This window comes from Argentina silus (genome assembly GCF_951799395.1).
Source record: "Argentina silus genome assembly, chromosome: 7".
NCBI classification, from domain to species: domain Eukaryota; kingdom Metazoa; phylum Chordata; class Actinopteri; order Argentiniformes; family Argentinidae; genus Argentina; species Argentina silus.
Window position 1 is genome coordinate 14,405,479 of NC_139661.1, and position 142,366 is coordinate 14,547,844.

Here is a 142,366-nt window from a genome sequence, read left to right on the forward strand (position 1 = left end):
CGCCGGCCTCCCCTGGGCCTGATCGGCCACTGGGGGTGCAGGGGCCAACATCAGAGGCAGTTACCCACAGACACACTCTCATGACCCAGGCCCTCTACACTCCTCTGTACACGCTGTCTGTGTGGCTGTCTAGACTTCACCCTTAGAACATCTGGATCCACAACCCACTGTTTGTCTCCACCAGAGTCTTGATCATTTATTGATGTTTATTTAGGAGATGAGTTTTATGCCTCAGGGGTTTCATGGAAGTTTAAATGGGGACTCTCTCTCTGGGGCCCATGTAAATATTCAGTCACATCTCAAGTAGTGTAAAGCAGGGGAGGCTGGTGGAGTTAGAAATCAGAGGACGGGCCTCATTGTAATGCATGGAAGGGAATGAGAATTCCTCATTTCGTGCCATGCATGACAATGAGGCCCGTCCTCTGATTTCTACCCCCACCAGCCTCCCCTGGTGTAAAGACAGCCTGTGGTATCGCTACAGCATGCTCTTACGAAGACAGAAACAGAAACACTGACTCTCAGACACACACACACACACACACACACACACACACATCCCTGGGTGCTTCAGCACAGAGAGAGGCTCACTAGCCAGAAATATAACACACACAGACACTACAGCAGGGGAGGCTGCTATAACATAGCTATAAATTGCACATTCATAACCATACATAGCATATCCATAGCACAATCATAGCCATACATAGCACAATCATAGCCATACATAGCACAATCATAGCCATACATAGCACAAACATAGCCATACATAGCACAATCATAGCCATACATAGCACAATCATAGCCATACATAGCACAATCATAGTCATACATAGCACAATCATAGCCATACATAGCTATACTTCACTGCTCTCACCATATCTCTCTTGTATCTCTCTCTCTCTCTCTTTCTACCTCTCTCTTCGTCCTAGTACGTCCTGTAGGTCGGTCTGTACACCAGGGGAGGCCGGCCGGGGGTAGAAATCCAGCGCAGGCTGTCCTCCATCCTCCGATTTCTACCTCGGCCAGCCTCCCCTGGTCTGCAGCATGCTAGTTGTCCTCCATCCTCCGATTTCTACCTCGGCCAGCCTCCCCTGGTCTGCAGCATGCTAGTTTGATCAGTTGAAGTGGTGGTGGAAATGGAGTGTGAGATCATGCCAAGCGGCGCTGCTGTAAACTGCCACACTAGAGCTAACAGGCTCTGAGAGTAATGCAATTATGGAAAATAAATATTTTCATATTCACTTTAGTGTTCATTAGTCATGTATTAGTCACAGTCTCGAATTTAATCAAGCGACACTGTGGCAGAAAATTAAGTGTTAAAGATAATTCTTTATTGAAATTGGTGTTTGTTTTTTATTAATATAAGGTCAACATTACAGTGAGGGTCAGTTTCTGTTAAGTTCTTGATGATTTTTTTTTTTTTTTTTTTAAGAGAATGAAAATGTTTTCGAAACTTCTGATTTGATTTCCCTGTTTGAAGCGTGATTCATTGAATCCACTTAGTGGTAGCAGTGGGACCGATTAGCCTTGGCAGTGGAATGAACCTTAATGAGTTTAAGAAGATTACCTGCATCTGATTTGAAGCATCGCGACAAGTATTAAATATAACAGTATGATTCTCATACCATCGTCTCAAACACAATTGTACTGTGCTATATCAGATAGCACCTTCCTACACGGCTTGATGTAGCGGAGGTGGTTTGGAGTCACACCCTTGTGATGAGGTAGCCCTGCCTGAGACATCTAAACTCAAGCATCGTCTTCGGAGTTTGAGGATGTCCTCTAGGCCTAACGGTAGGTGATTGTGTCTTCCAAGTAGAGGAGACCTAGGTTCGAACCCCACCCCTCACATTGGCTCTCAATAAGTAAGCTACGCTACAGTAGCCCTGGCCTGGTAACATACCTGGGGCCGGCTGTGGTAAGCTCTCTGTGTAAAGAAAGCAGGCTGCCCCAACACTATGCTATACTCACTGTAAAGAGCCTGGTCAGGTTAGCCACCATAGTGTGAATAAGGTGTTAGCAAACAAGCTTAGGTATTAAGTGACCTTTGAACCCTTCAATGACCAAACCTAAAACCGATCACGTATCAATAACCCCTCAACCATGCTCTGTCTATGTATCCATAGCATTCTGACCCACACAACCCTACATCACCACATCTCCCCTCTCCTCCTCCTCCCCCCTCCTCCTCCCCCACCAGCCTGTCTCTCCTCTACTCTCTCTCCCCTCCTCTGGGGTGTCTCAGTGTGTGTTCGTCCTGACGGGGGGGGGGGGGTCCCTTGCATCATAAAACCACCAAAGGGATGCGGGCGTCCAACAGAACGCCTGTTTCATCTACCACTACCCCCCACCACGCCTTTTGATCAGGCAGGCAGCGAGGACCTTGTTGGTGAGCTCAGCTCCGTTCCCCTCTGTAGAACCCCACCTCTACGCCCAAACATACCCCCCCCCCCCAATCCCCCCTATCCCCCACCGGGCAGCAGCTTTCATGTGTCAGCCTGACCAGTGAGCATGTCTGTGTCTGTCAGTGGACCACAACAAAGACACCCAGCCGGTGGCCACACCCCCCACCATCTTGATAACATACAAACACAAGAAGCCCCGCCATCTTGATTACCTTCAACACACACACAAACACACACACACACACACACACACACAGACCCTGACTGGCTGACTGACCACTGTGTCTGGGTGGGTCAAGGTCTTTGGAAGAGAGCATGGCGATTTGTGTTATTAGCAAATCACTTCGTTCAGCTCTCAATTAAGTGGATATGAATTGATCTTTCATGATGTTTAGGTACTGCATGGCTGTTTGTTACACTGTTTTACATCATTGTGCATGGTGTTTTATGAGATTATTAGTTAAGTGTGAAGCTGGAGGAAAATATTAGCTAACTGAGATCATAGCACAGTCATTTAGTAGTGGCTGCCAGTTTGCAGGACCTACCTTTCAAAATGATTAATTTCATGAATTTGATCCATCACGTAAAAATGTAGGATGATTATACATTATTTCATTATACGCTCTAGAGCACGGGAGGCTGGTCGAGGTAGAAATTGGAGGACAGGCTCATTGTAATGCATGGAAAGGAATGAGGAATGATATCAAACACCTGTTCCATGCATTACAATGAGCCCATCCTCCAATTTCTACCTCCACCAGCCTCCCCTGCTCTAGAAACATCAAACCAGAGGCTAACTAGCATGTAGCATTTAGCCAAATGCTGCCATAGTGAACAGCTCAGACATGCTGTTATTGATAGTTGACCCCTGAGACCCCTACCCTTCACCTTTGACCCCTACCCTTCACCCTGCCCATGGCCCATGGTGACGGAGGTGACCGTGGCTACCACTGGGTGATGTCACACCGGGTCCAGTCTAGTGTGTCACCACTTAATTTCTTACTCTGTGGTGGCATTAACATCACACAGTCAGATGTGTTCTTCCTCTGTAGTGGTGTTGTCCCAGCTGTGGGGGGAGGCAGGCCAGGAGCACCCTGGGATATGTTGCACTAATGCACTGGTGCACTTTTTAATAAGTTATGGTGACCTCCTGTCTTCAATCGATACATGCCCTCTCATCTCTCTCTCTCTCTCTCACACACACATACACACACACACACACACACACACACACACACACACACACACACACACACACACACACACACACGCTCACAACTGCTGTTTGTAATGGTATATAGCACTTCCTGTCCTCAATCAATACATGGCCTCTCATCTCATCTCTCTCTCTCTCTCTCTCTCTCTCTCTCTCTCACACACACACACACACACACACACAGACACACGCAAGCAAGCATAGACACACACACACAATGGGACCAACTGTGAGACATGCCATGTTGCTAAACCAGTGGAAGTGAGTCAAATGTACAGTGCCTTCAGAAAATATTCAGACCCCTTCACTTTTTCCACATTTGGTTGTGTAAAAAAATAAATTATATTTTAAATAAAAATAATTTTCTATCAATCCACACGCAATACCCCATAATGACAAAGTGAAAAAGGGTTTTTAGAAATTTCTGAGAAACTTTTCTGTATTTCAATTTTAATACATTTACTGAAATTTCTAAAAACCTGTTTTTGCTTTGTCATTCTGGGGTATTGTGTGTGGATTGATGGGAAATTATTTTAATTTAATCCATTTTAAATTGAGTCTATAACACAATCAGTGGAAAAGGTGAAGGGGTCAGAATATTTTCCGAAGGCACTGTACATACATACACGCTTTTGTTTTCCATTCTGCATGCATATACATACCTTGATGGTTTTAAGTTATTGTTCTCTTCCTTCATCAGCAGGGCTCAGAAGGTTCACACACACACACACACACACACACACACACACACACACACACACACACACACACACACACACACACACATACACAGACACGTGGGAGCGAGCTGTGTTTGTGTTTCTGTCTCTCTGGAACATGCTGCTTACATACATATGTACATGCTGTGTGTCCCAATGTTAGAGTGTTTCTGTTCGAGCTGCTTCTAGTCTGTCAGTGTTTCTGTCAGGGGAGGCTGCTTGTGGTAGAAATTGGAGGCCGGGAATGGATTGAGGAATGGTATCAAACACACACCCACACATACACATACACACACACACGTGTTTGATACCATTCCTCATTCCATTACATGCATTACAATGAGCCCGTCCTCTGATTTCTACCTCCACCAGCCTCCCCTGCGTCAGTGTTTCCTGTGTTTTGTGTTGTGTTGTGTTGTGTTGTGTTGTGTTGTGTTGTGTTGTGTTGTGTTGTGTTGTGTTGTGTTGTGAAATGATTAATTAACGATTGTGTCCCTGTGGTGAACTTGAAGCAGATACTTGTCGATTTGAATACTATTAGTTTAACATGTGTCCAAAACAAACATCACAACACTAAAAAGCAACAGTTTGGCCCACTTGGGCTTCGGTACCAGTCACCAGCACAGTCACCTGACACATAAACTGTTGTTCTGTTGCTGGATATCAGTTACATTGCTGTTTATATCGATATTATATTCATATTATATTCATATTATATTCATGGACCTTTGGGTAAACAGAATATGTGATGGTTAACTTGACTGAGACGAAGGGAGGAATGGGACACTAACCCTAACCCTACACACTACACACTATGGACTACATAGTGAACACTACACTATGGACGACACAGTGAACACTACACACTACATAGTGAATACTACACACTATGGACTATATAGTGAACACTACACACTACATAGTGAATACTACACACTATATACTACATACTACATAATGAACACTACACACTACATAGTGAACACTACACACTACACACTACACCCTACAGACTACACACTATGTACTACACACTACATCATGAACACTTCACATTACATAGTGAATACTACACACTACAGACTACATAGTGAATACTTTACACTACATACTATATAATAAACACTACATAGTGAACACTGTACACTACATAGTGCATACTCCACACTACATAACAAACACTACACAATGGGTATCCATGTTTCAGATTTCTGAGCTCAGGATGTGTGACCTGTGTCTGATTGCCTGACCTGTGTCTGGCTCTCAAAGCTCTCACCCACTTTTTGTTTTGTTTTGTAGATAAGTACTCTGTGTTGAGGGTAAAGCGGGCGAGGGAGAGAGAAATACAAAATGCCATTTTTACATCTCACCTTTCCAGGTATACCTCGGCTCCGCCCCTCGGACACAACGCCACAGAGCCTGTCTGTGTGTGTGCTGACTGTGCTGTCTTCTCTCGCTCACTCCCGCCTCTCCTCCGACCAATCTCTCCTCCACCCTCCCATCTGCCTGCCGCCATCCCCCCCTCTCTCTGTCCGTCTGTCCGTCTGTCCGTCTGTCTGTCTCTCTGTCCGCTTGTCTGTCTGTCTGTCTCTCTGTCCGTCTGTCCCTTTCTCTCTCTCTCTGACCCACCCACCTACGCACTCACACACACACACGCGCACACACACGCGCGCACGCACACACACACACACACAAACCCCTCCCCCCCAACACACACACATACACACATTACCCCCCTCCCACACACACACAGGCAGGTGGTACTGCTGCCAGGCAGGCTGAGACCTGTCACCATGACACCCCCAACGACATCCCTGCCCCCCGCGGGACCCCCTCCACCCATTACCCCAACCCAGCATGCTGTGATATCCCCTGTGCCTTGATCGTCCAGCACACTTACGAACCCAACAGCCCCCCCAACCTCAACCTCAACCCCAAAATCAGAATGACAACGTTCGCCACCTCTCCTCCCACCCCAAGGTTATACCTATGACGTTCACAGGACCAGCTGAATTACGCCAGCATAGTCTAGAGGCTATTGATACTGTGTGTATAGCAATATTGTATATTTACCATTCAGTAGCAGCATATATATATATATATATATATATATATACTCAGAATTTTAACTCAATTGCTTAATTCTGATTAATACATCTAATGCATTCACAGTAGAAGTTATCCTTTGGAATTGGCTCTCCCTTGCAGTTTACGTGCAATGAGGCCATTTCACCACTAGAGTGCAGTATGTGTATCTCTAACCAAGCCAACAATCAGTCTAGTCACCTGTGCTGTGTTCATGGATGTATGCTATACACCCATGCCTGGGTACAGGTCTACAGAATGGAGCTATTTAAAGCTTTCACGTTCTAGCATTTCACCTCTGTAGATCAGTCAGTATTCTGGAAACACTTTCACTTTCACTAGGCTAACTTGGGCTAACACTGATTCCCTTAACAATGCCTACACACCCAAACACATTTGCTCTCAATGTAATCTCAGTCGTTTTGAGCTTCAGAAAGCTCAGCAGCTTTCTGAATTCACAATGCGACCTGGCTAAGGCCGTATAAAGTGCTTTGGGGGGGTCGATGATTTCTTAGAGCATATGACGCTTTCTTTGTTAAAGGTAGACTCTGGGATATGACACCATACCAGGAAGTCACAGCAACGTTTACATCAAAGATATTTGGAGGAAGTTGTGAACAACTGGTAGGCACTCGCGATACGCGTGCCAGATTTGGCCGGTTGATCGTCTCCTCTCCTTTCTTAATCGTCTTTGTTTTGACACAATCTCTGGTAGCATCACCCTGCTCTTTCTCCCATTGACATCATATCCCAGAGTCTCCCTTTAACGACCAAACTGATGCTTTTTCCTCTCGCTCTACATAGAAGGTCAATTTAGGAACAGGCCGGCCCTCTCCTCCTATAATTACCCAGTAGGAAGCCCTCTGAGACTGGCCTTCTGTCGCTCACTCTTCTCTCTCACCTCCCTCGTTTCTCTACCTCCGCCCCCCCCCCACCTCCTCCTCCTCCACCTCCTCCTCCAATCCCTCTCTTGGTTGTGTGGTGCCACATCCAGGTCCCTACCAACACCACCCCCTCCTGCCCCCTCCCTCTCTGACCCTAAGAGGGTAACAGTGGCAGCCTCTGCCCCCCAGCTACAGCCAGAGCAAGACCCCCCTCCTCCCCCCCACCACACGGTCAGTAGCCCTATCTCCCCCCCCCCCTGCCACCGGCGGCCGCTGTCCCAGATATGCCCCCCCACCCCCACCTCCACCACCACCACTACCTCCACCACAACCTCCACCACCACCCCAACCCCTGTATCCTACCCTGTACACCCCCATAACGGACACAACCATGTCACAAGCTGACACCCCCCCCCTCTCTCTCTCTCTCCTCTCAGAGCAAGCATGAGACATGAGACACCCCCTCCCTCTCTCTCTCACTCTCACACAGTGTTGCCATCCTAAAGAAAATGTGGACAAAATCATTTTAAGTGGATGTAGTGCTATTTATATGTTTGTAATGTTTTACAGAATATCTAGTTATTGCTAATATTAGCATTAGCATTTGATTATATTATATGGGAAAGATGGATAAAGCCCTTTTCCTTTTTAAAAATCAGAAAATAAATGCAGCTCTCTGTGTACTTGTGCGAGATGCAAACATCGACACACACCTGTATTGAATGATAATTACAAATTATATTCCTCAATAGTTTAATCCTAATCTGATTATTGAACCTCTATTACAGCCTATATTCTGACTTGATTTGCTCTAGTATGAGCAGTCCGTATTCCACCTTAGACAGTGGTAAAGCGAATTATAAAAGCAAATTTGAATTCAGTTCTATTGAATTCTATTGAATCCATGGAATAGATTTCTGTGGGTAGAGCTAGCTTTCACTCTAGGCTGTATGATGGCACACTGAAATCCAAGAACACGTGGCTTTAGGCTGTGTGTGTGTTTGGATTATGGAGAAGCTGCAGAACCCTAGAGATGTGTGTGTGTGTGTGTGTGTGTGTGTGTGTGTGTGTGTGTGTGTGTGTGTGTGTGTGTGTGTGTGTGTGTGTATTCTCCTGACTGCAGCTTAGACTGTGCTTCTCTGCCCCCCCTCCCTCTCCTTCCTCACCCCACCTATCCCTCCAACACCATCCTACTATCACTCCATCTCACTATCACTCCATCCTACTATCACTCCATCTCACTATCACTCCATCTCACTATCACTCCATCCTACTATCACTCCATCTTTGTGTCTTTACCACTTCCATCTGTTGTCTCCTGTGTTCTCTAACTCCGGTTCATGGATCCTCGATCCCTTGTTCCTTTCCTCTCTTCTTCTCTCTGGCTTCCTCCTTTTTCTACCTCCGCGGGGATGTCATCTCTTCTTCTGAACACACAACCACACCTCTTCTACCTCTGCTCCTCCGTTCCCCTCTTCTTTCACCTCTCCATTCTCTTCACAACCTCCTCCCTCATCCCTCCCTTTATCCTTTACTCCTTTAACAACCCTCACTCCTTTTCCTCCTCCTTTTCCTCTTCTTCTCCTCCTCCTCCTTTATCCTCACTCTCCTCTGACCCTGTCCTCCACCGCCTCTCTCTCCCCCCCCCTCCTCCTCCTCCCTCCTCCTCCTCCCCCCCCCGCACCCCTCCCCCCTGCAGGACGATAAGGAGATCGACCTGGAGCACCTTCACCACAGGGTTAACAGCCTGTGTACTGAGGACGACAGTCCCCACAAGCAGTTCTCCACCTCCTCCATCGACCTGACCCCCCTGGACATGGACTCCCTCCCCGCAGCCCGGCAGGCCCTGGAACAGATCAGCGACTTCCGCAACACCCACATCACCACTACCACCTTCATCCCCGAGCAGATCCAGACCCTCAGCCGCAGCATCTCAGCCAAGGCCGCCGCTGGCTTCACCTTCGGGGCCGTTCAGGACCACCGGACTGGGGGGCCCTTCAGGCAGAGGGCCCCCAACGGAGGATTCTTCCGCAGCCCCATCAAGACTATGTCCACCATCCCCTACCAGCCCACCCCGGCACCCAACTTCGGCTACGGGAACGACCCCGACCGGGGCACCTCCATATGAGCTGGGGGGGGGGGACAGGGGTGGAAAAAAGGGGGGAGGCGATGAATGGATGGATGCAGAGGAAGAAAGAGAGAGTTATGTGGAAACAAACACACACAAAAAAAGATCTGTGTAAATATGAATCTTTTCAGTTTCGGGTTTTATGGGGATTTTGGGGTTTTGGTGGTGGAGTGATGGAAGAGGGTCAGGGGGAGAGGGGGAGAGGGGGGTGCTTGTTCTGCTGAAACCCTGTGGTGAGATGAGGTGAGGGTCGGGGGGTGGGGGGATGGGGTTTGGGGGAGGGGTGGTGGGTGGTGGGTGGGGTGGGGAGGGGGTGGTCATGAGTCTATCCTTTACTTGTCTTGTTGTTGTGGTTGTTTGGGAGATTGTTTAGTTTTGGTGTGTGAAGAGGGATCGATCTGTTCTATCTTTTCCGTTCCATGGCATTTGAAAACTGCTTTTCTGAACAAGCTTCTCTAACTACGACTCCTGCGGACACAACAAAGGAGCGTTTCGGTTTTTACAACAACAGAAAACTCTCGTCTGTTCTTGAGATCGATCAATCGATCCACAAACCTGGGCGACAAACCCAGCGTTCATCACAAGGATCTTACTGTCTCTGCCTTGAGCCATCCCGCACAGTTCTACTGCTCCGGTGTTGCTCAATACCTATGCTCCAAATGTGAAATCTGCCCTAAGATGGCGTCCATGGGCCCAGCTAACCCTGCAGACATCGGTCTGAACATGCTCCGCCATTTTGGTGCACATAAAGACTCTATCTATCAGTTCCACTGCACTGTAACAGTGCCCACAGACCTGTATTTGATTGTATGTAGTTCTGATACTTTTCTCACCCGTACTGTGCTGTCTACTTCGAGGTGAGAACCTCTGAAATCAAACACTTTGAGAGAGAGACGCTTTTAGAAGGGGGTCAAAACAAAAACGGACTGACTGAAAACAAACAGATATAAAAGACAAAGAACAAAGGACTTTATAAAAAGCAGCTACGGCTTATTATATATGTCTTTTCTTGAATTTGTTTTTTGAAAATAGATTTTAAATGCGTGGAATGTGTCTGGTCAGAAAGTTTAAAAAAAAAAAATTAAGAGAAAAAAAAAGAAAATACATTGTTCTAAGCTGTCTACTTGTTTTACGCGGCCAATTTTGGAAAAATAAATGCTAAGTGAGTGCTATAGTCTTACTTTGGTTTGCTTCATCAAGTTCATCCGAGTTTAGTTTCTCACCTTATCTGTAGTGATCCCATGGCTCAGTAAACAAACTATCACATTCTGTAACGGTCGAATCATTCTCTCACGTCCACCGAACTAACTGACTAGTGTGTTACCTGTTAAGGTTAAAGCGTTGGGTTCAGGTTGACGAGAAACCCTTCTGACAACATCCTCAGAACAGGCCTTATTAGTATTGTAACGAGGCTGGCTGCGTGCCCTCCCAGTCCTCTCCTTCCACACCAGGACGTCTCGTCATTGGAGCTGCACTGGAGCCGAAGGCGGCTAGGCTAACCCGTGTGAGCACAGCTGGGGATATCTTTCTATTTCATTTCTTAAATGTTATAAGGGTAATGTTTATCTAACGTTTTATAAAAAGTGCCAATTGTTTAAACAAGGCTGTTAAGGTGCAAAGTTGGGAGGTGGGGCGAGGGGGGGGAAAAAGAGGCGAATATTTTGTGGAGGGAGAAGAGGAACCAAACCTTTTCACTAACACTGTATTAATATTTAATAATGTTAGTTGTTTAGAATGAGCTTTCAGTTTGTTATCTTAAAACTAAACCGCAGATGTTGTGCGTAGACGAACAAGCAGCAGTGTTTGATGCAAGCATCCTAGATGTTCCTTTCTTAAGCTACAGTTATGGCTATCGAATGACAAATAGGACAGACAAACATTTTAAAGAAGTTTTATTAAGTATAAATGACAGAGACATTATCAAATATGTATATTTTACATGTTGACGCTATTTTGTTTAATTAAAAAAAGAGGATATTACATACGAGCCGAGCCATTGAGTTAGCAGTCACCCCTTGAACCTGCCCAAGCATACATCCAGGCTTTCTCATATCTTGAGTTCATTTTGATTTTGCTGACTAATAAACGAAGGTGACAAGTTCTTTAAAAAGACGCATGCGCAACTTGCTCTGCCCGTAACATTTTTTATGTCATCCATAGAACGTACAGGATTACTTGATAATTTTCAACTGATTATAATGTACAGTATTTAATATAGGCCTATTTTGTTGTATGTGTTGCATATTATTCAAAAACGGAACAAACTGAGGCCTCTGTTAAAAGTGGCAAAGCTTTCTGTGTATAATTTGTCTAATAAACTTGTTTTCTACAGTGGGATTGTTTTGTAGTCTTTATGGTTTTTGTAGTCTTTGCTGTGACTGTGGAGAAGGTGTGTTGTTGTTGGCTGGTCATTCTACAGGTATTGTGCTTTAGCCAACTCCTGCACTCACAAAAAGGGTTCTAAAAGGGTTCTTCATTTGTCCCTTTTGGGTTCCATGTACTGTAGAACCATTTTGGGTTCCATTCAGAACACTTTTGAATTGTGTTACCTCACATTAAGAAATGATGATATGCTGGAAAGCATGTCTTTGTACAGTAGGCTATATGATTGGTATCCCCAATGGGATGGTATCCCCCAACACTATAAAGACACAAATAAATAAAAAGTTCACACACAAAATGTGATGATAACACACTGAAATGTAGTTCACAAACTGGGGACACTTCAAGGCCCCTGGGTCCAGACTATAGGTGTTGTCATGGTGTTATGTCATGTAGTATACACACACAGTGTTAGAGTGATCTAGTTATACACACACACACACACACACATGCACACACACACACACACACCCATCACAGTGTGACCTTCACTTCCAATAACACATCAAAAGAAGAGCCTGCCCTCCTTGTAACAGCTGAATGGCAGTCAGATATCCAGCAAGTCCAGATCCTCTGAGGTTCATTAGTAAGACACCGACTGGATGACATCACAGCTGGTTATGTGTAAATGAGGATGTTCTGATATACATGTATTTTAAATTCAAGTTCATACATTTGAATTACCGCATGTTTTGTTCATTTGCTCAGATAGAATTATTTGGAACCTTTTATGATGTCTTTGAATTAGTTTGAACTAGACTCTAAATGTTGGCGTAGACCTTTGTAAGTGTTGCAGTTATACTCTAAGATTGTCTTTTACCTGTAAATGTTGTAAGAGAATGTATTTGATGGAAATCTGCATTTCAAGAGTTAAATCTGCACTTTATTGGTCGGTTTTCCGCCACAGATTAAGCCTAATCCTAGACTAAAACGCATCTACAATTGGGATGTTTACTGAAAGTGTGATTTAGTACAGGACCAGTCTTTATCTGTGTCCGAGAAACTATCCCTATAAGAAACATTCCACAGCCATCAATGGGCAAAGTACATTGTCTTGTTTCGTTTTCACCATGGGGTGGCGCTGTTTCACTATGATTGTAAGCTTTGGTTGTGGAGAGATGGATGTAGACTTACAAGTGTGGGAATTTGATACCCTAGCATTTGTTTAACAGTGGGCTCTATGCATGTGTACCAAACATCATGACTAATATCAAATTCTAACTCACAAATTGCCAGTTTACTAATACGGGAATTATTACTTATCTTTAAAGACCTATCAAAACGAAAGAAATGTCTTTTAAAAATTAAGTTATTATTATTATTATTGTTGTTGTTGTTGTTATTGTTATTATTAGTAGTATTAATACGATTATTATTATTATTATTATTATTATTATTATTAGGCCCTAGTATTATGGTCGCATCCCTCCAGCGCGCCCCGTTTCCCCGGAGACAGGAATGAGGTGAGCAGCACGCAGACTCGCTCGCGCTGGAAGCCCCACGGGGACACATTTTGTCCCGTGCTCCAAAGGGTCCCCGAAGCGTGTCGAATGGAACATAGAGTCGCCATTGTGCCTGCGACACTTTAATAATCGACAGCTACAATATCCAACCTGTTGTTTGCTTTAGGAACCATTCCAGCCCCGCTGGACGGCCGCTTGTAGGTGGGGAGACGGCCCTAGGCGCCAGTCCCCGAGCCTCGACGTGCCTTATGAATACATGAATAAAAAGTGAAAAGATTAATGTCATTTTATCTCAGAAATTGTGGAATTCCACGGCAATTGTGTACGGGTTGATCTCACATGGTTTTTAGATAGCCTAACTAAAGGTTTCAGTATGGGCTATAACTAGACGTAGATTACGTTTTACAATATGAACCCGAAATAGTCATGGAATGACAGTGTTAGCATAGGCTAGTTCAAATATGACATGAATTAGTGAAGATAAAGTCTCTCAAGACATTGCAAGTATTTCTACGATGTTATTACCAATCGTTACTGTTATTGATTTACTGGATATATGTATAATAATAATAATTGTATTATTATTAGTAGTAGTAGTAGTAGTAGTAGTAGTAGTAGTAGTAGTAATAGTATGATTATTATTAGTAGTATTAGTAGCCTAGTATTATCAGTATTATTAATGTTATTATAAACATATTATTATTATTATTATTATTATTATTATTATTATTATTGTTATTATTATTGTTATTATTATTATTATTATTATGGGCTTAATGTAGGCCTATTAATTTTTCTTTTAGGTATATCTGAGGCGTATCTCAGATTTCTTTCTCAGAAAACTTTAGTAGGCCATGGAGAGGACTGTTATTGGTTTGTTTGATAGTGTGATATATCATTTACAATCACCAATTTGATTTGGAAATCATACTCGCGTAGTAGTTAATTCTTATCAATTCGTTTAGCTTTGTTTTTTTTAGTTTTTGGTCTTTCGTAGGCCATTTTATTTGAGTAGAAGTGAAGGAAGAGAGTATAAAATACAGTGCGCACACATATACTCTTCCCTTCTCCCTCCCTCTCTCTCTCTCCCTCTCCCTCTCTCTCATACTTTCTCTCTCCACTTGCCGCCGCTGCCCACTGCTCGTGTCAGTAGCACCACGGTGGAGCCCCCTGCTCATGTTTCCGGTCCCTGTGAAGCTCCTTCAGCAGCAGGGCGTTCCGTGAGCGGATCAAAAGGTTTTCAACCTGTACAAAAGCAGATGAAACCCTAGCCGGCCTTAACATTCATAGAATGGAGGAGCGCTGAATTGACAATGAGCGCGAGCCCCATGGAGCCCGAACTTTCTTTGGTCAAACTTTTCAGTTCTTAGACATGGACATGGAATATTAGTTTGCTTCGTTGGCGCTCTTTTTCGTGGATGAACAGAATTTGTGAATTTCAGTGTTGAATGGGGGTGCATTTTGACCTTTTATAGCTTGCTTGTGAGCTATAGAAATACACGTGCCAATTAATAAAATTGCCAATTAATATCTAAAAGTTTTGACACTGTAAATGCAAATATTTGGATTATGTAAATGGTCCTTGATATGATTCAATTAATTATGATGATGATGATGATGAATGATAACGATATATCTTCCCATGGATGACCAACTGAAGTGACGACGAAGTGACGCCTACACAGACACTTCAAGCCTTCAGATCATGCATTTTCATCGTGCAAATTCAATGTTTTGGTAAATAGATCTACACGTGTAATGATTCAATATAACCCCCCTCCTGGATATCAGTTCTATTATGTTTCTCACTCTCTCATTAACAGTTTCCAGTGACTGTCTCTTCTCCTCTGTGCACAGCCTAGTACCCTGGCCTGTGGTAAGGGGGAGAGAGTGTGTGTGTGTGTGTGTGTGTGTCTGTGTGTGTGTGTGTGTGTGTGTGTGTGTGTGTGTGTGTGTGTGTGTGTGTGTGTGTGTGTGTGTGTGTGACTTATGGTCTTGGACAGGTGCGTGGACGTCCTCCATCAGCCGTCGAGCTGAAGCTCGCGCTGTCCACGCTCCTAAAGCATCCACTATCCCTGCGTGTATGCCTCCTATGGGACGTCCCTTTGTGCTCGCCATCCCCGTTAAACAGTCCCTTAAAACCGTGGCATTATCATAAACAGTCTACATTGCCATAATCACCTCTCTCGGGCTCATGGAGACTTCTCATTGGTCGCTTACACGCGCCTGCCCAGAGTGCTCTTATTGGTCAAAGCGCCACGCGACCAGCCCGTGAAGGGGGGCTCCCAGGCGCGTGCCGCTTCTTAAACCAACGCCGCGCCTCGAGACACTAGAGAAGGAGTCTTGCACGCGACACAGTGCGACACAGGGTGCAAAAAGACACGTTTTTTTGATAAGAGTTTTATATTTTGTTTAGTTTGATCAACCCTCCCTATAAGCCCGCACGATTTATCGTTTTTTGGAGATGGATGTTATGAGCGTTCAGGAATGGACCGAGAACACACAGGAGGAGACTGGCGAGCTCGAGGCGCAGCGCTCGAGCCTGGAGAGGCGGGAGCAGCGCGAGTACCCGTCGAGTCTGGCACTCGTGGACAGCAGTGACCCACGCGCCTGGCTGGCTCCCGTGCCGCCCGGCACCTGCACGGCACACGCCGCCGACTACCGGCTGCACTCACCCGGCTCCAGCTGCAGCTCCAGCGGGGAAGGCGGGTCCCCCGCGTCCGGCCACAGCTCCAGCAGCTCCAGAGGTAGCTCCAAGTATCCTCTCAAAGTGCGGGAGTTGTGTCGGCTCAAGGCGTCGGCGGTGAGCGCAGAGGAAGGCCGGCTGAGAGCCCCGTCCAGCAAACCGGGCACCGTGGTGGTGAAACAGAGGCGGCAGGCCGCCAACGCGCGCGAGAGGAGGCGGATGCACGGACTGAACCACGCGTTCGACGAGCTGCGCAGCGTCATCCCTGCGTTTGACAACGACAAGAAGCTCTCCAAGTACGAGACCCTGCAGATGGCGCAGATCTACATCAACGCGCTGGCCGACCTGCTCATCGTGCCCGGTGTCGACAAGCCAAAGTGTGACCTGTTGTCTGCCGCCGGGTACGACGGGGACACGAGTCCCCGGGGATCCACAGCATCCGCCTGCCGGAGGGGCGCCAGCACAGGGTTACCGGTCCAGATAAACGGGATCCCGTTCCCCGGTTTCGAGGACGGCTCGTTCTCCGCCGTGATGGAGCAGGAGATGCGGTCTCCTTCGGGCACCGCCAGTTCCGCCTCGTCCACCTCCGAGGGGCGGAAAGACTCCCCGCGGTCCAACCGGAGCGACGGAGAGTTCTCCCCGCATTCGCATTTCAGTGACTCGGACGAGATGCCGATGGAGCTGCAGAGCGAAGACGAACTCTCTGAACTCAAACTCCCACAAGTTTTAAAACATCACAAGTTTTAAAAACGTCCAAACTTCACCACAGACTTTCACAAGTTTTAAAAAACGTCCAAACTTCACCACAGACTTTCAACCCGTGTCAATCATATCTGATGCTGGCATATACTTTTTTTTTTTTATAAAGATATAGGTTGCTTTCCGAAATCATTTTTGTTTGGTTTGAGAACTCTATTTCATCAACTGTTAGATAAAGATGATTTTTTAAGATAATTCGGTTCTGCCAATAGATTTATACTGTTTCCATGGGAACACGGCGAAAGACCCCTCTGCCATGTCGCGCGCAGCACTGCCACGGGCTTTCCCTTGTCACGGTCAAAAGAAGCTGTCTTCCACGATATTTTTAAATGTATAGACCTTTGTAATTATATTTTTCATTGTTCATTTGTTTGTAAATGTCCCTGTATGAATTTGTTTTGCAACTTCTAAAGTTATTGACGCGCACTTTAAATACGAGCCAGAGGCTTGAGCAACATGAGTTTGATATTGAAACAGAATTATTATTGTTTTCGTAGCATAGTACTGCCAATTTGATATTTAATTTAGCCATTTTTGTTGATTTTGTATTTGTTTGGTTCCTTTTTGGTTATTCACTTAAAATGAAAATGTGTGTCTTTCTTTCACTGGATGAGATGAATTGAAGTATTTATTCCTTATTCGTTTACTTCTGATTTGCCTTTTTTATTGATGAAATGTTACATTTGCTAAAAGCTAGCATGTTGCCATTCATTGGTTCATGGTCTTTTGATTTAGAGAATAAATGAGTAAACTGAAAACCAACCTTTCTGTCATGTCTGTTTCAAGGTGGTGATCCTCCTCCTAAAGCACCTGTGCACATTTCAGGCTTACAACCATCACAACTCACATCAATTATTACTGGATTATCACCACGACGTCAAAAATAACATAATCATTAATAATAACATAATTATGAAGTTTTTTTTTTAATTATTATTATTATTGTTCTCTTTATTCTTTTTATTCTCATTATTATTTATGTATTATTATTATTATTATTATTATTATTAGTAGTAGTAGTAGTAGTAGTAGTAGTAGTCGTAGTAGTATCAATAATAATAATAATAATAATAATAATAATAATAATAATAATAATATCATCATTGGCAATTGTAGGTCTAAAGCGCATTTGAAACGAATGCAGTTTGGGACAGCTAGTAACTGTGTCTGAAATCAGCTAGTAACTGTCTCTGAAATCATTATGCCTGCAATAGCCGAAACACTTTTGATGACATTCTTTTTGATTCATTATTAATTAATATTATTTAATTATTATTAAATAGTATTTGCTATATCCTATATAACAAACAAAGTAACTAAGTGGATAGCTTTGATCTAACAAACAATAATAGGCCGGATTTGTATTTTTTAGGAAGTTGTTATTTTTCTTATTTTTTATGTACAAAATAATTCTGTAAAAAATAATAATAATAACAATTGAAACTACAATAAAGTCTATATATATATATATATATATGAAGGGCTCCAATTAAGGAACCATCAACCTAATTGAAAAAGATACAGTATATTATTCCCCCATCACTGAGAGCCAACACGTATAAGACATTAAATCTTGATGGTGATGCAGAGACAGGGCCTATATAAATGTGTCTCTATTTCAAAATGCTTTAGAAAAGGCTATTCTACATCAACCAGAGACACCGCCAGACATTTACGGGTCATTTCTTAACGAAAGGTGGTGAAACGTGTCCACCACGCGCCCGCCTCCCATATGGTGGGTGGTGCACGCGCAGTCCTCTGACTGGCCATTCTAACACGAGCGCAGAGCAACAGCGGCTTGGCTACAAAAAAGTAACTTATGTCTATTTTTGAGACATAAATGTTTGTTCAAATGTTTCTCAGTTTCCTTATAGCACAACGGTGTATATGCATGCTATATATTGGGTTGTAATAATGTCAATTTATTGAGTTAACTGTAATCGGAGTGTGCATTAATTTCAGGCCATTGTTGGCAGGCCCGTGGTCTAAGGTGTTGGATAGCCTCATTGAAGCACGCGCTGTCAGCTGGTGAGCGCTCGGGCCCCCTCCACACACGGTGATCTACGTCCCCACGGGCCTGTCCCGGGATAGAACACACACTTTCTAAGTAAGGCCCGCCACGCACACGCACACGTCCGCTTCGTGCGCTTTTCTTCCCTGTAAAGTAGCCATGGGTTAGGGTTGCGCGCGCGCCCAATAAAAGGGCATACTTGAAACACACACACACACACACACACACGCACGCACAGGCACGCACACACACACACACACACACACACAGGCACGCACACACACACACGCACGCACACGCACGACCGCGCGCGCGCGCGCACACACACACACACACACACACACACATACACACACACACACACACACACACACACTGCTCAACTAGGCTGTTTTGCATAATTGCGCACCGCTCCCTAATTTGGTGCACCTGTGGAAGACAGGCTGTCAAATAAATCTTTCAATGATACACAAATATGAATGACTTTCTGATAATCATAATAACACCACCTATTTATTCTTCCGTTACGCCAGAAGGGAGGGCACGGAGAGGGTTGAAGGTGAAAAAGGTGTGGTGAAAGTGTTGAGGAATTATTTATGAAAGTGACTGTTTGTACCTGCAGCTTGCGTTCCCACCCCCCGGGTTTAACCAATCATACGCCGTGTCCCCGTGGTCGCCTCTCTCTCGAAAAACTTGGAGAATGATAGGCAATATAATGCGCTGTTTAATTATTTACAGACTTTATCCATACGCCTTCATCAGGTTATGAACGAAGCTGCCATCTGTACTAGTTTGACTCATGTGACGGCCGGGGTAAGTTATCCGGTTTCGCCCGGTGCCGCCCTGAACCTCGGTATTAGCATATAAGCTATCTCCGATATTAGACAACAAACTATCCAACTTTCGTTGTCAACCGTACAACAGTGTTGTTATATTAAAAGCCTGTACATTTCGTTTAACACAAATCGGTAAAAGTAGTTGACTGTGATTCAAAGTTGGAAACGATGATTCAGTGAGTTTATAGACCTTTATAAACTAAAAAGAAAACGTGGAAAGCACTGGCAGCAGTTTTTCGAAAAAACTTTACTTTGGCCAATTATGTCCCTGTCAATCATGTTCTGTCGTTATATTTGCCGTGTGTGGGCTTTAATAGGCTATATTTTATGTTTCAAATATTCAGTTATCGAGCAAATAATTATTAAGTTAGGTGCAGTAAGCCTACTGCAATAAAGAACAATGTCATTAAAAATAAAGGCTTGTCATAGGCTAAATCAACGGAGATAGGATTGTTAGTTTATCACATGTCTTCACATGATATTCCAATGAGGAAAATATGATGATATCACTTCATCATTAATAACTCATCCTTAATGCGGTGCATAATATACCTGCATCCTCCTCGTCTGAACTGCAACTGGTGGTTACCACAATATCGTGTCGATTCTGAACAAACAACGTCTCAACAACAGGTGGGAGACAAGGTTTCACCGTCATTAAACATTTAGAGTGGGCGTTATGAAAAATAAAAACAACCCTCTCCGTGCCCACCCTTCTGGCGTAACGGTAGCGGAGAGAGCCCGAGACGGTGCGCGTGTAATAAACCGACAACAGCATCCTACACGGCTGAGGTTCATCATGTTTCAACGCGAATTCACTTTTCCACGCTGCTGTCACACTTAGTTAGTGTCCTTTTTTGTTTAGCCATGATATAATGGGAGGTCGATGCATGGAAAATGTTGGATCATTCAACCGATATATCAAAAAAGGCCCCAGGATAGTCAGAATATAGCCTCCCAACCTGCCCCATGTCTCCAAACACAGGTTAGTCTATTTGGTGACTCATATTAGCAGTGAGCCTCAAAACAAAATTGGATTGGTATTATTTCTAGCCACTGTAAAGGATACACTTTACCTCTGTTACCTCCTAGCATGCTAGCAACAAAGCCAATCTTACTTCTGAAATTTCCAAAATACTGTCTGCATCTTTAAACTATTTCTAAACTTTTAAAAACTATTTAATCTGACTTTCTACTGTATCTATTCCGGTGACACCATTAACAATCATGCAAACAAATTATTCAAACAGACACTAGAGAGAGAGAGAGAGAAAGAAAGAGAAAGAGAGTGAGAGGGATTCTAATAAGACAACTGGTTGGTGCCAATTCTTAAGTGATTCAGAAGCGAGGGCATTCCAAGGCGTTCCGATATGAAAAGAGAGGTCCTTGAATTGTGTATGAGATATGGGGAGTTCAGCAGTCCAAAGAGCCAGGACTCTCTGGGGACTCCGACACAAAGGCTAGAACTGGGCCGCACCTCCCATCTGCTGCTCTCGCTGAGGGAGAGACGGAGAGAGGGGCGAAAGGAAAGAGGGAGAGAATACAGGATGAGGAGTGAGAGAGAGAGAGAGAGAGATAATGAGGGGAGAGGAAAGGGACAGAGCAACCATATTCTGAGTGATTAGATTATCAGAGGGAATATTGTGATAATTAGAAATGAATGATGTACTGTACGTTGTCTTATTGCAGAGCTCAGGAAAACCCCTGCATGAAGGGCACTGTTGTAGCATCAGATGGCTGTGCTGCCTTGTATTAGCATGCAGCCTAGCCTAAAGCTTCCCTCAAGTCAACACACACACACACACACTCAGGGAAACACACACATGCAGGGGACACACGGACACACACACACAGGGAAACAAACACACAGACACACACACACACGCACACACACACACAGGGAAACACACACATGAAAACACATACACACATATGCAGGGGACACGCACACACAGGGAAGCAAACACACACGCACGCACACACACACGCACACACACACACACACACACACACACACATAGCGCACCTGTCAGACCTGCTGCCCAGCGGTCGCCCTCATCTGTAAGTGCTGCCATGAAATGTTAATGTCAGAGATGGTAAGTGTGTTAAGGCGTAAGTGTGAAGTGGTTGTATGGAGACATGCACACACCTGCAAGCATACCCAGATATGGGGGGGGGGTGTGTGTGTGTGTGGTGGGGGGGTGCATTGTCTCCTTGTTAACAGATTGTTATCTAAGCAGGGAGGGGAATAATAGAAACTGGGCATGTGATCCCAGGCCTGAATAATGCATAGGTTTCTGTGGAACAACGGATCTGTTGTGTGTGTTATTATCAAACCTGCCAGGAATATTAAAATATATTGGCAGCAGATGTGAAAGTTTGGCTATTATCTGTCATGTACGTTGCTGTATTGTTGTTACCAGTCGAGGCTGGTGGAGGTAGAAATTGGAGGATGGGCTCATTGTTAATGCATGGAATGGAATCAGGAACGCTATCAACCACATCACACGTGTGTTTGATACCATTCCTCATTCCATACATTACAATGAGCCCATCCTCCGATTTCTATCTCCACCAGCCTCAACTGATGGTACATTCAGCTGGGCTTGGAGCTAGGCCCAAGATTCATGTATGTACTGTATGTTCCAGAATAGATGGACTGTTTTGAAAGATATGGATGAATTGCATCCTGTGGTTGCCGGTGATTGTCGGTGTGCCTCCGCCCAGCCAGAAGCACTTTGTGGTGGAGGGAGGGATGTGGCCGTCCATCTATCTCTGTGGGCTCCACCATGAAAGACATCTCTGGGTGAACCAGGGTCTCTGTGGCTTTGTTCTAACCAGGGTTGTCCCTTTGTACCCGCCACCTTCAAAGCAAATGTACAGGGACTAAACATGAGGCTTCTTGGGTAACCGTCCCTTTCAAACACACACAATGGTTCCACCAATTATCCCCATGCTCAATGCTCGCTGAGCATCGGTTACATGCTTTGTGTGTGTCCTGTCTGTGTGTGTGTGTGCGTGTGTGTGCGTGCGTGCGTGCGTGCGTGCGCATATGCATGTGCATGTGTGTCCATGTGTGTGTGCACGTGTGTGTGTGTGGGGGGGGGGGGGATGTTCTCTGTGTGTGTGTGGGGAGGGGGCAGTATCCATATAGGAAACACCTCAGCTGTATGGGTATTTACTCTCTTTTGACACTGTATGACTTCCACAGGGGTCAGGTTGCGCTGAGCGTGCAGCCCGCCTTCAGAGATGTGAAGGACTGCTGTTGGACTGAGAACATGAAAGGATGGAGGACCATCAATATGGAAGTGATTGTGCTAGAGGCGCTTTTCCTGTCTCACACCTAGAAACATGAGGACAGGGAGACGTCCTTTTGAACACACCTCACACACAAACGCACGTGTATGTGCACAAGCACGCACACACACAACACATGCACACACATTTTTTTTTTAAACATGTTTTTAGGGCATTTCTGCTTTATTGGGATAGAGACAGTAGAGATTGACAGGAAGGATGGGTGAGAGAGAGGAGGGTTGACATGCAAGATATGTCGAACCAGGAACCTTGCGATTATGTGGTATGCGCATTAGTGTGCTACACCACTAAGCGCCACACACACACACACACACACACACACACACACACACACACACACACACACACACACACACACAGGAGGACGAGGGGACCTCCTTTTGAACAAGAAGTGAGAGGTCTGACCTGTGTGAGGACTGTAGGGTTGTGTTGTATAATGGGACAGCACACACACACTCATGCACACATATGCACACGTATACACATACCTCTCACACACACACATTCACGCACACACATATACACATACCTTTCACACACACACACACACTCTCACTTGACACGAAAGCCATGCAACATTCACCACACCTTTCCTGGAAATGTGCCAAATAGATCCATGTACAATAGCCTGCTGTACATACATGTGCATGGCGTGTTGGGGGGCCATCCACTCTACATACGTGTGTGACATGATCTAGACCACACTGATACACATTGTAGATGCAGCTCCTCAGGTAACTTCATTTGGGATATCAGAAGAAATTAATGAAAAATAAAAATGATGAGATGACTTTCCTGTCTTTAAAACATGATGTCAATGATGCAATGCACTGTAGACATTTAAAGGTGCAGTCTGTAATTGGTAATATGTAATATGTAGCCATTGATTATTGAAGAATATGACTTAGAAATGCCTCATGTCTTACCTCATGTCAACTGTCTTACCCCATCATAACCCAGAATATAAGCTTGTTTTACTTAATTTTAACAAACTGTGTATGGTTAAAACTATAATGCTCATGGATGGTCAGTCCTTGCATCCATAGATCTGTATATGAAATTCAGAGTGGTGACATTTCTCCAGCCTCATCCCTCAGCTGTTTACCAATAAAAGTGGGTGGGAATTACAGATTGCACTTGATTGTTCCTGTAACACTCACACCCATGCTGTGCATAATTACTGTAATTTCTACTCTGCAAAACCTGCAGCAAATGACATAACTTAATCTATTGCTAATGTCATTGTCTCTCTAAGGGTTAGGGTTAGGGTTAGAGGATGATTTTTGATTGTATCGCCAGAGTGTCCACCCCTCCTGATTCGCTGAGAGCAGACACTATAACCTTGAACTCATTATAAACAGTGATGAGGTTTGGAGCAGGACCTGTCCCTCCTTTCTCCTCTCCACTCCTCCCCTCCCCTCCCCTCCTCCCTCTCCTCCTCTCCCTCCCCTTCCCTCCCAGAAGCCTTGCCTCTATCAAGGCCTCCCTCTCCTGGTCCTCCTGCTCCATTGTACAGTGGCACTGGAGATAATGTTTCAGCTGGTCGGCCCGGTCCGTTCCACTCAGGGGAGGGATACTGTAGATTCGAGGAGGTTTTCTTCTATTTGATTCCACTCCTTTCATGGTCGTTGAAAGCCTCCCCCCCCCACCCCCGCCCCCACTCCCATCCCCCTGCCACCCCCACCCCTTGGTCCATCTCCCACGGGACCCCCCCTCTCAGGTATCTTACCCTGGGTGGAGCAGGCCGGACTGGGGCATGGCTGGAACAGACAAGGGTATCACTTACAGCCCCGCGCAGTGCTGCACCACAGACACACAACCGTTGCCCCCCCCACCACCACCCCCACCCCCAGCTTGCCCCCGGCCCTCCTCTTTCCCTCCCATTCCCAATTAGAGATACATGTCCTATCCCTTTCAGACCCCCCCACCCCCCCACACACACCCCTACCTCCATCCCTCTCCTCCAAGATACTCATTTACCCCCCAGAAGAAAGACCTCTACAATGGGGGGTAGTTGAGGAAAGCAATCTCTGTAGATTGAAGAGTGCTGGCAAGTCTAGCTGATGGGATGTGTTGTATATCCTGCGTCACATGTCCTATAGAAAGGCAGGCAATAGGCTAGTTTCATAAACCCTTCTGTTAGGTGCTAGATAACTTCAGTGTTCTTATCTAATTTCTCTGAGTGTTAACACACTGAGGTTGGTGCTCTGACTGGTTAAGGCTGTGTTGTTTAACTGCTCTGACTGGTTTAAGCTGTGTTGTGTAACTGGTTTGAGTCTTAACACACTGAAATTGATGCTCTGACTGGTTAAGGCTGTGTTGTGTTACTGCTCTGACTGGTTAAGGCTGTGTTGTGTAACTGCTTTGACTGGTTAAAGGTGTGTTATGTTAGATCTCTGAGCTCAGGAGAGGAGACACCTGTATTCACAGGCTGTGTCAGAGGGCCGTCTGGGGGGTTGGAGGGAAGGGAAGGTCACCTCAACTAACCACAGCCAAGAGTTACATTGGTGTCAAGTGCAATACTGGAGTTCAGGGGATGCTGGTGGAGGTAGACATTGGAGGCTGAGCTCATTGTAATCTATGGAATGGAATGAGGAAGGAAGGAATGGTATCAAGTTTGAGACCATCCTCCATTTTCTACCTCCACTAGCCTCCACTGCTGGAATTCTCGTAGAGTTGGACTGGGTTGGAACCATGAATGCAAAGGGCCAATATATAAACATCTGACTACAGTCCAGAGAGCAGACCAGAGATATTTGTGTTTGAATTCTGATTCACTCAGTAAATCAATAGAAATCAATAGAAATTGTAACACATGAGTTGACAAATTCCTAGAGAAAACAATGGGCGATTTCAATTTGAATTGACCCCAACCCTGGTCTGTGCTATTTGTGTTCCTTGCTGGGATGGTCTTCTATGTGTTGGGAATGCCTGCAGGGCATCCTTAGAGTACAAGCCCCCTTAGTCAGACACTAGATATGAAGAAGCAAAATTGAAATTCAATGACTACATGGACAAAACCCCATCGAAAATAACCATGTTCAACAGGCCATTTTCAAATGGAATCATACACATTGTTATCCAATGCATTGCGTTGAATGATGTAATCCAGAGGTGCTCCAACCCTGGTTTGTATGTGTTGACAATGCCTCTAGGACATTCTTGGGGCCTCCTAGTCAGACACTAGATATCTGCTGACAGTTAACAGTAGCTCAAGTTAACAGTAGCTACTAAGCTACACCGAGCCACTTCCTCATAGGATTAACAGCCCACAGGGAAACAAAGACAGAGGAACTCTTCTACTTAGCTCTGCTTAGTGGGATCATTCTCACATTCCCTCAGCCTACTGCAGTTGTTGTTGTTTTTGTTTACACTTCTTTTATCCAGCAATTACTCACAGCCTGCAGGCTTTCAAAGGTCATCAGTATTTACAGTATGAAATTATGTGAAAATGTAATTGTAATTGTCCAATGGATCTTTGATTATTAAAGGGGCAGTCTGGGATTGGTACATCTGTTTTTGGACTTTTAAATTACTGATATGAAGTCATTGATTTACTGAAGAATATAACTTATAACTCTTACCCCATCAGAATCCAAAATATAATATGTTTTTTCTCCATTGTTTGTAGACAATGTATTTGTAAACAAACACTGGATATCTTAATAACATGGTTAAAACTATAATGTTAATTGAATGGATCAAATTATCCCTTGCATCCATAGCGACGTCTATGAATTTGAGAGTGGTTACATTTCTCCAGCTGTTCACCCAAAAAGTGGCGGGACAGGGAGACCATTTTGTTATTGTTTGAATCCCAGATTGCCCCTTTAAGATTATGGAATGTATATCCCTTGAGTGTTGATTAGATCACTTCTTAAATCAAAATTCAAGACAGATCTCACTTCCTTGAGAGAACAGTGAAAGCAGCATTCTCTAAGCAGTTGTAGTTTTGATGCAGATCTCTAGATAACTAGAAACTACCCGCATTTACTCTGTACCTCGAAGCTCATTACCCCTCCTTATCTCCCCCCCTCCTCCCAGATTAGTGCTATAGTCCCTGTGTTTTCACACCGGGCCAGTCCACATCCTCCTTCTCCAGGGGGGGGAGCTCCCGTAGAGATCAGTGCCGCCTCACTGCTCATGCCAATCAATCATTCCTCCGCTGACTCCCTCTCCTTTGTCTCTCTATCTCTCCCTCTTTCATATTTGCCTCATCCCACGTTCCCACACATCCATGTTCACATGCCCCCCCCCCCCCACACACACACACACACACACACTTTGTTTTAACCGCCTCTTATATGCATTCCGACGCAGAGAAAGTTTGTTGACATTGGTCGAAATGCTGCAAGGCACTGAGGTACATGCCAACACACAGAGGTTTATATGTTTTATTCCAGTATTAAAAAAAAATAAACAATAAAAATCCATATGAGACTTTGATGTGACAGGGGGACCGGTTTAGCTTCTCCAGATGGTGCAGCGTTACCTGTTTGTCAGGGGAGGCTGGTGGAGGTAGAAATCAGAGGACGGGCTCATTGTAATCCATGGAATGGAATGAGGAATGGTATCAAATGTCTCTCTCCGTCCCCTTGCCTCCCCCTCCCTCCCTTACTGTCTCTCTCCCTCCCCCCCCCTCCCCTGCTGTCTCTCTCCCTTCTCTAACGTCTTTCTCCCTCCCCTGCCTCCCTCTTCCTCCTCTACCGACTCTCTCCCTCCCCTACGGTCCCTTGCCTGCCCCTCCAGCCACTCTTAGAGAATAACTTTATATAATATTTTATATTATCTATATTCTATTCTATAATATAAATATCTATATTATATTCTATATATATAATAATACTTCTGAAAGGGCCAGTCTGCTCCTTCATTCATGCACCTTGGTTGGACTGTGAACTACCGACAGCAAATCTTTTCCTGCCCAGCCATCCAGCCATCCAGCCATCCAGCCATCCAGCCATCCAGCCATCCATCCAGCCATCCAGCCATCCATCCAGCCAGCCAGCCAGCCAGCCAGCCAGCCAGCCAGCCAGCCAGCCAGCCAGCCAGCCAGCCATCCATCCATCCATCCATCCAGCCAGCCAGCCATCCAGCCATCCATCCATCCATCCATCCATCCATCCATCCATCCAGCCAACTGTGCTGTACTGTGCTGTGCTGTACATTGCACTGCGTTGCTGCAGTATGACGGGTGTTGTACTGTGTTATACTGTACTGCGATGTGATGTGATGTGATGTGATGTGATGTGATGTGATGTGTGATGTGATGTGATGTGTGATGTGATGTGATGTGATGTGATGTGATGTGTGATGTGATGTGATGTGATGTGATGTGATGTGATGTGATGTGATGTGAGGGCCTTTGGCTGCCAGAGAAGACGGCCTCAACAAATGGGCCCCCGGTAACAAAGCCCCAGGTATCCAGGCCCCCGGTAACAAAGCCCCAGGTATCCAGGCCGAGGCCGGCCATTGTCCCGCCGGGCCGAGGGAGGGCCCGCCGCTGAACGTGAGACGAGCATGTCCCCCCTTCACACCAGGAACCTAATAGCAAATCAAAGTTGTCTGGGAGAATGGGCCGGGCTCACTGTTACCATCCCCTGGGTCTGGGCTGAAAGAGGAGTGCAGAAAGGCTCTGGCAGTGGTGGGGAAGGTTAATGTAGCGGATAGTCTTTCCCTCTTTCCCTGTTTTCCTCAGCCCCTCAGCCCCTCAGCCCCAGTCCTCTACCCCAGCCCCAGCCCTCAGCCCCAGCCCCTAGCCCTATATCCAGCCTCAGCCCCCAGCCCTGTCTCCACCCCCAATCCCAGCCCCAGCCCCAGCTTCAGCCCCCAGCCCCATCTCTAGCCCAATCCCAGCCCCAGTCCCAGCCCTCTACCCTAGCCCCAGCCCTCTACCCCAGCCCCCACCCCCCACCCCAGCCCTACAGCCCCAGCCCTCTACCCCAGCCCCAGCCTTCTACCCCAGCCCCCACCCCAGCCCTGACTACAGCCCCAGCCCTCTACCCCAGCCCCAGTCCTCTACTCCAGCCCCAGTCCTCTACTCCAGCCCCAGCCCCAGCTCTGACTCCAGCCCCTGCCCCAGCCCACCTGTTCCCCAGTGCACTGCCTGTGTTTCTCAGGTTGACATTCTGGCCCCATAGCACTCAGGTGTTAGGGAGTGTGTGTGTGTGTGTGTGTGTGTGTGTGTGTGTGTGTCTGTGTGTGTCTGTGTGTGTCTGTGTGTGTCTGTGTGTGTGTGTGTGTGTGTGTGTGTGTGTGTGTGTGTTTGTGTCTGTGTGTCTGTGTGTCCGTGCGTGCAAGTGTATTTCCGAGTGTGTGTAATAGAGTATACAGTATGTGTGTGTGAGTGTGTAGATATGTCCATCCGTCGGTGTAGCTGTCTCTATGTCAGAGGTCAAGGAGCCTGCAGAGTGTTACATGTGAAAGCCCAGGGTAAGCCCAGCTAATGTGCTGCTGAGGCGCTTGATCCTGCTGTGTTAAGCTGCTTAAGTCCCACGAGCCCTGGGGGGAGGGGGCTGGAAGAGGGGGGGGGGGTGCTGGGGGTAGCTGGGTGACCGAGGGGAAGTCACCTTCCCTGGGCTTGGTGCAGCTGAGGCTGGGCCCTGGGGCTCCAGAGTTCCACAGCTCCAGGAGTGTTTCTGGGTTAGCCCCTGGTGCCTGCGAGAGAACAAGAGGTCTTTTCCCCAGTTCAGATTCTTGGAAAGGTGTTGGATGTCTACAGTGTCACAACTAACAAAACCATTTGAAAACAAAGTGGACCGGTGAATGCACCGGGGCAACCCGATCCACCGTTCTTTGTGCCGGCGGAGAAAACGGCCCTCGGAATCAAGGAGAGACACCCCCATTTAAACCCGCCGGTTTCCACTCTCCCGCTTTTAAGTGCATTCTTCAAAGGTGAACATGCTATCTGGAAGCGAGCTGTGTTACCGCCGCGACCGTGATCAGATCCTCTCTCGTCTCGTCTCCATCCTCAATTCACGGAGAAATCGGTGTTGAATTCATGAGGTTGTCCCGAGTGGGAAATCAGCAGAGGAAATAACCAGAAGATCAGTGTAACTTATAGAAATTATGGCAGGTAGGTTTGTAAGTGGTACTTCACAGAAAAGTAGCATTTAAGATGCCATTTTATTCAATTCATGATGTTATTAAAAGTGATGTGTAGATATTTTGTAATCAGGGAAACCTTGACAAAAAGACCTTGGTCTCAAAGGGATTCCCCTAAATAAATAAAGGATGAAATAAAATGTGGGCTTTATTGCCAATCAACAATGGGTGATACTGTAGGAAAGTTTTTCATAATTTGTGACTCAAGCAGAATCATGGATGATCTACGGGGAAATGACAGGACATAGTGTTGAACAAAGACATGGAGTGGGAGGAGGAGGAGGAGGAGGAGGAGGAAGAACAGTTTTAGTGACTGTAACCATGAGTAGGTGACAACACCTGACATGTGCGTCATGGTTTCACCTGTCTCATGATGAGTCATTCTGTTGTATTCTGTATGAAAGAGTGTCGTCCTTTCAGACACTTTATCTTTTGTATGTTGTAAACATTATCTTTGTTTATTACCTTTATTATCAGATAAGGTACAGTGAGGCTCGCTAGCTAACTGGCGTAGGGTAGGTACATCTGACTTATTTTTATTTTTAAAAAGTATATAAAGGCAACTTTAAATAAAGCATGACTTGATTGACTTGATTTACTGACTTGAGATTTACTCTAGATACATGAACAGATGAAGGTCCAGTGAAGCCATGGCACTATTATGGTCCGGAGACTGTTATCTGTGTGAAACTTAGAGGTGAAAACCTCTTATCTTCATACATTAGGACCAAAACAATATGATACATGAGCAGTGGGCCATGCAGAGAGCCATGCAGTGGGCCATGCAGTGGGCCATGCAGAGAGCCATGCAGTGGGCCATGCAGTGGGCCATGCAGAGAGCCATGCAGTGGGCCATGCAGAGAGCCATGCAGAGGGCCATGCAGAGGGCCATAAGCTGTGTTGACAAGATTGTTCCTGGAAGATTTGGCACTTTTTATCAGACCGCAGTGATGAATGTATATATTTATGTCCCCAACAAAACAATATCTACTGTGAGAAAATGAAAGAATGTAGGTTTTTCCTGTAAAGTGCATTCTATTGCATCTGTGTTTGAAATGTGCTTTATAAATCAAGTTTGATTTGATTTGATTACTGTACAGTGTTTCAGATGAAACACGCTATTTTGCTGCACGAGACGAATGATACTCTCAAGTTAAGCTGTAAATCTGTTTTCTACTGCTAACTACTGTATATCCCATGTTGTGCATTATGTGTCTCATACACACAAAAACACACATGCTAACACACACACACACACACCCACACCCACAAACACATATGTACACACACACACACACACACACACACACACACACACACACACACATACACACATATAGCTCATCACTTTTGTCATAAGCAACTGTCACATATGATTGGGGTCCTGGTCAGTCTTGAGGCGACCCAGTGGGACCAGCGTTGATGGGAACGGGGTGCCCTCTCTCTCCGTGTCCCTGTGTGTCTGACTGGGGGACAGACAGCTCCGTCCCCTGCCCCTCTGTGTGATGTACTGGCTGTCAATCAGAAGCAAAGTTAATTACCTCCGCAGCCCACTGAGTGTGAGAGTGTGTCAGGAACTCTGACCTGGGGGAGCGCAGGGGGGCAAAGGGGGGGCGCGCCCCTCATTCCTCTCCCAGGGGCACACTGGGGTCTGCACTGCCACCGAGGAGGCACTGTGTGTGTGTGTGTGTGTGTGTGTGTGTGTGTGTGTTACTCTGTGTGTGTGTGTGTGTGTGTGTGTGTGTGTGTGTGACTCTGTATGTGTGTGTGTGTGTGTGTGTGTGTGTGTGGGTGTGTGTGTGTGTGTGACTCTGTGTGTGTGTGTGTGTGTGTGTGTGTGTGTGTGTGTGTGTGTGTGTGTGTGTCCAGGAAGCCCCATCGGCCACCTGACAGGCCAGGCTGACCACCCCTGCCCCTCTACAGGACGTGGGTTGGTGTGGGCAGAGTTAGGAGTTGTGCGTGCGTGTTTGTGTGTGTGTGTGTGTATGTGTATGTGTGTTAGCCTGTGTGTTAGCCTGTGTGTGTGTGTGTGTGTGTGTGTGTGTGTGCGTCTGAGGAGTGTGAGCGGCCCTGTCTGTGGGGACAGTGACGGATGGAGACAGCGAGGAGCAGGCCCCCTGGGAGTTAAACTAATCCAGCAGGCCAACAATGGCCACCCGCGGCAGGGGGCCTTTCACCGGGCCAGGCTGAGACAGGGGGCGGAAAATAACACAGTGACATGTTTCATGAGCTTGTTAAGGCTGTGTCTGCCCCTGAGTCTACCTCTGTCCCTGTCCCTGTATCTGGCTCTGTCCCCCTCTCTCTCAGTGCTGTCCCACCACCTCTACCAACTATCCTGGTCCTACTGCTTGGAATAGGAATGGATCCTCTAATATATCTGTCTATTCTATTCTATTCTATTCTATTCTATTTATTCCATGTATTCAATTATATTATTGTCTGTCTCTAGTACAATCCAGACCAGTCCAGACCAGTCCAGACCAGTCCAGACCAGTCCAATCCAGACCAGACCAGACCAGACCAGACCAGTCCAGACCAGTCCAGACCAGACCAGTCCAGACCTGAACACCAGACCAGACCAGTCCAGTCCTCCTTGCCTAACTCACTAACTTCACTCACCAGACTGCTAAGACCAGCAGAATACTCTACTACTCTATAATCTCTTTTTATTTGCTTTAGATGATATCACCATATTCTGTTTGAAGTGTCGTGCTACAGTGACTCCATAATTGCATCGGGTATGCATTTGCTAGACTTTGTAATGTCATATATTTTTTATTAATTACAGTACACTTTGAGAAAAAAAGGGTTCTAAAAGTGTTCTTCGGCTGTCTGTGTGGGAGAACCCTTTAAAGAAAGCAAAGGGTGGAAAGGGTTCTACGCGGAACCCCAAAAGGTTCTATGTGCAACCAAAAGGGTTCTACATGGAACCCATAGGCGTTCTTCAAAGGGTTCTCCCATAGAGACACACCCCTTTGTGGTTCTAGGCAGCAGTGTTTCTTCTAAGAGTGTATCAGAACATAATATGGATCTAATTTGTTATACCATATTAATTCACCCAAGGATATTTCTCACTATCACTGAATCTCCCAACTAAAGTACTATACGTTTGATGTTGTGCTCCATGAGCCAGATAATCTAACAACGTCAACCACCTAACAACATAACCTAACAATACAACATCACTGACCATGGATATGACAGACATGACCAGTGACATCAATAATCCTGGTTGCTCCAAACACTTCCTTCTGGGAGAGAATCTCACGACCAAATATACACCAAGTCCTCTCCCTCCAACCCTGCAACCATAAATAAACCATAGAGAACGGTCCCCTCTGATCAAATCAGAACCCCAACCACTGCCTTCAGAACCCCCACGAGAGACATAAACCTGTGTTCAATGACCAGTACCTGCATGTGTCTCGGTTCATAAAAACAAAATGAATGGTTGGTTAAATGTATAAAGATGTATAAAGTGATACCAGAATGAAAATTAAAATGCCATCACCTTATTGTGAGATGGAAGATAGTAGTGTCAAAGCAAGAAGTTTGGGAGGCCTATTGGGTTAGGAGCGGTGAAATCACATCAGTAAAGATTTGCCTCCCCTCTGCTAATGTGATCCTGGGCAATAAGGAGCCGAGGCGTGGGTTGGCTGGAACAACAGCGCTGGCGAAGTGGAGGTGGTGGGATTGGATTAGGGCTAGGTGTGTGTGTGTGTGTGTGTGTGTGTGTGTGTGTGTGTGTGTGTGTGTGCGTGTGCGTGTGCGTGTGTGTGTGTGTGTGTGTGAGAGAGAGGTGGGAGTGAATACTGATCAGGGTTGGTGTCGGTCGAGACGTGAGAAACCCCAAGAAAAGTCAACCGGAGAGAACAACTATACCTCAAAGACTCACTCTATGAAACCCCCACAACCGCCCCTCTAATCTGATTATAAACCTCCAAAGTAACTCAGCTCCAGCGGCCAGACATGACTTCACCCTGTCGGCTATACCCCACACACATCACCTCAGGTTACCTGCATCCAACCCAGTGAACTATGATGGCCAGCAGCCATCTCTGATTTCCCTCTGACAAATTGTCTTATCAGACAGCAGCCGATTGGGCGAATAACAACATGACCTCTGCCTGGGTCTCCTGACATCCACTCAGTCGGCCATCTTGGCTACACTGATGGGGGAGAGAGATAGAGGCAGGATCAGTGAAGTGGCTAACAAGGACCATTAGAGTCTCCTTCATGCATGCTGGTGGTCGTGGACTGACTGGGGTGTGTGTGTGTCTGTGTGTGTGTGTGTGTGTGTGTGTGTGTGTGTGTGTGTGTGTGTGTGTGTGTGTGTATGTGCTTGCGCGTGTGTGTTTTTGTTTGTGTGTGTGTGTGGTGAAGGGGAGTGGGGGAGTAACTAAGAGGTAAGGGGGTAAGAGCACAAGACTGGGCTAACCTTTCAAATCAGTGTCATTGTCCTGCATTAAAAGCAGCGCCCATTGTGCTGGGAAAGGTTCCCTAAGAGGTAGGGAGGGAGAGGTAGGAGGGGAGGGGAGGAGGGGGGAGGAAAGAAGGAGGAGAGGAGGGAGGGAGGGGGGGGTTAGAGATAAGTGTCTCCTCCTCTCTGCCTCACGCTCGGCTGCTCAGAGAGGAGTTGGGGACAGGGGACAGGCCAGACACACACTGGGAGCTTTGTGGTGACTTATCGGGAGTGACGGCCCGGTCCAGAGAGGAGTGAGAACCAGTGAATAGAGAGGAAAGGAGGGAGGCGGGGGAATGGACAGAATAAGAAAGGAAAAAGGGGAGCGTAGGGGAAAGGGCGGAGGGAGGGAGGGGAGACTGGTGAGTTTGTTGGAAGAGGAGGAGAAGGAGGAGGAGGAGGAGGAGGAGGAGGAGGAGGAGGAGTGAAATGCTCCCTCAGATCACATTCCTAACCTGAGTGCACAGTCATGTGACAGAGAGGAGGAAATGGGGAAAAGGAGGGAGGGAGAGAGACAGAGAGGGAGTGAGAAAGAGGGAGAGAGAGAGAGAGAGAGAAGAAGAAGGTAAAGCAGGAGACATTGGAGAAAGAGAAAGAGGGAGAAGGTCAAGAGGAGATATATAATATGGAGTGAGGGAGGAGGGATGGAAGGGTGGAGAGCGGAGGGATGGAGGGGGGGATGACTGTGACTGTGAGAGCTTTGGTTACACAAGAGCTCTCCTGTCATGTCCATCAGGCTGTGTGTGAATGTGAGAGGGACAGACAGAGACGGTGATGATAGGGTTGATGTCTCTGTGGTTCGTCCTCTGTGTGTGTGTGTGTGTGTGTGTGTGTGTGTGTGTGTGTGTGTGTGTGTGTGTGTATGTGTGAGCCACAGTCGACAACTCCTCTTCAATAAGAGAAACATGAACACCAAGTCATGTATAATGCGCCTGCACAGGGGAGAGAGTGATCATGTGACTGAGAGTGTTTCAAGTTGATTGGTGACTTTGTGTTCAGTTTCTCAGACAGACACAGAGAACATCAAGGAGCTGTGTGAGGTCAAGGAGATTTGATGGCTACAACCCACTCATAGCTACAAATGAGAATCGATTCTGAACTGAATATCGAACTATTGGAATTGCTGTTGTGTACGAGGAAATGGAATGAGACTCCACACAAAAGTACATTTGTACTCAACTTTTATTAAATAAGTCCTCCAGAGAGAGAGACAGACAGGCAGACAGACAGACAGACAGGCAGACAGACACATAGACAGATAGACAGACTGAGGGACAGACAGACAGACAGACGAACGGACGGACAGACGGATAGACAGACAGACAGACAGACAGACAGACAGACAGACAGACAGACAGACAGACAGATAGACAGACTAGGGGGCTAACTGAGAATACTCCATGGCAACTGCCCAGGGTTGGTCCTAACCCCCATCTTAGTCTCATGCTGGGGTCCTGCAGAGAGAGGTCATGTCAGACATCAGCCCCCACCGCGTCATCCCCCACTCCTCCCCCACCCCCTCCCACATCTCCTCTGTCAGGTCTGTCACCCCCCCACCAACCCCCCCGCTGGGCGTTATCCCAACACACACACCAGCCCACCAGCCCTCACAGGCAGGGGGCCGCTCACATACTCATATTCCCATCAGCCACTTCACTGTCTCTGCAAGCCACACAGCACAGAGGGCAAGAGACACCACTAACGAGTTTTTCATTCTCTGTCTGTCTGTCTGTCTGTCTGTCTGTCTGTCTGTCTGTCTGTCTGTCTGTCTAGCTGTCTGTCTAGCTGTCTGTCTGTCTGTCTGTCTGTCTGCATGCCTGCCTGTCTGTCTGTCTGTCTGTCTGTCTGTCTGTCTGTCTGTCTGTCTGTCTAGCTGTCTGTCTGCCTGTCTGTCTGTCTGTCTGTCTGTCGGTCTACAGTATCTTTGTCTGTCTGTCTATCTGTCTGCCTGTCTGCCTGTCTGTCTGTCTGTCTGTCTCCCCCCCTACCCTCCCCTCCTTCTTTCACTTTTTCATTCCAAAACTTGATAAAGTCTTCACTTCCTGTCTATAGGCTATGAGCCTCTAGGTTTTAATGATGATGTATGTGCTCTATGAAAAAAAAGATGGATAAAGTTACAGTTGTCTCCCAAAAGAGAGGACCCACCCCACATATACACACACACACACACCATTCTACAAAACCAATTATGTGTGCTTCAATCAGTACAGTTACCGCCTTTGTAAATCATCTTAATATCATCTACTGTACGTATCCTCTGAAATAAAAACTAGAACAATTTGGCAAACATTTGAGATTAGAGATAGATAGATCAACCCCATGTCCATGCTGAGGTGAGACCAAGCTGTGAGTGATGCTGTGTAAGTTTGTTTTGATTGTGTGTGTGTGTGTGTGTGTGTGTGTGTGTGTGTGTGTGTGTGTGTGTGTGTCTGAGTGCCGTGTAAGTCAAGCGAGGGGATCCGTCATTGGAGTGTCTCCGTGGCTCGACAGCTGATTGTCCCAGGCGCTCAGCACTACACTGACTCTCCTGGGAATTTGCTCCTGCTGTTCTCCTCTCCACTGGGAAACACAACATGAATGATGAATGAAGTAAACGATGAAGAGGAGGACATGTTAATATAATTAATACAGGCTGTTAATGATGATGAGGAGGATGTGGGAAAAGTCTTCAATACAGGGTCGAGAATTACATTACTCTCTCTGTTGAAATGTCCAAGGATGAGACAGTGGTTGATACCATTCCACATTCCATTCCATGCATTACAATCTCAATGTGGTTGAGATAAGTTGATACGTGAGAAACCTGGTCTGCTAGGTTCAACAATGTAGGCAGAGTTGTATACTTTAACTAGACATGAACTTATATTTCTTTAGAGCCACATGTTGTGTCATGGTTTGGTTGCACAATGCTGTTAGAATCAATGCATGTAGTAGGCTATGTATAGATCTTGAGATAGTTGTTACACTGTAGGAAGAGAGAATCTCATTGCTGGTATCTCCTTGCTGGTATCTCCTTGCTGGTATCTCTTTGCTGTTATCTCATTGCTGTTATCTGCTTGCTGGTATCTCATTGCTGGTATCTCCTTGCTATCCATTAGAGGCCACATTGTCCTATTATGATGACAACAGTTTAGAACAATCGTAAGGTGTCTCCCCTTCACCCCCCTTCCCCCCCTCTCTCTCTCTCTCGTTCTCTTCTTCTCTCTCTATCTCTCTCCTTCACCCCCCCCCCTCTCTCATTCTCTCCTTCTCTCTCCTTCTCTCTCTCTCCCTGAGAATTCCCACATACCATATGAGCTAGCAGGCAGCGCGACAACAAAGAGGGAGAGACAGCGTCGGGATCGTCACATTCTCTTCCCACACTGCCTCTGCCCTGGAGATGGTTGGTGGGGCTGGTGTGACTGGTCCATCTCCTCCTCTCGCTGGCCCCCAGTACTCCCAGTGCCCCCAGTGCCCCCTCCATTGCTAGCCCCACCACCAGTTTAATTAAAGTCTCCAGCAGCGCCACTCATGTCCCAGCCTCTCTGGGGTTAGACAGTGGTCTTCGATGGAGGGTGACAGAGAAGGAGACGGGAGACTGTTTTTGTGTCACCCCCCACGCCCACGAGCACTCCTTCACATTTCCCGGCATGGGTTAAGGGGTTTGGAGCAGTAGAGGCTGGTGGAGGTAGAAATCGGAGGACGGGCTCTTTGTAATGCATGGAATGGAATGAGGAATGGTATCAAACGTGTGTGCCTGTCCTCTGATTTCTACCTCCACCAGCCTCCCCTGATATGGAGTGAAATTGTCATGTCACGATCCCTGTTGATATCTCTCTGACCCCCTCTTCTACTTGGCCAGGTCTCCCTAAAACATGTGATCATTCATCTCAACGACTTCCTGGTTTTATAAAGGTTAAATAAATGTCTCACGAACCACTTTCAAATCAATATATTTTTGTGAAGCATATTCCCATTTTGATATATGAGAGCTATAATGCACAACAAATGCATCACGGTTAATATACCATCATCATTATCTAATTAATCATTCCTGAGGCAGCTAGAACAACAAGCGTTTCGGTGGTAAGGCCGCCGTCAGTGTTGCGATGGTGTGTCTTACCCATCAAATGCTCAACAGACAGAAAACGGTTGATGCAAATCATATACTGACATTACCTCATTACCATAATCAGCATTATGATGATTCTCATCATGAATATCATCATCTCTCTGTCTGGTCCTGGGTGCTGGCTGTACCAGTCAGAGTCAATGGTAATTAATTTTCTGATGATTTTTTCCCCCCTTCACAGTCAAGGGGGGGGTGGGTGGGTGAGTGGGGAGGGCGGGAAGGTTGAAGGGTGTGATATGCATTCTCAGAAGGGGAGGGGGGGTGTTGGGGGGTGCGGGGGAGGGGGGGAGGGTCACATCCCAGACGTGTTACCACGGAGATAAGGTGCTCCCTGCCGCCGTCGGGTCTCGGCCAAGTTGGGCGCCATGGCGACCGGATAGTGACAGCCACAGACACGGTGGTGACAAGACCACTGGGATGTCGGGTCAACCTTGAGGAGTTCTCTCCCGACGGGGTCCCCCCGCCCCCCCCCCCCCCCCACCCCCTCCCCCACCCTCCCGCCCATCCCCATGTGTACACCGTCTTCAGATGGAGTCTTACCATGTATCCATGTAAACCATCACAGACTCCCAGACTCTCCCCAAACTTCCATATTTAGAAAGGTAACCAACCGCTGACTAGTTTAATCTATGGGTCCAAACCAGGGGGAGGCTGGTGGAGGTAGAAATCAGAGGACGGGCTCATTGTAATGCATGAAACGGAATGAGGAATGGTATCAAACACACTGGTCTAGACCACCTACAGTAGTATTTGAGGCTTGATTTAGCTTTGAGCTCTTTTGGGGTTATTCCATTGGTCCCATAGCACCAGACACACTAAAGCAAGCACAGCCCAAGTATGTGGAAGTATATCACATACTATGTATTTCACAGTTTTCTCCCAGACCAGTGTTTATAGCCTGCCTAGCTTAAACCTCAACTTGTCTACTGTATCTCCATTGAAATGCATGGGAGAGCAGGGAGGTGAAGGGTCAAATCCAGGACAGCCATAAAGGATTCATACCTGCTAACACGTCCAGGGGGAGGCAGACTGCCAGCTCACATAAACGACTTGTTGTGCTTTCCAAGCTATTGTTTAAGCTGACAGTGGAAGGCAATGGGGCATTCATCTCCTCTAAAGAGCCAGACTAGAGTCCTGTTACTTACTTAAAGTACAAGCTGTAAACACACACGCACGCACACACACGCACACATGGGCACACACACACACACACATGCACGCACACACATGCACACACACACACGCACACACACATACACACACTCACATACACTCTCACTCACACACACACACACACACACACACACACACACACAAACTCTCAAACACACACACACACAGCGCCGAAAGCAATAGACGGGTTCATGTGTGAGTTCGAGACTGGAGGAAAACTTGACCAGGAGCCACGGTTTGGAGTCCTGCCGTGCGGGGTCGCGACCCCGATCAGACTCCATGTCAGTGTGCCTATTGTCCCCGTGGCACTAGTGTAAGTTATAGGGTCTCCATAGCGATGGAGAGGGGAGACAGGGTGGCGACAGAGAGGCGCTGCTGTGGCTGGTTGCCGCTGACACCAACACCAACACCAACACAGGCTGGGACTGTACACTGTAGTGTAACACCGGGGGAGGCTGGTGGAGGTAGAAATCGGAGGACGGGCACATTGCAATGTAATGGTACCTCATTCCATTCCATGCATTACATTACAATGTGCCCGTCCTCCGATTTCTACCTCCACCAGCCTCCCCTAGTGTAACACACACAAGCTGAACTTGAGATGAATGTGTGTTGTGCTGTCAGGGATGATGTGTTTTTCAGCAAACCATGTATCTAGTAAAACAGTGTCATAGCTATCAGAAGAGCAGGTTACGATTGCTTTGCATCTGTGTAACTTACCCCCTGTGATCACAACTCAATAGCGAAGACCAACCAAGATTCCTTAGGAAAGATATTGTACATAGCATAGTCAATTACTGGTGACATGAAGAGCTATGATTTATCACTTCAATTGTCTAAATACAAAATACAAAATACCTGTAGCCTATAGTATAATGTGTGAATGCAACACAGTAAGCAGGTGCACACAATCAAGGTATGATAAAAGTGGTGGTCCTCTGTGGCTCAGTTGGTAGCACATGGCGCTAACAACGCTTAGGTTGGTGGTTCAATTCCCGCTGGGACCATATATACTGAAAAATGTATGCACTCACTGCAATGTAAGTTGCTTTGGATAAAAGCATCAGCTAAATGGCATATATTATAAATGGCATACACTCACCGGCCACTTTATTAGGTACACCTTGCTAGTACTGGGTTAGACCCCCTTTTGTAGCCCATCTGCTTCAAGGTTCGACGTGTTGTGCGTTCAGAGATGGTCTTCTGCATACCTTGGTTGTAGCGAGTGGTTATTTGTGTTACTGTTGCCTTTCTATCATCTCGAACCAGTCTGGCCATTCTCCTCTGACCTCTGGCATCAACAAGGCATTTTCGCCCAGAGAACTGCCGCTTCTTCTTTTTCGGACCATTCTCTGTAAACCCTAGAGATGGTTGTGCATGAAAATTCCAGTAGATCAGCAGTTTCTGAAATACTCAGACCAGCCCGTCTGGCACCAACAACCATGCCACGTTCAAAGTCACTTAAATCACCTTTCTTCCCCATTCTGATGCTCGGTTTGAACTTCAGCAGGTCGTCTTGACCATGCCTAAATGCATTGAGTTGCTGCCATGTGATTGGCTGATTAGATATTTGCGTTACCGAGCAGTTGAACAGGTGTACCTAATAAAGTGGCCGGTGAGTGTGTAAAAGTGACTAAATAAGTAAGTTTAGGCTCATATCGTGACCTGAACAGCCTAAACATGAGAGCATCAGCAATTCCTACAAAGCAAGTTTGATTGTATATCCTATATTTCTGCTTATGAGAGTTTTTATTTTCATAAATATTCAGGCTTTGGCTCTTCCAGCTAAAACCGTCCCAATTTAACTGATGATTCGATCAATGTTCCCTACAAGCAAGCAAGCAGAATGGATTTGTTTGCATCATTGCAACATGTCTACATATTATTATTATTATTATTATTATTATTACTACCATCTTATATAACTTCATATAAGCCATAGAAAATGTGTATTTATTCAGATATGACCCCCATGACCCCCCTACTTTCTGCACTGTAATAGCCTCCATCTTGCTTCCCCACCATATAAACAGTATGCTGATGCTAAGGCAAGAGTGAATCTCTCATCTACCAGACTTCCATACATCTTCAATGCTGAACCATATGTTACATAATCTCACTCACAAGACACTTCTCGCTCAATATTCTGGGGACAAGGTTATATGTGACACAGGGGAGGCTGCTGGAGGTAGGAATCGGAGGATGGGCTCATTATAATGCATGGAACGGAATGAGGAACTCTCCTCCCCTGTGTCCACCTCCACCAGCCTCCCTTGATGTGACCCAAGTTGAGTTCTCCTACCCTAGCCCCAGGTGAGAGCATGTGTATGTGTTTCCTCCTCCCTGTGGACACAAAAGGCATGGCCCATCCTCCCTGTGGAAACAAAAGGCATGGCCCAGGAGGACAGAGTGGGCACAAAAAGCATGGCCCAAGAGGACAGAGACGCTTTGTTATTATAGTGTGTCACCTAGTGGACATTCTTATCACACAGATCTCATACACCACACTGGCTGGCCAGCGCATAAAACCATCACATCCTCACCGTCAAACAGTTTATTCATCATCAGTATTGTTATCCATGTTACAGTGCAATACAATACAACGTGTCTCACTTGTTTAATGACATATATGGCAAGCACATATACAACAAATGATGCAATCAACTGTTCATCATTCACACGAGATCACCTCATTTTTTGTGTCAATATTTTATCAATGAAGTAGCCAGTCATCACAGGTTACATAATAGTAACATGCTACATCAATTCCTATGGTTACATCATTTTGGTGCCGGAAGCTTGAAGCCGGTCTCTATTTTTAGTGTCTTGTTTTACTATTGGTCCCTCTTCCATACCGCTAACATGCTTTGTCCAATAGGGAGAGTTATTATACAATCCTTCGGGGCAGTGGGAGTTCGCGGGAAAATAATTGGTCCTTATTGACTGGTTTTAACGCTACAGTAAATAGCGAAATGAATGTGATATTTTGTATAATTCATTAGCTCGTTAGGTAGATAGTAGACAAGTGCGAATGACAGTTTGAAAGCATTGTCTTTTGAACAGTATGACCCTTGCAGTAGCGCGATCTTCTTGTTAGCCGGTTAGCATTGAATTCCTTACGGCAGGGGAAAGAATCGAAGAAGGACTCTTTTGTACCAGCCGAGACAAAGAGCTTACCGCTAGCTGTCACATACAGTACTAGTCGCTTGAAAATGAGTTTATTTAATCTTGACCGGTTCCGTTTTGATAAGAATAAACCGGCGTTAAACCAGGACAAACTCAGCGGATCCAGTCCAGAGTCCGAAAAAGAGAATAAACCAGGTATGACTGGCTAACGTTACCAGAGAGATTATAGCCTTTGAAGCTGGTTGCTAATAATGTGTCACGTCGCATTTACTGTAGCCAACACATTTGACATTCAGCCCGCTAGGTTCACAGATAACAGCCGCCTGTCATATCGATAACGAGGCGGGCTGACATGTAGCCACTAGCTAGTCAGCGAACTCGTTTACATGGCTGTCGGCTGTTGGTAGCTAGCTGGCTGGCTGGCTACTTTGTGAATCAATCTATGTTTTGTAGGTGAATCTCTAATACAATCTTTCCCCAATGCTACAGCCCGATCAACGTCAACAACTGCATCCAAATCTAATCCTGCGAAAACCAACGGACGAGGAGTGGTTTTTGACGATGCCATCAGTGACTCTGATGATGATTCATCAAGTGAATCTAAGTTAGCAAGAAGGGTGAAGTAAGTACAGTTTGGTGGAGGTTACTCTTATTACTTGTGAGAAGTATTCTGATATTTCAGGTCTCATTTTGCTGCCACCTTACCTAACTCAAGATGTAGCTAAGCTGGCTATCACCACAGCTTCCTTTGACCCAAAGACATACATATCAATGTCAGGTCATGACACACACACACAGTCATATGGGAGCATTCCATTTATAGCCCACGTCTCATTCAGCAAATCTCTCTCTGTCAGGGACCCTGTAAAGCGATCAGCTAAGAGAGTGGAGAAGGAGGAGGAGGTAACAGACACATCCGATGTGGAGGAGGACCAGGTGGGCACAGAGCTGGAGGAGAGACTGACCCAACTGCAGGAGATATTCCCTCAGCAAAATAGAAAGCAACTGCTGGAGGTAACAACATTGCAAATCAGTTTTGGCTCGTTGTCATCAAACCATAGTCCTCCTTGTCCAGAATATAGAGTGTCTTCTAAATTACTTAAATGTAAAATATATGGACCATGGTCTCTAAAAGAGGCTCCAGTGCCATTGCCTAGTGTTGTGGATTCAGAAGCACTGTGCCTGTGTTGTAAAATGATTGCTTTGTTTTCAGGTGATAGAAAGAACAAGCACTCTGGATGGTGCTGTGGCCGCGTGCCTGGTGATGTTTGGTGACAAAGGTATCATTCTCTTTAACCTCAATCATAAGCTGCATGACAACATAATATAACCCTCATACTAGAGGGTTAGATTATCCCCATACTACCTCATATAGGCCTAATGTACAGCCTAGGACATGTCTCATTATATAAAACACATGCATTTACTACATAATATAAACCCAACCACATACATATAGCTCATAAACCCACATACATATAGCCTTACTATGTATACAACCGAGGACAAATCTCATGATATATCCTATGTATTTACAACATGATGTAGATCTTCTAATTGTTATTATTTTGGCAGGTAGTCCCATTGAGACCAAGGTCTCTTATACAAGGGAGCGCTGCATGCACACAATATACAACCATGCATCATACAACAATCATTACATCATTATAAAACACGATCAAGAAAAACAACCACATTTTTCAACAAACAGGGTCCTCAACAATATACAACATGAATATATAAAACCTATATCATATCCTGATGATATAAAACCTGTGTCTGATATTGGCTTTACAAAGGCATCTCCTCAATGTATTGTGTGGGTTTGAAAGAAAGCTAACATGCTGAATGCATCCACCCACATTAACCTGATGGTTTACCAGGTTCTGAAGGCGGTACGTCACGTAAGAGAAAGCAGGATGGATCCAGCAGTTCCCAGGACAATGACATGGCTCAGCCTAGTAAGAAGAGGAGGCCATCAGTGGTAAGGGAGGGAGGAAAGGAGGAAGGAAGCAAGGATGGAAGGAAAGAAGGATGGAAGGGAGGGAGGGAGGATGGAAGGGAGGGAGGGAGGGAGGGAGGGAGGGAGACCTTTTACACTACATTTCTACACTTTGGGGCTTTACACACTACAGGGGCCGACCTGAACCATACTGTGCTGGCTCAGATATTTTCCTTTGACATTGTCCCTTTTAGCATCGTTTCAGGAACGTTGGTGGACGTGTAACCAGGCAACTCCAGTACAGCTCAACTCGGCTCTGCTTGTTAGGCTCTGAAGTGTGAATAAGGGTTTTGTGTTGTTGACATTTCTCTGGCATTTGAGAAGTGGGTGATGGTAAAAAATGAGTCCTGACATTAGGCCTGTCCAGAATCAACCCCTAGCTACCTCCTACTTCCTAGACATTTGAATAGATCTGAAAGGATTGGATAGGTATAAGATGGCGATCATGTCCACCATGGCCTATCAGAGGGCAAGGTGGTACTACTACCTTCAATCTTATACCTAAGGGGTTGTTTCTGGACGGGGTCAAAGTTCACAACAACTCCTCATTGTCTGTCTCTTGTTACCCAGGCGGAGGACTCTGATGAGGAGGAGGAGGAAGGGGTGGAGCCGAGCTGGGAGAGACAGGAAGCCATGGTCAGGAAACTGCAGAGGAAGTTCCCCGACCAGGATAAAGAGGTGAGGGAGGTGTCTGACATTGCCACGGCAACCACACATTACCTGTCCAGTGAATGAATGGATGAAAGAATGAATGAAAGGGTGAATAAAAAAATGTGCTACATATTAATTTGATAATCCACATGCTGCCACAACATCAATGAAATAGCGATATACACAGTTATGGCAGATGGGAGGTGTGTGTGATCTATGCTCAGTAGTGGGAGATGGGAGGTAGGTCTAGTTAGTTGTGTTGTAGTGAAGTGTGTCGTAACCCAATGTCTCTCCACAGGAGCTGAGGGCTGTTCTCCAGGAACATGAGTGGAACTTTGATGATGCCCTGGAGGTCCTACGTATGTTCTCTGACCCAGGTGAGATGACCAGAGATGACTGGAGTACACACACACACAAATAATTGATTCCACATGCAGTGCAAACATCACCATCATTGTGCTTCATGCAGTGCCTATAGTATGAATCTACTAGCTAATTTACCCTTTTCCTCTCTCTTCTCTTTCCCTGACACTGGCGATGCTACAGACGAGGACTCCAGCTCACCTGAGATGAAGCAGAAGAAGCCCAAAGCCAAGAGTGAAGCCAAACCGAGCAGAGAGCACAAGGACAGCAGAGACGCCAGAAACTCAAAGGAGCACGGAGACTCAAAGGACCGGAGGGATAGAAGGGACCGGAGGGACTGGAAACAAGACAGCAGCAGAGACTCAAAGAGCAACCGAGAGGAAGAGAAACCGAGCAGTTCGCCTGGCCTTTCAAAATGGCTGACCAGGACGTCCTCTAGTTCTGTTTCTACTTCCTCCACTTCCACTGCCTCCTCTTCTCTCTTTTCCCTGAAAAACTTTACGCTCCAGAAAGAGCCGACGGTCCAGAAACTGACCAACGGGACGAGCGTAGCGAAGGAGGAGGCTGCGGAGCGCAAGAAGAAGGCCCGCGCCTCAGATGACCGGGCCAGCAGCTCCGACGACGAGGACGAGGAGGCGGTCAGCAGCGAGTTCGAGGGTTCGTCCGACGGCGAGGGGCTGGAGTCGGGGGCAGAGGACGGGGGAAACGTCACACTGAAGGGTCAGATCCTCCTGTTCTTCGAGGAGGCTTCGGTGGACGAGATGTCCCTCATCGCCGGGTGCTCCGTCAAGAAGGTCCAGAAGATCATGGAACTCAGGCCCTTCAGTACCTGGCAGGCCCTGGTAAGATGGTTACTTCTAGAAAGGAAGTATGGATGGATGGATAGATGCATGCATGCATTTTTCATTATTTGAACAGGGCCCAAATCAATCATATGCTCTTGTCATTCAGACCCTATTCTCCCCATCAAATCTGGGTTAGGTTTGCAGACTCTCTCTGGTTTTCTTCTATATAATTTTATATTTCATTTATGCCTCTCCTCCTGTTCTCTTGCCTGTAAAACTCTCACTGATATTAGGTTCCTACTCTCTGTCCTCTGAGCCAATGGCCTCGCACCATGACAGACATGTGACTAGTTCTGGACCGATGGCTCCTGCTCATGTCAGTAGCAGGGATATTTGGTGCTCTTTGGAGAGAGAGAGAGGAGAAAGTGAAGAGAATCACCAAGACGTTCTAGAACATGGAACTCGCCACAAAGGTTCTAGAACAAGAACCATATCGACAGGAACCGCTAGGTTTTTCTACAGCAGTTAGGTTCTGGATTAAGAATGACTTTACAAAGCTTCCTGGAGAAATTCTGTTAAGCTCTTCATTCAGCTAATAATGTACCTTACTAGTCATGTCAGGCGTGTGCTTCGAGGCGTGAATGTCAAGAGAGAACTCAAAGCTAGGATGGACTAGTTAGCCTAACCTACAGATGGACTATCTATCTCTGACTGATGGTAAGTCTGGCGTTTGAGAATCACTGACAGGGTTGTCTGGAGTGCATGTGTCTGAGTGAGCTAGCTAGTCGTTGACTGCTCTGCTCCGTGTCGTCACGGTAGCATTAGTCTGGAGAGCCCACCGTATATGATTTATGATGAAAACACCCAGCACTCAAGGTAGTTGTTATTTCCGCATTTTTGAGCAGCAGTCACTAACGGACGTGTTTCTGTGTCGAGTCTCTCTTCTGCCCTAGGATCGCCCAGTAGGTACACAGGTGATTCACTTGTACAACAGGTAAACAAGACGTTTGGCTAAGCGGGAAGAGGAATCTAAGAGGTTGTCAAAGTTCATGTGTCCTATTGAAGTTTCCAAAAGTCACGTTTTTGAAAAAATGTTTTGTGTTCCTGCGCATACAGCTGTCACAAGTGAACAGCTGACACACGTCATGTATGTCACATACATAAGCATGTGACCTCAGTTGTACAACATGCTTCCAGCCGTGTAGTGTACAGTTTAGTGAGTGTGTTCTCTCTGCAAGGTAGACCCAGCAGGTTGGAACAAGATAAGCTACAGCTCTTCCACCCATAGCTGCACTGTTTAACTCATTCAGTGCCGAGGGTGAATAAAGTTGCCCAAATTCTCAACATTCTAGAATGCCAAGGGTGACCAGAAATGCATGAATGATGACACTTTGTTTTGTAGTGAATCAAAGTATTGTTGCTAGGTAAACACCACATACAGTAAAACGCTTGGCACTCTTGGTTCAGAGGTTGACGGTATGTCTCCTTCAGCATAGCTGATATTGAACTGAGTGGCTTTCCTCAGTACAGCAGGGGAGGCTGCTGGGGGTAGAAATCGGATGATGGGCTCTTTGTAATGAATGGAACAGAATGAGAAACGGTATCAAACACGTGTGTTCCTCAATCCATTCCATGCATTACAATGAGCCCGTTTTCCATTTTCTACCTCCCCTGTTCCCTACATGTACGGCTTTATACTCTGTATAAACCTTACAACGTTGAAACAAGCTTTGGCTTCTCATCAAGAGAGGGGGCAGACTGCAGATTGCCATCTTCATGGCCATGCTCCCATGTTAAAGAAAAGTGGAAAATATGACAGAACTAGTTTGTGGTCAAAAACACCGCACCACCAACCACCTGGAGTAGTGTTGTGTGTGTATAGGCTGTTGAGTTTTGGTTGGTATATATGTCCAGTCAGTCAGTCAGTGTGTTTGTCCTATAGAGATGTCATGGCATTCCATGTCTTGTGGGCAAGGAGCACTTTCTGCCACTGGCAGGGTTTGCTGCTGCCACCTTTTCATTGTCAGTTCTCACCTGCTTTTATCAGTTACAGGCGTGGGTGTCATTACAGGGTAAACACACACGCACGCACACACACACACACGCACAGTGTCCAGTTGGATGCATGAATGAATAGATCAATTACTGTTTTAAGTGTTACCTGAAAACCATATAAACCTTTGGCTTCGGTGTGAGATTAATATCACTTAATGAAAGTCACTATTCATATAGTAAAAATGTGTGATCCTATCTATCGTGTGTGTGTATTAACATGACCCGCCCCACCACTGGCTATGCTGGAGTCCTCTTTGTATAACTTCCCCATACGTAAAAATGTGTGATCCTATCTATCAGGTGTGTGTTTATCACCATGACCCACCCCTACCGCTGGCTATGCTGCCGTGTGTTCGTTCGTTCGTTCGTTCGTTCGTTCGTTCCTTGGAAGTGTGTGCATGCACCCACACCTGGCCACCTGTCTCCAGGTGTGGCCCACCGCCCTCAGCATCTCTCATCACCTACGAAGTGAAAACCACAAACCGATACAAACCTGGCCCGTCTCCACCAACCCCAGGTCCAGATGGTATCTGCCTGTGGCATGACTTCAGTTGGGCGCCTAACTGTACCGCGGTGCCTGACCATGACAGACCTAGCAACTGGTCCATGACTCAGTGTTTGTGTTCGCCATGCACTGATGGAAATAAGTGCCTGGATGTTTTGTTATCGTGTTAACACAGATGCGAGACATTGAGTGGTTTGTGAAACGTTACATGGTTCTAATTGTTATGTTCTCTGTCTCTGTCTGTCTCTGTGTGTGTGTGTGTGTGTCTCTCTCTCTCTCTCTCTCGCTTTCCCCTCTCCATCTCTGTGTCTCTCTCCCTCACTCCCTATCTGTCTCTTGTCTCTCTCTCTTGCTCTCTGTCCGTCTGTCTCTCTCCCTTCTCTCTTCCACCCTCCCTCCCCCTCCCCTCTACAGAAGGAGGTGTTTGACAGAGAGAAGGGCCTGAGCCTGGACCTGCTGCAGGGCTGTAGGGTGGTCCTCAGGGAGAGGACGGTGGTCCAGGGCCTCATGTCCAAGTGTGAGAACATCGCCCGGCGGATGGTGAAGGGCGTCACCCAGGTCATGGACCGGGCTGGCGCCACCTCTGGAAGACAGCCCTCCATCCTCAACAGCCAGTGAGAGCAGCTTCTACCTTGTACTGTGTACTAGGGGGAGGCTGACGGGAGGTAGAAATAATCGGAGGACAGGTTTATTGTAATGCATGGAACAGAATGAGGAATCGTGTTTTGATGCCATTCCTATTCCGTTCCATGCATTACAGTGAGCCTGTCCTCCCGTTTCTACCCGTGTCACGGGCATTTGCCAAAGAACAGCGGATTGTACAGTAGCTAGCAATAACATGAAGCAAAATGGCTGTGGTTATCTAGCTATACGTTTGTACCAGTTGGATTTATTCATAAAATGTTAGCAGTTATCACCACATATTATATCAGTCTTAGAACCCCATAGTTATGATTTCTAAATACACCATTATTTGGTGTATTACACCACATAAATACTTTATTCTCTGTCATCAATGGAATGTCTTGTTTATAACAATCTTTTTCTATTGTGATTGGTTGTCAGGCTCCAGATGAAACCCTACCAGCTGATTGGTCTGAAGTGGCTCATGCTGCTGCACCAGCACAAGCTGAGTGGCATCCTGGCTGACGAGATGGTGAGATGGAACATGTCAATCATCTCTCTCTGTGTTCTAGAATATTCTAGAACCTCTCTGTTCCATTTAGACGGTTCTAGAACTGCTTCTCCCTGGAACTGTTGGCATCAGGCAGGCAGGCAGGCAGACAGACAGACAATAGCTGGACTGTCTCTCTGTCAACCAACTTTTGATGTAGGCCAGCTCTGTTTAAAAACAGACAAAGCTGCGCTTTATGGACAACTGGGTGTGTGTGGGTGGGTGTAGACACTGCAGGTGAATACACAAGCGAGAGAGAGAGTAAAGAAATCGTAGAGAGACAGATTTGTTGTTTTAACGTTGCATAGAAGGTGTATCGTTTATTTCATCATGTTTGATTCCCGAGGTGTGATTGAACTCCCGATAAGAGACTCAGGGCCCAGATGGTGTTAAACTTATACTAGATCTGAAGAACCTCCCTCCCCGCAGGTTGTTGTAAATCTCTGTAATTGTGTGTGTGTGTGTGTGTGTGTGTGTGTGTGTGTGTGTGTGTGTCAGGGTTTGGGTAAGACTGTTGTTGGTGTAGATGTTGATGAGTGTGTATGTTTAATAGTGTGTGTGTGTGTGTGTGTCCCTCCCCAGGGTTTGGGAAAGACCATCCAGGCCATCTCCTTCCTGGCCCAGCTTTACCAGGACGGCATTGACGGCCCCCATCTCATCACCGTGCCCTCCTCCACCCTGGGTAAACACCTCTACTGCACTCTGGCATGGCCTGGGAGCTTATAACTGTTCTATGTCACCACTATGTCAGTTTATAACTGCTCTGGCATGAGTCAGTGTCCATTTTTAACAGTGCTGACGTATATACTGACATAGTAGACTAGTGCATTGCTATGTTAGCATGACTGTGCGGTATTTGTTCATTCATCTTTCTGGCAGTGAAAATAAACATTTGGTCGATGTATGGTTCCTCTCTGTCTGCAGATAACTGGGTCCGTGAGTTGAAGCTGTGGTGCCCCAGTATCAAGGTGTTAGTCTACTATGGTGAGTACTGTAGCAGATGAGGCTGGTGGAGGTAGAAGTTGGAGGACAGGCTCCTATTTCTACTTCCAGCAGCCTCCACTGGTTGGTAGAGTATGACACTAGCACTGCCAGGGCTGTGGGATTGATTCCTGCTAACATTGTATCAACCCTCTCTCTCTCTCTCTCTCTCTCTCTCTGTGTGTGTGTGTGTGTTTGTTTGTTCAGGGTCAATGGAGGACAGACGATATCTGAGGCATGAAATTCTCAACGACCAGGTGGAGTTTAACGTCATTGTGTCAACGTGAGTCCCTGTGCTGTATTACACTGCCAGACTAATTGTCAGCCTATCTGACTTATCAGTGGTACCACAGTGCCCTCTTGCGGAAGGAAAGAGCATTACACTGTGTGTTTGTGTGTGTGTGTGTGTGTGTGTGTGTGTGTGTGTGTGTGTGTGTGTGTGTGTGTGTGTGTGTGTGTGTGTGTGTTCGTCAGCCGTGCAGGTGCGATGTAATGGGCTGGACTAAGTGTGTGAACTAGGACTGCTCTCTGTAATGCATTAATTAATGATATTAACGAGCGTGACACAGCCTGTGAGAGGCGGTCCTTCATCAGTCCTGTTTGTTGACATGAAGCCACCAATGAACAACCAGGATGAGTTAATTAGCTGTGTACTGGGAATTCACCAGTAGGAAAGGAGGCTGACATCTTAACTGTGTTCAAGCCCTACCAATTAGGTGTGTGTGTGTGTGTTGTACAGAAGTGTTTTAATTATACTGTAGTAAAGTCAGTGCTTTAAAGGCGCCTACCCTTTGCTTGGTTGTTGTTGTCACCAAAAACAATCGCCAACTAAATCCTTCCTCCTCACCTGTTAAAGTACTGTTTGGTCTGTCAACACACATCCTTTTGAGCTAATGAACAACAGTATACTAACAACCCTGTGTCATCACTGTGTCAGTTTATAACAACCCTGTCACCACTGTGTCAGTTTATAACAACCCTATGTCACCACTGTGTCAGTTTATAACAACCCTGTCACCACTGTGTCAGTTAATAACAACCTGATTACACGTGTGCTCCTTGATTTAGCCGCGACTACCCCAGTGTTCCGTCCTGGTATGTATTGACGTCGGCGCCTTTGTTGTTTACATCTCCGTCTCCATAGCTACAACCTCGCCATCGGCAACGACAATGACCGCAGTCTGTTCCGGAAGCTGAAGCTGAAGTATGCCATCTTCGACGAGGGCCACATGCTCAAGAACATGAACTCCCTTCGCTACCGCCACCTCATGGCCATCAACGTTAGTGCACCCCCATTAGTATTATTTTATTTTATTATTATTGTTATTATTATTATTATTATTTATATGTATAATAATTATAATTGATAACACTGTTATTGGTTTATTGTTGTATCTGACTACTCATTGAGAATAGAAAGACCAGGACTACTGTAACTAACCTGACTCCATATCTGTGTGTTTTAGCCAACGGTTCTGTGTTGTCTTCACAAACATGTTTGCGTGACAGCAGTAGATGTGGTTGAAGCACAGGCCAGTCTGGAGCCACGCTGCCTCCAGCAGCAGGATATTAAAGATTAAACATGCCGTTGGATATTGAAGCATGGCAGCAGTTTAATACCGTGGTTTTAATGTCTCCATCTCCTCTCTGCCCCCTCCCTCTGCCCCTCTCCCTCTCCTCCCTCCCTCTCTCTGGCCCTCTCCCCCACTCCCTTTCCCTCTGCCCTTTTCCCTCCCTCCCTCCCTCCCTCCCCCCCCCCCCCTCCCCAGGCTGAGCACCGGTTGCTCCTGACAGGCACCCCCCTCCAGAACAACCTGTTGGAGCTCATGTCTCTGCTCAACTTCATCATGCCCTCCATGTTCTCCAGCAGCACCACACAGATCGCCAAGATGTTCTCTATGGTAAGACCTGGCAACCCTGCCCTAACCCTAATCTGGCAACCCTGAACCCTGCATTAACCCAAACCCAGATAGCCACAATGTTCTCCATGGTAAAATCTGGAGCCCTAGACGCAGATACCTAAGAACTGGATGTATCATCCTGTGTAGCGTTGGTCCTAAACTTTTCATTTAGTCTGGTGTGTGTGGCTCCTATTTCTACCTCCAGCAGCCTCCACTGGTTGGCAGAGCATGACACTAGCACTGCCAGGGCTGTGGGTTTGAATCCTGCTAACATTGTATCAACCGTGTGTGTGTGTGTGTGTGTGTGTGTGTGTGTGTGTGTGTGTCAGAAACCCCATGAGGAACAGAGTCGTTTCGAGAGGGACAGGATCGCTCAGGCCAAACTCATCATGACGCCTTTCATCCTCAGACGAGTCAAGAGTGAGGTAGGGACTCTAACAAGGGTTTACTAGGTGCTGTTTAGATGTGTGTGTCACAGGTTTATAAGATGATATGTAAAGGTGTGTGTGTGTGTGTGTGTACCTACATTCTAATGTGTGTGTGTCCCAGGTCCTGCAGCAGCTGCCAGCCAAGGAGGAGAAGCTAGAGTTCTGCCCAATGAGTGACAAGCAGCAGCAGCTCTACCAAAACCTCGTCTGCAAACTGAAGAAGTCGGCCTTCGGAGAGAGTGAGTACTCCAGCCTCCTCTACAGGGAGGCAGTTTTGAGAAGGAGGCAAGGATGGATGATGTCATGGAACATTGCCTGTAGAGGGCATTAGAGGAGGCTGGAGTACTAGGGATGGGTTAGATTATTGGATTGATTAATTGAAAAATACTCTCTCTCTCTCTCTCTCTCTCTCTCTCTCTCTCACTCCGTCCTCCCATGTTCCCTCCATCTTCCCCCTCCCTATAGAACGAGAGCTGTGTAACGTGATGATGCAGCTGAGGAAGATGGCCAACCATCCTCTTCTTCACAGACAGTACTACACCACCGACAGGCTCAAGGCCATGAGTCGTCTCATGCTCAAGGTTCGACCTTCTGTTTGGATGTCTCCCTCCTATACAATTCAATTAGATTATTTAACCCACTCAGGGCAGATAGTTAAGGGCAGTGATCCTCATTCCTGGTGCTGAAGAGCCGCAGTGCTGCAGGCTTTTGTCCCAGCTCAGCACTGACACACCTCCCCCTCCCCCTCCTAGGAGCCCACCCACTTTGACGCGGATGCAGCCCTGATCCAGGAGGACATGGAAGTGATGTCAGACTTTGAGCTGCATCGCCTGTGTCAGCAGTACCTGTCTCTGAGCAGCTACCAGTTGGACAAGGAACACCTGTTGGACTCTGGGAAGTTCTCCCTGCTCACACAGCTGCTGGCCACGCTCCAGGACAAGGTGAGGGGGACAGAGGTTAATAATGTTGTTGTTGTTGTGATCCAGGCTCAACATCACTGGCTGTGGCGATTGAATCCATAATCTGTACAATATGTAGATCACGGAAACCCATGGTAACTCAAGACATGTTTGTAATTGACATGTTTCCATAAATAGTTTTAGTCTCAGAAAACATTGTACGGTTTAAGACATGAATCCATATGTATATTACATGTATATTATTGCCATGCAAAAATAATTATCTTTATGTATTATCCTTGACACTTAAATTCTTTGAGCTTCCTCTTGAGTTCTTTTCACTACAGTGTGACGTCAGTCTGGTCTTGTCCTTTGCTCCTTTTTGAGCTCCCTCTTTGGCTGTTTGGTGTTGTGACTGTGTTTCTCTACACAGGGGGACAGGGTGGTTCTGTTCAGCCAGTTCACCATGATGCTGGACATCGTGGAGATCCTGATGAAACACCTGGGACATCGCTACGTACGGCTGGACGGATCCACACCCATCGCTGACAGGTCAGATACCACTTCCAACCAGTGGGCTCTGTACAGACATGCTGTATACTAGCCTTTGTCATGGTAACATACTGTAGGCCTCAGCCCCAATGGAATGGGAAAGGTGAGCACAGAGTAAAACGGGAAAAATAGATGGTGCCGGTGTGTTGAGACCTTGGTGTGAAAATGCACTTTTAAACTAAATAAACTTGAAACTATGTCCAAAATAGCAATCCAGTGTTAATACGTAGAGAAAGTCTATCAGTGTATTTCATAATGGAGTACGTTGAAAATGCGTCCAGCCATCTCTAACGCCCTGGCCCATGTCTGTGTGTTGTAACAGGATAGTCCTGATCGATGAGTACAACACCGACACAGACATCTTTGTGTTCCTGCTGTCGACGCGGGCGGGCGGCCTGGGCATCAACCTGACCTCCGCCAACGTGGTCATCCTCCACGACATCGACTGCAACCCCTATAACGACAAACAGGCCGAGGACCGCTGTCACAGGGTGGGCCAGACCAGGTAAGACGACACACACACACACACACACACACTCTCTCTCACACTCACACTCTCTCACACACACACACACACACACACAGACTTCCTCTGTCTCTCTTTCTCTACACCGTTCTTGCATTCTACATGCATATATATATATATATACACACACACATACATATATACATACATACACGCACGCACACACACACACTATTGTTGCTGAGGAGCTAAAACTATCCATCTCCGTCTGCAGGACGGTGAAGGTGGTCAAGCTGATCAGTAAGGGTACCATAGAGGACTGCATGCTGAGTCTGGGACAGAAAAAACTCAAACTAGAGCAGGACATGACTGCTTCCGAGGAAGGTAAGGAGCTACACACACACACACACATACTTTCTCCCACACATGCACACACAGGCTTCCTCTTTCTTTCTCTCTCTCTCGCTCTCTCTCTCTCTCTCTCTCTCTACCCGTTCTCGCAATTCTTTAAATGAATGTAGCTGGTCCGCACTCTAAAAAGTGTTAATGATTTATTAATGAAGTTATTTATTAATTCAGGAAAAGGCCTTCAGCTTATTATGTTGTCTCTCTCCACCTCCAGGTGATGAGGGTGCCATGCCTGAGGACATGGCCTCGCTCCTGAAGGCTTCTCTGAGCTTGTGAGAGCCCTGGAGCACCCCTGAGAACCATAGCCTTGATCATCCTCTAACCCTAACCCCAGGCCAACTGAAACCTGCCACGGATACTTGAATCCTCTGCTGGACACCGTGTGTGTATGCGTGTATGTGTGTGTGTGTGTGTGTGTGTGTGTGTGTGTGCGCGCGCGCGCGCGTGTGTGTGTGCGTGCGCATGCGCGTGCGTGCGTGTGCCACTGGGCTTCTCTCTGCCTGCTCACGTCAAATCAGAACGTCTCGGTCCACGCCATGTAATCTAAGCTGGACTGACCTGGGTCCCAGATGATAAAACTGTACAATGATCTTCTATAGCGCTTTTCTAGCACTCAAAAGAGGCTAAATAGTATTTTGAATACCGGTCATGTCGGATGTTTTAAAATACTTGCGCTTTATTTAGCTTGCCCAGGTTTGATGGAACCAATGGAGTTGTCCCAAAAACAAATCAGGACAAGCTGAATCAAGAGCATGTTACTGGTAAAAAGGATCATAGTGCTATGTTGGGAGAAACAAACCCAAACCCCCTGGTTGTTGGCATTGGCTGTTAGGCAATGATAATGTTGTTGAGATGAATGTCCCTAAGATAGACACTGTGTCACAATAGTCTCTCCTCTGTTCCTCGTCTCCTGTCCTCGTCTCTTCCTGAAAACGCGTCAGAGGAATAAAGATATAGGGTTTCCTTGAGGAAAAGAAGGGGGGAGGATGTGAGGAGAGAACAGAGGAGAGACCATTGGGACCTAGTGGATGAAATGTGCCGCTTTATGTCCTGCAGAGGACAGACACATGGGGCCGAAACTTGGTCTTTCCTCGATTCCTTGCATCCTCTCTCCTTGCGTCCTTCTCAAGGAAAGGAGGATAAGAGCTCCAAGGGTAGAAAAGTTGGGTCTTCCACTCCAATGCATTTTGAGAAGGAGGCAAGGAGAGAGGGGAGGCAAGGTAGCAAGGAATCAAGGAAGGACTTGAGATTCAGCCGTGTGAACAGAGCTACTCTGTTGATGTACTGTATCGTGACGAGTCTTGTACCTTCTTGTTTGAAGCTGTTACTTTGTTGTTTGTATTTTTTGTATGTTCTTGTTATGGACAGGTTTGTCTAGAAATTGAATAAAGATTTCAATATTTGTTGTCCTCGTGTTGGTGTTTTTGTTTAGAAGTAAACAAGTGATTTGTTTGTAAATGTGTCACATTACAAAACATTGAGACAGCAAGTAGGCCTACTTCAGATCATGAACACATTTTTATTTAATGGTTATAACTCTTTTATTTAGTCATGTGCGAATGTAAAAAGTACTGATCTCCACAGAAATTAGCATACTATAAGACCAATTGATACATTGGTCATTATATTGACCAACACATTAAGATTTTTCTAAAGAAATATTTTACACTTTGACCAGGCCTACAGTACATTCTTTTATATTTTCATACTCACATTTGAAGAAAAAAATCACAGTCAACTCACACAGACCCACAGTAGAAAAAGGAGAAGTGGAGGTTGAATGTTGGACTGACTGACGCAGGGAAGTGAGGTATGTATAGCATGTGGCTGGTTATGAAATGTGTGTGGGCGATCAGCTAGTTTGGGTGCAAGTGTACGTGTGAGGCAGGGTTGTAGATTGAATAGGTCATTTTGACTGCTAAAAGCTCTCCTCCCGAACCTTTTTTTACAATAATTGATCATATTTTACACTTTGATAAATAACAACACCTAGCAGCCATTTTATGCCACCTGGTCGTAAAAAAAAAAAAAAAATCCATTTACTGTAAAATTGGAGATGATGCAGGTGTATTTGTCAGCCTAACCTATCAAGCAGTTGGAGAGTACCGTCCGCACCTGTAACCCGTCAGGTGAGCATCACACTGGGAGCTGTAGGTGAAGTACATGATCCCTTTGCTCAGCTGACAGCCGTGGGAGTGAGTTCCTCTCTCGGGGTACACCACACACCTCCCAGCCATATCATTATACAGCACGTCCCTGTCCCACACCTCGAACGTCAACTGGTGTCCAAACTCCACCGAGCCAAAGTTATACGTCGCATTCCACCAGGGGTTGTTGTCATCCATGACGGTGTCTGTCTCCTCGTACAAGCCATTGTACCAGATCTTCACATAGGCGTCTGTCTTCGTGAACATGTCTGCCTTCAGGCCGGCAGCCCTGTGGACCTCCACCCTCAGAGTACCGCGGCCGGCCCGTAGGGGGCAGCAGTTGTGATCCAGGTTGGCGGTTGGGGAGCAGGTCTTCGCCCCGTTTTCGTCTAGAGGGAGCTTGTTCTCCTCAATGTACTCTGTGACGGTCCTCCTCAGGTTGCCGCTGACCTCAGGGTCGTCCACGAGGTTGTGGAGAGGGAAGATGGCGTAGGAGACGACGTCTGGGTTGTCGTGCAGACTGTTCATCCATCTGTGGTAGGCCTCCGAGGGGTCCTGGTTGTACAGGATGTCTGGGAAGTACTTCTCCCCTCCCAGGACCTCTATATTGTGGGTCATGAAGCCTTGGTAGAAGCCCATGCTCATGTTTCCCTTCAGAAGGTCGTCACACTTGTTGGAGAAGGAGCCGTTGGCAGGGAGGAAGCCCAAGGTCATCTTCAGCTCGATGTTTAAGCAGTTCTTTATCTCCGACTCAGAGAAGCCCTTCAGGGTTGCCAGGCACGTGCGGAAGGCGGTGACCCGTCGGACCCGCCCCCCGAGCTGGACCTGGCGGATGTAGTGGGTGCCGTAGGTGTCAATCATCCGACGGTAGAGGGGTCGGCTCTTGTTGTCATAGCTACGAGGGAGTCTCTTCAGGTGTTTGGCAAACTCAGTGCTGATCTCAGGGTGGTCAGCCAGCCGGTAACTGAGTAAAAACAACAAGAAAAAGGCAAGTTTCAATCAAAGTATTTGATACAGGATCACTACAAAAAATCTATGGGTGTGAATGGATCAAGAGACAAAGTTCAAAATTGCATGGCCAAATCAACTCAAATAAACTTTTCTGAGTTGGTTGGTAGTTACTTTGTGGTGATTTGGCCACAAATGTTGAACGCTGTCTCTTGATCCTATACACATGTATTGATTTTTTTGTTAGCGGTGGCTAAAGTTAGCTGAAGTTAGTAGTGGCTATTTAAGGCATGACAGCAGATACCCCATATAAGACAGATATGATTTGGCCTAATGAGTAACATCAAGGTATTAGATCCAGCTGTAAAATTCAGTCACAGTTAAATACTGTAGCTCTAGTAAACACATTTATCATCTTTAAAAAGAGACCTTGGTCTCATAGGTGCTCCCCTGAATAAATAAAGAACAAATCCACAAATTGGAAATGAAAGCAGCAGAGCTTCCCTGTAGACCCACCCACCTGCCACTCTACCTGTAGTAGATACAGCTGATCTCATGGGTGGCGAAGGTGGCCTTGTCCACGCTGTGTTGTGCCTTGGCGAACTTGGCCATCTCCGAGCGGCTGCCCCCCAGCAGGGCCTTGCCCACGGTGTCCAGCCTCAGGTCTATCCCCCAGTTGTTGTTGATGAGGGACGAGGAGCTCCGCAGGAGGGAGTCCACAGAGTGGTGGAGGGCGCTGGACAGCTGCTTACTGCAGCGGCTGAACGGACGCCAGTCCAGCACGGCGGGGGGAAGCTTCTGGACCTAGGGAGAGGAGAGTAGGGCCATTACACACACACACACACACACACACACACACACACACACACACACACACACACACACACACACACACACACACACACACACACACACACAGACACACACACACATGCACGCACAGACACCCGCACAGACACACACACACGTAACAGATTAATATATGAACCGTATGAATTTCGCAAAATCACTCTTTCACTTTTGATGTCTTTTCTTAATACATCTCCTCCACCTGGTATTTGTTTTGGGCTTTATGTGTGTGTGCGTGCGTGCGTGAGTCTAACAGCTGTAATCGCATCAGTGCGTGCGCGCACAGTTCTCGTCAGAGTCTCAAGACATCTGACCCAGAGGTAAGCTGCGTCAAGTCCCGCTCCGCCTAATATAAATTGATAAAAAGTTATGAAATGTAATCCGTGATCCATCAAACTGTGTAATCCGTGATCCATCAATCAAAATTCTAATGAATTTCTGACACCTGCCCTGTAATTCCTGTAATGATCCGATGTCTAATATCCATGTCAATAGTAAATCAAATCCTGAGCGAAAACTAACGTTAGGCGGATAACGTTGCCATTTTCCTCTTTGCTAGCTATATTGGCAGCTATATTTTCATTCCTTGTGTCATTTATTGTATCAGGGGAGCCAGCTGTGATACCGCACCATACCATTGACTATTTTTTTGTTGTTGCATTTGTTGTTGTGTTATTGTATTATCTATTGAATTGAGGGTCTCTTTGATTCATATGCCATACGATATGGGTCAATATTGAATCATTCTATTCTTCTAAATGTTTCTGAAACATTCTATTGATTATACTGTATATTGTGAATCTATTTGAAGTGTCTGTTGTCGGTATTATTATTATTCAATATATAATATGTACACTCACTGTACACTTTATTAGGTACACCTGTTCAACTGCTCGGTAACGCAAATATCAGCCAATCACATGGCAGCAACTCAATGCATTTTGGCATGTAGACATGGTCAAGACGACCTGCTGAAGTTCAAACCGAGCATCAGAATGTGGAAGAAAGGTGATTTAAGTGACTTTGAACGTGGCATGGTTATTGGTGCCAGACGGGCTGGTCTGAGTATTTCAGAAACTGCTGATCTACTGGGATTTTCACACACAACCATCTCTAGGGTTTACAGAGAGAGAAAATCCAGTGAGCGGCAGTTCTCTGGGCAAAAATGCCTTGTTGATCCCAGAGGTCAGAGGAGAATGGCCAGACTGGTTTGAGATGATAGAAAGGCAACAGTAACTCAAATAACCACTCGTTACAACCAAGGTATGCAGAAGACCATCGCTGAACATACAACACGTCGAACCTTGAAGCAGATGGGCTACAAAAGGAGGTCCAACCCAGTACTAGCAAGGTGTACCTAATAAAGTGGCCGGTGAGTGTATATAGAGAGTATAGTAACATCTGACCGAGAGGGGAGCTAGCTGTGTACTATTGCCATGCCATGCCACACCATACCATTGAGTGTAATCTGTTTTATGCTTTTTTGATAATCCAGGTAAGACCCCGAACCCTCCAGTTCTCCTCCTTTTATACACCAGCATCAGAACACAACGCATCCCTCCATCACTAGTATAGTCGCAGCCCACCGGCTACACGCACACACACACACACACACACACACACTCACGCGCGCGCGCGCACACACACACACACACAAACACACACGCTCACACACTCACACAATTGATTGAAGTGGGTCCTTCGTTTTTCTTTCTTTATTTTTTTATTTTTTTTTATCACTAAGCGTTATAAAATACATCGTTTTCTAGCAGCGAATATAGCCTCAGTACCTACCTGTCTCCCCTGGAAGCGGTTCTCACAGAGCGTACAGGTGTGGTTGTCATTAAGGTGGGCTTTCACGTTGATGACGTAGGCCCCTTTACGCCGCATGCGGACCACGTCGAAGCCCTCCCCAGCCAGGTTGTAGCCCGGTACGAAGGGGGCTTTCTCGCACTCAGACCCCGAGCCGGTCCTGCAGGCACTGGTGGTCCCAAGCCACTGCACCACGACCGGCAGGGCGAGGGTTAACAGGAAGAGCCTTCGCCGGAACCCCTCGGTCGCCATGGTTACTGGAATGTACAGCGTTATGGGGAACAGGGAGAGAGATATGATGACATGTCATGCCATGACTTCTAGTACTGCCAATAGATTAGATTAGATTAGATTCAACTTTATTGTCATTGTGCAGAGTACAAGTACAGAGACAACGAAATGCAGTTTAACCAGAAGTGCAAAATAGCAGAAAGTGCAATGAACAGTATTTACAGGTAGTGCAATATATGATCAGTAGTAGTGCAGTATAATATAGTATAGTATAAGCAGTATAATATAGCAGTGCAGTATAGCAGTATGTGAGTAGCAGTAGCATTATAGCAGAATAAATAGTTACAGTATGAGCAGTGTAGCAGCATATGAGCTGTATGGGTAATGCAGTCTAGCAGTATATATGTATTAACAGTAACATGAGGTAGATGCAGAATAAATATAAATATGGAATGCCGTATAAACAAGTATGTACAGTATGTGCAGTAGTATTAAAGAAAATATAGGATATGTGCATTATGTGCATTATGAACAGTATGAACAGTATGGACAGGTATGTACAGAAGAGCAGTGGTATTGAGTAAGAGCAGGGGAGGGGAGTAATAGTGCAATAGTGCAATTGTCCGGGTGGGGGGGGGGGGGGGGGGGGTGGTGGGGGTTGCGGGGGTAGTAGGTTGTCAGGTAGGTGTAGTGTTCGTGTTCAGCAGGGTGACAGCCGCAGGGAAGAAGCTGCCTCTGAACCTACTGGTTCGGGTGCGGAGAGACCTGTAGCGCCTCCCGGAGGGGAGTGGGGTGAAAAGTCTATGGTTGGGGTGAGAGATGTCCTTGACGATGCTGCGTGCCTTACGCAAGCATCGTTTGCCCTGGACAGCCTCGATGGAGGGGAGTGAGGAACCGGTGATGCGTTGGGCAGTTTTCACCACCCTCTGCAGTGCTTTCCGGTCCGATGCCGAGCAGTTGCCATACCATACTGTGACACAGTTGGTAAGGATACTCTTGATGGTGCAGCGGTAGAAGTTCACCAGGATCTGAGGAGATAGATGGACCTTCTTTAGTCTCCTCAGGAAGAAGAGACGCTGGTGAGCCTTCTTTATCAGGGTGGAGGTGTTGAGGGTCCAGGAGAGGTCCTCAGAGATGTGGACACCCAGAAACTTGAAGCTGGTGACTCGCTCCACCTCAGTCCCGTTGATGAGGATGGGGGTGTGTGCGCCAGCTTTAGACTTCCTGAAGTCCACAATGAGTTCTTTGGTCTTCTTGGTGTTGAGAGCCAGGTTATTGTCGTTGCACCACACTGTTAGGTGCTGGACCTCCTCCCTGTAGGCCGACTCATCGTTGTTGCTGATGAGACCGATCACCGTTGTGTCGTCTGCAAACTTAACAATGGTGTTTGAGCCATGTACAGGTGTGCAGTCGTAGGTGAAGAGGGAGTAATGCCCAATAGTGTCTGGTAATGTATTATGTTAGTGTTGAATAATGTTGAGGATTGAATGCTCATTGCATGAAAAATGCATAGGTCTATATTTTTTGTGTTACTCCAAAAGCAGTCCCTTTAATGATGGTATCTTTAGCTTTGGAATAAATCAAATCTATTCTGAGAATCTCACAGATCAAACACAGAGGATAAATCGGTGCTGTGTAGAGTATTGTGTCTGTAATACTGTAAATGAGGGCACATAACTAATCCCTCCACAATGTGTGTGTGTGTGTGTGTGTGTGTGTGTGTGTGTGTGTGTGTGTGTGTGTGTGTGTGTGCGTGCGCGTGTGTGTGTGTGACCATGCATGCACAGCCCTGCAACTGTAGTATCAATAAAAACATGCATATTGCACAGTGGCCGACAAGCACTCCTACCTTCAAAATCAGACCAGTTTGTTTCTCTCTCACACACCCTGTCTTCTAAATCAGCAAGGGAGCTCCAACAGACTTGCCTTGTCTTGTAGAAACGCCTGTGTTGACTGGAGCAACCGAAGCACAAATGGTTGTTAAGCTTCTCCCTCTCAGCGTCTACAGAAGACTAAGAACTGACGGGCACTTAGTCACAGTATAGAAATACTGCTGCTGCTGCTGGGACTGTTCCGCTGGCTGGAGTGAATGTGGAGCAGCGGTCCATGGTGTGTGTGTGTGTGTGTGAGGGGTGTGTGTGTGATGTGTGTGCGCGAGGGAGTTTCCCTCCTCCAGGCCTCTCTTACTGAGGTCAGACAGATTTCCTCAGTTGACTGCGTTTGTTTTGATGTGCACAAGTCAGCAGTATGAAGCCCAGCTGTGGGTGGGGGAGGGTTGTCTCCTCACGAGATGCTAAGACAAAGTGGCATGGGTACTATGCTGCCTCTTTGCAGGAAATACTGTGTCCGTGTGTGCGTGCATGGGTGTTTGCTTGTCTGGTTGTCTGCCTGTCTGTGTACTGATAACCAAACCAAATCCTATCCGTCAGCTTCTTCTGTGTCTATTTATGGTCATGGGAGATGTATCGTGTTGGAGGGGGTTATTGAGCAATGTTCAGGAAGATAAGTGGCGTTTCTGCAAATTGAACAAAAGGGTATGTCGACCCAGATTCCACCAGAAGTCAACTCTGAATTCTCATAGTACATATTGGGCCAGTCTCACAGACAGCTTAAGCCTAGTCCTAGACTAAAAATCATCCTCAGAGGCAATTTGACATTTAAAGTGTGAATTAGTCCGGGACTAAGCTTAAGCCTTGTCTGTGAAACCGGCCCATGGTGTATCAAGGGAATAGTGGACAGCTTTGGTTATACTTACACCCTCCATTGCTTCTCCTACCCCACCATATAATTTTAATATTGTATATCTGTCTTCTAGGGGAGGCTGGTGGAGGTAGACATCGGAGGACAGGCTCATTATAGTGCATGGAATGGAATGAGGAATGGTAGGAAACGTGTGTTTGATACCATTCCTTATTCCATTCCATGCATTACAACGAGCCAGCCTCCCCTGCTATTCTGATGGGACCCCTGCCTGTAGTGTTTGTCAGATCATGCCAGAATTCACCAGAACAGATATGTCCTATAGTGAACTCGTGTTGGGTTTACTTTCGGGCACTTATATTTAACAACCGCATAGCTACTCACATTACAGACATTTTAGCCTTCAATGTATATTATTAGAATGAGGAGAGCAACACTATTGTGTTCGTTTGTTTATTTAGAATGTGTACTTATTTAACATTAGGTCTTTTCAAGCCCAAAACATGCAGAGCAGGCTATAGTATTAAAACAGAAAATTGTCAAAAAAGGAAAAAAGATTAACATGTAATTTCCCTCCTGCTTGTTTTATACATTTCCCTGTATTCCTTACCTGAAAACATATCAACACAATGCTAAAGTATTATGCAGAAATACAAAATGATTCACATATATTTTGCCTCCAATTCTGATGATACATTTTCCTACATTCCATTGCATTGTAATGTACTGTATTGTGTAACTCTGTAAACCCTACCTAAAGTTCCTCTTGGGGAAAAACAAACAATAATAATTATACTACTGCTGATCATACTTCCTCTCTACCATTGTGAAATGAAAGCATGAAGCGAGAATGAGAAGTTGATCATCACAAAGCTATTTGGTTGTTTGTTTATTTGTCTGTTTGCAGGTTTGTCAACTCACTGGAACATGGATCTCATGCCAACAATGCTTGGGTGGGGCTTTGGTTCTGTGTCTCTGTGGCTTCTCCTCCCTGACTCTCCACCTCCCTTCTCTCACTCCCCCCCTCATGGTCTAACTCCTCATATCCCCCACCCGAGGCCCGTCCGAACCAGCCCAGCCCCCCCCTCACCCTCCTCCTCCTCCTCACCCCCACCACCACCGCTCCCACCACCAAGGCAACCAGACAGATGACCCCAAAGACCACCCCAAACTTCTCCCCCCCTGTCATGGGGGCTGGGTCTTGGCCAAACATCTCGATCATGCTCTGGACCTCAGAGGGCTTGGCCAGCTTCCACATCTTGGTCTGTCCGACCCGGACCCAGGCCCGGTCCCCCTCGGTCATCACTGCCACGGTGTTGGTGGCCATCATGCTCACCAGTGGGGGAAGGGTGAAGGGGGGCAGATGGATGGGCAACAGCTGCCCGCCGATGAACAACCCAGACTGGACACAATAGAGTACCTGACAGCCATCGCTAACCGTGGCTAGGTGTTGACTGAACTGAGGTGGGCATCTAGCGTGGCCTCCCGCTAGGGGGTTGGTAGACTGGCAGCTGAACAGCCCCCCGAAGGGCACGGAGAATCTAGTGCCAACCTCATAGTCGTTACTAAGACAGATCATCAGGCCGTTGGACAGGAACTTTAGAGGGAGGAAGCTAGGGGGGCAGGTCTTGGTTTTGGTCAGGGGGTTCAGCAGGGAGGGGCTGTAAAGACCCCCGAACAGGTACCCCGAGTTCTGTGGAGTCGTTTCATTGGTGGAGCACCAGTAGGTGTCGATGCGGGCAGAGCGGATGTGATAGGCGTCCCCACACACATTGTCACAGCATTTGAATAATAGCCAGCAGCCATGACAGTGTTTATGACACTCGAACTGGCTGTAGCCCTCGTCCCTGACCTCCGAGCGCAGCAGGGTGGGTTTGTAGGGTGCTTGACAGGAGAAGGAGCCTGTCTCTGGGTTCTTCTGGGCCAGGGCCTGGCAGAGCGGGTCTGCGTCCGCTGTGAGCCCGGCGCACGTCTGATACACCCCACCGAAGCTGAGGTTGGTGGCCGGACCATCGCAGGAGCCGTCGTCTACGTTAGCTTGGAAGTTGAAGTTGCTGGAGTCGACTTTGATGCAGCCGGGGTGGGTGTTGATGGCGTAGTAGCGCTGGATGGCCTGGCTGACTGACAGTGCCAGTTTGCCCACGGTGGGTTCTGGGAGATCAGGGAAGGTGTTACGGTTGAGGAAGTAGTGCAGCGGCAGCCCCGACCGGTCGATGCCCACTAGGTTGTTCCTGGTACTCGCCTGCCACTTCTGTAGCGTAATACCCGGGTAGAACGGTTCCCCGCCATGGCTTTGGATTATAGAGTAGGTGATGTTGCCCTGGTAACTACGCATCTCGGAGGTCTCTTGTGTGTCCTTGCTGCTGATGTCAAACTTCACTTTGTCAAAGAAGTTGAGGCCTGCGGACGCCGAGACAGAGAACTTATTTGTCTTGCTGTCGGAGACGAAGGAGGCGTGGAGGTAATCCTCCTGCACCAATGAGGCCCCTGCGTCCACGCTGGTGATCACATGGGTCCCGTAGTCCAGCACCATCTTCTCAGACAGATAGGAGGCCTGGCGCGTCTGGTTGTTCTCTATGGCGTCAGCGATCTCCTCCGCCTGACGGGCGAAGCGGGAGTCCAGCGTGAAGTCAGGTTGAGCTTTTACCGTGTAGAGGTGGTTACGCACCTGAGAGGGAGAGGATTGGGGGGGGGGGAGAGTGGGAGGAAGGGGGGAATGGAGGGAGGGAGGGAGAGGGTTAAGGTCTGTGGCTCGGTGGTGTTAGCATGGCTACAGTGGAGCAGTGTTAAGGTCATATACAGTGCCCTGCGTAAGTAATGGGATAGTGAAGCATCTTCTTTTGGTTCTACACTCCAAATGTTTGGATTTGAAATCAAACTATTACTATGAGGTTACAGTAGAGATTCTCAGCTTTTATTTGATGGTGTTTGTGTTCGTATTGGTTTCACCATTCAGAAATAACAACACTTCAAATGCAAACTTTTGAAGTGTAGAGCCAAAAGAAGAAACAATTATTCACTGTCCCATTACTTACGCAGGGCACTGTCCCATTACTTATGCAGGGCACTGTCCTATTACTTACGCAGGGCACTGTGAGTATATATTATTGATACAGTATATTATTATGCTAGACTTTGGACTGTTAATACAATTTGACAGAAATATGAGTCTGTGGCTGAAAGCTCTTATCAGACTTGATTAATAATTGGCCATGAATAACGTTTTAGGGGATTTTTCCAATGTGTGTCAAACCAGTACTACTTTCAGATGCTTATCTATCACAGCAACAACAAGACCACATAAACAACAGGGGAGGCTAGTGGAGGTAGAAATCAGAGGACAGACTCATTGTCACAATGACAATGAGCCTGTCCTTCGATTTCTACCTCCACCGGCCTCTAATGATGTACAATCACAGCATGTCCAATAAGAAACTTTCACCATTAGCCAGTTACATTAGAACTACCATGATAGTTGTAGGATTGATTGATTTTATAAACCCATTTACCTTAAAAAAAACAAAAAACATTGGATGATTTCAGTTAACTTTTAATCACCTCAGTCCATTTCTTCCTGATAAATGTTCTCTATTTGCAGACCTATTCTGTACATGCTTGACTGTGCTGTCAACCTGCAGCCTGTCTCTCAGTCTCAAACAGAGCATCAACTCACCTGGACTCGAGCAGTGACAGAGTAGTCTTTGACCTGGTGGATTTTCACCCTCTGGTTCTCCGTGGAGAATTTGGCATTGAGCACGGAGAAGAAGGACACATCTCCGTTGATGGAGAAAGACGTGGAGCTGCGCTGATCCAACCAGGAGCTGATGATCTCAGAGTTGGTCTCAATACCCGTCACCTTCTGGGGGATGACAAACACCTCGTCTGGGACCAGGTAGGCTCCGTCCTCGGTGGTCAGACACTGGGAGTAGCTGAAGTTCATGACCCGACCCATGTCCAGGTTCCTCAGGTTGTCCCAGCCCCCGCCGGGGAGCACCTCCAGGGCCGGGGTGGGGCTGGAAAGGTTGGTGGTGGAGCGGCAGCGACGTAGCTCGTTGGTGGGGGGGTTGAGAGGGTGGGGCAGGCAGATATGGAGGAGAGAGAGCAGAGGGAGCAGGGTGCCTGCTCTCAGTGCCATGGCTGCATCAGATGTGAAGGCAAGGAGGAAACAGTGACAAAATTAGGGAGGAGGCGGTGACATTGCTAGGTTTCAGTTCAGTCACAAGATCATAGCCAACTTAACTTTTAGTTTCTAAATGAGTAAAAGCAGAAAAATCTATTTCAACTTTCAGTACAGTAGATGCTCTAAGTGAAATAGAAACGTTCTAAAAAGCTGTGTGACATTGTTGATGTGACATTGTTATCTGACATTGTTATCTTGTTTTGATGTGACATTGTTATCTGCCATAAAGTGCCTTAAACTCTCTCTCTCTCACACACACACTCACATGCACGCACATGCTCACAGCGTGTGCGTGCATGTGAGTGTGTGTGTGAGAGAGAGAGAGTTTAAGGCACTTTATGGCAGATAACAATGTCACATCAAAACAAACACAAGAAGATAATCATACTAATTTCTCTAGTTCATGTGTTTGCATGTATGAATGTAACTGATTCCAGTATTATGGCTGAGATAAGACCCAGGTCTAACTTTTACTCCATGTTTATGTGAATGGGTTTGAGCTTGTGTTGTGTTTGCGCCTTTATGTGTGTACATGTGTAAAAACAAAGGAAATGTGAATTCCACAAAGAGGAGGCTAATGGAGGTAGAATTGTGTTCTCATTGTAATGCATGGAATGGAATGTGAATAGGTATAAACACATTCCTCATTCCATTACATCCATTACATTGAGCCCGTCCTCCAATTTCTACCTCCACCAGCCTCCCCTGATTCAACAGTACAGTGAACATGCCTGGTTTGTTACGAAGAGGGAACACACTTCTAAAGGTAAAGTTCACAGCACAGAAGTATTTGTATTTTATCAAACTTCTCAGTTATTGTCGTTGATGCAGAATGTGATAGAGGAACTGAGCGACCGACCTAGTTGATGGTGTTGAGTGTGTGTCTATCCAGAGGCCCTCCGGTTATCATAAGTGGTGAGTCATCATCATGGGGATTTCACAGAGCTGGCAATCAATGTAACCATGAAAGCCCTCTGATACAATCTGAGAAAACAAAAGTGAATCAAGTTAATAATCTGTGTGTATTCACTTTTAAGAGAATGGAGTTTCCCAGAAAATCAGGAAATCAGATAAACTACTCTAGTAGAAATATTGTATAAATGTAGTGCGTTTACTAGTTTTATGTTTGTATGTGAGTTAACATCTAATATTGACTTGAAGACTCTTTACCTCTACTTTGATATACATTTTTTATATACATGTTTTTTTAGGGCATTTCTGCTTTTATTGGGATAGAGACAGTAGAGATTGACAGGAAGGATGGGTGAGAGCGAGAGAGAGGAGGGAAGTTATGCAAGTATGTCAAAACAGGAACCTTGCAGCCATGTCTCTGCACCAGCCCAGCCAGCCCTGGCCATAGATGTGTTTCGCTTTGGATTAATTAGGTGTTGTTCCCAACCGTGACCAGTAGATGGCAGCATTACCTTTTGCAGTTCCTTTTATCACAAGTGGAGTGTTCTGATAACATTTGAAGAGCTTTTCTTTGCCTTGGGAGTTTTTCGGGTGAGAGATGTTTAAATAGCCACTATTAACTTCAGCTCACTTTAGCTATCACTAACGGAATAACAACAGGAGAGATGGGGGCTAAAAAAATAGTCTTCATATATTTATGGTCAAATCACCTCAATGTAATTTCCAGCCATGTCAGATGGTTTATTTGGGGTGATTGTGGCCACAAATGTGGATTTAGTAGTGGCTATTGAAACAACTCTGAACAATGGATTAAAGTTTCTCTGGGCCCATAGACTACTTTCAAGGTAAGGAACTATAAAATTAAAAATCCTGAACCAACCCATTAAGGATGTGCATATCTATTTCCTGATTACTCAGAATATCAATTTGTGACACATTCTTAGAATCAGAATCATCAAATGTGCCCTTAACAGCTGAGAAAGCAGCCAGTTTCAAACAAAGAAATTGTGTATGTCCTAATGTCTTGAGGCAGGCCTGCTTGTCCTCAGTGGTGACACATTATAACAGTAGGCTAATGACTAGGAGCCTGTGACATGTTAATTAGAGCATGTGAGCTTTGTAAGGATAGGTCTACAAATACATTTAATTCTTTCTTCAGTGTAAAGACTCTGATAGCCAGAACAGACACCCGGAGGATGTTCATTTGGGTTGAGGTATACAGTATATTTGACAGAACTTCCCTGAGGTCAAAGTAAATGTATGCCACATCCTCAGGGGACTACTTATAGGCAGACAGCAGTGCTGGAGGTAGAAATGGGAGGACATAGGTGTTTGATACCATTCCTTATTCCAGCATGCATTACAATAAGCATGTCCTCTGATTTTTACCTCCACCAGCCTCCCCTGGCATACAGCTAGACTACTGGGGTACATGAAATACTGTATATCTGCTCTGGTGATTCTCACAAACCAAACTTTATGGGCTATAACATTTTATTCCGGAAGTGAATCTAAAATTAATGTTTCCATTTTTATTTACAGTAAATCAATAAAAACCCACTTATTCTCTCACCGTCTAGTTGACCAATTGGTGCTATTTTTGTCCAATCATTTAGTTTGGATATTTTTAAAGGGGTCGGATCTTGCGGTAATGAGAAAAAAAAGCGCGTCCCATTTTTGTTATGAAAACATACACTCGCTGAACACTTTATTAGGTGGTGTCATGGTGTGGGGAATGTTTTCTTGGCACACTATGGGAACGTTAATACCAATCAATCATCGCCTGGATGCCACAGCCTATTTGAGTATTGTTGCTGACCATGTGCATCCCTTCATGGCCACAATTTATCCATCTTCTAATGGCTACTTCCAGCATGATAATGCACCATGTCACAAAGCAAAAGTCGTCTCAAACTGGTTTCATGAACATGACAATGAGTTCAGTGTTCTTCAGTGGCCTTCCCAGTCACCGGATCTGAATCCAATATAACACCTTTGGGATGTGGTAGAACAAGAGATTCACAGCTTGAAAGTGCACCTGAAAAATCTGCAGGAATTGCGTGATGCAATCATGCCATCATGGACCAGAATCATTGTAGAGTATGCTACTGGCTGGACTGTATACTGTAGTTATCTGACATTGAGTCAGGAGAGAGTGTACCCTCTCTGTCCCATGAAGAAGGCTGTTGGAGTGCTTTTAACATGCTTTTAACCATTCATCATTAGGAAGCTCCTTTAAATGACTGTATGCCCTTTGCACTGTTTTTACCAAGCAGGTGATCTATGTTGTATGCTCAGTCATGTATTAGTGTCTGTATAACTTTGTGTATGCTGCCTTCTTGGCCAGAGCTCATTTATAAAAGATGAAAATCTCAATGTAACTTCTCTGGTAAATAAAGGATACATTTAACATTTTAAATAAATAAATGAAAGAGGACTGAAGGTGTGACATTAACACATTTTTATAGATAATGTAAGAATATACTTTACTTCAAGAAGGACTTATCATTGGATTTTATTTGGATTTTAAGCAGTTATTATAAAACTCCCATTTTACCTCATTTTTCAAAAAATAATTTAAGGAACTTCAAACACATTACAAATATATCGTACATTTTCACACCCCAGTCAGTGGCCACACGCAGAGTGCAGACTGGTGCATACGTGATGATCAGTGGTTTTCCTGTTGGTTTGACAGCCTCCATTTCACTAGGGTGGACAATACAGTGTCACTTACACAAAGACTAGAGCAGAGCACATAGACAGGTGCAGGTTTACAGCAGAGCTGAAGTAACAGTATTAGTTACTGCATTTGAGCACAAGTGTGTAAAGATGTCAGAGGAAATCTATACAAACACAGACATTCGACATGATGAATCAAACACAAAGAAGATCATGGATATTGAAGATCATATATATTGCAATGAAGGAACTTTCAAGCCACGTCCGAGGTATGGAGTTGGTGCTCAACATTCAGGATATTTCCAGTGGTGGAGGAGACCCTCCAGAGCTGCTGCAGTGTGTCTGGGGCTGCTGTGTGTTCTCCTACTGGCTGGAATCATAGGTCTGAGAGTCCATTCTGACTCTACCAGAGACCAGTTACAGACCAGTAACCACAACCTGACTGAAGAGAGAGACCAGTTACAGACCAGTAACCGCTACCTGACTGAAGAGAGAGACCAGTTACAGGCAGAGTTAGAAAAGATGAAGAACAGAGGTTTGTCCTGTGGGGGATGGAGTAAGTTTAAATCACTGCTGGGAGGAAAACCTGGAAGGACAGCAGACAGGACTGTCAGAGGAGAGGAGCAGACCTGGTGATCATCAACAGCAGAGAGGAACAGGTGTTTGTCAATGGGTTATACAGTCCAGATGTGAACACCTGGATTGGTCTGACTGACTATGTTACTGAGGGGACCTGGACATGGGTGGATGGCACGCGTCTCACCACAGCGTATTGGATGAGTGAACAGCCAAATAACTACAGTGGAGACCAGGACTGTGGGGAATTCACACACAGGGAACCAGGGATAGGGGAATGGAATGATGAGAGATGTGTGTTAAAACAAAACTGGATCTGTGAGAAATAGGATTCCCATACTCTCTCTGCACTGCTGTTTAGTAGAGCCAAACTATGATGATGAGTATCTTCAAAAGGTGTTATTCCTCTGAATAATGTGTTGTAGGTGGCTCATCTGATATTATGAAGTGAAATAGGGTGTGTATATCCAACAGTTATGTTTTTGTTTGAAATGAAAAATCACTTGCTTCCCTTTCCCACATGTAAAACATGCTTGTTCTGTTGATGAACACCAACAATGAAATGTCATTGTAGAGTATGCTACTGGCTGGACTGTATACTGTAGTTATCTGACATTGAGTCAGGAGAGAGTGTACCCTCTCTGTCCCATTAAGAAGGCTGTTGGAGTGCTTTTAACATGCTTTTAACCATTCATCATTAGGAAGCTCCTTTAAATGACTGTATGCCCTTTGCACTGTTTTTACCAAGCAGGTGATCTATGTTGTATGCTCAGTCATGTATTAGTGTCTGTATAACTAGCTGAAATTACATTCTCTTGTGTCACTTGGTCAGTTTAAGATCTTGATAAAGGACCTGTCATCCGAGGAATGTACATGTTTTCATTTATTATATTGCGTAAATTGACTTTGTAATTGATATGTAATAAATTAACTGTATTATGTTTGTAATTCTGAATGTACATTTATGATGTGTTTCATGTTTGTAAAACAGGGTTATATATATACATTGACACGCTTTCTTGATAACTTCCTGGTTACATATTTGACCATGCTCATAAGGTAGTCATAACCACTCAGTCCAAACTTATTATACTTCATATTTACTGTATTCTGCTTCTTTAATAAATCATTGAAATAATGACGGGTTTATGTGGTAATGATTATACATTCATCTGAATCATCTGTTCAGAAAATATATATATTACAATGCCATCAATTCCACCCCAAAAGCAAATTAAAGTCGTAATTGTCTTCTCCCACAAGTGCACAGCAATCCAGTTCAAACAGTGGCCTAATTTGGTCCCACCTAGGTGCAGCTGTTGTTGACATATACTGTATAAATGTATCATAAAGAAATTAAAATGATCAACTCTGTGGGAAATGTGTCACTAACAATAAATACATTTTCAACAAAATAATTTAAGGAACTTCAAACACATTACAAATATATCGTACATTTTCACACCCCAGTCAGTGGCCACACGCAGAGTGCAGACTGGTGCATACGTGATGATCAGTGGTTTTCCTGTTGGTTTGACAGCCTCCATTTCACTAGGGTGGACAATACAGTGTCACTTACACAAAGACTAGAGCAGAGCACATAGACAGGTGCAGGTTTACAGCAGAGCTGAAGTAACAGTATTAGTTACTGCATTTGAGCACAAGTGTGTAAAGATGTCAGAGGAAATCTATGCAAACACAGACATTCGACATGATGAATCAAACACAATGAAGATCATGGATATTGAAGATGATATATGGTTGTGGTTACTGCATTTGAGCACAAGTGTGTAAAGATGTCAGAGGAAATCTCAAAAATTCAAACAGTGGCCTAAATATTGAAAATGTATTAACATGTATTCAGAATACATTTTGCATGATGGAAAATATATTTAAATGTTTTCTCTTTCCGTATGAGAGCTTGCCAATGCGGGACTTAATTAGATAATTCAACCAACAAATTTACAATTAATGTGAAAAATTAATAGCACTCATTTTTGGTTTCTCTCTAATGTAGGCCTACTATGACGACATCAGTAAATTAATTTAGTCATCGATTTATTGAAATATGGATTTGCACAGAAAAAAATATTAGGTTTAAGCTATTGATCATTCAGCGAATCGACACCAATGTTGGTTCACACACTGAACCTACAGTATAAATGTGTTTACTCTAGATAAGAGCAGAACACTGACGAATACATCTCGTCACACCCACTCTCTACGCAATGTTGTCAGTTATGATTAGCTAAGGTCTGCAGCCAGCTGCCCAATATCAGTGCTGCGATATGATTGGCTGCTGACAGGTTCCACATGTCCACTTCATACAAGGACTTTACTGCACGGGCTGATGAGGAGCTACAGTTCCAGCTGGACTTGGTAAAACAGGTTGGCATGTTGTTATTTTGCAACAATAAGATTAATATTTTTGACAGCATATTGAGAGTGTACTCGGTCAAAATGATCGCATTCATGCGCACAAACCCGAAACAAGCTGTTGGCCTATACTTGCAATGATTCCAATACGCAAACCCCCGACAAATCTTTATTTAGACCTACATCATTTTATCAAAACTCACTTTCACATATATTGTTATGAGAGCTGCACACCCAAATGATATGTGTAATTCGATATGAGGTTGTTTGTTTGAATGTTTTCTCTTGGATGTGTGCGTAATGATATCGTATACAAGCAACTCCTCTCCAAGGCATTTATAATGACTCTTGCCCATTTAACGAATACGTGATTAGCTATAATCTACACAGCGCGCGTAAATATGATTTCATTTCATCAATTCAGCATGTCAGTTATTCAGCAAAAATGCCTCTAGTGGAATGTGGTCTCTTTAGACAACAATTAGCCTGTTGCTCTTCCCTTTGTTCATCCATCCCTAATTGTAACATTTGGATTTCATACGTTTCGTATCCACAGCCAACGTTATTACAGTGTTGTTGAGCCTAGAGCTATACGGCATACAACTATGTATCCCACAGCCAGCCTGATTAATGGTACCCCTTTATCACCTCTAAATGTTGTCACAGTATATAGGATTCATAGTGTGTGTGTGTGTGTGTGTGTGTGTGTGTGTGTGTGTGTGTGTGTGTGTGTCTACTAAACACACTTGTTTGGCTTTTGATTCTAATAACATGGATGAACCAATGAGTTAGAAACGTTTCTTATGGCATTAATGTGTTAGCACTCCATTGCTGTGATGTGCATGCGTACAGCGATGGGAGTCATTCCCGCGAAACGTAGCCCCACTTCATGCCAAATCATTCCACAAACAAAACACTTGACAAGTGAAAGAAAATGCATACATTTATTGTTTTTAAAATCATGTTAATATACAAGTGCCCTCCACAGAGTCTCCTTTGCGCATTCAAAGTTGGCACAATATGGACATCAATGTCAGGACTGTAAAAAAGCAACGTCAAATTACTTTGCCAGGACAGAGAAAAACATTGCAAAAGCAAACTTTCTGGAGTTCATAAGATGGACGCTTCAGTGTAGAATCTACAAAAATATCCCTTGAATATAGCAGTGCACGTTGGGGTATATTCGCAGGCATATTCGTCGTCCAAGTGGCAGCCCTCACTTCATTGGAGCAGCTTTAGCCGGACATCTGGCAACTCTGCGTTTGTCTTCCTCGGGCTCTTCGTCTTCGTCGTCTGCAGCAGGCCTTCTTGGGACTCGGTCTCTTCTTCTGTGGTGACTTCTTGGCGGCCGTTGGCTTCTTGGGTGTCGCTCTCTTCACCTTCTTGGCTCGTGCAGGCTTCTTGACTTTCTTCTTCTTCACAACCCTCGGCTTTTTATCGACCAGTTGCTTTTTGTTGATTTTGAACGAGCCGGACGCGCCGGTGCCCTTGAGCTGCAGGAGACCTCCGTTGGCCACCAAACGTCGGACCGCGAGTAGGACTCGAGCGTTGTTGTTCGCGACATCGTAGCCGCCTGCCGCCAGGGACTTCTTCAGAGCCAGGAGAGAGACGCCACCGCAGCCCTTCGATGCTGCCACAACCTTCAGTATCCGGTCAGATACGGTGGGGCCGGTCTTCTTGGGCTTGACCATCCTCTTGGGACTCTTGGCCGGCGTCGCTGGAACTACCCCTGACATGATTGGCTGGGTCTATTCGGTGCTCGAGGGATGAGTGTTGAAGTGAGTGGTAGGGAGGCTGACACATGACCGTTTATGAAGACATGATGAGAACCGTGTAGACCCTGTCACTTGGACGCCTTTTTTGTGCCCCTCAAATTTGGACTTGTGTTTTCTCCTACACATTTATATGTTTCATTTTATTCGTTTATTGCATTTTATTGATATACAAATCATAACATTAGAATCACCACAAACTGTACTTTTAATTTCTACTTTTGCATTCATCCTCTTTCAAAAACATTGTGAAGTAAATTCTCAAATTGTTTCGGAACAGTGATATGATGCTGTTTAAAATCTGACCTTTTCGACAATTTGACCAAATTATATCATGAACACTTGTGTATTGGCCTCAATAATTCCATACACAGTAAGAGAAATATGACGGATATATTTTCACCAAAAGTGAACTTTTTTGATGCTGCACTGAATGATTAAATATAATTTCAGATTACCAAAAAAGCACATCTTATTTCCAACCTTAGATCTGACGCGTCATCAATGTAATGGAATTACATTAATGTTTCAAGTTCAATCACCTCCTGACGTGAAGGCTTTTCGTTTGAAAGTGTTTGTTGTGTTACTTAATTTAAATTACAATGATGGCTTAGGATGTTCCTGATTGAAAGTTTAGTACATCCCACTGTTATTATGAGCCCACAATTATGATTTGCTTATCAAACTCGATACTGAACATGAAAATCAATATGTCACGGTTTTATGCGCCGAAATTAAATTAAGATAGAAACAGAGAGCAATCTAATACCGGAGCCTATTAAGGTTAGGATCTTGTCTCTGACCTCAAATGACTCTGATCTGAATACAGTACGACGTGTACTGTGCAGTGACTGACTTGCATTCGTGTCGCCTTATGTGACACTGACTTTTACGCAATGCAATTGGTTGGTGTGAGGGGATAAGGGAGATAGGTTTGCGGAGAGGCTTTATGAAGAGTCCTGGATAGATGACGCCTACCTACTGATGCTTGGTGTTGAGAGAGACCGTGGATAACAAGTTTAGAACATTTCAGAAATTATAACCTATACAAGCCTACATTGAAATGGAAGCTTTACAAATAATAATAATAACCTCAATTAGCTTTATGCTGTATACATTTGTAATATGTACACTAATTATGTATGTATCAGTGGGCATAAAAGACCATAAAGGAATATTTGAAATGCATTATAATCTTGAAATAATGGGCTGTTTTGACTGTAGCCCAGGGACTTAGAAAGTATATTTCACGAGGGGGTGTTGCCTAAAATGTTGTGAGGGGCTTTTACCCAGAGACAAGCAATTATGGTGGCTTTTGATGGGAGAGTAACTTAGTGGTTAGTGTGAGTGAAAAGCATTAAATGTGCGGGTCACTGGTAAATTACACTAGTCCAAATAAACAGAGCGCGTTGCATATACACTCACCGAGCACTTTATGAGGAACACTATACTAATACTGGGTAGGGCCTCCCTTTGCTCTCAAAACAACCTCAATTCTTCGTGGCATTGATTCCACAAGATGTTGGAAACATTCCTTTGAGATTCTGGTCCTTGATGACATAATTGCATCACGCAATTCCTACAGATTTTTCAGGTGCACTTAAGCTGTGAATCTCCCGTTCTACCACATCCCATAGGTGTTCTATTGGATTCAGATCAGTTGACTGGGAAGGCCACTGAAGAACACTGAACTCATTGTCATGCTCATGAAACCAGTTTGAGATGACTTTTGCTTTATGACATGGTGCATTATCATGCTGGAAGTAGCCATTAGAAGATGGGTAAATTGAAAAGAAAGGATGCACATGGATGCACATGAAAGGATGCACATGGTCAGCAACAATACTCAAATAGGCTGTGGCATTCAAGCGATGATTGATTGGTATTAACGTTCCCAAAGTGTGCCAAGAAAACATTCCCCCCACCATTACACCACCTCCACCATGAGAAGGTGTACAGGTGTTCCTAATAAAGTGTTCAGTGAGTGTATTTGTTAGTGTATCAGTATACCAACTCATCCATACCTGCCCTACAATCTAGCAGGCGCCTCTGTCAACAAGCACCACTACACACAGTGATCGCATATAGTGAGAGAGAGCAACGTAAGAGGTGGAGTTGGAGTAAGGTGAACACTTCGCATTTTGGCTATTTGTCCTGATTCCAACAATGACAGAAGATGACCACCCCCCTTTATGTACCCAGCGAAAATGTTGCCTATCACCTGTTAAACAAGGAATTCTGGTGACCTTTGACGGGAGAATAACATAGTGGTTGAGTGAAAAGTGTAGAATCCAACAGCAGTCACATAATTTAACCAGTAGCCTCGATGATGCACAATATACTTCCACATACTGTCACACACACCATCAAAAGAACACGAGATCTGTATGAATAACCCCTTCCCGCGTGCCTGTTGTAGCCTACACAAGTGGAGGATACGCTTTTTACTTTCTAATTTAACATAATTTAAAGCCAACATCTTTTTGAAAAGCGAAAGTGTTCCTCTTTTCCCAGTAGGCCTATTTAGAGGCCAACACAATGATGTGTCAGCACAACATAAAAGCAGGGAGGCTGGTGGAGGTAGAAATCAGAGGACGGGCTCATTGTAATGCATGGAATGGAATGAGGAATTGTATCAACTGTGTTTGATACTATTGCTCATTTCATATATTACAATAAGCCCGTCCTCCGATTACTACCTCCACCAGCCTAATGTTTCAAACTCAGTTGACAGCACATGTGAGGTCCCTACGCTGCCACCCTGTTTGACACACATTTTAGCGTGAGAATACATGAGAATGAAGTTAGCGCACCGCTCTCTCTCTCTCTCTCTCTCTCACTCTCTCTCTCTCTCTCTCTCTCTCTCACCCTCTCTCTCTCTCTCATATGGCCTTCTTGTTTATAGTCTTCTCTATATGTTTTCATAGAGTGACAGATAGCAGACATGGGCCTCTCATTAGTTCTGACAGGAGGGTCCAAGGGTAGCCGATAAGGGAACAAAGATTAGAGTAATTTCTGTCATGTTTGGTCCATAAAGAGTCCGCCGTTATATAAACTTTGTTGTTGATACAAAGTCCGACTTTATAGAGCCTGCCTTTTGTAGAGTGTTTGGCGTCCCCCTGTCCCTTATCGCCTAAATTACACAAGTAAGCAGCCCACCCTTCATATCAACGAGCCCAGCCCAGCCCAGCCTAACACTACGTGACGTATCAAAGGGTAGGCTTTAGGACCTCTCTGTGAACCTCCTCTGCCAGGCATGTGATCGTGTGTCAGCAAGCCAGTCATGCTCCAAGCAGAAAGCACTGCTGCTACATACACAGGAAACCTGTGACAATCAGGGCACACCACATTTCACCACCACGCAACTTCAAGGCTCCACACCACCGTCAACATGGACTGCGGAATTATAACGTCGAAGTCGGTGCTTATGCTCTTGAGTTTGATCTTTTGGGTGAGTATGTGTTCAACATTGTTCTTGCTGTTTTGAATGAGTTTCTTTCCCTCGAAAACAATCGTCGTCTATCTTGCTTCCTATCTTCTGTTGCTCTCTGTGGCGTGAGGTAAGACCATATAGGGTGTGTTGCGTTTCTAAGGAATAGGATGAAATGGACGCTGAACGTCGGTCAGTTTTTGCGTTTTGGCCCTAATCGCGTAAAGTAAGGATTTGGGGAGAGTGAGTTGATCCTTAATCCGTGCCTAGTAGGATTATGAAAATATTTTTATAAAACAAAACGTACCTTTATTAAACGAAACGTACACGATACATTGTCTACTACTTGTTTATTGCCTACAAATTCCGTGCTGCCAATATTGAAACGCGGTCACACGTCATGTTTAAACTTTTGACCTACCAATGGGCATGTCAACGATTCAATGTAATACTATGACAAATCGACTTTGCTCACAGAACACTCATTCTCAAGTGCCTCGGAATATTCTGGAACAGTCATACTTAGAATAACCGCTCAAGTAAAGCTCTACTTCCCCATTCATGTATATCAAATATGAAACCCACCCTAAACATTACACAAACTACGTTGTGTTGCTTGTTTACAAAACTGGGTGCGTGTGCTCTAACTGGGTGAGTGCACTCCTCTTGGAGTGTTAACAGTGGACACACTCCTCCAGGAGAGGATGCAGTACACGTTCACACAAACACACACTCATATACACACAAACACACACTCTTGTATCCACAGACACACACACACACAAACACATCCTCCCTCTATGATGAGTCAGTCAGAAAGCCATGACTGGAAACTGGAAATTTTTTCTCAAACCCCCTACATTGAGGAAGAACCCTCGCCTGATTTGTTGTTTCCCCTAACATGTTACAGGCCATGTTGCCTGTGCAGTGGTTAGATGGCCACCATGTTGAGAAACCCTGTTTCTCCCTTATGCTCTCAGTCTGTCTCTCTGTGAGGCCTGTCTGTGCTGAAACAGATGTGGCGTTGTGGCAGGGCAGAGTGGACTCTCTCTAGTCGATGGACTAATATGATTAGAAGGTCATTAGAAACCCTCTGTGTGTATGCTCCAGGGAAAACATGGGCTTTGACTGTTGATCCACTTTTAAAAGCCACAGAGGTTTCTATAGTTACACTCTTTCTGTTTCTCTGTCTATCTGTCTGTCTCTCTCTCCCTCTCTCTCCCTTTCTCTGCTAAGACCAGCTAAAGGTAATCTAGTACAGTATATCAAGGTGACACACCATTTCAAACTGAGCCGACTTGTATGGTAAATTTTTATAGCAAATAAAGACATTAAAACATTCTACATAGGACAGAACAAAGAAGCCAAAAGTGAGTTATGAAAACCAATTATAAATGTTCCATAAGAAAACAGGTTGATGTAGAAAGGGAGTAAAACCAAGAGATAACCAGATGTTGATTTATGAAGGGAATGATGTGAAGAGGCACTTAGAAGTTGTATGAAAGGATGAGAGCCTAGAGGAAGCAGATAACCAGAGCATAAAAAAACCAGGAAATAGTAATAAGGAGTACAGGGGGTGATGTAATATTAATCAATTATAAACATTCCATAAAAGACAGGACAAAGAGGCCAAAAGTGAGTTATGGAAACCAAATACACACATTCCATGAGATGGAAACCAAATACACACATTCCATGAGAAAACAGAATAAGGGATAGAGGGAGTGATGATTTATGGAGACACTGATAACAGTGCAGTCGGTATGTGAAAGGAGGTTCATCAGTACCAAGCACTAGAACCACAGTGCTAATATTCTTGTGATAATTACGATGAGCTCACCACCAATATTGTAGCAATCCGAGAACTATCTTTAGAAATGGGAGGGGAAACCAGGCCGTGACGAGGTATAGGAACCGGGTGAATGATATTGGTGCCGAACAGCCAGGATGTGTAAATGATTTGCATATGAGGGATGGAACCTAAATTTGAAATGTATAAACATGGTGTATTGGGAGAAAGAAGGGAGATGCTTCGCGAACCACCTCGGCTTTTGTTACTTTGTAATAAAAGTCTCTGAATAAACCATCAGCTCTAGTCTTTGACATTTTATTTCAAAGTATTTTTAATTTTAACTAAAGCATGGAGATCAACATCTGTCAAAACCAGTCTTTAGGGATGACAGGATGACAGCTGATAATAATAATAATAATAATAATATAACCTGTCTCTCTGCCTCTCCATAGCTTGTCACTGCTGCACCTGGCCTGTAGGGTCCAGTAGTGTTATTAGATTGGTAAACACAGAGTACAGTACAGTATTAGAATCTGTAATCAAATCTAAATCTCTGGTTTCCAGTCCCTCTGTAACCGCTCAACACTGCTGCACCTGGCCTGTAGTGTCCTGTGGTGTTATTAGACACAGAGCCATATATTAGAACCTGTAATCGAATCTAAATCTCTGGTCTACAGTCTCTCTGTAACAGCTTGTCTCTGCTGCAGCTGGCCTGCAGTGTCGTCAGACCCACAGCCGTGCTCGTGGTCAGAGGGCCCTAACCAACACTAGAGATCCTCATATATCTGGCCTCGTTTCTCTTATCTGAGACTTCACAGACTACAGTTCTGTACAATAATAGAATATAGGACAACACAGTTCACAGACAACAGACAGTCATTTTTAACAGGCTGTAACAGTCATATTTTAGATAGGGGATCATTTAGATATTCAGGATTCTTGAAAAATGTGGATTGTGTGTTCTGCTTTAACTCGGCAGGTTGCTTGAACTCAACTGTAATCAGTGTTGGGCGAATAATGATCTGTTGTTTGTTAGATGTGACCATTGACAACCTGTCTCTTCTCCATCTAAAAGCGTTATTCACACAGCCAGTTCAGGACATCAGCCACAACCTGGCTGGATGATGTCACAGAATAGTAAGCACCACAGTATAAATCTGTAGACAATCCAGAACACCATTAGAGAAAGTCTACTTCCAGTTCCCGTCCTTCTGAACGGATCACCACATTCCTTCCTGGTGTGATGCAGAGTGACCGGCCCACACGCTACGGCCTTTGTAACCCTTTCTTTTCTTTTTCTGCTTTTTTCTCTTATACGTGAGGCACAAGATCTAAGTTCCAGGAAGGATTAGGGGATGAGGGTGAGAAAGGGGGGGGGGGGTCTTACTCGAGGAAGGTCTCGTGACTGTGGACTGATTGTGAGGGAAGCCGGTCATGTGGTGCAGAGCGTCCAATCCCAAGCAGGACTCTTGGGCAACGAGGCGTCAGTCAGTCACCACCTGATCAATGCATCTGACTAGCACCCTTGTTCCTCCTTTCCTCCATTATGACATCATCGGCATCAGTACCTTAGCATGATGGCAGCATGACCAGCCTACCGATAGATACCAGGACATTCCCCCAGACCCGGTAGGGGCTTTACACACTACAGGGCCCGGCTCAAAACCACCCTGCGCTGGCTCTGAGGTTCCCCTTTCTCAGTGTGCTTTCACAACACGGTTTCAACAACTACATGCATGGTGTTAGTGCGTAACCAGTCCAGCCCAGTACAGCTCAGCTCTGCTTGTTTTGGCCCTGTAGTGTGGTCAGGGTAATGGTAGGCCTGAGAGAAGGGAGAGGGGAGGTAACTGTTAATGTTCTTACTGAATCAGTTTAGCCTTATTGTTTAGATATATTTATTTTGGCAGAGATAGCTATTTATGCACCACAAGTATACTCACATTGTTTCCACTGTAATTGAATCACTGTTGTCTTACTAGGATATTGTATTTGGAACCGCCACAATTGAATTAGTTCAGCCTCGTCTCTCTACCATGAAATTCCCTCATTATACACAAAATACTCACGTTGTGTTGTTGTTCTCTACCCCAGGCAGCAGGGGGCGCCCTCGTCTACGTCGGCTCCTACGTCATCAAGAGCTACAACAACTTTGACAACTTCCTGGAGGACAAGTACACGCTGATCCCGGCGGCTATCATCATCACGGCGGGCGTGGTCATGTTTGTCATCGGCGTGATAGGCTGTTGTGCCACTGTGCGGGAGTCTAAAGTCGGCCTGAGCTTTGTGAGTACGACCCTCCGACCCTCCGACCCTCCCTGAGTAGCAAATACACCCTAGGCACAAACCCCTAATTTCCCTTGACCCCAATAACTTGATTGCGGACTATGCCACGATATTATAAGGATGTCCAAATGTGTTGTAATTGCTTCAAAGATACTCTATTTGGTTGGGTATTTATTGAAGTGTTCATTTGAGTAGGGTTGGGTGCAATAACATTGACATATTGAAGTTTCAACGAGCCAGAGGCGGACATTTTCACTGTCTGTCCCAAAATAGACAGAAGAATGAAAGAACATTTAGAATAAATAAAAAAAGAAAACAAAAGATGTATAAGGTCAAAATGAATATATATATATACACTGTGTGTGTGTGTATATTACACATACACACACACACACACACACACACACACACACATACAGAAACAAAACCAAGAATATTGCAACAGGAGTGTGGTTTGTCAGAACACAGGGCTGTCTAACTACAGTGGAAGTGGCTAGGGCGCCATGTAGGATGTGGTGCACAGCTGTTTTTTTTGTTTCTCTGGGTTTGGTTTCTCTGGACCACTGGACCACCCCAGGCCACTTGTTCCTCTGTTTTGATGCTCTCCTCTCCTCTCCACTCCACTCCTCTCTCCTCTCTCCTCTCTCCTCTCTTCTCTCTCAGTTCCTACTGGTCATCCTGGTAATCTTTACTGCTGAGGTGGCTGCTCTTGTGTTCAGTTTCATCTACCAGAGCAGGGTGAGTGGGAACACCGTATTTGGACACACATTTCTTCCCCCACAGATGTTTAATGTTTTCCCTTGGTCATTGCTATAAATGAGATTATATTCTCAGTCAGTTTATTTGGTAGAAAGAGTATTTCATGTTGTAGCTTACCACTTAAAAAATACTCATCATGAGCTGTCGTAACTACACTAGAGGAGGCTGGTGGAGGTAGAAATCGGAGGATGGGCTCATTGTAATGCATGGAACGGAATGAGGAATGGTATCAAACACGCTTACAGTATTGGACCAGACAGATGTGTGATGTTGTCTGTCTCTCCAGATCAAAGGGGACTTGGAGCGATCCATGAGTGACGTATTCCAGAAGTACGACGGCCAGAACTCTGAGACCCGAGCTGTTGACTACCTCCAGAGCCAGGTAAACAACAACAAACACACACGCACATTATATTACTCTGGGTCAGGACACACAGACGTCACTGAAATAATACACAAACGGTTTATGTATTAGCTCTCTCAACAAGACGCTCACAACTCACTCACACACACACACACGGTGATAATGAACGTTTCTTCATGGTAGAATCTGCGATATGATGTCACGCCCGTGAAAAAGCCCCAGCAACTTTGATCAAATATATTGTAGTGAAAAGAGCGAACAAGAGCGTCAACACGCTTCACTGCCCTGCACTTTCACTTCCTTTCTGTCCATGTTCCTCGGTCTTCTTTACTGGTTCCATTTCTCCGAATTCTAGCCTATAGTAAACAGCTGCCTGGATGAGAACCAAAGATTTGAAGGCTTGAATTCTACCGGAGACGCTCACAACTGCAGAACAAAACTGACGCTCTGTCATCGAGTCTGTTGCATCTCCATTTTCTAAAAGTCTCTGGCAGCGCCCCGCTTGTTTTTCACAAAGACGTCATATCCCAGAGTCTACCTTTAACAAACCTTGTGTGCTTTAGCTTAACTCACCAACTGCTAAAGAATTCCGGAACACTCCACCAAGAGTGCCAAGTGTTTTGTGGTATTTACCTAGCAACAATACGTTGCTACAAAATGAAGCCTCATTGATGAATAAAGTCACCCTTGGCACACTAGAATGTTGACAATTTGGTCGACTTTATCCACCCTCGGCACTGAATGAGTTAAAGTACTCTTGTATGAGTGGAACCATGATGTAGACCACCATAAACAGCCCTCCCTCCTCCTGTCTCCCCCATCCTGTTTCCCTCCTCCCGTCTCCCCCAGCTGCAGTGCTGTGGCGTGCAGAACTACACCAACTGGACCAACACCCCCTGGTTCTCCAGCCACAACACCTCGGTACCCACCTCCTGCTGCAAGGAAGGGAACAACACTGGATGCACTGGCAGACTGGACCAGCCGGACCTGCTCAACATCCAGGTAGAATGACACAATACCTGTTACGTTCTGGTGCTGTTAGGCCTGGGGAGTTACACACACGTGCACACACACACACACTGTTGTATTGTATATATGTTGTCACTGTACATACATTCAAGACCCTCAAAGAGAGATGCACTGTGGCAGGGGAAAACTCCCTTCATTGTTTGTTTCCTCTCTCTCTTTCCCTCCTTCTCTTTGCCCCCCCCCCCCCCCCCCCCCCCCCACCCCCCCCTAAAGGGTTGCGAGGCCAAGCTGGAGCAGCTTCTTCAGGATGCAATGAGCTATGCTATGCTGGTCATCCTGGGTTTCGCTATCATAAAGGTAATATTACTGTGTACCTGACTATACCTGTTACCCAGTGGAGGCTGGTGGAGGTAGAAATCAGAGGACGGGCTCTTTGTAATTCATTGGATGAAATGCAGCCTCCACTGCTGTTACTGCATCTGCCTGTCTGCTGGGTTCACTCTCTGCTCTGAGTCTGCTGACATGTTGAGTTAAAATGATGATGAACTTTAGTTGTTTAATACTTGAGCTTTCATACAATCACGCTGCAGCTCAAAGGGCACATTTTGAGGGTTGTTTATGATAGAGACAGAGAAAACATAAATGAGAAAATACAGGTCTAAACTGACTTGAGTGTGTGTGTCTGTTTCAGTTCTTCGGGATGCTGAGTGTGTGTGTGATCACCTGTAAGTCGGGCAAGAGGTCAGGCTATCAGCCCCTATACGCCTGAATCTGACCCTGTAGAGGAAGGACCCCTCAGCTCCTGACCCTCTCTCCTACACACACACACACACACACACACACATGAACCTGACCCTGTAGAGGAAGGATCCCTCAGCTCCTGACCCTCTCTCCTACACACACACACACACACACGAACCTGACCCTGTAGAGGAAGGACCCCTCACAGGCCTGCCTCACAGCTCCTGACCCCCTCTCCTACACACACCCACACACACATGCACAGATACACACACACACATATACTGTACAGTGTACAAACACACACGCACAGATACACACACACGCACAGATGCGCACACACACACACACCCTCACACACCCACCCTCACCCTTCTCTAGCACAGAGAGGTCACCCATCACAGAGAGACTATAGCTGTACTTATTTAAGCCTACCTTCTGGAACAGCGTGATGCAGTTGTCTCTTCAGCTTCCCTCTGCAGCCGTCCGTCAGCCCGGTAGACTGCTGGCTGAGCCTGATGCTCCTCATGCAGCGGACAACATGACCAGACGCCATTTTTTATGATAGAGTTGAAATAGAGATGCCGCTCGGAAAATGATTTTAAACTATTTGAAGTTGGTTCAAGATGAACAGTTTTGTAATTAACTACTGTACATGATGATGTATGACAAGGATTTGCACAGTGATGTCATAAGTACATGGGAGGGGGGGGGGAACGACTCCGTAAGAGGATAGGAATGTTGTGTAGATGCATGCTGATTCAGATAGGCACTGTAGTAACACTGTAAGACTCAGTAAAGTGTATGCATTGTTTTAAGACTGTTATGTAGGATATGTTATATAAAAATGACTTTAAAGACCATTTGGACATTGATTGATTGGTTCATTCATTCATTCATTCATGTTATTGACTTGTCTGAGTCCCTGGGGTTTGCCTGGGGAGGGGGATTTGATCACTGGTATACATAGTTGGACTTGATTGAGTATATTTCTGTAGTTTTATCTTGAATGTATTCAAGAGATAACTACTGTATCCAAAATCATTTATAATACATAGTGGTGACAGGTTTGCTATAAAACACATTTCACACAAGTTGTATATACTATATACCTACTGTATTTACTATATATCTACTGTATATAATCACCTATACATGTACCAACATACTTCATGTTTTGGTTTGGCATCATGACTCCAAGAACGAGAAGGCGTTGAGCATTGAGGCTACAGTATCTCTGGCTAGTGTCACGTCTGATGAAGAGACTGTGACTGTACAAGCTGTTATGAGTGTTTAATGACCAGACTCCCTCCAGGCATGTTACTGTACAGCAGGGGTTCCTAAACGACCCCAAATTGACATGAATCATTTCCTGTGGCCCCAACAACTTTATTGCGGGCTATGGCAACACATAATAATGACATCCAAGTGTATTGTAATTGTCTAAAAGATCTAATTGGTTGGATTTGAACCCCAAAACACAGCAATATAAGCTACAGCTGCAATATTGCCTCCCCTGATTGATCTATATTGATCAAACTGTTTAAAGCACGAGATCTAGCCTCATTCAAGACTTCCAGTAGACCTGTTTATATGCAGGCTGTTAAGATTAAATGTTTGGTTTTATCAATAGAGACGATTTTTATATTAAGTTCTAACTGCCCTCCAAATGCGGTTGTACACCAACTCAGTCTGCTGCTCTATGCCAGTTGTTTGGACCAAGGCGTTTCATTGGCTGGACTGCGAGGCACCTGTAGCCACAGCGGAGTGCTGTTCTCGCTCCATGCATGTGTAGTACCACGAATAACCAGCAGGGGACGCTGAGGTCTCAACGATGAGTCTGTGGCTTTACAGCGTCTCTCCAGTACGGATATAATATTCACCGCACATCCTCCCTGTCCCCGTTTGAGTTGACATTTAGACACAACTGTCCTTTTCAGAGAAGAAACGTTGAATGCTGACAGCGGAACAACCTCTGTCATCTCTCTGTCCCACTGCTGTGGCTCAGTTTGTGCCTGCACTGCAACATGTGTTAACCCTTCATACTCCACAATACTTTTAAATAAAATCATTTTCTGTAAGAAATGTCAGTTTTTCGGAGGTGGGGCTTGGTTAGTTTGCTGACTTTACAATGCAGTGAATGCACGCTCTGTATATACCTTATATTAAAGAGATGCTACAGTCTTTACTTCACATTTTGGCTTAAGTGTTGACTGTACGGTTCAGGATATAATATTAATCGATTTCGTATGAGATTCTTAGTTTAAAGCCGACAAACTTTTGTAAAAAAAAAAAAAAGCTTTTACTCATGGAAGTGGGGAGGTGTGCCCCTCTGTCCAATCAGGTCATTTCTTGACTTTTCTTTTTTTTAAATATATTTCGGGGACCCGTTTTGGGCTCGTGAGCGCTCATTTTAGATCTAATGGCTGAAAACATACAAACCCTAACCCTTTAATTGCCCGTGTACAGTGCACATCTCCCCCTCAGACGTCTATCTAGTGTCCACGCCTTGTTTGCACTCCTCCTCTCTTCCCAGCGGGTCATCCCTCTCTTTCCAGAGAACGTTCACAAAGAGCTGAGTCAGGGACGGAGGCGTCGTGATGGAGAAATATCAGCCTTAGCTTCTAATTTATTTATTTATTTCCGCGGCCTCCTGCGCAGAGTGTCCGTCCGTGCGTCCGTCCGAGCAAGGACAGAGCCGGCAGTAACCCGACCCCACAGGATGTTGACGCTCGCCCGCCCGCTCAGGGCATCGCAGCGCGCTGTGGGAGGGCAGCCAAACATACTGTCTCTCTCTCTATCTTGTCTCTCCTATCTTCTCTAGCTCTCTCTCTATCTTCTCACTCCTATCTTCTCTAGCTCTCTCTCTCTCTCCATCTCTCCCCCCCCTCTCTCTCTCCCCCCCTCTCTCCGTCTCTCCATCTCTCTCTCTCCGTCTCCCCCCCCCCTCTCTCTCTCCCTCCCAGTCTCTGCCAAAGCACGGGCTCTTTGTTATATTAGCCCTCTGAATTACACATGTGATGTTCCTGTATTTTTGGAGTGCGGCCAAAATTGCAAAAAACTTCATCACAAAGCCAGTGTCTTAACGGCGGTATAGTGGATTATGGAAGATATCAATTTCTGTCTCTGAATAAGTTCCCTTTAACACAAAAACAGGGAGAGTCACAGCAGGCTTTTCGGCGAGTCTTTGGCTTAGGATAATTACAGTATTGTTTCACAACTTCGCCACGTCGGTCAGAGCATGGAGTGACTAGTCTCAGTGATCTGTCGGACTGACCTCGTTGCTTTGTTGCTTTGTAATGAATCTGTTTGTTATTCTGCCTCATCCCTCTCCTTAATCCTCCCACTCTGTCCTTTTGGCAGGCTTGATAAAGCTCATAAATTATACCTCAGTGGTCAAACAGATAATAATGACCAACCTCCCCTCCATGGGAGGCTGGTGGAGGTGGAAATCTGAGGACGGGTTTATTAACAAGCCAAATCTTGTTTCAATGTTGTAAGGTTTATACAGAGTATAAAGCTGTACATGTAGGAAACAGGGGAGGCTGGTGGAGGTAGAAATCGGAGGACGGCTTGTTGTAATGCATGGAATGGAATGAGGAATAAGGAAAGGTATCAAACGTTCCTCATTCCATTCCATGCATTACAACGAGCTCGTCCTCCCATTTCTATCTCCACCAGCCTCCCCTGTCCCCTCTCACACACTGCATCCTCTGTCTCCTTGTCTCCTTTCCTCCTCTCCTTCTCTCCTTCTCTTCATCAGTGTTGATGTAAAAAAAAAAGCTGGAGAGAGCAATTCCAGTATCTATGTTAGTCATTCATCATATAGCATAGCTTCCATCTGTCCCTACATCTTCAGATCAGTGCAGAGGTGAAGAAGAGGAGACAAGGAAAGGAAGGAAGGAAGGAAGCCACATTAGATGATTAGGACACTCTCTGGGCGAACGGGATCAGGTGCGGCTGACAACCCCTAATCCCAGTGTCTCTCTACTGCCTCTGGAAATAGCCAGCGGGCGCTCCATTTGTCTAATGCTATCTATTTTAATTAGAGGAGACACACACACACACACACACACACACACACACACACACACACACAGAGTGAGAGAGGGAGAGAGAGAAAGAGAGAGACAGACAGACAGATAGAGGGGGAGAGGAAGACACAGAGAGAGAGAGGGGGAGAGGGACACAGAGAGAGGAAGGGGGAGAGGGAGACAGAGAAGGAGAGAGAGAGAGAGAGACAGAAACAGAGAGAGGGAGAGAAAGACAGACAGAAACAGAGAGAGAGGGGGAGAGAGAGAGAGAGAGAGAGAGAGAGAGAGAGACAGACAGACAGAGGTCACTGGTACACCCACACCACACTCAGGCTCTGCGGGTGTGTAGTCTTCACCATAATAAGGCTGTTTTGATTGTCTTGGTATTACTAACTTCATTTACCAAACCCAAGTGCTATAATGAACTAGAGGGAATGTTCAAGAACCTGCAGATATATTTTGTATCTCTGTGTGTTACCAGCATGCATTGTGTGTGTTGATGTTAAGGAGTTGCATGTGTTGATGTACATGTCAAGGAGTTGCATGTTCATGATGCATGGCCATTTTGGATGTGCTTCCTCTCTGCTTGTGTCTCCTCCATGTTTCCAACCCTGTGGGCCAACATCACACCACAGTGCAACATTAATTGGACATCATTAAGAGGAAGATCCTGCCTAGAGGAGAGAGATGGAGAGAGAGAGAGAGAGAGAGAGAGAGAGAGGGAGAGAGAGAGAGAGAGAGAGAGAACAGACGGAAGGACGGACGGACGGATGGATGGAGGGACAGAAAGAGAGAGAGAGAGAGAGGATGCTGGCTACTCTCCTCTCCATCTGTGTAAATTACAGAGAGAGAGAGAGAGAGAGAGAGAGAGAGACAGACAGACAGACAGACATGAAAAACTTGAGTTTCATGTTGAAAGAACTCTAGACCGCCCACTCAACTCCTCATGGTAGCTGTACAGGCAGGCTGAGTTAGTAGTAAGTTCATTAAATCTATGATCTGATAATAATAATAAGACGCCCCAGCCCTCACCCCCGTTAGCCCCCCCCCCCCAGCCTGTTCTCACCTCCATCATAGCTAATCCAGTTTCAGGAGCTCCTCCTCACCCAGCAGATAATCTGGCCTCCGAGGGTCTGCTCAGGAGAGAGGCATCTGTTGAAGGGGTTCAGCTGCTGGGCTGAACTCTGGGACCTGCCCATGCCTTCCTGTGTGTGTGTGTGTGTGTGTGTGTGTGTGTGTGTGTGTGTGTGTGTGTGTGTGTGTGTGTGTGTGTGTGTGTGTGTGGTGTGTGTGTGCGGCCCTTGTCTTCCTGTGTGTGTGTGTGTGTGTGTGTGTGTGTGTGTGTGTGTGTGTGTGTGTGTTAGGAGGTCACCTTTTCTCTTCGGCCTACACCCCCCAGAGCTGCAGTTTCTGGATGACAGCCCTACACTCTTAGAAAAAAGGGTTCTAAAAGGGTTCTCCATTTATCCCCATAGAGGAACCCTTTGTAGAACCCTTTTGAGTTCCATTTAGAACGTTTTGTGAAAAGGGTTCTACGTGGAACCTAAAAGGGTTCTACAATGGGTAGATGACTGTGTCACAGTAGCCAATGTGCGATGGGTGAAATGTGAGAGCAGCCATTCATGTTTGATTCATTCAATTAATTAAAACTTTATTCATGAAGTCTAGAGAGAGCATGCCACTATGGTCCTAAGAAGTACGATGTTTGGGGACTAACTCGTCTTAAGAAGTTAGAAATGTCCACCATGTCGAGATGTTTTGGGGACAATGTTTGTCGTCTCAGAAAGCGTTCAGGGTTATTGTTAGAAGCTGCTGTGATGTGGTTGTGGTTTTGTGGAATTGAGTTTGTGGAGTTTTGTCACACACTGTCTTCTGGCTACAAGAGTGGTCTTCAGTACTCTCCTGGATCTTCATTTAAGTACCGTTAAACATCTAACCTGCTCTCTGCACTGCAAGGCAGACACACACCGTCATCGTTTATTGTCACATGGACTAAGGCCTAAACCAATCCACGACTCTCTTGTCGTGTAGGTGAACATTCTAATCTACTTGACGGGGCACCGGGGGATTCTCCAGTGAGATAATACTCCCGCAGGTGTCTAGATAACGACGTGATTGACGGCTGCGAACGTGACGTCAGCTCGGGGGCCGCCGTGGAGTTGGATCTGAGCAGAGGTGCTCGCAGGCTACAGTCCGTGAAGTAGCCCACGGAAAGAAAGAGAGAGAGAGGAAGAAAGAGAGAGAAAGAGAGCGCAGGGGAGAGAACACTCAATCACTAATGGTGCAACGCTCGCCAGTCTGGGCTTTCTGCCTCTACACTGTGGAACAGATCGGAAAGAGTGATATTATTTCTCTGAATAAATGCTTTACGCAACCGGCGGTAGACTACAGTAACCACAATCTCTCGCACGGATCGCTCCCGGTATCGGTATCAGTAACGCTGCTGTCTGATGATTCCGTTTCAAAAAAAGATATAAAGACATGATGATGTTCTACTTTCTTTTGGACAGTCGAATTCAGCTTTAGGATAACACACATCGTGTTTCCATCAGCCACGGCAGGCTGCCTTGTTCGCCGCGGCATATGCTATGGAGGGTGAGTGTTATGATAGCTTTGCCTGCATGTTGTGTCTTTGTAGTTTTTCTCAATGGATGGGCCGTGTGATGTAAAGATAACGATACGCTTGCTTTAGAACTCACCCGTAGGCTGCTTTATCGCTACTCGGGAGCTTTCCTCGCGACTACGGGACGTTTGGAAAATGTAGAAATGCCACTTATCGCACCTTTATCTTTCCGTTCACACCGGGGGTTTCAGTGTTCCCGTACCGATACGGGCGTTATGTACCGAGCACAAAGAAGGCAGATGCAGCAGCCGGGTGCATTGTACAGTAGGACCGGGAGAGGCTACATGTTAAATATAGACCACCTATTTAATTACAGTCTTGTAAGAATATAATACAACATACAAAATCAGCACAGTAATATTTTCTCCTATATATTTCCTCCTCCTTTCGTCCTTATTTGCAGAAACTGTTTCCTTTTCACAAGCACTTATTTCTAAGCAGGATTGATCCACAGGCGGTGTTAAAGAGAGAGTATATAGTATATTACCGTGATAAACTACGGGTCGAGAAACAACGTGTTCTTCTATTGCATAACGTTAAGCATACGGAATAAACGACGGAGCGGATAGCACACTCAGCCGCCATATGCAGCAGGTTATGTATTATTTATAAAGTTAGCCGACTGTGATCTCCTATTGTGCTCGAGTGTCAACACGCTCTCGTCTTCTCTTGTTCTTACTTTGCCACTCAGACAAGAAGTGTGATCTCTACTGGCGCACGAACTCATCGGTTGAATTATCCAACCGTACGCTGTCAATGTTTATTTACTTGGCACATTTGTACCTTTGTAATTACCACCTCATATCTAACCTCGTCTTGTTGCTCTTGAATCCTCTGTAGAGTGTTTCTGTCACACGTTTGTCCCGTGCTTGCAAACATAACCGTCAATTTACACGTGTGAGTAGTGACAACAGGTAGCCATGCTCGTGTCAAAAGTAGGCTGTAATGTATGTCTGTTTTTAAGATACCTAACCCAGTCTTTTTTACCCTTCTTGTGTGCCAAAGAAACATGTCCATCCTATGAAAACGTCATGGACAATAAAGTTGTCTTAATCCTAATCTTAATCTTATTGTGAAGAGGCACATAACACCCTCTGTCTATCACTGCGTACTGTCTGTGTACAGTATATCTGTATCTGTGTAACTGTGTTTAATACCTTCTGTCCCAGCAGGTGTGTGTGTGTGTGATGCTGGCCAATAGCTGTGTCCAGAGCCCGGCGGCGGCGGCAGCGGCAGCAGGCCCCCCCCCCTCCTCCTCCTCCTACTCCTCCTCCTCCTCCTCCTCCTGTTCCTCCTCCTCCAGCCACAGAAGGCAGCAGGAGGCCGCTAGATTACCGAGGGATTACACACACACTCATTAACTCAATGCCACACATGCAGGATTGACCCCGAGCTCCAGTCATTGAGCAGCCAGGCTCAGGAACACCTGAATGGGCTGGAGGAGGACTAGTGTGAGCAGGAGAAGCTAGGAGCTCTGGGAATGTTACTCAGTCTAACTCAGTGACACACAACCGGGATTTATTTGAGGCCAGGAGAAGACTTGAACTGATGAATTGGAGACTGACTGACTGGCTGACTGATTGGCTGGCTGGCTGGCTGGCTGGCTGACTGGTTGGCTAGTTGGTAGGCTGTTTTTCTTGTTCATCATGGGGGTTTTGTGAAGAAAGTGCAAGACAAACTTATTGGGCATTACAACCAAAACAAGTAGACTGGCTGATTGATTGATTGATTGACAGATATGGAGGAGGAGCCAGATCCACTATAAAAGTCCTGTTGAATCTTAACTATTTCTTCCCTTAGCCTGTCGTGAGCTGTGATTGGTCCTGGAGGATCGGAGTGTGTGTGTGTCTGACCTTCCATCCCATGATGCATCTGTGTGTGGCAGACACAGGCCATGGGGTGTTGCTATGGAAACACTTGCCCTGTACAGGGGTGAAGAGTTCTGGCTTGTCTCAGATCACATCAGCTGCTGCTCTGATGCTATTTAACACTGATACCAAAGGTGGATGGAGGAGGATAGGCTTCTGCTGTGTTGTTTAGACCCATCTCCATCAGGACACACACACACACTTGAAGATCTGTTGAGCTAGTTTCAAGGATCTAAATAACTCCCATGCTTATTGATTCAGACTTGAATGTTGTTTTGACAGTACATCAACACATTTGTGTTCATATGTTAATGAAGGAAATCACAGTATTAGAGATGTGATTTATTTGTTTACATGTTTGTTTGTTTTCAGTCCCTTTATTTGCTTTATTACCAAATCATGTACGACCCATTCTGACGTCTCCTTCCGCCTCCGCCTGAGTCTTGAGTTATGGCTAAACCAGACTCCGCCCCCCTGTTCCTCCATGGCTTCGAGCTGGGGGGCCATTTCACCGACCCCCGCCCGCTGGGCAGCGGCGCCACCGGCCTGGTCCTGTCCGCCCTGGACCAGCGCACAGGCCGGCGGGTCGCCGTGAAGAAGCTGTCGATGCGCGACACGGTCTCTGTGAAGCACGCCCTGCGGGAGGTCAAGATCACGCGGCGCCTGCAGCATGAGAACGTGGTCCGCGTCACGGAGGTGTTGGGCCCCTACGGACGCCCGCTGCCCCGCGACCCGGCCCAGCTCAGCGCCCTCTACATCGTACAGGAGTGCATGGAGACAAACCTGGCTCACCTACTGGAGCAGGGGGCGCTGCCCACAGGACACGCCACCCTACTCTTCTACCAGCTCCTCAGGGGACTCAAGTTCATCCACTCGGCCAACGTCCTCCACCGGGACCTCAAGCCCGCCAACGTCTTCCTCAACACGGACCAGCTGCTGCTGAAGATCGGGGATTTCGGCCTGGCGCGCATCGTCGACCCTCACTACTCCCATAAGGTGAGAAGAACAGGGTGTCAGGGTGTCAAACCTGTCTGGTACATAACTAGTACGTACATATGCATAGGCTGTTATTAATATTCATGAATATGAATTAGCATAATACACTATATCCATATTCATACACATATGCAGATTAATACATATTCATGTACATTCTGTATACATAGCTGTCAAATAGCCTACTTTCAAATGCTTGATGTAGTTTGTCTTGTACAAGGGAACCAATGGGATAATGCAAACTTTAAAGCAGCAGGGTATTTGTTGGAAATCTGCCACATCTGGCCACCGCAGCGAAATTCAATTTGAAGTTCCAAACGACAACATCTTCCGTAATAATACTATAACCCCCGAAATGGACTTACAGTGTCGGACATTAGCTTTTGTGTTTCTGCATGTGTGCATGATTCAAGAGGCAGCCACCAGAGACAGAAAGGCAAAATCGGAGAGTCCCCTCCCCTAGAACACCCTTGGCCCCTCCCCTAGAACACCCCTGGCCCCTCCCCTAGAACACCCCTGGCCCCTCCCCTAGAACACCCCTGACCAGTACCCACATGTTTATATGCAAACAAAGTGTCGGGGTAGGACACTCCATTTTAGAAAACGCAAAAAACAGTATTCATAAATGAAATATTTGTTTCAAGAGATGATTTAAGTCATTCCCTGATTGCTACTGATTAAACATAGTCTTTACAACCATCAGGAGGCTTTAAGAAAGCTTGAATGTTACATACTGGACCTTTAAGATAAAAATGAAGCACACTTCAAAGATGTTCAAGTATTTCACGTACTGTATGTATTTGACTCAGGTCTGCCTCATACAAGTGTTTGTATATCAGGTGAGGTCTGGACAAGGGGGAGATGTGAGAGATAACAAAGAGATACTGTTGAAGAGAGATAGCACAGCGGACCGGTCTCAGACTACAACAGTCTTCACTGACAGGGAGGTAGAGATGCTATCATATTCACATAGAAGAATTCCTCCTGGGAGTGTCTTCTAAAGCAAAGCTTTTAAAGTCTTTCATACTTGTGGGGTTTGTGTGTGAGTTACAGTCCTAAAATTTAGCTAAAGCCAACCTTAAGGGGTGAGTGAAGTTTTTTATATCTGTGTAGTAAAGCGTTAATTACTCTTGGAACAACATTGTATAAAGTTTCATCACAGAGTTTTCACTACAATTTTCCACCATATCCAATGATACGTGTGTGTGTGTGTGTGTGTGTGTGTCTCTCAGTGTTTGCGCATGCTTGTGTGTCACTCTCTGTGTGTGTGAGCGTGCACGTGTGTCACTCTCTGTCTGTGCGAGCGTGCACGTGTGTTTCTGTATAGGGCACGCATTCACATACAGTATCATTATCCGCTGACACTGAGTTTGCTGCCCTCTGCGACCTCTCCTGAGATTCTCTCCTTTGCATAAATGGAAACCACCATGTCGTTGTTATCCGTCTACCGTACCATAATAAAGCCCTGCTTTCATAACCTCGTCTGGATTATGCCCTATTAAGTTACACAGTAATCAAATTGAACGATTACCCCGTCTGTTCTGGATTGCGGGTTCTGATGGATTAATGTGACAATTTACTGGTCCATTGTGCTGTTTTATTATGGCGCTGGATCCCAGTGTGTAACACTAGCAGGCCGGGCGAGGCCCCAGTGAAAGGGGAGCTTTGTCAGATCCGGGCCCAGGCCCAGAGCCCCGAGCATGGGGCAGCAGGGTGCAGAGGCAGGGGGTGGGGGTGGAGGTGGAGGTGGAGGAGAGAGAGAGAGAGGGAGGAGGGGGGGGATCAGGCTGTGAGGAGGACAGGAATAACAGACCCTGGCAGGACTGGAACAAGGAGAACAATGAGGCCGGGCGATGCTGTGCTCTCTCTGGCTGGCAGAGTCAAACAAAGCGCTTGTATACCCTTGACTCTGGACTTATTAACTGGATTTATTGTTGCAAAGCTGGCCTGAGACAGGGGAGCAACAGAGACTGATGTGTGTGTGTGCGTGTGTGTGTGTGTGTTCACCTTTGTGTGTGTGTGTGTGTGTGTGTGTGTGTGTGTGTGTGTGTGTGTGTGCGTGCGTGCGTGTCTCTGCCTCTGTGTGTGTGCATGTGTGCGTGTGTGCGTGTCTCTGGCTCTGTGTGTGTGTGTGTGTGTGTGTGTGTGTGCATGTGTGCGTGTGTGCGTGTCTCTGGCTCTGTGTGTGTGTGTGTGTGTGTGTGTGTGTGTGTGTGTGTGTGCATCTGTCTTTGTGTACATGCGTATGCGTGCATGTGTGTGCGCGGCATGTGACAGCTGATTTGAATCCCAACCCCATGTCTACCACATCAGGTTGTAAACCAGGTTATATGCCTGGAGGAGAGGGAAGGCAGAGAGAGGAGTGACTCAGAGGTAGATCCTTCTGAGGAGAACCTGCTTGTCTGGTGCTCCCCCTGGTCACCCCCTGTCTCCTCCTGTCCAACTGACTGAAAGTCTATTCACACGCAGCTACAGTACTCCGCAGTGTGTAGTGTGTACCTGTCTCACTGGGTGGAAGATAATATGTGTGTGTGTGTGTGTGTGTGTGTGTGTGTGTGTACCCCTCTCCTTGGGAGTGGAACAGAGTTAGTAGTGAGTGTGTAGTCTGTGTGTACCTCTCTCTCTAGTCTGTGTAGTCTGTAACCCTGTACAACCTATTGTGTGTGTGTGTGTGTGTGTGTGTGTGCATATTTGCGTTTGTGTGTTTCGTGTGCATGTGTGCATGAGTGCATGAGTGCCTTCGTGCGTGTGTGTTTTGTGTGTACCCCTCTCTCTGGGGGTGGAACAGAACGTTCCGTCCTGAACTCCTCTGACAGGCTCATGTTGATTCTCTTCATAGAGGAGACAGATACCGACTCTGGGGAGAAGTTGCCCCGAGGCACAGTTCTGGGATCAGCTTACCCTCCCCAAACACTAACCTTAACCATCAGATGGAAGAAGTATAACTGACCCCAGATCAGCGGTTAGGGGCAGCTTTACCTTGCTCTGAGACACAGAGGCAGGGGCTTTGCTGCAGTTCTCTCAGGAACACCTGAATATCTCTATGACTGCAGAGCTTTGACTGCCTGCCTGACAGATCAATGCCCACCACTGCTGGTAGCACAGCAGGCCTTGGTTGGCAAACTGTGAGGAGGTAGGAGACGAGGAGATAGGAGGCGAATAAGTAGGAGTCTAGGAGGTAGGAGTCTAGGAGGCAGGAAGTAGAAGGTAGGAGTCTAGGATATAGGAATCTAGGAGGTAGGAGTCTAGGAGGTTAGAGGTAGCTCGATAGCGTCATCAAGCATGTTTATTCGATTTGATTCGATGACAAGACTTCAGGAGCTCCACTGTTTATGACAACATGGTGACAGGTGACACTCCCACCATTGCTGCCCTGATGGCTGAAGCTGAGATGTGAGTTGAGTTGTGGCTGGTTTAATAATAGGCCTATCAGCACCTGGCGTATGGCTGTCAGTGTTCATTAGCATCACGTCTGCTTTCATTATCTTTCCTAATGATCTCAACAGGAGGTCTGTGTGATTCTCGTGACAGTTGGTGATATTGTGACAGATGCTATAATTAGAACACTACCAAACACCGTCCTACACCATTTTCTGTCATAACAGCACTCTGAGTAGGTAGGAGGATGTTGTGGTGATACTCACTTCACTTACGGCCCAAAAGGTATAATGCATTATTAAAGGAGCAGGGCATAAGTTTGTTAGAAATCTGCCACCTCTGCGAAATTCAGTTCCAAACAACAACATCCTCCCTAATAATAATAAGGCAGATGAATACATATTCATGTACATTATGTATACATAGCTGTCAAATAGCCTACTTTCTAAATGTTCGAGCTGAGCTTGATTTAGTTTGCCTTGTACAAGGGAACCAATGGGATAGTCCCAAAAGTGAACATTTTAAAGGTGTAGGGTGTAAGTTTGTTGGAAATCTGCGACATCTGGCCACTGCAGCGAAATTCAGTTTGAAGTTCCAAACAACAACATCCTCTCCAATAATAACAACTCCCCGAAATGGACTTGAAGTGTCGGACATTAGCTCCTTCTGCATGCATGCATGCATGCATACATGCATGCATGAATCGAAGAGGCAGCCACCAGAGACAGAAAGATGAAAATGTATGAGTCCCCTCCCCTAGAACACCCCTGGCCCCTCCCCTAGAACATCCCTGGCCCCTCCCCTAGAACACCCCTGGCAGTAACAACATGTTTGTATGCAAACAGAGTGTCGGGTAGGATACTTTTTAGCACATTTTAGAAAGTGCTTTTTCTGGACCAAAACAGAGTCCGTAAATGAAATATTTCTTTCAAGGGATCTCATCCCCTGATTGCTACCGATTAAACATAGTCATTACAACCATTAGGAAGCTTTTAGAAAGCTTGAATGTTACATACTGGACCTGTAATAAGCAGGTATGAGCCTATGTAATGCCTTGCATAGACCCATGAGTCATGACTCTAACCCAGTGTTGAGTGTCTTCTCAGAGGAGGAGCAGCTGTTCCCGTGGTGACAGCACAACTATCTAAACCTCCTGACTGTGGTTGAGTTCCAGGTCGCGCTGCACGGCGTCTGGATATGTCTTTAACTCATTTAGTGACGCGGGTGAATAAAGTCGCCCGAATTGTCAACATTCTAGAGTGCCGAGGGTGACTCTATTAATCAAAAACGCATAAATCATGATGCTTCATTTTCTAGCCATTCACAGTATTGTTGCTAGGTAAATACCACACAAAACACTTGGCACTCTAGGTGGTGAGTGTTCAGGAACTCTTTGGCAGTTGGTGAGATAACATGTCAGACACCTCACCTGTATGATATATACGTCTGCTGTGCTGCACTGTAGACGACATGGCAGGCAACCATTGGTTACTTTGTGCAGCGCGACGGGCTTGCAGGTGGTCTGGAACATGGCCACGACCCGTGTCTGTCCACCTGTTGCTGCTGTGGCGTGGCTGAGGCTGAGACGACCCCGTCAAACCCTACTAATAATTCATCACCTGCAGCCAGGGAGGGAGGGAGGTGACAAAGGAGAGCAGGATGGAGGGAGGGAGGGAGGGAGGTGACAAAGGAGAGAAGGATGGATGGAGGGAGGAGGGAGGTGACAAAGGAGAGAAGGATGGAGGAAGGAAGGGAGGGAGTGAGAGGACAGGGTGAAATGAAGGAGAGTTGGTAGGGAGGGAGGGAGGGAAAGAGGAATGGAGAGAGGGCGGGAGAGAGGAATGGTGGGAGGGAGGGAGAGAGGAATGGAGGGAGGGAGGGGTGGCCCAAGGCTGTCTCAGCTGCTTCTCATCAAACATTGAAGAGTGCTCTGTCATCCGTTGGTAAAGAGAGGAGGGAGGGAGGGAGGGAGGGACTGGGAGAGAGAGAGGGGGAGGTGGGGGTGCTCTGTCATCTGTTGGTAAATAGAGGAGAGAGGGGGAGGGAGGGAGGGGTAGGGAGAGGGCGGGGGTGGGTGGGGTGGGGGAGGGAGTAGAGTTGACGTTTGTCGCAGTCCAAAGTAGCAGTGTCTGGGACCTGCGATGACCTGTGTGTGTGTGTGTGCGCGCACTCACTTGTCTGTGTGCGTGTGTGTGTGTTTGTGTGTGTGCGCGTGTGCACTCACATGTGTGTGTGCGCGCATGTATGCGTGTGTGTGGGTGTGTTAATGAACAAACTTCTATGAGGATGAGTGAAGTCAGCTCTAGTCAGAGAACTGTTCTAATGAGAACCATCGTTAGGCAGAAATACTTTAAAGGACCACATCAAAGAGAGAAGGTGCAGTAATTGGATAACAAGGAGACAGTTTCTCTGACCTTCTACCCCATGTATACAGAGACATTACACTGTATAAAGACATCTTTTAAACCACTGTGGCTCACACCAACCACGATACTGTCTCTGATATTACTGTAAGTTTATGGCACATAATCGTAAGAACATTTATTATTATGATGTCTGTAGTTTAGGGTCTCGCCCTTCTTCCCAAAACATCTGAGGATGTCTAGAGAAAACAAGCAGGAGCATCAGGGAGTCTGGTGGAGGTGTAAAGTGGAGGACAGGCTCAATGTAATGCATGGAACGGAAGTCCTCTGATTTCTACCTCCACCAGCCTCCCCTGAGGAGAATACAACAAAAAACACTTAGAACACTATTATCACCACAGAACTGTTTCGACACAAGATTGTGTATTGTCTCTGTGATGATCACACTGTTTGTTCTTGTCAGTGTTCATGTCCTTGTCATAATCCTCATCCTTGCGTCTCCTGCCAGGACCGTTGGCTCTCTCTGAATGAGGACGGCTCATCAGATCAGACTCACTGCTGTTAAAACAAACACGCTGTTCCTCTTACCCTGTTGTGTTGTTGTCTCCACAGGGCTACATGATTCATATCAACATATTAAAGGGGCAATCAGTAATTTGGGACATGCATTTTGGGAGTTTTAAAGGAATGATATGTAGCCATTAATTCTTGAAGAATATAACCTAAAAGCCTACATGAGCTTAGTTCAACCCCATCAGAACCCAAAATAGAAGCTTGTTTTATTCCATTGTCTGTAAACAATGCAATTGTAAACAAACACTGTGTAGCTTCCTAACATGGTTAAAACTATAACCTTGATCTCATGGAGAGTCAGTCCTTGCATCCATAGCTCTGTCTATGAAATTGAGAGAAATTTCTCCAGCTCCACCCCTCAGCTGTTTACCAAAAAAAGTGGTTGATTGAATTACAGATCTCACCTTTAAGAATGCAAGAAGATAAGGTTTATTTGTGTAACATAATCATCTGATGAGTCTAATTGTGTGGTTACCTGTCTCTGTGTCCGTCAGGGCTACCTGTCGGAGGGCTTGGTGACTAAATGGTACCGCTCCCCTCGTCTGCTGCTCTCCCCCAACAACTACACCAAGGCCATCGACATGTGGGCCGCAGGCTGTATCCTAGCCGAGATGCTATCCGGACGCATGCTGTTCGCAGGTAACAGTTAGCTTTGTTCCAGTGCTGTAAGCTAAGTCTTATGTCTGTTTTATATGGAGCTAGGCTAGCTAGTAGTCTGTCTAGATGGAGGGTATTGGAGGAGGGTAAGAGTTATCCTGGTTCTACTGCTGTGTGTCAGGGGAGGCTGGTGGAGGTAGAAATCGGAGACCGGGCTCATTGTAATGCATGGAACGGATTGAGAAATGATATGTGTGTGGAGGCAGAAATTGGAGAACACGTGTGTTTGATACCATTCCTTATTCCATTCCATGCGTTACAATGAGCCCGTCCTCTGATTTCTGCCTCCACCAGCCTCCCCTGTTGCATGTATGCAACTTAACCAAGGCTTGTGCTTAACTTCGTCATGTCATACCAATGGAGTTGGTGAAGAGACATACAGATGAGCTACTATGAGCTATGACTGCTGTTTAGATGGAGAGAGTCACAGCGTGTAGATGAGAAATGGCAATTCATTGATTAATGGTGAAGTTATGCTGAAGGAAATATAGTGCCTATGTTTCTGTTGTGTTACGAGGCAGTTGGTAGTCTGCTGTAGTCTAGTAAGAGTCTGTGGAGATGGGGAGTTATGTAGGTGGATAGGACATGAGAGAGAGAGAGATACATAATGGAGGATTAATGATGAGGTTCAACTGGGGTTAGTGGCCATCTGCTGCAGGGCTGTTAAGCATAAATACTTTATTGTCTGAAAGCTTTTAAGTATTTTCTGACAGGGATAGTGCATTGTAATGAGAGGAGAGCTTGGGAGGAAGAATTACCTTACAAGACCTTGAACAATGGTTACACAACAAATCTGGGAATTCCGACAAGAAAACAACAAAAAGCAAGTATTTATTTCGTAGATAGATTCTGGTGGTTTCTGCCCTGTGCTGAGAAATATAGTTCCCAAAACTACAAACGTTGTCAAGGGTACATGATACACACATCTACTGCGGTGTAGGAATATCATAACAGGTGATTTAACCGTGACATGATCGTTATTAAATCAAGGCTTTGGACACTTCTCAGCCAATCATTAATGCTTGCTTTCATCCACCCGTTGTATAAATGACAATAAACCTTGAAATTGAACCTGACAGTGTGACTGCTCCACTGTTGTGTGTAGAGAGACAACTGTTTGTGTTAGGAGACACTAGAGCCTAAGCTAGATTGCTTTCAACATAGACAGAGACAGACAGACAGATTCAGACTGTCTGTCTGTCTGTCTGTCTGTCTGTCTGTCTGTCTGTCTGTCTGTCTGTCTGTCTGTCTGTCTCTATCTATCTATCTATCTATCTATCTATCTATCTATCTATCTATCTATCTATCTATCTATCTATCTATCTATCTATCTATCTATCTGTCTGTCTGTCTGTCTGTCTGTCTGTCTGTCTGTCTGTCTCTGTCTATCTATCTGTCTGTCTGTCTCAGTCTCTTACTGTCTGTCTGTCTGTCTGTCTGTCTGTCTGTCTGTCTATCTCTATCAATCTGTCTGTCTGTCTCTGTCTATCTCTATCAATCTGTCTGTCTGTCTCTGTCTATCTATCTATGTATCTCTCTCTCTCTATCTATCTAGCTATCTTTTCTCTGACATGCACAACAATGCCAACATAAATATATTTTTTTTGCGAGGCCAGAGTGATCCACGGCCAGCCGGGGTGCGCTGACCTGAGCTCTGATCAGCTGTCTGCTGGTGAAACTGTCGTGATCATAGCGCCCCCTGCTGTCTACATTGAATTTGCCGAACTGCACGGAGAGCATAACACAAAACAAGAACAAAAGAAGCTTGCAGTGCCAGTTTCAGATATTGTTGATATTTTGTTTTTAGAATTATTATGATTAAACACAATTTCAGCCAGCTGGACCTCCACACAATAAAACACTCGAGTTGCCAAAGTCATTCTCAGGATTGGTTAACTCTCCTCGGGTTCTAATGAATTGGGCAGTTGGTTGTTCTGGTGCCGCTCGGGTAATTTAAAATGTTGATCGAGGACCTCTCTGTTGAAATATGTGATTGTGTTTTAAAATGTTGTATTTTTGTAATTGCTGTAAATAATGTGTATGCTCCCTCGTAAAAGAGACCATGGTCTTAATGGGACCCCCTGTTAAAATAACGGTTAAATAAAAAAATCTCCTGATTGGTGTTCTTTTCTGCTGATCGGTGTGTCCATGTGTAGGGGCCCATGAGCTGGAGCAGATGCAGCTGATCCTGGACACGGTGCCCGTGCTGAGGGAGGAGGACAGACAGGACCTCCTGCAGGTCATGCCCTCCTACGTTTCCCACGGATGGAGGGTCCGCCGCTCCTTCACACAGATGCTGCCTGAGGTGGACGCAGAGGGTGAGTGGGCGGGGGTGATGGGGATGGGTGTGTGTGTGTGTGTGTGTGTGTGTGTGTGTGTGTGTGTTTGTGCAAGAGGGAGGTGGATGGTAGGATGGAGGGCCCAGAGGTCCTTTAAACAGCTGCTGTCTGAGGTAGACGCAGAGGGTGAGTGGGCGGGGGGTGGTGAGGATGTGTGTGCGCGTGTGCGTGTGTTTGTGTGTGTGTGTGTGTGTTGGAGAGATGGAGGGTCCAGAGATCCTTTACACAGCTGCTGCCCGAGGTGGATGCTGAGGGTGTGTGAGAGTGTGTGTGTGTGTGTGTGTGTGTGTATGGAAACTGGCCAGCTACAAGAGGTACAGATGGGGCTTTTCAACCTCCCTGAAATGATTGTTATTTTCTGATGGGTTTTTGTATGACATGAATGTTTGAGGCATTTATTGTCCTGTATTCATAAATAACATAGAGCAAAGCAATCTCCTAATGTTGCATGGAGAGTTTTTATTATATTCATTCAGCTCATTCTTATTCTCTCTCTCTTTTACTCTCTCTCTCCCTCTCACCCCCCCTTCCCCCCCTCTCTCTCCCTGTCAGCCGTTGACTTTCTGGAGCGTATCCTGACCTTTCACCCCATGGACCGTCTGACAGCGGAGGCAGCCCTGTCCCAGCCCTTCCTCCAGCGGTACTCATGCCCCCAGGATGAGCCCCGGTCCCCCCAGCCCTTCCACATCGAGGATGAGCTGGATGACAGCCTGGTCACGGAGCACAGTCACACCTCCAGCACGACGGAGCACTGGGACAGGTCGGGGGGAAGGAGACGACTGACCTTGACAGAGACAGGCAGACTGACAGAGAGAGACACACACACAGGCACACATGCACACACACACACACACACATAGGCAGACACACACACACAGGCAGACACACACACAAACAGACACTCAGACAGACACAGACAGAGACACACACACACACACATACAAACTAAAAAGAAGAAACAGTTCATCACAAACAGAAAGAGACAGAATAAATAGACACAACACAATCTGGGACAGCTAACTGACTCACCACCCACTCCAAGACTAACAATAGAGACAAACCGTCCAATGTTCCCTGTTGAACCTCAGCATGTAATGATTTCAGATAACGTTGAATTGAATTACGGTCGTTGGGCAGAGTACAAGATAAAGACCGGTGATTGTAATCGCTGGCCTCCCGAGCACCAGGCTGAGTGTGTGTGTGTGTGTGTGTGTGTGTGTGTGTGTGTGTGTGTGCATGCGCCCACGTGTGTGTGTGCCTCTCATTGACCAATCCTCTCCTCTCCTGTGCCCAGGTACGACACCAGCCTGTCGTCAGACGTGTGTTGGCAGCAGCAGGGGAGTTGCCAGTGCATGCCAGGCGTGTCGGAGCTGGGGGGCGGAGACACCGAGGAGGAGGAGGTGCAGAGAGACCCCAGGGCGGGGTCTAACCCTCTCTTGGAGGAGGCGCAGGTCGACCCGCGGAAATACTCCCACAGCAGCTCCGCCGAGCGCTTCCTGGACCACTCCCACTCATCCCTGGACCGGGCCTGCGGGGGCGGGGGTGGCGGCGGGGGGGGAGGGAGCTATGCCGAGATGGACTGCGGCCGATCCTGTGACTACAAGGTGGGCTCGCCCTCGTACCTGGACAAGATCGCCTGGCGGGAGGGCAAGCCGCAGCACTACTCAGAGCCCAAGCTCATCCTGGACCTGTCCCACTGGAAGAGGAACAGCAGCCTGCCGGTCCCCCAGCCCATAGGGGGCAGCGTGGAGGACCTGCCCGACGGGGAGCCGGGGGATCTGTTCCAGGAGATCTCCCGCTGGGTCGAGAGTACCCAGTCCCGCCTCCGCTCCCCTAGCCCCGGCTTTGGCTCGCCTCAGGAACCCCTGTCCTTCTACCCGGGCTCCCCGCCGCTGCCCCTCTCCCCCACGGACCTCCCCACCCCCCTCTTCCCCTGCTGCTCCCCCGTGGTGAGGCCGTCCGCCGAGCTGGACGAGGAGCTGGACCGCCTCGGCACGCTGCACGCCTCCAACTCCCCTCCCTCGCTTCTCCCCTCCTCCCCCTCCTCTCCTCCTCCTCCGCCCATATCCCCTCCCCTCCCTTCATCCTCCTCCTGCTGTTTTCAAGCCATCCGTGAACCTTGCTCCCATCAGGCTCCTCCCCCCAGACAGGAAGAGGCGGGGCATTTTGACCTGGACATGTTCATCTCCCGGGCGCTGAAGCTGTGCGGCCAGCAGGGGGAGGAGCTAGGCGGGAGCCCGGAAGGTTCCAAACGGGGTACCTCCAACATTAACGGGGTACCAAGACTCCCAGAGCACCGCCCCCCCCCGCCTCAGACCCCCAACTCCTGATTGGAGCTGCCTGGTTACCAAGGCAACTGATAACACTGTTCATGTGTGGTATAGTTAGTAAGAGTTAACTCTAGTCTCTCTACACAGCTGTTGGTTGTTATCTAGGACACAAGGTCTGTATGTCTGGTACACAAGACGACCTGGTCACGTCTGGCCTACACACGTGGCCTCCCTCCCTCAGAGCAGCTGGTGGGAGACACAGACGCGAGGAGGAGGAGGAGGAGGAGGAGGAGGAGGGTAAAGTCCAGATTGAGACCCATTTGGTAAAGGCACCAGAAAGGAGCTTCTGAGTATATGAGTTTTGCTGCTGCATACCTTATCAATGAGAGCACTGTTGTGTTAGAGTTGTATGTTTTACAGTGGTACAGTAAAACAAAGGATACTGTATGTACTCACGCTAGGCCTGCGTTGCATGAATGGGATCTTACCAGGGGAGGCTGGTGGAGGTAGAAATTGGAGGACGGGCTCATTGTAATGCATGGGATGGAATGTGGAATGCTATCAAACACGTGTATCTGTGTTTGATGTCATGCATTGCAATGAGCTCATCCTCTGATTTCTACCTCCACCAGCCTCCACTGGATCTCACCCGTTACAAGAATGCCTGAAAATGATGGACATTTGGACAGAGAGCAAAACACCCAGGTATTGTACAGTACCACAATAACATGTTGAAATCGATTGCAACTATATTTGGATACAGTTTTGTTTTTAAACGACTCATCCAAACACAATCTGAGTGGTTCTTAAAATATATTCCAAATCGTCTTCCAAATGAAGAGAATGGTAGGAGTTTGCTTATTGAAGGTCATGAGTGGGATGTACTGCAGTCTATGTTGTATGACAACTGGAATATGAATGTATCTGTAGACCAGGGGAGGCTGGTGGAGGTAGAAATCGGAGGACAGGCTCATTGTGATGCATGGAACAGAATGAGGAGTGTTTGATACCATGCATTACAATGAGCCCATCCTCCGATGTCTACCTCCACCAGCCTCCCCCGCTGTAGACAGAAGGCTGGACTGACTTACAGTCTAAGAGGGGGTGGCGCCTGGCCCTGGGTCTCCTATAGCGATGTTGATGGTGTTTCACTGTTAACCCTGCTGCTGAGATCTCCAACCAATAATTGTACCTTGTAAAATTATTGTATAAATTAATTCAACTACTGTTTCTTTATCGCGACAGCGTCTCTCTCCGACGGCTGTAATGGTGTGTTGACAGTTTTAACTACAGCTTTAATGTGTGTGTTTTATTTCTTTGAACTACAACAGACTGTTCTCACACAGTCAGTAAGATATTCAGCAAGATACTAAGTGGCTTTTACACTCCCGTGTGTGGATCACACCATGCTATAGGCTACAGGCAGCACAGTAGCTATACAGTAGTAACAGCACAGTAGTCGGCCGAGCCAGCAGATAGCTAGCTATTAGCTAGCTGATAGCTGATAGCAGGGAAGCCTTAGGAGCAGTCACATGACCAGCCGGCCACAGTCAACGGGGTCAAACTCATCAAAGCTCTCTCTCCAAACACCTCAGCTCACAGTTGTACCACAGCTGCTGTTCCGGGCTATTACAGCTCAAGTTGCTCTCAAATGGTTGAATTGACCATCATTAAAATGATATGATATTATGGAAATGATGATGATGAGGAATTGATCATTTGCACAATATGGTGTTGTAACATTCTACAGTAAATGAGACACAAGGAGCTGTTGTCGTTCATTCTTGAAACTGCAACAGGTGCCAACCAGGGGAGGCTGGTGGAGGTAGAAATCGGAGGACGGGCTCATTGTAATGCATGGAGTGGAATTAGGAATGGTATCAAACACTCCTCCTTCCATCCCATGCATTACAATGAGCCCGTCCTCCGATTTCTTCCTCCACCAGCCTCCCCTGGTGCAAACTCTCTCTACAGCAGAGCAAGGTTTCCTCATGTCATCGTAACCAACCAATAGCACATCAGACATATACAGTATAAAGCACTGTTAGGGACCAGAGTCAAGACAATACCAGTGAACTCCTTTCCAGGTAAAAAACAACAAGTCAGCAATAATACCAGTAACACACAAGACAGTTCAGACCTAACAGTGTTGCTAAGTACACAATGTTTTCCTAGTAGTCTGAGAACCAGGTTACTGTATGACCGTGTCTCAGGGCAGCCTAATGCTTCCAGCTTGCTGAATGTGTTTTGCATGGCTTGATGAAAAGTGTCAGATGTTTTTAAACTTCATGTTTTACCTTCGAGGCCAGTTTGTAGACCAGGTCCCCTCTTTTACTTGAGTGTCCTGCTTGTGTTATATACAGTACAGTACAGTACAGGGGAAGCTGGTGGAGGTAGAAATCAGAGGATGGGCTCACTGTAATGCATGGAATGGAATGAGGAATGCGTGTCAAACACATGTCCTCTGATTTCTACCTCCACCAGCCTCCCCTGATACAGTAGGCCTATTCAGTGGAGGCTGGAGCTTTCACTGCTCAGATCAATTACACTATACTTTTTTGCAGTTCATTTTTTTTGCTGATCAACAAAAAAAATAAAAGTTTACTAAACACATTCTGTGGCGGGGGTGTTCTCTGTGTCCTTATTTGACTGCTGCTATCAGCACTGCTGTTACTGAGGATGAATCTCCTGTGTGCTCTGGCATATCCTTGGCACAGCAGGGGGGGGGGGTGAGGAAGGTAGGGGGGGGACTGGACTGTGAATCCATCTAACCTTCATCAACTCTCAGACGATGCCCTTAAAATGGACGTGCTGCACTCATGAGTCAAGGCCATTAAGCCTTATCTTACAGGGCAGCAGGTAGCCTAGAGATTACTAGGAGTGGGGCAGTCCCACTCTCAATGTTTCTTTCATAGAGAAAGACAGGAGAGGGTATGTCAGCAGGGCATGGGCCAGATTCAAACCCATGCCAACATGGACATGCCATGGTTCTTCTACCACTGGACCACCCCAGGCCACATGTGACATGCTTTTAACTCCTGTTTTTAACCCTTCATCACGAGGAACTGAGCTCTTTTAAGTTCTTCTATGCGCTTTGCACTATTTTTACCAAGCAAATTGCTATACTATATGTTAGATACTGCTGTGTTTTCTGTGTCTGTGTAACGTTGTGTATGCTGCCTTCTTGGCCAGCCAGGGCTCACTAGCAAAAGAGATTAACATTACAATGTGATTTCTCTGGTAAATAAAGGATACATAAAAATGTGTGTCCTCAGAATTTCATTAGTATTTTGGTGAAAGATTGATATGCTATATATGTGCCGTAAGAATAGATGATTTTGCAAAGAATTATAAAACTAAATCTGCCAGTCAATCCTATCACGGATGTGTAAAGAGATCTCTGCTGTCCTCTAGTGGTCCTTACTGGTCAATGCAGATCACTGCAACCTGTTTAAAGATGGTGATAGCTGGCATATGTGAATATGTGGATATGTAACTATACAGTAGAGGCACGCCTATTTGGTTTTGATGTTATGATATAGTTCCACAGACAGTGGCTGCCTGGTCATGATTTAAGGTGATGCCTACATCAGGGGAGGCTGGTGGAGGTAGAAATCGGAGCACGGGCTCATTGTAATGCATGGCATGGGATAAGGAATCAAACACGTGTGATATTCCATGCGATGCATTACAATGAGCCTGTCCTACAATTTCTACCTCCACCAGCCTCCCCTGGCCGACATTGAGGGCCACTTCATAAAGAATTCCTAAAGTCAATTAAGTCATGCAATATGTATAGCGTGCTATCTGTTGTGTGAGAATGCTTAATGAAATGTGCTCAGTCACATCTAATGTCACAAGTAAGTGAGCTTGAAAACCCCTGAGGTTCAAAGCGCATGTAAAGAGGTTGGTGAATGGAAAGCCTTTACCGTAAATATCTAAAAACAAGTTTCTCAAGTCTCAATCCTCGCTGTTTTTACGGTAGTCGAGATGGAAATGCCGGTTTCTGATTTGCTACTCGGTCATATTCCCCTACTGCCTTGAGTCTCATCTTTCTACAAACTGCGCATATGCCGCGACTGTCAAGGAACGAAGCGGTCATTCAGCAATCTATGACATCTCGCACGAAACAGCTGCTGTACTATGCTCTCTGACTGTAAATTGTAGGATAAAAGGACTATTCTTCACTCAACCCTAAGCGGAGGTAAGGTGTCACGTTATTTGCTTCTCACGTATAAGCGTACGTCTTTAAAAACAACTTTAACGCACCCCCTAGCATTCAATTCAATAGCGGTAGCAAGGACTAATGCTAGCAAGCTAATAATGTGGCAACATGCCAGTTTTGATGATGAACATCTTCCATTATCAGTTGATGCGGGGTTTTTTTCTGTTGAGTTCTGTATATAACTTTACAGTCATTATGCTGTTATAAACAGCTAGTATATTTTCAGTCAGTTGATTTTATTTGTCTGTTGTTGCTGTAACAGAAGCACTGTATGAAAGGCTTGCTTCACAAAGGCATCATGAGCAGAGCCCAAGCTTCCTGTCATACATTACTATTTAAATACAGCATGTCACTATGCAAATACCATTACCCCGCTACTATTTACATGTCCTTGCTTGCTGCACCACAGTAATACGCCTTTGTGCCACCCAACTATTCTGATTCAGTTGTGTCTGTACATTTGAATTAGCTATGGGTGGCACTGCCAGTCCTAACCACCAACTGTGTGTCACAGCTTCTGGTAAACACAAAACCAATTGAAATTGACCTCAGTATCAGACACTCAAAAGCCGGCAGCCGTCGACTACCTCAAGTCTAGCTGAAGAACCAGCCTCAGCCTGCTGCGAACCAGGCTATTTGTTGTTTATGGTATGGTTCCTAAACAGCCCTCCTCCACTCACACACAAGCCGCCGTCATTGTACGTCCCGGCTAGTGACCGAAATAACCAGTTCAAATGTCACGGATGGGGAAAGGGCAGAGGGCCTTAGGTACAGGAATAGCTAGCCCGCTCTTTGAAGAGGCAATTGAATTTGAAGCACTTTTTAGTGGGCTATGTTTCCAACAGCAAGATACAGTATAGTATGGAACGGTTTGTTTCTCAGAGGGACTTAGGCCTGCTGAATTATCTTTCCATTCATGTCAAAGAGAATAACTCACCCCTTAAATTGTTTAAGCTAAGCCACCCACCACACCTGTTTGTGTGCTTTGACAAAAGCTATTCATCTACTCTGTTAGACTGTCTTTCTATATAGTATACTTTGCCCCTTGTTAAGCTCTGTAATAAAACGTCGTAATCATGTTATTACAAGAGTCTTGAGGGAGTGGTTTGATCTATGGTATAGCGACAGCATAATGAAAGGAAGGATGCAGAGTTAAAAGTGAAAAAATAGGAGTGGCTCTCTATTTGCACTGCAGAGTAATTTCCTGAATAGATGAAACCATCCCTGTTGCTTCAACAGCAGCGGTGTTTGCTTTGCTGTTCATGTCACAGGTTTCACACACAGGCTAGACATAGGCCATGTCTTAATGTCCACACAAGCATACTATGTAGAATGCATGGGCAATTACATTACCTCATTCTATGCAGTATACTAGTGCAGATGTTGGAATTGGAATACAGTAGTCCTATCCAGGAGAGGCTGGTGGAGGTAGAAATCGGTGGACGGGGTCATTGTAATGCATGGAATGGAATCAGTGTTTGATACCATTCCTTATTCCATTCCATGCATTCCAATGACTGGAATGCCCGTCCTCTGATTCCTACCTCCACCAGCCCCCCCTGGTGTGTACCAGCCCAACCTGCGCTTCATCATCGAAATCACTGAAGACAAGAGAAGTAGGCTAGCTCTACTGAAGGTCAAGGCCAATTATGAAGTCTAAATTTGTCTAAAGTATAATAGGATATTAAGCCTATTACCATTTGGAATCAGTTCAGTCGGAAGAGATCCTTGCTGTGCTAGATTGGGATTTGTTGTCCACTATACCCTGATCCCCACTTGTTTTTCACTGTGGGGGTCTTGGCTGGCTGGATGTAGTCATGGTTCCAAAGTTCCTAGAAGCTCCTTTGCAGACACCAGCAGTATTGCCAACAGAGCGCAAAGCAACATTATAGCCTGACTTCCTTTCAACAAGCATGCCTATGATAGTCAGGTTAATGGCTGTGAAGACATGCTGACCATTGCAGGTTGTGTTGCCTACCTACCGTACACAGACTAGAGGGCCTCTGAATGACCGTAGGACGACCCCTCACTGTGCCAGACTTCCGTCCAACGGCCTGACTAATGTAATGTTGATAGTTGTTAAGAATAACTAAACCTAACATATCATTGTCAACTGATAGATCATAGCCTCATGTTGCAGGGTGTGTTGCCGACAGTTTGCCAGACTTCCACCCAAACCGCATGACTACGAAAGCGAGTTAATGGTTGTTAATACTAGCTAAACTTAGCAACTCAAAGACAAGTTAATGGTTGTTAACACTGGCTAAGCTAGCTAGTCTCTTGCTAGCTTAGCCCTAGATCGTCAATGTTGCAGGTTGTGTTGTCTACAGTGTGCAGAGCGGCTGTGGTTGTGAATGACCCTAAGCCCATCCTTCACTGTTCAGCGTGAATTCATAGTCAGCTAGCAACGGATATTCCCGCTATTATCCTCTCAAAGTGAGCTTGATTGTGCTCACTGGTGTCACCTGTGGCTATCGAATATGGCCTAGCTTTCTGTAGGCATACGATGGTTGCTCTCTGGTTGTGTGCTTTATCGTTTTACTCTTGTTTCTGTAGTGTTATCTTATCTATGCTGTTCTGTTATCAAGTGGTTGACGGCTGTCTGCTTCCTATAGTATAGAGGATAAGAGATGATAATGGTGACACGGGGGGAGGGGAGGGGAGGACAGAGACAGGAGAGGAGGGGAGGACAGGACAGGACTGGACTGGAGAGGAGGGAAGGGGAGGACAGGACAGGACTGGAGAGGAGGGAAGGGGAGGACAGGACAGGACTGGAGAGGAGGGAAGGGGGGGGGGGGTGGTTAGCTACCCAGATGGCCTGCTAGATGCTGGTTGCTGGATGCGTTGGGAGAGGGTGGAGAAGACTCGCTGGACTAGTTGTTTTTCAGAGCATGAAACCGTTTAGTGTACAGTCACCATCGAGGCATTCAAACCGAACCATGCATGCTTCAACTCAAAGGCAACAGTTCTGGCAGCATTGTTGACAAGCATTTTCCAGTTTTCTCATTTCCTGACCGCCGATGTTATTATTAAAGAGATGACTCATTGTTCAATCTAAACATGTGACAGTTCATTCAAAGTTCCCTTTGATCATGACTCTGTCTTGAGTCTCAAGCTTTAGCCTAGCTCTCTGTTGAAGGTTTCCTAATGGCTCAAGTAATTCACTTTGAGAAGGTTTCCAGTAAACTTAGGCCAAGTAATTCACTTTGATCATGACTCTGTCTGGCATTAGTCTCTCTCTGGTGAAGGTTTCCAAATGACTTGTGAGACCAAATGGCCAATCATGCAACAATAGCCTGTTTTCTATTCCCTAAATAGTAGCGTTTCCTCTCCCCAGCCCCCCCACTCCAGGCCTTGCCTGTTGCATAGTCAGCAGCATCAGCACAGCAGCAGCTATGAAAGAGTTGAGTTATCAACAACAGAGAACCAGAGGAAGGGAGACAGAGAGGGGGGCGACAGACAGAGAGAGGGAGGGAGGGGGGGAGGGAGACAGAGAGGGGGAGATGGATGGAGGGAGGGAGGGAGGGAGAGCGAGAGAGAGAGAAAACACACACACACACACACACACACACAGGTCAGGGAAATGGGACTGCTGCATTGGCATAGTGTGTTAAGCCCTGGCTGCATTGCGACCAGAATGTTGCAGCAAACCAAACAGCAGGTCTGTGTTTGTGTCTGCACGCATGACATGCTAGCTACAATGAGCTAGGCCTGACTAATAGGCTAGGCAGGCACAATGGACACTAGGAGCGTGAACAGAGATGGTTGTGTATCACCAATGACCAGCTACCAGTTCTGACTGGAGGCTCAGCCTAGCCTAGCCTAGCCGGGGTTTTAGCTTAGCTTCAGCCAGGCAGAATGGAGGCTAGGGACGTGAAGAGAGATGGTTGTGTACAGCATCACAGGTTGATCCAAGTTCTGACTGGAGGTTAGTACGCTGTAGCAGGGGAGGCTGGTGGAGGTAGAAATTGGAGGATGGCTTCATTGTAAGGCATGGAATGGTATCTGATACTATTCCTCATTCCGTTCCATGCTTTATAATGAGGCTGTCCTCCGATTTCTACCTCCACCAACCTCCCCTGCTACAGCGTACCAAGCTATGTTTTCTGGTTGAAAGCACAACTAGGCCTACTTCTACAACAACTACATTTCCTTTGATTATGAATTCATTTTAGCTTTCGAATTTATAGCGTTCCTTCCAGAAGAGGATTAAGGCAATCTTTCCAAGGACTTGTGTTGTGTTTCAGATTGATTGAGAGTAAATTACTTTCTCCCGGCCAGATTACAACCTCTCTGTTGCTGTCGTCAGCAGATGTAATCCTGGTGTGTGTGTGTGTGTGTGTGTGTGTGTGTGTGTGTGTGTGTGTGTGTGTGTGTGTCTGTGATGGATTGTCAGATGAGTGTTGGTGGCGTACAATCACTGATGTCCGTTCAGATCAAGACTTTCCTTTCTAGTTCTGATCAGGGGAGGCTGGTGGAGGTTGAAATCGGAGGATGGGCTCATTGTAATGCATGGAATGGAATGAGGAATGGTATCAAATAACAATGAGCCTGTTCTCAGATTTCTGCCCCCAGCAGCCTCGCCTGGTTTGGATAGGTGTACAGTACGCTACTATTTCAGATATACTATAATAATTGTGTGTGTGTGTGTGTCCGCCCCTCCAGAGCCTGACCCCCCTCCACCATGTTGTCCAGACTGAGGGTGTCTCTGCGTCCCTGTGTGACCGCCTGCAGATGGACACACACCAAGGAGAAGGGCAAGCCCCTGATGCTCAACCCCCGCACCAACAAGGTAAGGACCCCCGTCTACCCCCCCTGTCACCAGGGATTCACCCCTGCTGTGTTGTGTAATCAACACCAGCATATTCTCATCCAGTAAGTGCATTCACTGTTGCAGACCCCTCACCCCCACTTCCACCCCCTGGTCTCCTGGGAGACGGCAATATTTCTGCAGTCCAATACCCTCTCCCCGTTGTATAGACCTGTTCAGTGGCCTCCACAGCCCTGGGATGGATACCAAGGGAGGCTGGTGAAGGTAGAAATCGGAGGACTTACTCATTGTAATGCATGGAACAGAATGAGGAAGGGTATCAAACGTGTGTGTGAATGAGGAATGGTGTTTGATACCATTCCTCATTTCTACCTCCACCAGCCTCCCTGATAAACGGGTAATAACGGCAGTTGGCTGCTCATTTCCGTCTGAAAGTGATTATGTGTGTCCTACAGAGAGGGGAAACGGGGTTTCAGTGTAGAGTGCATCAGCAGGGTGAGTCAGCAGAATGCAGCTGCGTTGTCAACTACTCAGGGGGAAGAGAGCCCCATCTAGGAGTTATGATATGTTACCCAGAATACAGAATCCTTAATTTTCACTCAGGGATCAATGAAGTACCTATCTATCTATCTATCTATCTATCTATCTATCTATCTATCTATCTATCTATCGTACTGTAGCTAGCTAGTTCTCCCTAGTTATGGCTTCCATGTGGGCCTGAATACTGTACTGTAGCTAGCTAGTCCCCCCCTCCCTGTTTCTCTCTCTCTCTCTTTCTCTCTCTCTCGTGATGGTGATGGTTTCCATGTGGGCCTGTCCTGATCTCATGTTTCATTCTTGGACAGTAAACATGCACGTGTACGTGCACACACACACACACACACACACACACACACACACACACACACACACACAGGCCCTCATACACACAAGCAGGCACACGCACACAGGCCCTTAATGCACACAGGCAGGCAAACACACACACCGTCCAACAGGCAGAATGAACATGAAAGCACGTGCCTGTGCCACCCCCTCTCCCCTTCCACCCCACCCCCTAGAGGGGTGTTTCCCCTAAGATTCCTCCTTATTGGCTTCCTAGGCTATACACCCCCCACTCCCACCCCCCTACCCTGTCCTACCCCCACCACCCCACCTACCCTGACCAAGGGGAGACATTCAGAATCTGACCTGAGATTCCTTGAGACCACAGGTTCTCATCTCACACCCTCGGTTCAAAGAACAGACTGTAAAAACAGACCTGTGGACCCAGCAGAGACAAATGCTCACACTCACACACTCACACACTCTCACACACACACACACACACACACACACACACACACACACATTCATTACATGGGAATAGAAAGCTATGGGTCCAGGTCAGGGGCGAACTGCTCCTAGGCACAGATCAGCTTACCCATACAGAACCTAACCACCGGGGAGGGGCTTGAAAACTGACCCCACATCAGGGCTGGTTTCCGTCTGTGGCATCCAAACGAGAGGTCCTCGGTTCGAAACCTGCCAGTTACACAAACACAGTTCCATAGCTAATCTCAGCAGTGAGTGTAGAGGGTAGCTGTCCCCTATCCAGCCTGCCCATGATGAACTGACTGTCTCTGGAGCAGAGTAGTCATGCTGCCTCTCCCTGTGTCTAGGCTCTGTGTTCATTTCACCGAGTACCTGTCTGATCACGTTCGCTCACTGGCAATGTGAACTCTTTCTAACCCTCTTTTAATCTCTTCCTCTTTCTCTCCCTCTCCCTTCATCGCTCTCCATTTCGCTCTCTTTTATTTCCTATTCTCCCTGCCCCCCCCCCCCCCCCTTCTCACCCTTCCATCGCTCACTCTAAATCTCTCTCTCTCTCCTTCCCTCCCTCTCTCTCTCCCACCCCAGGGTATGGCGTTCTCCCTGCCAGAGAGACAGATGTTGGGGCTCCAGGGCCTGCTGCCTCCTAAGGTGGAGTCCCAGGACATCCAGGCCATGCGCTTCCAGAGGAACCTGAAGAAGATGACCGACCCTTTAGAGAAGTGAGGCTAGGCCTGATGTTTAAGTCTACAGTTTTTAACGTAACTGAATCCCATTTGTTGCTTATTACAGCTTGTTTCATATCTTCATTCGGGGCATATGTTGATTTTGTGTACGAGCAATGTGATATTCAAACTTTTTAAAATTGACTGACTACCTCTGTCTCAGACACTCTAACAGACCTTTCTCTCTTACCCTTCTCCAACCCCCCCTCCCTGCTTCCCCACCCTCCTCCTTCCCTCCCCCCTCTCCAGGTACATCTACCTGATGGGGATCCAGGAGAGGAATGAGAGGCTGTTCTACCGTGTGCTGATGGAGGACATAGAGGAGCTGATGCCCATTGTCTACACCCCTACTGTGGGCCTGGCTTGCACGCAGTACGGCCACATCTTCAGGAGACCCAAGTAAGAGCTTTGTCCTGACTGTCTGAGATCATCTAGTAGGTGGTTAGAGCTAGTATAACCTCGACCAGCCAAGCTTTAGTTTTGCCTCGACCAGCCAAGCTTTCGTATAGCCTCAAACGGCCAAGCTTTAGTGTAGCCTCGATGAGCCTTTATATTTGCAAGAATAACATACCTACTTTAAATCACTGTAGTAAGTGTACTGTATAATGCATAGTTTTAGACACAGCTAAGATTTGACATGGGTTAAGTAGCTCACAATGTCTCATAATGTGGCAAAATGAAAGTCCCCACCAAGACCTTAGGCACCCTATGAGGCAAATACAGTGGTAGCTAAATCTATTGATGTGTGACTTGACTACTGTGTTGTTCTGCCCACAGAGGCTTGTTCATCTCCATCCTGGACCGAGGACACGTCCGCTCTATACTGGACAACTGGCCAGAGACAAACATATCGGTATGCTCAACTCCCAGTCCCAGACCACAGTGATGAACATATGCTGTGCTATAGAAGGATGGCAGGCCACAGTCCCTTAGAGCCCTGCTGGGCTATATAGTCATGTTAGGCCATAGTCCCTTAGAGCCCTGCTGGGCTATATAGTCATGTTAGGCCAGTCCCTAAGAAAAGAGAGGCTTTATGCACATACAAAGTAGTCACAGGGGCAGGAAGAAGAAGATAAGTGAAAAGAAAGGAATGTGTACTGCAACTTTTCTGCTGCTCCAGTGATTTCAATAAAGATGCTGACAGGCATTGCAACTGACAGCAAGGCCACATCGACTGACCATTCACCACTCTAAAGGACATTCTAACCCTTGTCGTTTATGTCTGTGTGTGTGTGTGTGTGTGTGTGTGTGTGTGTGTGTGTGTGTGTGTGTGTGTGTGTGTGTGTGTGTGTGTGTGTGTGTGTGTGTGTGTGTGTGTGTGTCTCTGTCTGAATGTCCGTCCACTCTCCCTCCCCAGGCCGTGGTGGTGACAGACGGGGAGCGTATCCTGGGTCTGGGGGACCTAGGGGTGTTCGGGATGGGCATCCCTGTGGGCAAGCTGTGTCTCTACACCGCCTGCGCTGGCATCAGGCCCGAGAGGTGCCTGCCTGTCGTCATCGACGTGGGGACGGACAACGAGGTGCGCTGATTGGTTGAATGGTTGATTGAGTTCATTAGACAATGTTATATAAACACATACTGTATAATACTGTAGCATTGCAACGAACACACCAAACAAGGTTCAAGGTAAGCAGTTGTGATGGGCGGGGTTCGAACCCAGGTCACCCACCATGTGGAAGACCCAAGCGTCTACCACTAGGCCAAGAGGACATCCTCAAGGTCTGAGGGGGTGACACTTGAGTTTCTCAATGTCTCAGACAGGGCTACCTCATCACGAGGGTGTGATTCCAGACCACCTCCACTACACAAGCACGAACTGTTGGACGACGCTTGGGTTCGAACCTAGTCCTATCGATCGATGAATATTCAGTCTCTTTCTCGACCACGTCCCCTATCCCAGACCCTGCTGAAGGACCCGTTCTACATGGGCCTGTACCAGAAGCGGGACCGCTCCCAGATGTACGACGACCTGATCGATGAGTTCATGGAGGCAGTGGTGGACAAGTACGGCCAAGGGACGCTCATCCAGTTTGAGGACTTTGGGAACCACAACGCCTTCCGTCTGATCAGGAAGTACAGAGAGAAGTACTGCACCTTCAACGATGACATCCAAGGTCTGAACCAACACTTGTATATTGTCGAGGATTTTGTCATTTATTTATTTATCCTTTGTTTATTCAAGGAAGTCCCTTTTGAAACCACGGTCTCTTTTTCAAGAGTGTTCTGATTACAAAATATATAGTTCAGTTATTTGTATATATTCTTTGAGTGGGGCGATCCCTTTTATTGGAAAGAGATAAAGACAAAGATAGGAAATTAAGGAGGAGAAGGTGTGTCAGCAGGGCATGGGTAGATATTTAAAAGTATAAAACAGTCTTTAACCCTGCCTCTAGATGGCGCTAAAGTGTTTGTGTTCTTGTGTTTTAAGACACTTCAATACTAAACATATGACGTCAATCTAGCATGTTGTCATGTACAGTATTGTAGTGAACATTATGTAATGAATTGGATTATCCATGTAGTGACCTGTTCTTACAGTGTGTTGTTGTTGTTGTTGTGGTGTAGGGACGGCAGCAGTAGCCCTGGCAGGGCTATTGGCAGCTCAGAGGGCCATTGGTAAACCCATCACCGAACACAGGGTCCTGTTCCTGGGGGCTGGGGAGGTAAGACGCACTGTTTTCATCCATCCGTCCATACGTCCGTCCATCCATCCATCCGTCCATCCGTCCATCCATACATGTAGAGCACAGTTTTTGACCTTTGTACTTTTATGTGTATTAATTATCTAGGCCTCTTTTATCATACTGGAAATTCATTCAAATCTTTTCTCAATCATTTTTCATTCATTCTTGGCTCTTATGTGATATTTTAGTCAGTCCCTCCCCTGTTTCCCAAAGGAAAGCCTAATGAGTGGTCCAGTGGTCGGGCACCACGACCTACAACATTTTAGCATGGGTTTGAATCCGGCCCCTGCCCTGACATACCCTTTCCTCCTTACTTTCCTGTCATTCTTCACTATCTATCCGATGAAGCAAAGATATAAGAGTGGGACTGGCCCAATCCAAAAAATAACCTTTATAAAAGGAAAAGGAAAGTTTAATGAGTGTCTCCCCCTGCAGGCAGCCCTGGGTATCGCCAACCTGATCACCATGTCCATGATGGAGAAGGGCGTGTCACAGGCTGAGGCCAGGAAAAAGATCTGGATGTTCGACAAATACGGTCTGCTAGTGAAGGTGTGTGTGTGTGAGAGTGCGAACGTGCGTGTGTGTCTGTCTGCATGTGTTGAGTGTGTTGAGTGTGTAACATTGTGTGACTGTGACCTACCAAGGGTCGACCCCAGGGGACGGACGGCAACCAGGAAGTGTTTGTCCACGACAGCCCCGGGGAGGTCCAGAGCTTCGCAGACGCCGTCAACACCATCAAACCCACCGCCATCATCGGTAAGACACCACACATTGTCTTTATTCATTTAATTATTCAACTTTTATCAGCAGCAGCAACTATGCTTCAGAATGCCAAACAGTCAGTCTGTCAGTAATAATTAATACTGTACTGTAGATGGAATTTTTATCATTTTTATCATCGTGTGTGTGTGTGTGTGTGTGTGTGTGTGTGAGAGAGAGAGAGAGAGAAAATGTCTAACTAACTCCATGTAACTCCTGCTGTTTATACCATATCTTTAGTCATGACCTTTGACCACTGACCCCGGTTTCCAGGTGTATCAGGGGCAGGTCGTCTCTTCACCCACGACGTCATTAAATCCATGGGCACCCTGAACGAACGACCAATCATCTTTGCCCTGAGCAACCCCACCACCAAGGCTGAGTGCACAGCTGAGGATGCCTACACCCTCACTGAGGTACCACACACACACACACACACACACACACACACACGGAGCCCTGCAACCTAGCCCCTGCACCCTAGCCCCTACACCCTGCACCCTAGCCCCTACACCCTACACCCTGCACCTTAGCCCCTAGCCCCTGCACCCTGCACCCTAGCCCCTACAACCTGCACCCTAGCTCCTACACCCTATGCGGTTCTGTTTGTGTACTTTCAGTGCTTGTGTACTTGGCACATACTCACTCATCCTGTGCACTCTCTCTCCCCCCCCTCCCCCCCTCCCTCCCTCTGTATATTTCTCTCTCCAGGGCAGGTGTCTGTTCGCCAGTGGAAGTCCGTTTGGAGTGGTGACCCTCCCTGATGGGCGTGTCTTCACACCCGGACAAGGAAACAACGCCTACATCTTCCCAGGTGAGAGCTGATTGTCAAATGTTTGTATGTGGTATTGTAGACGTGTCCTAGTACAAGTAACATGGCTAACGTGACCAGTCACTAATATAGCTGAAAACATAAATCTGGGATGATAGGGAAAGTGAATTTCTTTTTATTAAGCTATGATGACCGCAGTGCTACGAAGCTCTCTGGAAACTCACCCCTGTGTGTCAATTGTGTTTCAAAGTTCTGCTGGAAAGGCTTTAAGTACTTTATGAAACGCTGTTCAGGTCGTACCACATCTCATACACGTCTAATAAGCATATTTAATATTTAAATGTTGGTCTGTCCTGCAGGGGTGGCCCTGGCTGTGATCCTCAGTGGTGTCAGACACATCAGTGACACTGTCTTCCTGGAGGCTGCCAAGGTCAGAACCCCCCCCCCCCCATGACTCTAGCAGGTGTGTGTGTGTGTGTGTCTCTCTCTCTCTCTCTCTCTCTCTCTCTCTCTCTCTCTCTGAGTCAAGTAGTTGAGTGTGTCTCCCCCCCCCCCGTATGAGTCAAGAAGTTGAGTGTGTGTGGTGTGTGTCTCCCCCCCCCCCCCCCCCCCCTCCCCTCCCCCATATGAGTCTAGTAGTTGTGTGTGTGTGTGGGTGGTGTGTGTGTGTCCCCTGTATGAGTCTAGTAGTTGACTGTGTGGTGTGTCTTGTCTCTCTCCAGACCCTGGCAGAGCAGGTGACAGATGCAGAGCTGAGTGAGGGGAGGCTGTACCCTCCTCTCTCCAACATCAGAGAGGTGTCTCTCCAGATGGCTGTCAAGGTCAGAGGCACTCCCCTAACATCTCCATTACTGTCTGGAAAATACACTCTGACAGGGAGAAGTTCATAATCAAAGGTCAAACTCATTTAAGAATAGGTTTTGGTCGATTAGTGGGCAGTCTCGGACTCAGGCTCAGATTCCAGGATTAGGCCTCCCGGTGGTGTTGGGGTTTCGTTATATCGTTGAGGGGACCTTGTCTTACGCTTTTTGGCAGTCGGTGCGGTGCTCGTAGCCTTTGGCGCCATCTCCTGGTCTTTAGGTGTCCTTTCCTTTATTGTTCTGGCCCCGCTGGGCCTGGGCTGGTAACCTTTGGTATGGTGCTCAGGTCGGAGAAAGGCCGTATCGGCGACAAGGTGACCAGGGTATTGAAACCCTGGACTGTGGTAAAACATTTAAAATACCCCCCTTCCCCCAACTTTCCTTTCTCTAGCATTGTTACAGTTGGATGCACTTAATTAGACAAGTGTACTTGTTGTAAGTCACTTTGGATAAAAGCGTCTGCTAAATGACTAAAACGTAATATAAAAATGGTCAGTCTGGAAATATCAGAGGGCGAGTTTGATTGGAGAACATCTGCAGTGTCCTTCAGTGTACCTACCTACCAATTCACTCCCTGTCTCTCTGTCGCCCCCTGCAGGTGACAGAGTATGTGTACGCCAACGGCATGGCCTTCCGCTACCCTGAGCCCGTGGACAAGGACAAGTTTGTCAGAGCAACCGCGTGGCAGACGGACTACGACTCCTTCCTCCCCGACATCTACGACTGGCCAGGGGTCAACTTCTCCCCCAAGTCTGACTAGAGGACTCCGGGGGCTTGGAGAGAGGGAGAACAAATAAACGCGGGGGGGGGGGGGTTCCTCGATGCAGGTTAAGCCGGTGGAGGCTTGTGGAGGCAGAAATCGGAGGACGGGCTCATTGTAATGCATGGAACAGAATGAGGAATGGTATCAAACACGTGTCGTTCCATTCCATGCATTACAATGAACCTGTCCTCCAAATTCTACCTCCACCAGCCTCCCCTGGATTGAGCCCATTCTTGGACTAGAAAGCATTTACGAGAGAGATTCTCCATAGAACATGTTCTGTAGTCCAGGACTAGGTTTAGTAATCTGGGTCTGAGAACTCGCCCAGGAAGTTAGTTTTATAATCCACTCCGAGGGTAGGTAGGTTTATTCAAAGAGCAAAGAACCACTAGAGAAACAAGCATCCATTTTGTTTGTCTTGAGGCTTTGACCTTGTAACACTTTTATTTATTTATCTGGATATGTCACCACATCAATGTTTTTACGTTGTACGTTTTGTTTCGATATTGGATATGTGCCGTTGTGTTGTGTTATTGGACTGCCCCCTTGATGTTCCTGTATTAGTTTCCATTGGTATTCACTCCAGACTACACAGGAATAATACATACTCTGACACTCCAAACCAAGGAGACCTGATATGAATTATTATTATTATTCTATTATTTTCTTTTCATATATTAAGTAAATATGACAACTGTGATGGTTTTAAGATTTGTTGTTGTTTTTTAAGGTGCTTCTCCCCATATAAGATATTATATAAATGTCCTATTACGATATGTTATGTGTTGTTTATGCGCTTGTGACTCAGTTGGGACAGAGTTGACCGAGTGTGCGTGGTGGTACAGGTAGAGCTTAGGTATGTTAACACGTAGGTGTGAAATGTCTCCCACCGATGATATCGAACTTGAAGATGGACTCTTGACAGTTGGTAACTACATTGTTATATAGATATGTGATTGTCTGTGTTTAACCCAGCTACAGAATGTTCTGTATCCCATACCACCGCCAGAGGGGAGGCTGGCGAAGGTAGGAATCAGAGGACGGGTTCATTGTAATGCAAGGAACGGAATGAGGAATGGTATCAAATTCCATGCATTACAATGAGCCCGTCCTCCGATTTCTACCTCCACCAGCCTCCCCTGAACTACACTCCCACACTTGTACGCAAGCCTTTCAAATCTTAGGATCTATATAGGAAGCATACGTTTATAAACGTACATTTTTTTCCTACGGTTTATATAATCTTGGCACATTGTATGTCATCAACACATCATTGTTGATTCATTGCACTGATCTCAGTCGTATTTTTACCTGCTGGCTACTATTTGTATTGGCTACACAAGAGGTAACAAAATAATGAAGTCAGATAAGATACAGCGATCGGGCTTCATGTTTTTGCTATTTACGTTCCACCAGTATCTTGTGAGTGAACAATGAGACATATCCGGCGTGACGTAAAGGAAGAACTGTAAGGTTAATCTGCTTAGAATACCAACCTAGGGCTGCTGACGTACAACCGAGACGCTGTTGCAATACTTCTAAAATACTTCTTTCCATGGTGAAATCACTGATCCCAATAGAACTGGATTGGTCGAAGCAAGCGTTTCACTGCATTGCTTTCCACCTATCAAGGCATGTCAGATCAGTGATTTGTTCCTAGAAGTGATGCATTATAAAGCTTTTATATCAGGGTGGAGGTATAAATCGGGGGATGACAATGTGTGTTTGGTACCATTCCTGATTTTGTTCCATGCATTACAACGAGCCAGGCCTTCGATTTCTACCTCCACCAGTCTCCACTGATAGAGACAGGCTTCTATAGGCATCTCTCTGCTAACCCTAACCCTAACATCAACATGACTCCATACCATAACACCTCTCTCCTCTCACCTCAGGCACAGCCAAAGAACAAGAAAGGAAATGCAATTCATCACATTTAACCTAGCGTACACTGTCTGTGTATTGTTTTTCTTCATATCCGAAAGCATAATTGTATCTTTGATTTATACTCTTATAGTAGCCTCCTGTTGATGTTAAGTGATGGCGTTATATTGTCAACATAGTCACCCTCTTGGACCCTTAGTTTTAGAATCAACCAATAAGTGACTGTCTATCTAATACAGTTATTATGTCGGCCTGTAACTGTCCAACCTCTTGATGTAACATGTATGTCAACATTCGTACAGTTACTGTGCTCATGCCCTACTGTAAATCTTGCTATGTGGTTATACACTCACTGAGGACTTTATTAGGAACACCTGTACACCTTCTCATGGTGGAGGTGGTGTAATGGTGTGGGGAATGTTTTCTTGGCACACTTTGGGCCCGTTAATACCAATCAATCATCGCTTGAATGCCACAGCCTATTTGAGTATTGTTGCTGACCATGTGCATCCCTTCATGTCTCAAACTGGTTTCATGAACATGACAATGAGTTCAGTGGCCTTCCCAGTCACCGGATCTGAATCCAATAGAACACCTTTGGGATGTGGTAGAACGGGAGATTCACAGCTTGAAAGTGCACCTGAAAAATCTATGCCACGAAGAATTGAGGCTGTTTTGAGAGCAACGAGAGGCCCTATCCAGTATTAGTATAGTGTTCCTAATGAAGTGCTCAGTGAGTGTATGTGAAATGTTGATTTTGTTCTCCATTCATTCACTAAGTGTCCTGGCAGAGTCATACGGTTGAATTTTCCCTCTCAGTCCTTTCTTTACCAATGTCATCGAAGTGTGCTGCATAGTGTGTGTGTGTGTGTGTTTCTGGAGGATATTTTTGTTATGCAGTAATATTGCCTTAGCGTACGTACGCACACGCAGCTTAGTGCTGCTCCAGACCCCTGCAGTATCAGTATGTGTGCTGTTACAGGTGCAGAATACAAATTAAAACTAGTTTTACACTTGTTGTTGCCTTCAAGTCTCTATGTGAGTCATATTATGTTCCATTATGGAAGAAAACATTCACCACACCCTCACTGTCACAGAATAGGTTTGGCTACAATTAAAGCCATGCCTAGGGGATAAAAAACTGCATTTCTATCACAATCATTTGTTTGCAAACCCTGGTAAGTGTTATCTTTTTACAGAATGTTCTTCATAGGTTGTGTCGGAGATAGGCAGATGACTTTAGTGTGTAGTTTCTGCAGATAAATCGAGGATATTTTTGTTACACAGTAATATTGCCTTAGCGTAAAAGCAGCTTAGTGCTACTCCAGACCCCAGAAGTATCAGTATGTGTGCTGTTACAGGTGCAGAATACAAAATAAAACTAGTTTTACACTTGCTGTTACCTTCTGTTGTTCTTTTATTCTAGTGTATTTGTCACTTTAGGGTCACATATGTCTCTTTCCAAGCTTGCATAAGGCAATATGAGCTACACGACTGACCCTCTGGTCATGAACACCGAATCATAAGATGTACTGCAGATCAACACATACTACACATAGTGATCAGGGACATATTAAGTATTTACCAAGTCACTAGCTGAGTAACTGATTGGGACAATGGCTACTGTGCAATCGTAGACTTTTTCTTATAAAGCTTTATTATGTCAAATGTGTCTTTAAATGCTATGCGATGCATACACTTTTCAATGAACTTGGTGTGGACTGGTGAATCACAATTTGTGTTCTACATCCTATACTATACTCAAGGAGCTATCATCTATTATTTTCAAATCTGTTCAAAAGCTCATAGAAAGGTTCATTCATATTTTCACTTTCTTTGTGCCCCGCCTCTGGCCCTCCTCAATCTGCCAGCGTGACTATCTGGCGTCATATCCCCGCGACAGTGTTGTTGGCAAGCGAACATGTTCAGAAGTTGTCTAGACGCCAGATAGAAGTCCGTTTTTAATCAACTAGATAGTTGTTTGTTGTTGGGTTTTTTAAAATGACGATGGACCTGACTTTTTTGGGAACGGGTTCTGCCTACCCGTCCCCGCATCGTGGTGCTTCTGCTCTCGTTCTCAGAACCGAGGGGGAATGTTGGTTGTTTGACTGCGGAGAAGGGACGCAAACTCAACTGATGAAGAGTCAGCTGAAAGCCAGTGAGTTGTTCACATCTGTCTTGGCTAGCTAAACAGTTTTTTTTTTTAAGAAAGTGTATTTTAACTATAGGCAGTCCTTCTTTATGCACACTTTTTTCAGATTGGGTATCTGCCATCTGTTCGCTGATTCTACCGTGTATTATGATTATAACGATTTAATCATCAACTTGCCTCTAGGTAGATATGGAATGAATTGGTCAAGTTTTTCACGGATGTTTCTGCTAATGTCATCCTCTCATGCTGTATGTTTATGTTTTTCTGTCCAGGCAGAATCACCAAAGTGTTCATCTCCCACCTGCATGGCGACCATCTGTTTGGTCTCCCAGGACTTCTCTGTACCATTAGCATGAACCTCAACCCCAGCCCCACCGAGCCTCCAGCTTGTGTAGACATCTACGGTCCCCAGGGTCTGAGGCATTTCCTGAGAGTGGCCCTGGAGCTCACCAGCTCCCAACTCCTCTTCCCCTACACAGTACACGAGCTGGAGCCCACCACGGACCAAAGCCCCCCTGAAGGACAGCTGGGCCCAGAGGTAAGGACAGACTCTGGGCATCTATACCCCCAAGAGCGCCCCGGGACAACCATACCCCTGGATGTCACCGGTGACTGCTATGTCCTATTGGAGGACAAGCAGTTCGTTGTGAAGGCGTTCCGTTTGTTCCATCGGATACCTTCCTTCGGGTTCTCGGTGCAGGAGCGAGATCGGCCTGGACGGTTAAACACAGAGCTTCTGAAGGATCTTGGTAAAGCATCCACAATATATACCCTTTTCATAGTCTGCATCCCTCTCTGTTTGTCTGTGTACACAAATTTACTAAAGATTGACATCAATGTTGTTTTTCTACATTTGTATTAGAGGGAAGGCCAAATAGAAATTTTTAGACATGTTGAAATTAGGTCACTCTCCATATGTATTCTGCCAGCTCCTATATTGTATTGTATTGTATTCTATCAGAAACTTTGTTCAGGTTTGAAGCCCGGACCACAGTACTACACAGTTCCCTTGTATTCTATTTTATTGTATTCTATTGTATTCTATTCTATTGTATTCTATTGTATACTATTGTATTGTATTTTATTCTGTCATAAACTTCTCTCAGGCTTGAAGCCCGGACCACAGTACGGCCGACTAAAAGCTGGCCTGTCGGTGACGCTGGAGAACGGGCGAGTGGTGACGCCCAGCGAGGTGCTGGAGGAAGCCATTCCGGGGCGAAAAGTCTGTGTGCTGGGGGACTGCAGCTCTCTAGTAGGCGAAGGACCATTGAGAGCATGTCAGAGGGCGGACATTTTGGTGCACGAGGCCACTCTGGCCGATGAGCATCGGGACAAGGCAGTGGACCACGGGCATAGCACACCGAGCATGGCCGCGGAGGTGGCCCGGGCTTGCTGTGCCCGGAGGCTGGTGCTGTACCACTTCAGCCAGAGGTATAAGCCTTCTGCAATGTACAAGGAGGGGGACGAGGACGATGTGACGGAGCTGAGGAGACAAGCTGAGGAGGCATTGCAGGGGACGGGGATAGAGGTTACTCTGGCTGAGGACTTTCTCACGCTGCCCATACACCTCCAAAGACCTCAATGAGGATAGAAAGCGTTTTTTTAATTATTGATATTTAATCTGAGGGAATGGATGAATGATGGAGAATGAGGGAGAGAGTGAGTGAATACATGAATGAGGGAGGGAGAGAGTGAGTGAATACCCGAATGAATTAGTTGATGTCTGTGAAAACTGTTTGTTTGTAACTGGGTCTGAATAAAAGTTATATTATGCCTTTTTGTGCTTTATTCTTTTTTTTATTCTTTTTTTTTTTATTTTATTTTTTTACAAAATTTATTTTTGAATAGTGGAATGTTTACGAAAAAATTACTGCCACCATGTCCCTTATCTCAAAGCTCAGATAATTGTCATTAGACAAGAATAGCTTGGAATACATAACCGAAATGTTTATGGATTTTCCAGTCAAGTGCCACATTGTATTTTTTCTGGTGTCCTCGTTTGACTAGTTGTTGTAAACATCGACCTCGTAGAATAATCTCTACCTCTACCAGATAGTGCTCATGCGCAAATCGCCATATTGAAGGAAACGGTAGTAGTAGGAGCCGATCAGACAAATCTGATTTCTAACATAACGTCTGCCTGCTATATTTGCGCGTTGATTTTGAGAAACAAGCGATTTCTCAGTGGTGTTTTTTTTAAAGATTTTAATTATGTTATTATAAGCGATCGAAGAGTCTTGTGTGGATAAACAAAGAAGGTCGGTGGATCTGCTCGGTCCCAGAGCAGAGAGCAGATGTGTGGTCGGAATAGCCAGGACTCGTCGGCACGGTATGCGAGTAGATAGGGAAAGGCTAGCGGTGCTATCCAGGGCCTAGATAGGTCTTTGACAGATATCAGGGGCTCTAACGTTAATTAATAGTCATAGATACGATATCAAGATAAGAATTATGCATACAAATATACGCTGCTTATCGCTAGCTAAGTTTGTTGGCTGTTTTTTTTTTTTTTTAGGCCAATGGCTAGTTAGCGTACTAGCTCGGCTAAGGTAGCTACTCTGTCATTCAAGCCACTTTGATTATTGATGAACACTAGGTTGGGGTGCTTGTCGGCCATGGCCATGCAGTTTACACCAGCAAGGCAATGGTTCTTTGTGCATTAATTACATATGGTGCTTGGTTGTAGACAAGATAGCTAACTGGAAATGTGTGTAAATATCTGTTTTGTTATTACCGGGACTCAAGAGTCAATGTTGCACAAAGTGTTCCTCAACTTGAGACATCACACAGACAGACACTCACACACTGAGCTGTGGTAGGCTCAGTAACATCTCCTAGCTGTAAACATTATATGATGAACAACTCAGAGCAACACCATCTGGCAAACGGTACCGGCGTATCCAGACCCGGTCCAACAGGTTCTACCCGCAGGCCATAAGACTGCTCAACTGACATCACCTCAGGCACCCCCTTGAGCTTCTGCTGCTAATTACTATGCTACTATGCCACCTTATGTTATGTTATATATATATATGTATATTGTGCATTTGATAAATAAACTTTGATTTGATTTGGTATAACTTACATGGCACATTGCCTACTGTGGAGTGTGATTCACATTGTGATCATGTTTGTGTTAATAGATGTTTCAGTGCCATAAGATTAACCCTTTTTTCTCTTCTCTTTAGATCCCTCAATCCTCGCCCCTGAGCGGTGGGTTTTGGGGGCACAGCACCACAGAGAGTAATAATTGTATAATTGTACCGAGAAGTCTCTGGACACTACTTTCTTCTGACAACCCTAGTGCTTTCCTCTGGCTGGGAAAGACTCTCTCACTACCCAATGTCTCTGGTGTGGCGCTCCACACAGTAACCAAGAAAACAACAACAACAACATTTGTATCTGGGACGGAGTCCCTTGGTGAACTATACGGAGCAGCGGTAAACACTCGCGGTCCTCACGATGTCTATCACCAACACGCCTACGAGTAACGACGCTTGTTTGAGCATCGTCCACAGCCTAATGTGCCATCGGCAGGGGGGAGAGAGTGAGACCTTCGCTAAGCGGGCCATCGAGAGCCTGGTGAAGAAACTGAAGGAGAAGAAGGACGAACTGGACTCTCTCATCACGGCCATCACCACCAACGGAGCTCACCCCAACAAGTGTGTGACCATCCAGAGGACGCTGGACGGACGCCTACAGGTAGGGAATTATTATTATAATTATTAAACCTGTCGCGTAACTCTTACAAAACTTAATCTTAAGTTTTTGACGTATCTTACGTGAAAACAGGTGGTCAAACGCTGGTATAGCCAGATATACCATCCTCCAGACCGTATTTCCTGGTCTGCAGAAACGATCCCCCAGAACGTAATAATTTGGAGACTGGGTTGACGGGTATCCCACCGAGACCAAGGTCTCTCTTTCAGGGGAGCCCTGCACATTAAAATACGTTACATTAAAATCACATTGCATTAGCCTAACACACAATACACCCAAAGTAGTCAAAGTAGAATACCAGAGAATTCCATTCATATCTGTTCTATTCATGCTAGGCTAGGCTATTCATTCATATCTATTAGGGGAATACGTAGCTATAAATCTAGATTTTTATCGAGTAGTAATCTAATTCTATTGGGAATGCCTCACTGGAGATCTGAGAGAAATCAGGCTTAAATTACTTGTCACTGGGACTCCCCTTGATAAATAAAGTATAAATAAATTAAATAAGAAATGATGAGAGAAGTCAGATGAGAATGGATAAATGAGGAATATTAGGCCATGTGATGTGACACTTTTAATAATAATACATAATAATTTATTGCATTTATATAGACTGTATCGACTTTCTATGCACTGACATTGTAAGGGGGTAGCTGACATCATGACTACAGATGGCAACCTTTGGGTTTAAAAGAATAAAGTGTCATTGGACCCTAACTCTTTAACTGTTAATATCAAAACCTCCTCTCTTCTGTTCCGCTGTTCTCCATCTGTTCTTCCTTCCTTCTACCTCTCTCCTCCTGCCCCTAAAAAGAGTTAGTTCTCTTGTTCTCCCTCGCTCCTCCTGCCCTTCTCTTGGTGCTACAGATGGTAAACAATACTGTTGAGTGTAGCCTTGTGGTCCATTGACCCATCACCGTATGAGTTTTACTCATTCAGTGCCGAGGGTGAATAAAGTCGCCCAAATGGTCAACATTCTGGAGTGCCGGAGGTGACATTATTCACCAAAAATAAATGATGATGTTTCATTTTGTAGCCAATCAAAGTAGTGTTGCTAGGTAAATACCACATAAAACACTTGGCACTCTAGGTGGTGAGTGTTCCGTAACTCTTTGGCAGTTGGTGAGTTAATGCTGATGTCCTCCAACCTTGTTCCCAGGTAGCGGGGCGGAAGGGCTTCCCCCACGTGATCTACGCTCGGTTGTGGAGATGGCCCGACTTGCATAAAAACGAGTTGAAGCACGTCAAGTACTGCCAGTTCGCCTTTGACCTGAAGTGTGACAGCGTGTGTGTGAACCCCTACCACTACGAACGGGTGGTTTCCCCCGGGATTGGTGAGTGCACTGCTCTCTCTGGCTCCAGGTGTTCTTCTTCGCCTGACTCCAGATCTGTAAACCCTAATTACACTACAAAGCCGAACCGTGCTGAGCTGAACTGGGCTAGTCCTGGTTACTCATCCACTATAGTTGCTGAAACAGTGCTGGAAAGGACAAAATATCTGAGCCAGCACAGTAGGTTGGTTCAGGTTGGCCCTGTAGTGTGTAAAGCCCCTATGTCCACTCGCCAACTTCTAGGACTATTATGGTCTTTCCATCGTCATACAAGCCTGGACAATGGTAGCTTGTCGTAGTAGTCGCCTGCAGCACATAGAGATCTGAGGCCTCGCTTGTTTCAAAGTAATTCTGATATGTCTAATCCTGGATCTCCTGTTGTTGTTCTTCTAGATCTATCAGGCTTGACTCTGACTAGCTCAGGTGAGTGAACTGTTCCACAATTGTTGCAACAGAGTTGAATTGATCTATTGGTGCCTTTTAAATAAAGTTCCATTAGTTTGATAGTAAAAGTCTTAAAGGGAAAGTGTCCTCTCCTCTGTTCCCCCCCAGGTCACGGCTCAGGACTGATGGTTAAAGACGAGTACGACTTCGACGGCCCCCCCTCGATGCCCTCGCTGGACGGGGGGCACTCCCTCCAGACCATCCAGCACCCCCCCTCCAGCCGAGGAGGACCCCCCTCGGAACCCTTCGGCCCCCCCTCCCTGCTGCCCCCCCCCGACCCCAGCACCTCAGCCACCTCGTCCGCCTTCCCCGCCATCGCCGTCGGATCAGGAAGTGAGATTTCTTTGTTTTTGTTTTTGTTTACAATGTTCATATCAGGAAGTGCCATGCAAGCCCCTTTTCCAACCTATTATTTCGTCCCCCACACACATTTATGTATATTTGTTTTCCTCATTGTGTCTTCCACCTTAAAGGGATAGTTCAGCCAAATCTTAGTCATCTTTCTAGCCTGCTGTCTGGTCTGGTTTGTTCACTGGTGGTCACAAGGTTCCCTCCCTGTTCATTGGCTACTGTCACCATCTTCCTCACCCTCTTTGAACTGTATCATAGTTCATTTATTGGGTATATGAACTGGAAGACCAGGGCCAAATACATAAAGTATGTCATACAACATATTTGAGGTGTGCTTCATTTAGCTTTGATTCTATTGGATATATATATATATATATATATACACACACACAAACACTGAAGTATATATTTGACCCAGGTTTGGTGTGTGATTCCCTTTCTTTTTTTTAAACATTTTACTTTGTATAGTTTTGTTTTGTAGTCTGTCCGTCTGATTCTTCCTCCTCACCTGTGAGCTATAAGCCTCCACCTGTCCCCCCCCCCCCCCCCCACAGATGCCACCTCCACGTGGACCAGAACTAGCAGCTTCACCCCCAACATGCCTCAACATCAGAACGGCCATCTGCAGCACCACCCCCCCATGCCTCACCCAGGACACTACTGTGAGTCCTATCATCAGGATGCCTGACTGAGAGGGAGGGGCGGGGGGTGGAGGCATGCATTTCATCGGGAAGAGGAGGGAGGGAGAGGGAGAGACATGCATATCATCAGACCTAGGGCATAAAGTGTTGGAAATACTTTCATATACCTGGGTTGCGTTCCGACCTTTACCCATCTCCCGGGTGGAGTGCACAAATGTACACTTCAGAAGAAGGGAGTCGAGAACTCGCCTTAACCTGAGGTGGTTGAAGCTAGCTTAACCTGAGTTGGTTGTAGCTAGCTTAACCTGAGGTGGTTGTAGCTGGCTTGACTTGATTGAAAGTGTCTCTCTTGACCTAGGTCTGCATTTCACTCTGATATCACACTCAAGATTGTAGGGTCATTCATATGACCGATGATGATGATTGGTCATTGCTGTGATGTTTCTCTCACTCTCAGGGCCAGTGCACAACGAGCTAGCCTTCCAGCCACCCATATCTAACCACCCAGGTAAGTCACGACCAGGACCACGTTTGTATGAGTTACAGACTGTGGGCCCCAATTTGATTCAGGAAATGGTGTTGAGCGGAGCAAAAAATACCCTACAACTCAGAATACTCTACAGCATGATTTTTATTGTAGCTTGATTTTCACAATGGTTTTGAGAAAACTAATTATTCAATCAGAGTTGTTAACAGTCTGAAAATGTAATGTGTATCATAGGAAACATTTCTCACTGCATCTATTGCATATATTACGGTAACGATGGCCGACTTTGCCCTAATTGTACACATTTGTGCACATGCAAATCGGGGCCCTCTGGCCTGAAACTAGTACTGTGTAGAGAGTCTTTGGTTGAGTTTGTATGTATTTATTTATTTATTTAATCGCTGATTTCAGTTGGGGACAGTTGTAATAACACATTGAAATGAACAACCCTAATCCACAGTGACAGCCATTACCATTACCATCTCCCCTCTCTCTCCCAGCTCCTGACTACTGGTGCTCCATCGCCTACTTTGAGATGGACGTCCAGGTGGGCGAGACCTTCAAGGTGCCCTCTACCTGCCCCGTGGTGACGGTGGACGGGTACGTGGACCCGTCGGGAGGGGACCGGTTCTGCCTGGGTCAGCTCAGCAACGTCCACCGGACCGAGGCCATAGAGAGAGCCAGGTACTGACCGCTGACCACCTCCAAACCCAATGTGACCACCAATGAAGCCCATGTCGCTTCCTTTGTCTTATGTAATATGACTTGACCTGTTTTTATCAGTGTGTATCATATAAACACACATTTTTTAAGATTGTTGATTGTTAATGTGTTCTGACATGGTATTGTATGACGCATCCTCCCCCACTAACGTACCCCCTCTGTCCCCTCCCCAGGCTCCACATCGGAAAGGGGGTGCAGCTGGAGTGCAAAGGTGAAGGGGACGTGTGGGTGCGTTGCCTTAGCGACCATGCGGTGTTCGTCCAGAGCTACTACCTGGACAGGGAGGCGGGCCGCGCCCCTGGAGACGCCGTCCACAAGATCTACCCCAGCGCATACATTAAGGTACATTTACCCAAGGATCTACCCCAGCGCATACATTAAGGTACTTCTACCCCAGCACATGCATGAAGGTACATCTACCCCAGGATCTACCCCAGCACATACATTAAGGTACATCTACCCCAGTGCATACATTAAGGTACAGGATCTACCCCAGGATCTACCCCAGCACATACATTAAGGTACAGGATCTACCCCAACACATACATTAAGGTACAGGATCTACCCCAGCACATACATTAAGGTACAGGATCTACCCCAGCACATACATTAAGGTACTTTATCATTGGACGTCATTCTACAGCAAATGTTTGTCTTATGTCTTAGTTGCAACAGTGTACAAGGTGTGCTCAGTCTCACACTTCTCAGGATTCACTGTTGACCACCCCATGTTGCACAATGTGTGTGTGTGTGTGTGTGTGTGTGTGTGTGTGTGTGTGTGTGTGTTCTGTGTGTTCTGTGTGTGTGTGTGTTTCCCCCGCAGGTGTTTGACCTGCGTCAGTGCCACAGACAGATGCAGCAGCAGGCGGCCACGGCTCAGGCAGCAGCAGCAGCTCAAGCAGCCGCCGTGGCAGGGAACATCCCTGGGCCTGGATCTGTGGGGGGCATCGCACCCGCCATCAGTAAGACACACACACACACACACACACACACACACACACACACACCGTGGCAGGGAACATCCCTGGGCCTGGATCTGTGGGGGGCATCGCACCCGCCATCAGTAAGACACACACACACACACACACCGTGGCAGGGAACATCCCTGGGTCTGGATCTGTGGGGGGCATTGACCCCGCCATCAGTAAGACACACACACACACACACACACCGTGGCAGGGAACATCCCTGGGTCTGGATCTGTGGGGGGCATTGACCCTGCCATCAGTAAGACTCACACACACTGAACTTGAACTGAACTACACAACTACACAATTACTGCATTGCATCAATTAACTCTCCCCTCTTTCCCCCTCTTTCCCCCCAGGTCTCTCTGCAGCCGCTGGTATTGGTGTGGACGACCTGAGGAGACTGTGTATCCTGAGGATGAGCTTTGTGAAGGGCTGGGGTCCCGACTACCCCCGCCAAAGCATCAAGGAGACCCCCTGCTGGATCGAGATCCACCTGCACCGCGCCCTGCAGCTCCTGGATGAGGTGCTGCACACCATGCCCATCGCTGACCCCCAACCCCTGGACTGAACCAACCGCAAACTACCCTCATCACAGACCACCAACCCCTGGACTGAACCAACTGACACCGACCCCCAACCCCTGGATTACACCAACCGCAAACTACCCCAATCACAGACCCCCCAACCCCTGGACTGAACCAACTCAACACAACCCCCAACCCCTGGACTGAACCAACTCAACATGGTTCACACCCCTGGACTGAACCAACTCAACACAGCCTCAACCCCTGGACTGAACCAACTCAACACAGCCTCAACCCCTGGACTGAACCAACTCAACACAGCCTCAACCCCTGGACTGAACCAACTCAACACGACCCCCTCCCCTGGATTGAACCAACTCAACACGACCTCCAACCCCTGGACTGAACCAACTCAACACGGTTCACACCCCCTGAACTGAACCAGCTTAACGCCCCACCCCTGGACTGAACCAACTAACATCACTTTCAACAGTCATCCTATTGGATAACCTTCTTTATGCTGTTACCCAGAGCATACCGGAGCATAGTACTACTTGTGTTCTGAATTCTAAATCGGAACTCCCTTTCCCCTTCTTCCTAGCCACTCTTGTTGATCTCCAAGGCTTGGATAGGTATAAGCAATATGCTGTTTCCTCCACCTCGCTGTTGGATTGGCTTGGAGGAATTCATGCCTTGTTTACTTATACCTATCAAATGTTCTCAGATCTGCTGGAGCGGCGAGGAGTTTGTGGTTGTAATAGGGACTGGTTTAGGTTTCCGGATGGATTTTTTGCTACACTCAGAGTGCTGCTTCTTGCCAGGAAAGGCAGGTTATGGTCTCTGGCATCATGTAATGTTTACTGACAGGTGGTGAGAGAGAAGGAAGAAGAAGCATTTAAGGCGATTTCCAGCAATATTACGATGATATATTTTTGGGGGCTTTATTTTTTTGTGTGTGTATTTTATGAGAGTAATTGTAATAACAATTTTATTTTAGCACTTTCTTTTAATTTGTGTTTTTATTAAATATCCCTTTGCTATTGTATAGTCAATTATGAAGAGAGAGAGAGAGAGAGATAGATAGATAGATAGATAGAAAGTTGGTATTTAGGTATATTTCAGAGCAGATAGTATGTTACAGCACAAACACACAATCTCAAATAGTTCAAAGTTCACAACACTATTGACACCTTCAATTGTATAGTTCCTCACATGTGCCCTCTCACCATGCGAGGGGGATCAGGACTCCCACCCGCAGGGTTGTCCTCTGTCTCTTCACCTTTCTGAATAATGTTTAACTTTTTTCTTTCTTCGTGTAAATAAACTCACTGTAGTTCTTCTTTGATTTAAATGCATGTGAATGTTTTGCATGAGTGGTGAGATGAGATGGCATCGTACAATATGTGTAGTGGACGTGGTTTGGAATCTTGCCTATTGTGATGAGGTAGCCCTGTCTGGGACATGTACACTCAAGTGTCACCCTTGGAGGATGTCCTCTTGGCCAAATAGTAGATGCTTGGGTCTTCAACGTGAGAGACCCAAGTTTGAATCCCGCTCACCACGTATGTTCCCAACAAATTGTGCAGTGCCGGTTATTTATGATGCTTTGATCAATAACCAGGACGTTGATTTCTCCTTGTAATCCATCAAGTATGATCAATTACAATCAGAATATCTAACTAAACAGGATCCTAATGTCATCACACTGTCTTAAGCAGGGGGCAATGCCATGGATTTAGAATGAGAATCACTCTAGAACCATTCTAAATCTAATTTTGAATCATTCACAGTCTCATTCTAGAACCATTGTAAATCTCATTCTAGAACCATTCTAAATCTGGGTGATGTTTCCTTTCTTCCTCCCCCTGCGACCATGTTGAAGGCCCCTCTTGTCCTCCTCTGTCCTGTAGTCTGCACTAACGGTGGTCAGGGCTGCCTCGACCTTCTCTTTCAAAATGTGCACTTAGTCACTCTCTCTCTCTCTCTCTCTCTCTCTCTCTCTTGTGGATTTCAAAGTGAAGGACTCATTATTCTGGTAGGAAGGAATGATGGTAGAAATTTCCTCTAGCTCATGTTTGAACTGGTCCAATGCTTTTAAAATGTTTGAGGGAGAGAGAGAGTAAACAAATGCATCAGAGGTGATCTGGAATCACACTCTTGTGAGGAGGTAGCTGTCTGAGGCGTATCTTCAGATCTTGAGGATGTCCTCTTGGCCTAATGGTACTGTAGATGTTTGGGTATTCCATGTTGGAGACCCAGGTTCGAACCCCACCCGCCACACAGTGAATAGCTCTCAACATGTTGTTGAGTGTTTTTGTTGACTTCCCATGATCCTTTGCCCCTGCATGTAAACACATTATTCTACCATTTCTGTTTTAAACTGTCACGGTCGTCATGGTCACTAAGATATTATGCATTTCTGCAAATAATTCCCCTTTAGAGACTCAAAGTTGTCAGTAAAGTGATAGAAAGTTGAATAATTATTAATTATCCTCTTATGACTCGATAAAGAACAATGTGTAATAAACATTTTATAATAAATTAGTCTTTGTTATTTGTAGAGGGTAAAGGAACACGTATGACATGAAGTGAAATCATGAAATCACGAAATCATGCCTAGTGAGAGAAACTGCTGCTGCAGTCTAAAAACAGACATGATATGCAACTCGGATATTTAAACTTTAAAATATTTTTTCGATTGACTTCGTTGTTGTTACTGATGGCTATTTACTTGGCTATCTCACTGGTCAATAGATGAAAAATAGTGAAGCCAAGCTCTCTAAATCTGCACTCCCAGTTTATATAGTGAATGGAAGAGATTGGTTTGGTTGCTGTATGTGAGGTTAATGTTGTACATTATTTAAGTCGTGATGCTTTTCTCAAAAATGTTCCACCGTTACTTTTGAACGGCGACGTGTTAAAGCTGTTCTCCCCACGTCACCTAGCAACTTGATTTTGATTCATACCTGTACATGCTACTCCTCTGATCCGGATTTTATTCATTTTGTTTTGAAAAATGGACTTGTTGCTCAATTTATTTTTCTGACAGTACCTGATATCTTAAATTGCATTATTTTAGGCCAACACATTTTTGTATGACTTGCAGTCGGTTACTTATCATAGGATCACGGAGAAACAAGCTAAAATGTGTTGCTGGTAACAGGACAAATGACGGTTACATTTTACTTGTATTTCTTATGTGAAATTATTAAAAATGGCCTGATATTCTACCCGTCTCATTCGTTCATTGTCCCACTGCGTCTCGTTGAATAATGCACATCACGTCAGTTCTTATTTGTGTTCTAGAATCAGTTCTTTGTGTTCTAGAATATCCATACACAAGGCCGCCTGCAGCTGTCGCATCGCGTTTGACTTACTCCGCGGCAGGCGAGGTCAGACCATAGACTTTTTCCGGTCAGACAGGGGCGGCGGCTCTCTGTTGGCAGTGGTAGGGAACTGCACCGCTGAGCGCAGCACCACAACCACACACCCTCACAGCGCGGTCCTGCTCTAAGTCTAAATCTAGACAAAGCCGTTTCTAACATTGGTGGCCATACAAACACAAATACATATTTTAAGAAGATACTATTTCGACAAAGCAGGCTAATT

The 142,366-nt window shown here is 46.0% G+C and overlaps 11 protein-coding genes, 1 long non-coding RNA gene and 1 pseudogene across 13 annotated transcripts in view; 9 read left to right on the forward strand and 4 right to left on the reverse strand.

Annotated features, from left to right (window-relative positions):
- grid2 (glutamate receptor, ionotropic, delta 2) overlaps positions 1-9,437 on the forward strand; it is a gene marked incomplete at both ends in the record, with an annotated part of 302,816 nt that extends 293,379 nt beyond the window's left edge. Inside the window, one exon of the mRNA XM_083673951.1 lies at positions 9,009-9,437. Within this exon, the coding sequence (XP_083530077.1) occupies positions 9,009-9,437 (429 nt within the window). The remainder of the gene's footprint in view (positions 1-9,008) is intronic.
- A 6,309-nt stretch (positions 9,438-15,746) lies between these two features.
- On the forward strand, positions 15,747-16,715 carry atoh1a (atonal bHLH transcription factor 1a; the record flags this gene model as incomplete). The annotated part of the gene is made up of 1 exon (XM_083673952.1): positions 15,747-16,715. The coding sequence occupies one exon, from the start codon at positions 15,747-15,749 to the stop codon at positions 16,713-16,715; it is 969 nt and encodes a 322-aa protein (XP_083530078.1).
- A 25,950-nt stretch (positions 16,716-42,665) lies between these two features.
- Positions 42,666-57,434, forward strand: smarcad1a (SNF2 related chromatin remodeling ATPase with DExD box 1a). The gene is made up of 23 exons (XM_083673448.1): positions 42,666-43,063; positions 43,358-43,490; positions 43,726-43,882; positions 44,082-44,148; positions 44,752-44,852; positions 45,441-45,548; positions 45,820-45,898; positions 46,068-46,726; positions 49,644-49,843; positions 50,295-50,385; positions 50,986-51,085; positions 51,328-51,387; positions 51,592-51,667; positions 52,529-52,664; positions 53,154-53,285; positions 53,615-53,710; positions 53,835-53,952; positions 54,179-54,294; positions 54,466-54,654; positions 55,046-55,164; positions 55,487-55,669; positions 55,905-56,014; positions 56,253-57,434. The coding sequence occupies exons 1-23, from the start codon at positions 42,955-42,957 to the stop codon at positions 56,312-56,314; spliced, it is 3,201 nt and encodes a 1,066-aa protein (XP_083529574.1). The 5' UTR covers positions 42,666-42,954; the 3' UTR covers positions 56,315-57,434.
- Positions 57,435-57,587: 153 nt separating this feature from the next.
- Positions 57,588-62,071, reverse strand: prf1.5 (perforin 1.5). Its single transcript, XM_083674223.1, has 3 exons — positions 61,777-62,071; positions 59,666-59,937; positions 57,588-59,149 (listed from the first exon to the last, which is right to left on the reverse strand). Exons 1-3 carry the CDS (start codon positions 62,044-62,046, stop codon positions 58,126-58,128), a joined length of 1,566 nt encoding a protein of 521 aa, XP_083530349.1. The 5' UTR covers positions 62,047-62,071; the 3' UTR covers positions 57,588-58,125.
- A 3,091-nt stretch (positions 62,072-65,162) lies between these two features.
- On the reverse strand, positions 65,163-68,860 carry mpeg1.1 (macrophage expressed 1, tandem duplicate 1; the record flags this gene model as incomplete). Its single annotated transcript, XM_083673953.1, has 2 exons — positions 65,163-67,393; positions 68,399-68,860. The coding sequence occupies 2 exons, from the start codon at positions 68,858-68,860 to the stop codon at positions 65,660-65,662; spliced, it is 2,196 nt and encodes a 731-aa protein (XP_083530079.1). The 3' UTR covers positions 65,163-65,659.
- Positions 68,861-72,712: 3,852 nt separating this feature from the next.
- LOC310807456 lies at positions 72,713-73,513 on the forward strand (annotated as a pseudogene). Its single transcript has 2 exons — positions 72,713-73,268; positions 73,501-73,513. The product of its transcript is annotated as an uncharacterized misc_RNA (transcript).
- Positions 73,514-76,381: 2,868 nt separating this feature from the next.
- Positions 76,382-77,244, reverse strand: LOC310806567 (histone H1). The gene has a single exon (XM_083672716.1). The coding sequence runs from the start codon at positions 77,185-77,187 to the stop codon at positions 76,687-76,689; it is 501 nt and encodes a 166-aa protein (XP_083528842.1). The 5' UTR covers positions 77,188-77,244; the 3' UTR covers positions 76,382-76,686.
- Positions 77,245-80,518: 3,274 nt separating this feature from the next.
- On the forward strand, positions 80,519-88,418 carry tspan36 (tetraspanin 36). Its single transcript, XM_083674069.1, has 7 exons — positions 80,519-80,674; positions 84,537-84,728; positions 85,392-85,466; positions 85,774-85,869; positions 86,701-86,853; positions 87,094-87,177; positions 87,512-88,418. The coding sequence occupies exons 1-7, from the start codon at positions 80,615-80,617 to the stop codon at positions 87,587-87,589; spliced, it is 738 nt and encodes a 245-aa protein (XP_083530195.1). The 5' UTR covers positions 80,519-80,614; the 3' UTR covers positions 87,590-88,418.
- An 8,118-nt stretch (positions 88,419-96,536) lies between these two features.
- mapk4 (mitogen-activated protein kinase 4) lies at positions 96,537-108,722 on the forward strand (the record flags this gene model as incomplete). Its single annotated transcript, XM_083673464.1, has 5 exons — positions 96,537-97,082; positions 103,891-104,035; positions 106,210-106,371; positions 106,945-107,152; positions 107,699-108,722. The coding sequence occupies 5 exons, from the start codon at positions 96,537-96,539 to the stop codon at positions 108,720-108,722; spliced, it is 2,085 nt and encodes a 694-aa protein (XP_083529590.1).
- Positions 108,723-112,742: 4,020 nt separating this feature from the next.
- On the forward strand, positions 112,743-128,773 carry me2 (malic enzyme 2, NAD(+)-dependent, mitochondrial). The gene is made up of 15 exons (XM_083673522.1): positions 112,743-112,866; positions 117,553-117,679; positions 119,555-119,688; positions 119,941-120,090; positions 120,469-120,544; positions 121,049-121,210; positions 121,592-121,805; positions 122,257-122,354; positions 122,811-122,924; positions 123,020-123,131; positions 123,408-123,550; positions 123,846-123,948; positions 124,266-124,336; positions 124,629-124,727; positions 125,365-128,773. Exons 2-15 carry the CDS (start codon positions 117,572-117,574, stop codon positions 125,524-125,526), a joined length of 1,746 nt encoding a protein of 581 aa, XP_083529648.1. The 5' UTR covers positions 112,743-112,866; positions 117,553-117,571; the 3' UTR covers positions 125,527-128,773.
- Positions 128,774-129,323: 550 nt separating this feature from the next.
- Positions 129,324-131,338, forward strand: elac1 (elaC ribonuclease Z 1). Its single transcript, XM_083674245.1, has 3 exons — positions 129,324-129,571; positions 129,838-130,314; positions 130,672-131,338. Exons 1-3 carry the CDS (start codon positions 129,415-129,417, stop codon positions 131,148-131,150), a joined length of 1,113 nt encoding a protein of 370 aa, XP_083530371.1. The 5' UTR covers positions 129,324-129,414; the 3' UTR covers positions 131,151-131,338.
- Positions 131,339-131,668: 330 nt separating this feature from the next.
- Positions 131,669-138,815, forward strand: smad4b (SMAD family member 4b). Its single transcript, XM_083673350.1, has 11 exons — positions 131,669-131,894; positions 132,751-133,264; positions 134,445-134,619; positions 135,010-135,039; positions 135,169-135,393; positions 135,966-136,073; positions 136,510-136,560; positions 137,040-137,223; positions 137,436-137,604; positions 138,086-138,224; positions 138,590-138,815. Exons 2-11 carry the CDS (start codon positions 133,025-133,027, stop codon positions 138,799-138,801), a joined length of 1,533 nt encoding a protein of 510 aa, XP_083529476.1. The 5' UTR covers positions 131,669-131,894; positions 132,751-133,024; the 3' UTR covers positions 138,802-138,815.
- A 57-nt stretch (positions 138,816-138,872) lies between these two features.
- LOC310807067 lies at positions 138,873-141,980 on the reverse strand. The gene is made up of 3 exons (XR_014554305.1): positions 139,146-141,980; positions 138,995-139,013; positions 138,873-138,960 (listed from the first exon to the last, which is right to left on the reverse strand). It is a non-coding gene; the product is annotated as an uncharacterized lncRNA (long non-coding RNA).
- Positions 141,981-142,366: the final 386 nt, after the last annotated feature.

Bases quoted from the DNA above. Each gene is read 5' to 3' on its own strand.
- smarcad1a (XM_083673448.1), top strand. From the start codon at position 42,955: ATGAGTTTATTTAATCTTGACCGGTTCCGTTTTGATAAGAATAAACCG. The intron at 46,727-49,643 runs GTAAGATGGTTA...TCCCCTCTACAG, and splicing joins TCAGTACCTGGCAGGCCCTG to AAGGAGGTGTTTGACAGAGA. The intron at 55,670-55,904 runs GTAAGACGACAC...CTCCGTCTGCAG, and splicing joins CACAGGGTGGGCCAGACCAG to GACGGTGAAGGTGGTCAAGC.
- prf1.5 (XM_083674223.1), bottom strand. From the start codon at position 62,046: ATGGCGACCGAGGGGTTCCGGCGAAGGCTCTTCCTGTTAACCCTCGCC. The intron at 59,938-61,776 runs GTAGGTACTGAG...TCCTCTCCCTAG, and splicing joins ACCGCTTCCAGGGGAGACAG to GTCCAGAAGCTTCCCCCCGC. The intron at 59,150-59,665 runs GTAGAGTGGCAG...GTTTTTACTCAG, and splicing joins ATCAGCTGTATCTACTACAG to TTACCGGCTGGCTGACCACC.
- LOC310806567 (XM_083672716.1), bottom strand. From the start codon at position 77,187: ATGTCAGGGGTAGTTCCAGCGACGCCGGCCAAGAGTCCCAAGAGGATG.
- tspan36 (XM_083674069.1), top strand. From the start codon at position 80,615: ATGGACTGCGGAATTATAACGTCGAAGTCGGTGCTTATGCTCTTGAGT. The intron at 86,854-87,093 runs GTAGAATGACAC...CCCCCCCTAAAG, and splicing joins CGGACCTGCTCAACATCCAG to GGTTGCGAGGCCAAGCTGGA. The intron at 87,178-87,511 runs GTAATATTACTG...TGTCTGTTTCAG, and splicing joins TGGGTTTCGCTATCATAAAG to TTCTTCGGGATGCTGAGTGT.
- me2 (XM_083673522.1), top strand. From the start codon at position 117,572: ATGTTGTCCAGACTGAGGGTGTCTCTGCGTCCCTGTGTGACCGCCTGC. The intron at 120,545-121,048 runs GTATGCTCAACT...CTCCCTCCCCAG, and splicing joins GGCCAGAGACAAACATATCG to GCCGTGGTGGTGACAGACGG. The intron at 124,337-124,628 runs GTCAGAACCCCC...GTCTCTCTCCAG, and splicing joins TCTTCCTGGAGGCTGCCAAG to ACCCTGGCAGAGCAGGTGAC.
- elac1 (XM_083674245.1), top strand. From the start codon at position 129,415: ATGACGATGGACCTGACTTTTTTGGGAACGGGTTCTGCCTACCCGTCC. The intron at 129,572-129,837 runs GTGAGTTGTTCA...TTTTCTGTCCAG, and splicing joins GAAGAGTCAGCTGAAAGCCA to GCAGAATCACCAAAGTGTTC. The intron at 130,315-130,671 runs GTAAAGCATCCA...AACTTCTCTCAG, and splicing joins AGAGCTTCTGAAGGATCTTG to GCTTGAAGCCCGGACCACAG.
- smad4b (XM_083673350.1), top strand. From the start codon at position 133,025: ATGTCTATCACCAACACGCCTACGAGTAACGACGCTTGTTTGAGCATC. The intron at 135,040-135,168 runs GTGAGTGAACTG...GTTCCCCCCCAG, and splicing joins CTTGACTCTGACTAGCTCAG to GTCACGGCTCAGGACTGATG. The intron at 137,224-137,435 runs GTACTGACCGCT...TCCCCTCCCCAG, and splicing joins GAGGCCATAGAGAGAGCCAG to GCTCCACATCGGAAAGGGGG.